Raw genomic sequence first — 139,836 nt, 5'->3', positions numbered from 1 at the left:
AAGGGATATAGAAGGAGGCAGGAGGGTTGGGAAGGGACGTGGAAGGAGGCAGGAGGGTTGGGAAGGAGGCAGGAGGGCTGGGAAGGGATCAGGAGGGCTGGGAAGGAGGCAGGAGGGCTGGGAAGGGGGCAGGAGGGGTGGGAAAGGGGCAGGAGGGTTGGGAAGGGATCAGGAGGGTTGGGAAGGGATCAGGAGGGCTGGGAAGGGATCAGGAGGGCTGGGAAGGGATCAGGAGGGTTGGGAAGGAAGCAGGAGGGCTGGGAAGGGATCAGGAGGGCTGGGAAGGGATCAGGAGGGCTGGGAAGGGGGTAGGAGGGTTGGGAAGGGATCAGGAGGGTTGGGAAGGGGGCAGGAGGGCTGGGAAGGGATCAGGATGGTTGGGAAGGAGGCTCCCCTGCAGCTGGAGCTGTTGAGGACCTGCCCTGCTTCTCCCACCCCACGAACAGAGCAGCTCCTCTGCCGACCACCCAGCAGTGCAGCACGAGGTCCTCTTGGAGCCACACAGGATCACTGAGGCTGGAAGAACCTTCCAGACCATTGTGTCCAGCCTGTGATTGATCCCCACCACGTCCCGGTCCTTCCTTGGCCACCTCCAGCCACCCCAGCCCCAGCTGACGTGCCCCATAAAAGCCACCAGTCCCAGAGGCCCAGCGACCCCCCAGGTCCCCCTTTTCCCAAGCCACACTGTGCCCAACACTCTATTTTACCAAATTTCTGCCAGCTCAGCCTCTCCCACACTCTCTGCACGTTTTTCCAGCCTCCAAATGAAGCCCAGAGCAAGAGAAATATTCTGTTTTTAATGGGAACAGTGGGGAAGGAGGGAAAGCTGCCTGATAATTCATTCACAGAAGGCTCCCACCATGACCTCCCTGCTCGCTGCTGGAATTTTAAATGGCCACATATTCACACCTCACAGGCACTGGGTGGGATTAGATCTTAACAAGACAATTCCCCACCGAACAGGCTCTGTGTGAGTAAACAGGAATATGGATCTGTTTGAACTGGAAAATAGAGTTACCTTAAGGCAAAGCTCTGCCAGCTCCAAAGTGCAGAGCCTATTTATTCAGGATAGCAGCTCCTGAGATGAACTCAGGAAGTATTTTTGCCTGTTAGGCCTTTTGGAGAAAGGTTCAAAGACTTTTTTGCAGAACTATGACAATTTTAATTTTTTTTTTCAACTTTAATATTTTAGGATATTTTCTTTAAAAAAAAAAAATGCAGAAAGGAAGGCATTCAACTCTGTATTCAATTCTTCTTTCTCCTTACCTTCACCAGAGTCTCTTCTAGACTCAAATGGATTTCTGCCCAAGACGTGAAAGCGACAATGAACATTTCTTAATTTGCTTAATAATGGATGAGGGAACAAATGTTTACAAAAGAGAAACAAATCATTCCGTGTATTTAAATCCAGGAAGGCTTGTCAGGGAGTCAGAGCCCTGACAGAGAACCCATCCCCAAGGAGCACACAAAAGGCACTGCTTGGGGCAGGTTATTTTTAACAGCACCTTGGTATTTTACACCTCTCTTAAGTCTCTGCACATCTGGAAGCAGGAGGGGAACATTTCCAAAGGCAAGAGAGGCAAAAAAGGCATTTTTCAGCTCATGAGAACTGTCAGAATTATTTGTCAGAAGTCTGCCTGGCTCACTTAGCTTGCTGGCAATCACATTTCATGGTATTTTTACTTGCAAATAAGACTTCTGTATTAGACCCTGACCTTTATCATTTTGTGTCTCTGGAGCTTTTCTCTCAGCATGACACAATCTTTGTAACGTGTTTGTTTTGGTTATATTTTTCTTAAAAAGAAATAAAATTTTTCATATTATCCACCAAAATGCCACTAAGTCAGGTTGTGTTATATTGCATAATAAAATGCAACTGGAGCAACCAAACTGAATGTTTTATACAAGATTGAATAACAAAACTTAGGGAAAAAATTAAGTTCTGCTATTACAAAGCAGGCACATTAAGGAAATACACGAGATTGTGTTAATAATGCACTCACTTACCTGCCAGGTTACAGGGCTTGTTTAAAACAGATTAAATTTTCATCACCCTCCCCAAACTCAGTAGAGCCACGCAAGGCATTTGAAAGAATTCACAATTGAAGGAAGAGCGTGGGGCTCCAGACCTTCTCTGGAAGGAGAGGTGAGTGAGGTTTTTATATTTTTGGCCTGCTATAAAATGTCTTTCGTGGGGAGAGAGGAGATTTCTGCCCTGTTCTGGGGCAGCTGCCAACGCTGCCCTGCACATGGCCCCTGCCAGGCCTTCCTGCCCCTCCCCATTCACCTAAAAGGACCCGCTGGAGGGTTGGCACAGAGTCCAGACACTGCAGAAATATCACTGGCATAATCCCAGATCTGCCAAGACCCCGTGGAGGAAAAGGGGCTAAAGCTACATCATCCAGGTGGTTCTGGAGCAGGGCAGAGGTGTGATAAGTTAGAGAATACTCTTTGTTCATCAAGACAGAAAGGAGACGCCTTGTGTAGATGACAGAAAACCAAAGGAGAAGCCTTGTGTAGGTAACAGAAAACCAAAGGAGAAGCCTTGTGTAGATCACAGAAAACCAAAGGAGAAGCCTTGTGTAGATCACAGAAAACCAAAGGAGAAGCCTTGTGTAGATCACAGAAAACCAAAGGAGAAGCCTTGTGTAGATCACAGAAAACCAAAGGAGAAGCCTTGTGTAGATGACAGAAAATCAAAGGAGAAGCCTTGTGTAGATCACAGAAAACCACCAGACAGAAACTAGCTCGTATGTTGATTACTTAAGCTGGTTGTGTAACTACAACTTAGGTGCATATAACATATAGCTTTATGTGGAAAAGACCATTACGGGGCTGTGGAATTTCACTGAGGAAGAAGAGAGGAGCCTTCCTCAAACGACCACCAGAGAGTATAAAAAGACTGCGGGAAGGGGGAAACGGGGTGAGCCGTTTGCGGAGCGGAGACTCCCCGGCTGCACCCAGCGCTGTTTGCTTGCCATAATCAATAAATTTCTGGTTGACTCTGGAAAGCCTGAACAAATTATTCGCTTCCATTTATTACAGAGGGACATGGGGCAGTGCTCAAGGGCAGAACACCAAATGTGCTCCTCTGGCTCTTCTCTCTGACTCTCGCCTTCCCCCAGAGGGTCACAGCATGGCTCCGGCTCCTGTGCACCTCCTGAGCTTCTCCAGGGCACAGTCCCTGCCCTGCCACCCAAGAGCCCTTTCCCTGCACAGGAATTTGAGCCAGTTGTGGCTTTTGCTCAGCTTGTTCTTATTCCTCTTATTCCACCCTGCCTGAACCCCACAAGATGAAGCAGTCCAATGCAGAAATGCTCCTGGGATGTGTGCACGTGCACCACGGAGCCACAGAGCAGGAAATGTGGCTCCCCAGCCCCACACAATTGTCACAAACACTGGTGTGATGGGGTCAGACATCATCCCAAGCACAGCTGGGGGGGAGACCACAGCTCACCCACCCCAGCTCTGTCATCTCCTGAGACAACAAAGCCCAGTCACGCAGAAATCCTGCTTCCTGCACCGAGGAGAAGAGGATTTCATTCACTTCTAGCCAGGCTTTTCATTGTTAAGCATTCCTTACACTTGTCCTGATTAAACATTGAACATCCTCACCTGCTCCCTGCAGGAGCAAGAGCCAGCAGCTCCTGGGTGTGCAGGATTCAGAGGGAAGGTGGGGCTGGGAGGGCTTGTTCCAAATCCTCTGCCCTCCAGCAGCATCTTCTGGCACTTCTGTGCTCCAAGGAAAAGGGGCTCAGCCCAGGAGGAAAGGATCAGGCCAGGGCTAATTGCTGCTTTTCAGAGAATTCATTAATTTTGAAGCATAAATCTGACTGAACTTCACTCTGCCTGCATGCTGAATGTGTCATTTAAGTGCTTTTCAAAACAACAGACACAACCTGGATTGCCTTAAAGCGCCAGCTTGGTGTTATCAACTTCCCTCTCCTAATTTATTCATTTTCACCAGGTTTGAACTCGGCCCAAAAAGTGCTGAGTGCTCCCAGACATTTCCAGGGCAGTGGTTTTCTCCTAGGACCGGGGTATCTTCAGTTTCAATTTACATGAAATCTCAAACCAGGTGACTGATGTGGTATTTTTATGAGGGTATTTTTATGTGGCCTAGAGACAGACTAATATTATTTGTCAAAGAGAGCTGCTATTTATCAAATAAATTCTCCATCTGTAATAAATTTTGCATTATTTTTGCAGATCCATATCTGGCTGAATAGTATCTGTCAACATTTATTCAAAGAAGAAGGGATTCATCAAACAGGAGCTGGATTCCCTTGAAAACATTGGAAATTCTGCCACTTCCAGAAGGAGCTGGAGGAACCCAAAGATATTTTATTGTAATTTATTTCTTATTGGTGTAAAGGTATGGAGTGATTGATTGTAACAACATAAAAATCTCCAAGAACAGTTCTCAAAAACATGAAGATATAAACTGGTGCCCAGTGATTTGTCCATAGCATGGTTACAGTACCAACAATTTTAACTATTTTCAATATGAAAATATCATCATATTGAGGAATCTCAAAGCCTTAACATTTCTTAAAATTCCCTCTGAAAAAAATGACACTTTGGAGGTCTTTGACACTTCAGATTTTCCCTCAATCACCAACATGGAGCCTCCTGCTCCATCAGCACTGAGAACTGCCAGGAAATGACACTTGGAAAGTAATTTCACTGTGAAAATTCAGGATAAATTGAGTGGTGCTGCTTGCACAGAAGACTGATGTAGTTTTGTGCTCTTCCCTGTTTCATCAGTGATCTGCTGAAGGACTGGAGATTATGTTTATTAAATCTGCAGATTTTGACGGGCAGCTGGAGAGAACTGCAAGGGGATTCAAATTCCAGACAACCCTGACAAATGAGAGCAGCAATAATCTATAATTCAGCAAGCAGAGGGAAAAAAAAAAAAATCTGGATGTTCAGCAGGAGCTGCCAGCTTCACAAGCACTGGCTGAAGAACATATTTTTTGCAGAAAAAGCCCAGAAGTTTGAGCAGCTTGCAGAGTGACAGCAGCTCCCACCATGGTGCTGTTGCAATAAAAAGGGAATTTCCCTCGGGGAGATTCCAGACAGCAGCAAAACACTGAAATAAGAGTGCTCAGCACTGACAGAGGATCCTGCTGGAATTGGGGGGAAGATTTCCATGCCTCCAGAAAAGAGCTGGATGAGTCCAGCTCAGGATAATGGGAGTAATCAGAGCTGTGGAAAAATGGGATTTCCAAGGGAAGGATTGGGATTTCAGAGCCTGGGGCAGGCACAGGTTCATAAAGAGCTGCTGCCAAAAGGGAAGGGGCAGGAGGCTCCCTCTGTGGTGGGGTAAGGAGAAACACAAGAGAAATTCCAGCAGAAGAGAGAAATTCCAGCAAAAGAGAGAAATTCCAGAAAAAAAAAAGGAGAAATTCCAATAAAGGAGAGAAATTACATGACAACAAAAGAGGCTCTGCTGAGATGTTTAGAAAATATAAGGATAACACTGAGCCATCCAGGGAAAATTATGGAGTCTCCCACCACTAAACATCCTTAAGAAGAATTAAACAAATGCTTTGGCCCATATCTAACCTTGTTTTTCACTTTCATTCAGTGCAAACCTGCAAAGAAGTGAAGGTTCCACTGCTTTTCCAGGGGAAAAGGGCAGGCAGAGATTTAAAAATGTTGGAAAACTCCATCCAGCCTGTGAGCTTTTATTTCCGAGGCAGAGATATTTCCTGGAAATCTCCTTCAGGCACCATGTGCTGCTTTATCAGAACCAGCCTCATCATTACCACCTGAATATTTTTACTTAAACATGATTTCAAAACAATCCTTCAGTGTGAACTTACCCAGCAATTTCTTGGTGTACTGAGGTATTGTTTAAATGCTCTGCTACAGAATGGACTGAAATCGAATAAAGAAGGTGGCTCATACAGGAGCATTTCAGTTTGCTACTAAAATAATAACCTTCTGTGTCTTTAGTGATGGTAATTTAAATAATCCACAGTGATAAGAAGTATCAAGGATTATCACAGTTGCTTATTAACGTGAGGGTCGGGTTAATTTTGTGACGAAACAAAGATTTCTGGGCTACTTAACAGCCACATCTGATTTTTTTGGAGAAAAACATGCATCCTTCTGCTCACAATCCCACCTTGTGCCCTCATGTCTTGTAAAAGAAAGATTAATTCTGGGCTGCTAAAGTTACTAAATGCTGAAGAAGAGATCTCATTCTGCTGGAGGTTTATTAAATCACATTAACACCTGCTAAGCAAAAGGCATGAAGTGTGACAGAGAGAAAGCAGCACTGATTCCAGGCACCTTTAACTGAGCATCCAGGGGCTCCACAAGTTTCATGTTAATTAGCTGGAACATTTAATGAACAAACCCTTCATTATGTTCTAATCAAAACATGGAGTAAGAGCTTGCAAAAAAAGGAAGAACCCCAACGAGCATCCATCTGCTGGTGTATCATTTCTGACCTGGCTTTTCCTTCCCCCAGGATTCTGGGTTGTTAATAAATCATCCTAGCAAAACATTGAGGTAAATTTCTCCTTGCCCATCTCCTCCTGAACTCCGACAGGTTCAGCAGGATGTGATCCTTGTCCGTACAAATGGTTTTGCTCTGTTCTCAATATTTGCCTATAAAAATACAACATGTTTTCCAAATGGGCAGATTCCTCAGGATCAGCTACCTGGACTTCTATTTAAGCTGGGACCTAAAGTCAGAAAATAATTTCTGTTCAAGAAAAGGCTTGGGAATATTCATTGTGCTCCCAGGAGAATGAATATTGGGAACATTCATTCTGCCACTTCCAGAAGGAGCTGGAGGAGCCCAAAGATATTTTATTGTAATTTATTTCTTACTGGTGTAAAGGTATGGAGTGATTGATCGTAACAACATAAAAATCTCAGAGGAATTGGGGCAATATTGAGAATGGAACAGGACACATGGAGCTCCAAATGGCTCAGGAGCAGGAAATTTAACTTTGTGTGGGTGATGAGGAGGACACACCTCAGGATGTGCTTCACCCCTGTCCCTCAGGTGCACGTTCATGAATACACATATCAGAAAATAGGGACTCATTTGGCCTCATTTAAATAGAATTGATCCCTTGGTAAGTATACTGTGAAAATCCACTTAAGCTACCTTAGAAAAGACCTGGGAAAAAAAAAAAAAAAAAATAATAGGGAAAAAAAATCAATCACCTAAGAGAGGTGGCCTTTAAGAAAAAGTCTAATGAAAATTGTAGGGGAAATCCATGGGGATAAAGTACTTTAAAGCAGTTGATTAAAGTAAAGCAGGGTGGCAAAGCCAAAGGGTCTGACCTTGCAGCATGATCTTATCAGCTCTCAGATGAAAAGCCTCAGGAAGACATAAAATCAGCTTTCAAAAGGAGTTCACAAGAAGTTTAGATTTCGTTTTGCTCAGGCACAGTTTGTCTTTGTGGGTGTTTTGGTGCTCCTACAAGCTGAGCTCTGTGCATGTGCTTTCCTGCAGGCCCGGGGGGTGAAAGTCAGTGACAAGTGGCACCACCTGGCCCTGGTTTCCTGTTTGCTGGTTCTCATTCAGAAAAGCCCTCTCTGGTAAGAGACATTTGATTATTTCCACAGCTGTGCTGCCCCCGACCTGCCCAGCAGTGCAAGAGGGACGGCGAGAGGTTCATGAGCTGCCTGTGCCAAGCCAGAAACACCTGAGCCAGGGCAGCAGGGAAAGGGGAAACGCTGCAGGGCTGGGCTTGTGCCTTCCCAACCCCAACAGCTGCTCCAAAGGGATGGCAGCACCTCAGCATCTCCCTCCAGCACTGCCAGATGGGAGCTGCAATTTTATGGCACTTCGGGGGGAGCAGTTGATGTGTGGCAAGCTCAAGAATTCAGTCTTTGGATGACCCATCCCTGCCCTTTTGATTTTCTCCTCTGCCTCTGCTTGGAGGAGAAGAGCTTTCAAAACATGAAAGGGCAGCCCCTGCCCTTTTCCCCTGGGACAGACCAGGAAGCCATAAATAGGTTTTCCTCCTCGTTTGTGGGATTGCTCCAGGGTTTGCCAGAGCCTGGCCTGGCAAATCTGTCATGCTTGAGGAACAGGGGAGCCAAGCAAGCAGGGCTGGATCCTCCCCAGCCCTCACCCTTGGGCAGCCAGGAGAGCTCAGACCCTGCACACAACACAATCCTTCTTTTCCCTGATTCCTCTTTTCCCTGATTCCTCTTTTCCCTAATTCCTCTTTTCTCTGATTCCTCTTTTCCCTAATTCTTCTTTTCCTCTGCCAATCCCACCAGCTGTCCCAGTCACAGAGGAGCTTCCCACAGCTCCAGACTCCCAGACGTGCAAATATTGGAACAAGCAGAAAGCTCCAAGTCTCTGTGTGTGGCAGGCACTCAGACAAATCCACAGTGCTGATGTATGCTCAGTCCTGGCACATCAATCACCTCAGATTCCAGTAGGATTATCAAAAGACTGCTTTTGCCTGTAACGTAAAGCACTTTTTCTCCCCTCCAATTACTTTATGGAAATTTTTAGCACAGATAATATAAAGTGTTAATAAATCCTCTCTAGCATGGCAAGAGAAAGACTGATTCTCTCTCCTTATATCAGGAAAACTTTGCACATTTTTAACTTTCTCAAGAATAAAGCACAGAAAAATATTGTCTTCTACACACCTTCTGCAAACACTCTGTGATATATTAGAGCAGGCTGAGCTCATATCACATAATAGTCCATTACACCAAAACCTACTGCAAATTCCATGCCAATAAAGCAGAAAGTCATCCCCAGTTTCTGATAAACCCTCTCAGCTATGCACAGCAAGCAGCACTTCCACACCAGCCATAACACATTCTGCCTTTACCTGTGAAAAAGTGTCTGCTGTTCTTGTATTATCCATGTCTGGGGAAATTCTATTTGTTTCATCAGTATCCTACAGGGTGGCAAAGAGCAGTTTATTCATGAATCACACCTGCTTCCCCACAGCATGCTGCTCCTTCTCTCTCTCTGCCTCTCTCTCTTATGAACTCTTGCAGCCAATGGCTTTTATTAAGTGTTACTTCCTTTTATGCTGAGAACTGAAAGAAACAATAATGATGCTTTGCTTCCTTATGGCAGCTCTGTGGAAAGACCAAAAAAAAAAAAAAACAAAACAGTAGAAGTTGTTTGTTTGCTTTTCCTGAACTGATATTTATGTTCCAGTGCCTTCCGGAAATCACTGAGCCCTGAATACTGAAATTATGATTTATTACTATTTATTATGATTTCTAACATTGCATTTGTCTGAACAGCCAACATGTGTCAGTTCCCAAATAAATTCCACGCTAAATGTGAGGAATTTTGCCTGAGGAGATACAAACACAATTCTGAATGTTCCCAGCAGTGCTTTTATGCACAGCAGCAATTTTAACACATCTCCAAGCCCCAGCATGGGTAGCTGCATATTGGGTGGGAGCACCTGCAGCTTAATGCACGAGATTCCTCCAAAGACAAACAGCATTTTAAACTTTCTCTTTGCTGTCTGTACTGGAGGAGAGAATTGTAATTAGGAGAGGGAAATACCAGCAAAGCCTTCCTGAAATCAAACCCCAGCCCTGACAAAAATTGTTCAGCAGCTGCAGGGAAAGCACATCTTGTTTGCAGGGAAAACACACCTTGTTTTCCCCACCTTTCTGTGGTGACTCCTGCAACATCACAAACCCGTGCGAGAATCAATGTGGAGACTGCAAGTTCTGAAGAGACACAGCTGGAAGGTGAACCCTTCACATTTTGAAAGTTCTTCTCCTCCAAGCAGAGGCGGAGGAGAAAATCAAAAGCTCTGAAACTTCAATGCAAAGCAGAGTTTTTAAGAAGCAACAGGAATTGAAAACGTTTGGGGTTGATGACGGGTCTCCTTCCTCTGCTGCTCTAAAAGCAGATTTTTAATAGAAACAAGACAGGCAGTGGAGGAGGTCGGGGCAGAGCGGGTGCCACTGATCACTCTGAGCCCAGGGTGGGCTCTGGCTCAGCCCCCACAGGTACAAATCCCACCCATCAGTGCCAGAGCTCTGCAGCAAGAAGTGGGAGATGAAGGATCAGGAATGAACTCTCCCAGATCACTCGAGGCACTGGAAATTCAATGGAAGGTCAATAGGTGCTGATATAAACAGGGTTTAATCGTTTGAACTGATTAAAAGTAAGTCTTTGATGGAGAGTTAGCTTAACACAGCCAATAATGCAACAGGGCCTGACCAAATCCAGGCCTTCTAAAGAAATATTTAATAAAAGATTGTCTTTCAGTGCTCTCAATTCTGACTGCTCTATGTCCAGCGTGGCAGATGGAAATTTTTCATTAAACTAGAAAAAGGACTCATGGGAAAAACGTTTCTTTGACAGCTATCTGAAGCCATTTGGTTAAAATAAAATAGCAACTAATTCACTCAGAATCACATTTCTAGTACTGGCCTATTCCCCCTTAGGATGCTCAGCCCTTGAGGAACTACGATTTTCTTTTGAAATTAAAGAATCCCAAGGAACCCCTCCTTATAACATGATTACAGCAGCACAGAACATTTCAGAGCGGGGAAATGACAGGTTTCTCTCACAAAGGCTCTGCAGAGATGTGAGAGGGTCCTTTCCCCTCTGCTGCCTGCAGAGCAGCACGTCCTGCAAGGCCACAAAGGCTGGGAGCAAGCAGTTAATCAGAACAGAGCCCACTTGGAGCAAACATTTTCAATTAATCTGAAGCCATTAATTACACCTTCCTTTAATAAAGGCTCTGGTGTAATTTCCTTTTCTTTGCTCTCAGTGAATGGGTTCCAACATACGCCATAATCAGGAGGGGGAGAATTCCCTGCTGGAAAAAACCACCCTGCAGTGGGGATGAAAATTACGGGGGAAAGGGCTTGGAACCAACCTGGAAGAACAAGAACTCTTTGTGCATTGTCTGAACAATGCACGAGGTGAAGGTTTTGGACCAGCAATGCAAGTTTTGCTGTAGAAAAACATCAACTCTGTTCAGCCTGGCCTGGGACTCTTCCCACAGCTTCTCTGGCACCCTGTGCCAGGGCCTCACCACCTTTACAGGGAGGAATGTTTTCCCAATATCCCATCAAACCCTCCCCTCTGGCAGTTTGAAGCCATTCCCTGTGTCCTGTCCCTCCATCCCTTGTCCAAACTCTCTCTCCACCTTTCCTGCAGCTCCTTCAGGCCCTGCAAGGCCACACTGAGCTCACCCCAAAGCTTCTCCAGGCTGAACTGGATCCCAGTTCTCTCCTTAACCCTTTTGGGTTTTTTAGGCTAAAAAGACTGAATGCTCTCAGATTTACTCCCAGAGGTTCTGAACAGCTTTTCCCAAACTTCCTTCCAGCCACGAGGTGTGAGCATCCATTCCAACCTCCTGGTCTCTGTTCTCTCACAGCCCTGCGAGTGACTTCACAGGCCAGAAACCAAATTCCCTGCCTGCTCCCTGAAATTCTAAGCCCCAAAGGGTTTCCAATATCAGATAACCCCATGTGGACTCATTGTTTTGTGCTTTTTGTGGAAGTTAAGGAAAAAAAAAAAACCTAAATCTACGACCAGTATGTTTTCAGTCAACCTAAATATGTGTTTAATAGGCAAAACTCTTTTTCTTTTTATTAAAGAATTTTCCTAAATCTTTTCATGCCTAAGAAAAGAACATCATGAAATAAGTTATTTCAGGCTAAGAAATGAGAGCTGAATGACATGATTCTTTAAATAAATACATAAATACAGCATGAACTTCATAAACACATTTTTGCCTCTCATTCAAGCATGAATGTTCCAGCAGGGCTGGAATGCCCTCACAAAGAATTTCAGAGTTGAAAAACAAAGCCTTTCCCTGAAAAGTCACTTCACCTGAAAATTACTTAAACCTGTTTTATAAAAGGGCCCTTTCTTCTTTTTTTTTTTTTTTTTTTTTTTTTTTTTTTTTTTTTTTTTTTTTTCCCTGTGGAAATGGTGCTGAAACAGAGAAGAAATCAGAGCTCCTCGTGACTTTATGGGGGTTTGACCTCAGCATTCCTCTTCATTTCCCACGATGGAGATTCCAACAAGATCTGAACAAAATCCAACATTAGACAGAAACCCTGTTCCAGGAGGTTTTGCTTTTTCTGTTTCCTCGGTGCTGATCTAGCACAGGAATTGATGGTACTGCAAATTCCAGCAATTCCATTTGGCCTAATTGAGATTCTGGTTTTAAGCAAGGAAAATATTGATGCACAACAGTTTGTGCTGCACTGAACTGGAAGATGCATTAAATGCAAGAGGCGGGGGGGAAGAAGGGGGGAGTATGAGAACAGAAGATGAGAAATTTAAAATTAAAACTTGTGTGAAACTAAATTCAGGTCGAGGGTGACATCTAGTGATGCTCAGCACAAATTCTGCCCATTTTTGCAGCACCCTCACTCATGAAAAATATTTAAACTTCTACCATGTTTCACCAGATATGCCATAAAAGAAATATTTTCCCAGAAAATGTGAGTTTAAGTTTTTTTGGGGTGATATGAGTTTATTTTTTAATTAATTCAGTATTCTGAATGCATAATGGGAGGATCCATAAAAGGAAAATAAATAAAATTACCAACTTGGAGGTAGAGAAAATACATCTGCTCATTACAATGAAGAAGTTGGTTCATGAGGTCTGATTGATGGAAGTATCCTTTTCTGGCTTCTTTTCTTATTCTTCACTTTTTTGCAAAGAATATTCTTCACTTTTTTGCAAAGCACGGTGACAGCTTGATACATAAATAAAGCAAATCAGTAATTAGCAGTTAGTAATTGCTATTAATAACTCCATTGATTGATAATGCACAAACTACTCAGCTGCTGAATTTTGAACAACAAAAATGTTCCCAGCAGCTTTCTGCCTCTGACAGTGGTTCATGGTCAGCACCAAGGAAAGGGACAGCCCACACATTTCCAGAAATAACAATTCTGCATCTACCTGAGCAATTTCCTTTGAGCTCCTCACTGTGAGCAGCAAGCAGCAATAAAGGAAATCATGGGATCACAGAATCCCCTGGGCTGAAAAAGAAATTTAAAGCTCATCTCATTCCATCCACCTTCCACTATCCCAGGTTGCTCCAAGCCCTCTCCAGCCTAGCCTTGAACAATTCCAGGAAAAGTCAAAGCACCAATTCATAATTTAATTCATTTTTCAACTGCTTCAAACTCGTTTCATGCAGAAGTCTCACGCTCTGAATCTCCCTGGTGCTCTCGCCTTGTTAATGCTGATGCTGCACCCCAAAGTCAGGAAGTTAAACCCACATTATTCCAGTGCCCAGTGGAAGTGACAGCTGCACAGACCTGCTCCTCTGTGACACAAGGTGGCACCAGAAACTGCCTGAATTTCAGGCTGTTAAAAAAGTGGATCATAAAGCAAAAACTTTGAAGAGTTTGTGGGTTGAAATGAGAGGAGTCAGAGAACCAGGGACTGAGGCCAGGGAATGGCTCCTGGGAATGCTGGCACTGCAGGGGCAAGCAGCATGTGCTGAAAGGTCTGAAACAGCAAGGAATTGGCTGTGGAATCAAAGATGGAGCTAAAGCAATCCTGAGGGCAGGTGGATCATCTTCTGAGAGCTGGGAAGCAGCAGCACCCTCTAAAGGGACACAGAGTCAGGATCTTCCATAGCCCAGGATGGACTTTTCCTCCTGGAAAGAGCTCTGTGACCAAGGGATGCCCCTTCTCCTGCAACCTCCTTTTGAAACTTCAATCCTTTCATCATTAAAAACAGGTGTTCTGGTTTTGGCAAACCAGATACTAAAATATTTTAAAAGGACAACAAAATATTGAAAAATCTGACAGGAGATTGCAGCTGCCTCCTCAGCCCCTCCTTATCTTGGCAGCACAGGCTGGGGCAGCTCTGGTCCAGTCCCTGGCTCTGTTTTCAGTCTTGGGCAGCAAGATGAGAATAAAGCAAAGGTTTCCTGCACAGCCACTGTGCCCCAGGTCAGTGATGTCCTGGAGCTCCTCACCCACCTGTGCCCTGCACAGGGAATTCTGTTGCACTCAGGAGTGCTGCAAACAATACCCAAGCGCTCCCCAAAATCCTCACCCTTTTTACATCCAGGGGTGTGATTTGAAGCCCAAGCAAGGCACTGAATCACCCAAACTTCAGCCAGCACGAGTGCAGGGCCATCTTTTCCTGAAGCTGTGGCACAGAGAACAGCAGCCAGCTTTGCTCCATAAGGACTGACAGAATTGCTGTTCAAAGGAGGAAATCCAGGGAATTAAACCTTGCCTTTGGGCAGCACTTTTGGCACAGGGGCTGGAGGAACATTCCCAGGGGAAGAGCATCCCACAGTCCTGGGCAGCAGCAGCCACAAAACTGAAAAGGGCTAAAGTGAGCCCAGGCCTGGCAGTGTTCCCTCCAGGAGGAATTCATCATTATGCTCTGTTTTACAATCTAGGGAGCACTCAGCTGTGCCCTCTCCTCTATTTTTGCTCATAGGAAACCTCAGCCACCGATGTTTGCTAGTGGCAGGTTGTTACTGAGAGCTTTTTGAAATTCCAGCCTCAGTTTCAGGGAGCAATTCAGGCTCTTTGCTCTTTTTTATCACCAGGCTCTTTGCTAAGGAATGGGAAGAGCAGGGGGAGTCTGCACAGCTGGGCTGTGTTCACTCCTCACTTGCCTCTTCATAGGGAAATTGAGGAAATTTCCAGAAAAATACCTGTCCTGCTACAGAGGAGAAAACGTGCAGCTCAGATCCCCGGCTGAATGAGCTTCCTGGCCTGCTTTCCTTGGAGTGAGAGGGAAAGCAGAACTACACTGAGGAGAAAAAAACTCCCTATCTTGTCGTTAAGATACAGGAATGATGTCCCTGGCTTCGAACCTCAGCTCTGCACTGCACAATGCTAAAAGCAGTATTTTATGCTCTGACACTTAATTAGCCAGGGAAGGAACAATAACCCACAAGGCAGGAGGTGAATTTACAGCAGTGACAGATCTCTGGACACCCTGTTAGCACAGAGTCTCTCCTTCCACACAGCCTTTCAAGCTGGCATGGCTCAAACCAAGAAAATCCTAAGTGATAATATCTCTATAAATGGTATCCAGGCACATCTATTGTGCATGTTGTCTTAGGTCACAAGATGTGGCTGGGGGTGTGCATTCTATTCCCATAGCTTTCCCTGAGAGCCCCTTAATTTCAAAATTATAATAATTTGGAGGGAGGCAGTTTACATTTTCCATTTCAGGAGAGGCTCCTGCCTTCTTTAGCAGACACCTGGCTTTTCAAACCAAGACAGATTTATACACAAAAATAATTAATAACTACCAGAAGACAATAACAGAGCAGGGATTCAAAGAGGGAATTGAGGAGGAGTGGGAGGGGATTGAAGGGTCACTCTGCCCCTCTGCAGTAGGTTGTGGAGCAGTGAGACAAAACCCTTCTGTGAAGCAGGGAGCTCCTCAGGTCAGGCTTGATCGCTGGGAGGTTCAGGCACCTGCGTCCTCCAGGGCACTGGCCTGGAAGAGCAAGGCTGCAAAACATTTTGGGAACTTTCCAAGCAGCCACAAAAGTGTGAAATCGGCTGCAATTCCATTATTTCTGCCCTCAGAAGTGGTGCAGGGTGAGTGATAGATGTAACCTTTTCATGACAAGGCCTTTTCTTTTCAAGACAATATTCAGAGCAAACAAAACCTTAACCTCAGCTTCTCCTTCTGTGCCCATCAGGAAAATGTGCTATTCAGAAACACCTAACTGTAGAGTATTATTAAACTCAAAGATGTGTAAATAACCTTGCACACTTCAACTGGTAATAAAAAGAAGGAAAGAAATGGTAGAATAACTAGTTGTCACTTCTGTTTTCCATAATAAATTTATGCAAGGTTACATGAATCATATTGGCTTTCCAAATCTATTTTGCTTTCTAAATCAAGGCTGTTCCGTTTCTGACAGAAAATATTCTGTATTGACACCCTGTGGTCTGACATTACTCAAAACACCTGGCTCGCTTTGCAAACTGTAGAATCTGGAAAAAAGAAACCTCTCTAACCCTGAAGAACATTTCAGTCCCATTTTGCTGTTGAGGAGCAACATTTTGGAGGGCAGCAAATTCCTTGTTCTCCCCAAACCATAACAAATAACCAGCCTCTCTCTGTCCTAGAATTTATTGGCAAAAACAACGCAGATAAAAGCACTGAAGGTGGAATTTTTATAACCATAGGACACCATCTTCCACACACAAAAAGAATAGAGCAGGAAACCCTTGGACAAAATTAGAAAGGCACAAGCTAGACCTAACTGATAAATAAAATTAAAGGATTGGGTCTGGTTGTGGGGCTTTTTTCTGTCCTTGACTGGAAAGCAGCAACACTGGACTGCAAGTGCTGCAATGAGCTGAGAAGCTTTGAGCAGTAGCAGAACAATTTGTCCCAATCTCCATCCATCCACAGCACCCACAGCTCAGTAAAATCATCCTTAAAGCTTGCCAGCCTCCAAAATCCTTCCGTTCTCTCTGGTCCAGAAATGAGGTCAGTCAGCAGCAGCAGTGAGGTTTGAAAATGCCAAATTCACCCATCCCTCAGCCCCAGCAGCACAGGGCAGTAAGATTTATGAAGCTTCCAGGGAGATAAGGCAGATATTCCAGGGATATTTGGCCCTGATGGAGCTGAAGAGCAGAATGCAGCTGGATCAATCACCTCTGCTTGTCTCTCACTCTGCAAATGAGAGAACAAAACTGACACTTGAGCATTATTAGTCTAAAGCACTTAAAATCTCTTTAACATGAGAAGCGCCTGCAGGTGCTGGTGAGTGTTTTGCAATCAGGTCTGCTTTGTCTCCTTTTACCCAGGGATGAGAAGGAAAATTGTCCAAAATGTCCCGAAGTCGAGTCTGTTTAAATTAACCTTTTAACTGGCTGAAATTAGAGAAATCTTCATCTGAAAGCCCCCTCATTGCAATCAGGATTTCTCCTCACTAATCACAGTTTGGCAGGCTGTCTCCCCACTTGCAGGGCTGCTGCTCTTGCTGCAGCCAGGGCTGAAGGAAAATTCAGTGGATAACCTCCCGAAGGATCCAACTCCTGGTGCTTGGCTTCAGCAGGGTTTTTTGGGTAAGGCGAGGATTTACTCTTCCAGTGTGGAAACCTCTGCCAGCAATGTGGTGCAGACAAATTTAACTTCCACTGACCTCAGCTGATGCCAGATTCATTCTTGCCTCAGCCCAGAAAATAACATTATTAGCTATGGGCACGACTGGGAGCTGTAGGAACTACAACTTCTTGGAGGAAGACCATGGAAATCTTTCCATTATGACATCCAATACCTGATTTTGCAAGTGATCCCGAAGCCTGTGACTCTGACAGGACAAAAACTGCTCCTAGAAAACCTTTACCTCAAGACATTTAAGAAAAACACAGCGTTTCAGTAGACAGAACTTAATCACCTGTGTCTTTATTTCGGTTTCCTCACGTGCCAGATTCTTGTGAGGCTCCTAAGTCCAGATTTTTTTGAGTTATCATTAATTAGAAATAATTTGATATAATTTAATGTATTAATCATTTTATATAATCATAGAAAATTTCCCAAGGTGTGGTTTTGCTCTTTAGCATAACGAGTGATCTCTCCATGTTCCAGTGAAAATTAGCAAAGAGGATTTTTGCTTGAATTAAGTCAGTAGCCAAGCAGTTCATGTTCTACAAGAGCTGGATCAGATCTGAAGTTCCATTTATTTTGTCAAGTACTCCATTATCAAAAACTTAAACTCTGCTGAGGCAGCTCTTGAGCACTGAGCAGCTCTGTGGGTCAGCAGAGCTCTGAGCAGCCTCTGTGAAGTGCCCAGGTGATGAATTCCAGCCTGTGCTTACAGATGTTCCCAATCACACCCGAGTGCACACTCCAGAAATGTGCACAGAATTCAAAACCAGCGTCCTTTGCTCTGCTGAGAGAAAATATTTCATCTTTTAAGTCCTTTTCTATAAAGAACCATGCAGAGAAAAGGTCTTCAAGAGTTTTTGACTCACTGGTTTGGCTACTTCAAACTTCAGGACAGCAATAATTCCCTGCTGCATGGGAGAAAATATCTGCTTACTATCCCCTAATTTCCTTTAAAATTTCTACTTTTGTCTGTCAGAAACTATTGTTAAAAAGAGTGAAAATAAGGGAAAGTGATACACATTTATCAGGTATTATCTGCCTAGTCTCATGTCAAGCGTTAAACAAGATTTTTCATTCAACAACATCGCAGGGAATTCTCTTAGAAAATTCCATGTTCCACATTTAGCAGTAAATGCTACTTTCTCTTTAGCTTTCCCTGAAGATTAAATAGTTTCACTAGTGCAGAAACAACTGAGCAATAACAGCATTAAAAAAAAAAAATCAGCCTTGCTTTTAACTGCTTTGTAAAACATGGCAGAGGTTTTTACCTGGGAAAATTGTTCATTTCTGCTGGTAGATAAAACAGCCAAACCTTTGCTTTGCCTTCATCACAGCAAATATTTCATTAACTGTGCTGACATCCTCTTATTTTCAGCTTTATTTTTCTTAGAAAATGAGTTATTTTAGGAAAGAACACGAATGAGAGTAATGTAAGAGACACCACAATAAATCTAATTTCCACATTTAACCCACGGCATTTTTGTGGGCTCGGGGTGGGTTGTCCTGACCTCTTTTGAAGGGCTGCTCATGATTCTTTAAAGGATCCAACTGCTATGATTGAAGCACACAAAACTTTCATTAAAGGTTCCTGGGCTAGATAAGAATTTCAAATTTGGAAGCCTCAGAGAGTGAAGGGCAGCTCTGGCGTGGGTAGATGAGCAGAGATGATGGCAGGGCTGGGTCAGAGGCTGCTGCTGAAGGAAACGTCTGGCAGTGCAAAACTCTGACAAATCCAGCTTTGAGCTCGGGAACTCTCATCTTTTCTGGCCAAGAAAGGGATGGGAATTGGGTCCTGCACGTCCCTGGCAGGGGCACAGGTCAGTAGCCCCGAATACAGAACAGCACAGAGACATTTTCCTCTGAACACGCTCCAAAAGGATGAGGCTGCTGATAAACATTGCCAAATCTGGGCCTGTTATAATGTCATTTTTATGGGGTTTAAAACAATCATTCTGGAAGCACAGGGGGGTGTTTTCCTCAGTAAAAACTGTCCTAGTTAGAGAACAGGTTTTAACTGCAGCAGCCCACCCAAGTGCTGCAGTTTGCACACAGAACCAGCACAAGTTTTGAACTCGAGGTGCATCCCAAAAAGTTTCTATTTCTCAGCTGAGTGAGACCCTGAAGCCCATCTCCAGAACTCTCCTCCAGTAAATCACTCTGGAGGCTGAAAAGCTCCTCTGCAGTCACAGTCAGTCTAGGGGGTCAAGTAAAACAAGCAAAAAGATCAGCCCTTGTCTCTATAAACTTCTGGGAGTGTGAAAACTTCTAAGAAATCCTCAGAAGAGGGTGACTCTGGCAGCCAAACCCACAGAGATTTCTTTCCCACCTACTTGATCACCACAGCTATGAGAGCCTGAGTCATGCCAGGTTTTTGAAATACAAAATTCCTCTCCATCTGCAGGGAACAAAACAGGTCAGGGATTCTGGCCTGGAGGCTGAAAGAATGAAATATGGAAAGGAGATACAATGTTCTTGATGGGGGAAACAGAGAGGGGATGAACAATGGTGCAAGGGATGTTTTTCCTCCCAAGAACTCGTTCTCCCCTGGCCTCTGGCCCCGGGGCTGTGGGACTCAAACACATGAGAGCACAGCCAGGAGGTGACAGCGGCATAGCAACTACAGGGACAGCAACAAGGACTCCTCTTGTTCACACACCAGGGGATGGGAAAACAGCAGGTTTGGGGTTTGGGTCCAGGGAGTGAACAAGAACACAGCTGAAGGAGGACTCTGCTTCAAACAAATGTCAAACAAATGTCACAGTGCCTGGAGAGCAGGCTGTGAACGGGAGCACTGGTCAGGGACTGCAGGACAAGAGGTGAGGAGGGCATTGCAGGCTCTGGGTGGATGTGAGAGCAACCTGCCTGCTTTGCCCTGCAGTACTCCCAGACACTCCCTGGATCCCGGGACTGGCAGCTGAGGAGCAGCAACTTACTAGATGAGAATACAAAACATTTTGTGACTTTTCAGATCACGGAGGTTTTCCAGTGCTGAGCAGAGAAATCCTTTTGGAAATAAGGAGAATACAAAATATTTTGTGACAGATCACAGAGGTTTTCCAGTGCTGAGCAGAGAAATCTTTTCAGAAATAAGGGCTCACATACTGTTTTATTTAATGCAGACACAGCTTCTCCACCTCTCAGCACAGGCCTCAGAGCCTGTGTGAGTTTGCTATCACACAGGAGGCTCTAGCCCACTATTTTTAGTGCTTAATGGCAAAGCTGATGGTGCCATTAATCCACTTGGGTGTACAGCATTCAATTTCCACTTCAAATTGCACCTCGGTGAAATGGTAGCTTGTCCTGCTGTCACATACATTCAGAAATTCATGAAGCAACACATTTAATGACTTCCTGTCCCAGCTGAGAGCTGGGGAACTCTGCAGTGGCTTTTGGAGCAGCGTGGCACAAGGGATGGAGCATTCTGGAGTCAGCACTGACAGGAATAGCACAGACACTGCTGAGACTGCCCAGCTGGGCTCGGCAGGACGGGGATGGGAAGGGCCCAGCACCCCTGGGAAAAGCTTGAATTGTGGGTGCTTCAAACAGCAGTGCCCCTCACTGTCAGAGTCCAGGACATCCCTCTGGCTGCCCTGGCTCCAGACCCTGGCAGGGGGCTCAGAGACCCTGGCACAAAGTCAAAAACACCTGTGGGTTTGATTTTAGCCCGTGGGAAAAGCTGCCAACTCTGTGTGAGGAATTACAAACCACAAGGGTTTGAGCAGTGTGGTAGCTGAATTAACACAGGGTGAAAAACTAGAATTTTGGGGCTTTTTAGAATGGGGTTCAGGGGTACAAGATGGAGGGATTTGGGTGTGTCCTGACCTTCTTCTCCTTCTCCTTGCCCTCCATGTCTTGCTGTGCTGGTGACACTTTTCTGTTGGTTTAAGGTACAGACACACTGCCCAACATCAATGACAGACATTGGCACGTTATTGTAAACAGAGTACATGTAATTTTTGATATAAAATGTGAACACCACCCGAGGTGGCAGACAGAATGCCATGGCCAAGCTGCTGGACAGGGCTCAGCAGGGCAGAGAAAGAATGTTCTAGATCAGGGAAAATAAACAACCTTGAGAAGCTGACCCTGCACATTCAGACTCCTTTGGTTGCGTGGGCTGGGAAACAAAAGTACTTTTACAATCCTGGGGTCATCGCAGCACTGCAGACCCTGAGACTCCACCAGCAGGAAATCCAGAGCCAAGCCCAGGAGGGTGCTGCTCCCAGGGTGAGCTGTGCCTTTGGAGCCTGTCCTTGCCCTGGGGGGACACAGCCTCCGCCTGCCACTCCGGAGGAGAGGACGGAGCTGGCAGGGAGCCTCGCAAGATTGGCTCCTGCCCACCTAGAAAAACAACATTTCCAAGGGCATTTTCAGCCATTCTGCCCAGAGAGCCCCAGCCTGGGTGCACCCCGTGGGCCCCAAAAAGCCAGCAGGAAGCACTGGGGCTTCTGCACAACGCAGAGGTTGCTGCTGCAGGCTTGCATCCAGACCTGGCACGCTGCGGTGGAGGGAATATCTGACCCCACTGGGATTGCAGGCATGGGAGAGACAGTCTGCTGGTTTGAGGTACCTGCTCTTGTACATCACTGCAAATTTAGGGAGAGACTAGCATCTTCAAAACATTACCTGTGCAATTTGGTGGGCAAATCCCCAGCTATTTATTCACTTAAAACTACTGCACTGAATACTGTCCTTGTAAAACTGTCACCTGGGGGTTAAATTTGAGAAGTGCTGCCTCTTGGTGTTGAATTATGGTTGCTAGGCTCAGAATGAAACTGGGAGAGATTTGTGACTTTTTTTTTTAAGCTAACAAACCTGCAACAGAAGCCCCAAAAGTTAATAAAAGTGACATTGCATTTGATTCCAAAGCATTTCTGCAAAAACGTGAGGCGGGAAGAGTTTAGACACCAGCAAGTGCTTTTGAAAAATCAAACTAACAAAATTGTGCCACAGAAATACAGAAGGAATGAAGTGCAAGGAAAATCTGCCTTATGCTTGTCTGCTCATATGTGATAAATGAAAATCTCCTCGGTCCTGCAGAGGTTTAAATGGGTACAATCCCGTTTAAGACCAGTCCTAGTGGCTACTCAAAGGTGCACGGAGGATGTATGAGCATCCTGCCTGCCCCAAACCCTCCCGCGGGCAGGACCCGGCTGCCCGGAGCAGGCAGAAAGTTTACCCGCATGAAAACCCCGTTTTCCAGAGGAATTTTGCGGCGAATCCGCGCTGCTCGGTATCTGCAGAGGGCGCCAGACGGTTTGGGATGTGCCGGGATGCCGCTCCAGGTGCTCCAGCTGTCACTCACAAAGGTGCTCGCTCTCCAGTGGCCAATGCTCGGCTCGCAGGGTGAAGTAGGAGTTGGTTTTTCTTTCTTGCATGTATAAATCCCTTAGTTCTCGTCTGCTTTCTTCCCACTGAAATAGCAACAGATGCTTGGCTGAGCTGCAACATGCTCGCAGCCAAGCTGCCCCGGCAGACGGGGAAACTCCCTGCTTTTAATCACCAGGGGAGCTGAACCCAGCAATGTCCTGCTGCCGATTCTTCCCTGCAGAGAAAACTGTTTGCTGCCTACAGGCTTTGGAGCTCACTTTCTTCTGAAGGAAAGAGCAGCCTGGCATAAAATTCACTGTAAATGCAGATTGTTTGACGTTTGTAAAAGTGACTAAAGTCCTGCTTGATTGCGCCCCATATGCACAGCAGCAGCTTGGAAGGACTTGTTTTCTCTTTTTTTTTTTTTTTTTTTTTTTTTCTCTTTTTAACCTGTGCTGTGTCAGGTCCACAGTCACTGGTGAGCTCAGCTCCTCTGCTGACAATGAACACCACACGCTTTGCATTCTCCTTTCAGCCCGTGCTGCTTAACGCCACCGAAGACTTCGACGACTCCATCCCGGCCAACCGCAGCGGCGATGGATTTTGCGAGCAGGTCTTCATCAAAGCCGAGGTCTTCTTGACTTTGGGGATCATCAGCCTGCTGGAGAACATCCTTGTCATCCTGGCAGTGCTGAAGAATGGCAACCTGCACTCTCCCATGTATTTCTTCCTCTGCAGCCTGGCTGTGGCAGATATGCTGGTGAGCATGTCGAACGCCCTGGAGACCGTCATGATCGCAATCCTCAGCAACGGCTACCTGATCATTGACGACCGCTTCATCCAGCACATGGACAATGTTTTTGACTCAATGATCTGTATTTCTCTGGTAGCCTCCATCTGCAACCTCTTGGTCATAGCCATCGACAGGTACATCACTATTTTCTATGCCCTCCGTTACCACAGCATCATGACGGTGAAGAAAGCCCTGACCCTCACTGTGCTCATTTGGGTGGCTTGCATCATCTGTGGCATCATTTTCATTGCCTACTCGGAGAGCAAAACTGTCATTGTGTGTCTCATCACCATGTTCTTCACCATGCTGCTGCTCATGGCCTCGCTGTACGTGCACATGTTCCTGTTCGCCCGCCTGCACGTCAAGCGCATCGCGGCGCTGCCCGTCGAGGGCGTGCCCCCCCAGCGCACCTGCATGAAGGGGGCCGTCACCATCACCATCCTCCTGGGGGTCTTCATTGTCTGCTGGGCGCCTTTCTTCCTCCACCTCATCCTCATCATCTCCTGCCCCATGAACCCCTACTGCGTCTGCTACACCGCGCACTTCAACACCTACCTGGTGCTGATCATGTGCAACTCGGTCATCGACCCGCTCATTTACGCCTTCAGGAGCCTGGAGATGAGGAAGACTTTCAAAGAAATCGTGTGTTGCTGCTATGGCATGAGTGTGGGACAGTGCATGCTGTAAACACCTGGTTTTGGGTGGAAAAAAACACGCCATAGGTGTATAAATATAAATATATTTATGTATATATTGAGATACAGAGCAGCTCACTTTAAACGCAGTGCCTGAAGGAAGGGTGCAGGACAGACAAAAGCCTCCTACATGATGCCTTGTTTCCTACTTTTTAGAGTGAAAACTGAATTCAGTGAAAACTGAATTATTTGAAGTTTTTTAAATAGTTATAATGGAAGGAAATCCAGAGTGGCTTACAAAACAGCTTCAAAATCTTACAGGGGACAGTGAATCCTGAAAGGGAATGCCACCTTCCAGAGACTGAGATAAAATTCCCTCTCGCATTCTTTTTTGCCTGTTGCTTTATCTCCGTGCCACTGCCAGCAAGTCAGTGTTTTCTAAAAGATGTCATCAGCAACCTCTGTGGAAAGCTGTTTTTCCAAACACCAGCAGGTAACAGCATTGTTCTACACCCACCTTTTAATGAAAGAATAGATTGACATTTTTGCTGCTTGCCATAAAGCAGCCCGAGTACAATTTTCAAAGGGTGAAATCTTGCTCTGAAATCAGTTATCACTACAGTGTCAGTGACAGTGTGGCTTCAACAGCTGCCTGAGAGAATTGACTCATGTGAAGGCTTTTGCATTATTTATTGTGATATGAGAGTATTATACCCTTGAATTTTTGATTATTTTTTTAAAGCTGGAATGCCCTGATCAATGTAGTAATTGCTATGTTTGTAAAAACTCATAGAAGCCTCCTTTTGACAAATCCTCACTAATGAGATCCATGGATCTGAAGATCAGAAAAGAGCTAAAATGCAAAATACTTTGAATGCAGCTTTGTGTAAAAGCTGCAGGGAGTCCTTACAAACATCCACCTCTAAGTTCAGCAGCAGGAAGAAATCAGATGTGTGTGGCAGAGAGGACTTTATCCACTGAGAAATAAATCTCCTGGGGCAGGACAATAATAAATGTCCTTCCTTCAGCTCTACCCTGCACTCAGGGAGCAGGAGAGCACCAGCTTTGTCTGCCATCCTCTCCCAACCCCCTGGGTGCCAGTGGCATGCAAAGCAAGCACCTGCAGCTGCACCAGTTCAGTCTTTGCTTTCTGCAAGAACAAACCCTGCAGGTGGCCTTCAACCAGCACAGTCACCGAGCAAGGGCTGCTGCAGCCCGTGCACGACACGGGCACGGGCAGTGGCACCACCAGTGCCAGCCTGAGAACACCCTGAGCCATCCTAAAGGCTGCTCAGCCCCTTTCTGGTACCTCGCTTTCAGGAGGGGGGGATCCCCAAACCCTCAGGGTTGTCTGATGCTTTCAAACATCTCAAAGTTCTCATTCGACTTAAAACTTTCTCTTTTATTCCCCCCACCTTCTTATTTTGGGTGGAGTTGCTGGGTTGATGATATTATTATTATTATTATTATTATTATTATTATTATTATTATTATTATGTTTTTTCTGGGACTCCCCTCTGCCAGGTGAGAATCTGTTCAGGCACCAGAGCTTCCCCAGCTCCTGTGTCCCCAGTTCTGCCCCGCGCTGGTGCTGGTGTTTCCGAGCCACTGGCTCCAGACCCAGCCCTGCTGCCTGTGGGAATCACATTTCACACTCTGCACCTCCTGGCCCGTGTTTGATCCTCAGCATCCCACAGGGAACAGCCCCATTTCCCAGTCTTAGGGGCTGGGTAATCCTCCTGGGGCCAGGAACCACCTCTCCCCGTGCTCCAGCCACACTCTGTCCCACCACAAACCAACCTCACTTTCCCTATTTCTCCTATTTCCCTACTTCTCCTCTGATCACACCCAAAATTCCCCAATTGAGTTCTCACTTTCTCTCATAATCACATCCTCCAGACTTCCCCCTTTCCAGCACTCCCTCTGTTCCAACACTTACCTAATCCTATAACCCTTCATTTTAGAAAGGTTAATTTAAAAAAAAAAAAAAAAAAAAAAAGCCTCACAGTGGAGCAGAACAGGCACAAATGAAAATTCTCCCTGTTTTGTTGTTGCCACACTGTTTCAAGAAGAGACCAAAGACAATCCCACTGACTGGCAAAGCCAAATGCTTTCAGCTTTGTGTGCGTGCCACAAAGCCCAGCTCAGCAGTACCAAGCTGTGTTCTGCTAGCCCAGCCTGTCACACCTTGCAGCAGCTGATGTGGCACGTGGAGATGAAATCAGCATGGGGAGCCACAGAACTTTCGTGGTGAGCAAAGACTGTGCCTACCTGTTGTAAAAAATCTCTGCTTTTCTCAGTGTTCTGTATCCCCACGCTCTGGAGCATGGTTTGCCACGATATTCTGCCTCAGGTTATTGTGTATTTAGCTCTTGTTGCACCTGATGTCCTACTTATTTCTCTGTTGTCCTACTTTTTTTCTCTTTTAAAAGCAGTTTTAGCAGGACTGATTCATACAGTGCTTTGCAAAACATACTCTGCTGAATAAAATCTGGAGAGATCACTGAGAATCATGTTTGCTTCTGTCAGAGCACCACATCACCTCAAACCAGTCTGGGGGCTCACAAAACTGAAAATAGAGTCTAACACTAGGCAAAAGCCTCTTAATTCAGAGAATCATGGAATGGTTTGGGTTGGAAGGGGCCTTTGTCAGCCAGTTCCACCCCTGCCACGGGCAGGGACAGCTCCCACCATCCCAGGCTGCTCCTGGCCTGGAACTCTTCGCTCTGCCCACAGAGCTCCACAAAAAGGAGGGGGAAAAGTCAGATTTTCAGTGCCATGTGCAAACACAACAGAAAGAGAATCCATAAAATCCCCCAAGGATCCCTCACCCCTTCCGGCACCAGGTCATCCAGGAGGTGGGGGTGGGTTTGTTCAGCCCCAGGTCCACACCCTCAGCTCTGAGCCCTGCTTTTGGAATTCTGAATTGGATCCAGGGCTGCAGGATCACAGCCAGGCTGGCCCTGGTGGGAAGGGAAAGAGGGGATGTCCATGGGACTGGAATGTCCATGGGACTGAACCCCACAACAGCAGTTAGAGAGGGAATGCTCACAGCTACACACCCAGGGGAAAAGGGAAAGGGAATGGGAAAGGGAAAGGGAAAGGGAAAGGGAAAGGGAAAGGGAAAGGGAAAGGGAAAGGGAAAAGGGAAAGGGAAAGGGAAAAAGGAAAGGGGAAGGGAAAGGAAGGGAAGGGAAGAACAGGGCTGCACTGCAAGCAGTGGGACAAATGTAAACATTTTGATGAGAGGGGAGCCCTGGAAGTGGTGCTCAGCCACGCCAGGGACAGAACTCCAGCAGGAGCCATCCAAGAGACACAAACCCACGGGCAGTGCCCACCCCAGCCCCACTGCCCTGCCCTGCACCCTGGGGCTGAGCACACAGCAACCAAAGCAGCCCAGCCAGGGCAGGGCAGGGCAGGGCAGGGCCCCTCTCACCTGCTGGCAGCCAGAGCAACATTTCCAGCTGGGAATCTGCCCCTGAGCAGGACTGCAGTGAAATGCCACCACGTGCAGAATTGTCACTTGTAAATCAACATGCAGTCTGCTCATAATAAGAAATGTTTGTTCCTTGAGGACAGTGCTGGGCTGAACAAGGTGTGTGCAGTTTCCCCCAGATGGCCTAAGAAATGGCAAGCTAAATTATGTCTTTTGCATCTAAAGGTATTGTTATTATGGATTTATTGAGTCGGTTTTTCTTCAGGAAAATCAAGACATTCACAGACACTGTAGGATTACCATTTGCTCAAAGACGTGTTAGGAAATCCTCATATATTTAAGACAAATATTTGAATTCACAGGAACATGAGTAATCCTGCTAAGTCAACTCAACACAACATACTCTGCAAATTACAGACAGATTTGTTTCTTGCACATTAAATTCAGCACTGTGCAGGCAATTTCCCCATCAATGAGTGTCTAAATATTTTATAATTGACAGCATTTGTATTAATGAGCAAATAACCAAGTCAGGCACAGAACTCTGCAGTCAGAAAAGGTCTTTATTCAGGCCATTAGTACAAACATTACATTGCCACTGAAATAAGAATCTATTTCTTGAGGCCTAGGTGGGGACCAGGGTTTGCTGTTTGGTGGCTTCACCTGAGCTGATTTGGGATGAACCCACAAATGGGGTGTCTCAAGAGACACTGGAAACCCCTTTGCTGTTTGCAGCCCAGTCTGAGCTCCAGACCCCTGGGACAGCACAGGGACACCAGGGGACCTGGGCACTGAGACCCAGCAGGGCACAGCAACAGCTCCACAGCTCCCTGGCCCCACATCCAAGTGCAAAATCCACTCTTAGGGGATGATTCAAGTCTTCAGGCTGAAATGGAGGAGGGTCAGATGGGACGTGGGGAAGGAATTGTTCCCTGGGAGGGGGGGCAGGCCCTGGCACAGGTGCCCAGAGCAGCTGTGGCTGCCCCTGGATCCCTGGCAGTGCCCAAGGCCAGGGCTTGGAGCAGCCTGGGCCAGTGGAAGGTGTCCCTGCCATGGCAGGGATGGCACGGGATGGGATTTAAGGTCCCTCCCAACCCAAACCATTCCATGATCCCATAGCCCTGGCTGCAGCCAGCAATGTTAACACAGCATGAGCTCGTTCTGGCAGAGCAATGCAGATTTTCCAGGGTGAGCACCTCTAAGGGAAAATCAGGTAAAGAAAGAGAGGCAAGAGAAGGCCGGATGGGGACAGAGTCTGACCAGGTGTGAAAACAGCCCCGGGCACACCTGGCGATGTTTGAGATGTGGGAGAGGGCCAGGCCTGAGGGTGAATAGCTTTGGTGCCAATCAGGACACAAGAAGTTTGAAATCAAGAGTCTGCAGCTCATTGGGACAGACTTCATCCCTGCTCCTGTCTGATCTCTCACAGCCTGCACGTTACTCCTGTCTTCAGCCTTCAGGAGCAAAGTACCTCTTCACAAAAGCCCCGTCTCTCAGAGTGAGTCTGAGCTTATTCTTCCTTTGGCAAAACACCACACCTTGCACTGGCAGCCTGTTACTGCCTCTGCTCACAGGCAATTATGTGCTGCTTGTGAAGAGGTTTTCCTTTAGTCATCTTAAGACTGTACAGCATGTACTTGGAAAGGTCTAAATCTAAATCAAGGACTCGTAATTTCAGGTTTTGAAATGGTACAGGGACAGTACATAACTGTCATCGTTCATTTTTCATTCAAATTTTCATTCAAATTTCATTCAAAATTTGAAATTTTCATTCATTTCAAATTTCATTTTCAAATTTCTCTGCATGAAAGCGGCTGACGTGGGCCTGGGGAATCCAAAACTTTTGGCAAAACAAAACAGAAAGGAGGCAGGACCAAATAGGAGGCGTGGGGTTGTAAATTTATCTTTAAGCAAGTAATTTTATCCTTAAATTTATCTTTGAGTAAGTAAAATTTATCTTTAAATTTATCTTTAAGCAAGTAATTAATGTGTTTGGACATCCAGCTTGAGGTACAAAACTTAAACCAAACACTTCAGTGCTGTCATCACAAAGGGAGCTGCATTGTCTTTGGTGTTTATGTAACATCTATCTCTTCTGAAGGACAGCTGTGTGTCTCAGTGGAAGCAGGGGCTATTTAAAGCCACAAATCAAGGGAGAACACCAACTCCTGCATTATGCTGTGACCTGAACATTCAGCTCCAGGGGAAGGGAACAGCAAAAAGGGGCAGAATGCCCATCAGTGAACACCAAAGCAGTGCTAAAACAGATTTTTTTTTTTTTTTTTTAAGCAGAATCAGCTACGAGTCTCTAAAATCAATTTTCCTCTCAGGTTTGTTTAAGCTCACAGGGACACCAACAAAACGGGGCTGGAAGAGGCTGCTTTGGGTCTCTGGCTGCCACTCTGTGCCCCCTTGCCAGCCACACCCCAGAGCTCTGGGAATTCTCTCTGCTCTCACCCTTCTCCTCTGCACTCCTCTGTTGTTACTCAAATGAAACTCACCAGATAAATAATTCCCCCCATTCCCTAAGTACTATTTGACAGTGCTTCCCTGTTTAATGCTGGGAGGAATCTAAAAAAAAAAAAAAACCCAATAATCCATGTCTACACGTGGCACAAACCTGCCAAAAATAAACCTACAACTGTGTGGCTCCAGTTGTTGGGATGTCATTCCTGTTCCCAAAAAAAAAAAGCAGATGTGAGCCCAGGAGGAGCTCTGAGCAACTTCTTCTTGGTAAATCCACTTTGGAGAGGCCAGAAGTAAACATTTCAAATCGACTCAGGTAAATTCCATCAGCCAGTATGACCCCACAGGGGATTCTTCATGAAATCAAAGAAGCTCCCTTTGATTAAAATGAAAAGCAGCAGAAAAATGTGCACTGAGAACGTTAAATCAGGAATTGTGTGTACTTGTAGACAAAGGGACAGTTGCATATTTTAGTGGTAAAAAGCTTTTACTAATGAGCCATTGTTCTCTTCTGCTACCTGCATTTAGATCAAAAAACACAGGGGTTTGCTTTTAACTAAGCAAGAGAAGTTGAAACTGAAATTATTTCCAACGGAGAACAAATACAAATGGACTTGTGGGTGTAATAACAATGCAAGCATTGTTTCCATCACTGATTCATGGAATTTAGCCTTATTGTGGATGATCTGAGATGGAATTTGATAAGTCTATCCTATTGTTATTGCCCCAAATCCATATATTCTTTTGTTCTTAACACAAGTCTCTTTAAAATAGGAACCAGACATTTTGTAAATTCTGTTACAAAGATAATAACTACTAAATACTAAGTTTTAAATGCTGGGAAAAATGGGAATGACATTGGAAACAAGCAAATTATCATAGAAGAGTACATTTTTATCAAGAGATAAAGGAGTGTTCTTTCTTTTCCATAATTTCTATGAGTGGGTAATAAACAGGTACAAAATCTATTGAAATTAAACCAGGCATACATGGAATCAGACAGGGCACACAAAATATTCTTCTTAAAAACCAATTCACCGAGCAGAAAAAACATGATGTTCTCCAAGTTTCAATTCATTGCTTTCTTTTCTCATATCATGCTACTCTAACTTGGTTTGGATTTGATTTCTACCTTCTCTGGTTGTTTACTTGGCAGCTTCACCAGGAGCTTCACATCACTGTGACTTCTCCTTGCAAAGGGTTTTTTTAATTTTGTATTAAAACGCCTCCTTTGCTGGCTGACAGAAAAAGCTACAGCAGCTGCACTTCCCATGCTCAGCTATTTCCAGAGGCAAACACAGAAACGAGGCAAGGGAACATTTGCCTCCACCCTGTTCCCTTAGCAAGAAGATTTTATATTATTTTCTCTAGCCTCCAGCTGGTTTGATGAGAATTAGTCTCAGCCACTGCTCATTCCCAAAAGGAAAACCTCCAAAAAGATTCCAGAAAATTTTGCCCTGTGGCTTTGGCCTTTCTATTTTAGAATTGTTAATTTGTATTAGCTAAAAACATATTGTACTTGTAAGGGTTAAATGACAAATAAGCCAATAATCCTTTAAAACTTAAAATACATTTAAAGCACCCAAGACCAAATAACAAATTTCAATAACAATTTTTTTTTTTTGTTCAAATATCAAAAAATATTCTAACAGGTGTCTCAGTTCCGTGTGATAGCACAAGCACAGTGAAAAATCAATGCTCTCCTTCAAAATGGAACTCATTATCTCTCAGGCAGGGTGGATTTTAAATATCATCTTCTGACCTACGTGCAGCTCCTTACCAGAATCTACGAGCTGTTAAATCAGTGACAGGCTGAATGCAGGAGAAATATTCAAGCCCAGCTCAATTATCACGTGCAAAGCAATATGTGAAGAGGTGATGGATTTCCCACTGGGCACCTCAGCTTTGCTTTTCTTCAGGAAAAGTGCAGAAAGGGCTTTGCTTTCCTCTGGTGGATGCCTTGCTGACCAAAATGGGACTTAAGTGGTGCCATGGACAGAAGCTCCTCTTGCATCCCTCCCTGCTGGTGCCCCCTCCTAAAGGAGCAGGATTTCTTATTTAGCCACCAAAACCTGCTGCTCAGGAGTTCTCATCCTGGAAGGGGAGATATCAGAGAACATGTAGGGGACCCCACGCCTTTATCAAAGTCAAATAATGAAACCAGAAGAGTTGGCAGGGAGGATATTTAGCCCAGGGAACAGCGTTTTCAAGAGACAGCTCAGGGAACAGAATTCCCCGGGAGAGCTGGAGCTATGTGACAGTTTTGTGTTTTGTTTTCTTAAATGCTGTCCCTTTGGAAGTTCTCCTTAATGAAAAATTATTCAGCTACCCTGAAGTAATGCTTTCCTTTTAATGTGATAATTACTACCATTTTGTTGTCTAACTGCTGAGTAGAAAAGGCAAATAACTTCTGAGACAAATGCACAAATATTGCTATTTGGCAAATTAAATCACTGCTGGACTGCCTCCTTCCTTGCTTTATTGGGAGCTGGAATGAGCAGGACATGCAACACAAGGTTTAATATTCCTTTTTCTGAAGAGATAAGTACATCTAGACAGCTCTGTAAATGGTGAGCAAGAGCCCTCCACGATCCAAACCACCACATCAAAGAATTGGAGCAATCTGATATTCTAAATAAAAGCAAAGATGGAATTAACTAAGAATACAGCTCCCACACTGAAGCAGCAATGAATACAAGGTCATTAAGCCATCTGCATAATCAGTGAGGATGTGTTAAAAGCAAGAAGTAATTTCTGTAAGGGAGAAAAGTCTGGAAAAAGGCTTTTTCTGATTGAAAAGTTGTAATTGTTGCAAAAAAAAAATGCTTGGCACGCTCATGTTAATGCTGTAATGAATAGATTTCAAACATTATTTTGTTTCCTTTGTGAATCCAACAGAGCCTTGTCCACTGTGCTGGAAGCTGAGTAATCACACCCACTTTGGCTGGATATTTATGGGGTCTAAGTAGCCAAAATGGGCATTTTCACATCCTGCAATTGGTAGCTCACAGTAAAAAACAGCAGCTTGTTAAGAACCTTCCAGTCACCATGAGTTAGAGATGCATTTACACATATTTATATTTTTATATATCTCTATGCATTTGCACCTGTGTATGTTCAAGCCATGTTTCATTTTCCTTTTGAAGCCACACCTGGAATCAGTGGCTGACAATTCACAGAAATTATCTGGGCCTTGCAATCACATTTGTTCCTTGCACATATGAAAGTTGCTTTTGTTCATGTTGTTTTAATGAGAATTTAAGCACCCTCAGTTCTGCTTTCTTACACCCAGCTAGTTTCAATTAAAATGTGGAAAACAAACGAGATCCACACATTTACAAGGGTCATTTGAAGATAAACTGGCACAAAGCAATTTATAATTTACTCTGGAAGATGAACAAATGGCTCTCTTCTAGACATTCTATCAACTTAATCCAACCTTATGATTTTTATCTTATTTTGTGGAACTGTTAAACACAGCTGGAGAAACTGGATGGAGAAATTCTAAAATGAAGGTGACCTTTTTAAAATTTTCTTTTTCTCCCTTTTAATTTCTCTCTGTGTATTTAATTTCATGCTGGGGCCAAATTTCAGGCTAAAAAAACTGGGATAAGGCTAAAAGAATTGGGATTTTTCAGCCTGGGGAAGAAAAGCTTTGGGGTGACCTCATGGTGGCCTCCCAGTGCCTGAAGGAGCTGCAGGAAAGATGGAGAGAGAGGATTTCCAAGGGATGGAGGGACAGGACACAGAGGGGAGGACCAGGACCACAGCCAGGACCAGGACCAGAACCAGGAACAGAACCAGGACCACAGCCAGGACCAGGAGCAGAACCAGGACCAGGACCAGAACCAGGAGCAGAACCAGGACCAGGACCACAGCCAGGAGCAGAACCAGGACCACAGCCAGGACCAGGAGCAGAACCAGAACCACAGCCAGGACCAGGTCCAGAAAGAGAACCAGAACCAGGACCACAACCAGGACCAGGACCAGGACCAGAGCCAGAACCAGAACCAGGACCACAGCCAGGACCAGAAAGAGAACCAGAACCAGGACCACAACCAGGACCAGGACCAGGACCAGAGCCAAAACCAGAACCAGGACCACAACCAGGACCAGGACCATAACCAGGACCAGGATCAGGACCAGAACCAGGACCAGGGGCAGGACCAGGCACTCCACAAAAGCCCTGTCCTGCAGGAGGGCCTGGATTCAAGCAGCTCCAACCAGCAGTTCTGCCTTCTCCACCTGCCCACAAGTGTTTATGTTTCAAGCAATGTGCCAGTGTTTCCTCATGCTGATCAACTCTGGAAGGAAATCAGCATTAGGAAGCAGAACAACAAATAATTGCCACAGACCAGTACTGCAAAGCAGCCAATTTGGCTGTGATTCAAATGAAAAATTACTATTACTCGGCCTTCATTTGCTATCTGCTGTATCAGAAGCTGTTATTAATCATATTCCCAGTTCAGACTCCAGAAATAATGCAGTTTAATACCCAGCAGGAAGTGATACATCGACATAATCACCAGAGTGTACATATTTTGGCTGAATAATTCCTTTCTTTCAAGGGGGGGAGATTATGGCCCATCACAAACCTTGCTTTGACAAAAAACTTCCTTTTAAACAGACACCACTATGGGAAGAGTCACTCAAGTGGAAAAATGTAAGTATTGGATGGAACAGTGCACATTAAATGGTAATTAGAGCAATTCCTTATTAAAAGCCAAACCCAAACCAAACCACAAACCCAAGACAAATTACAAATCAATTACCTCTTACTGTCAAGCACATGATAATTAAAGCTTTCTTGATGCCACGCTGTGAGACTGGCAGGGGTTTTCTCGGCTGAAAAATGCTGCAAGCTCTGACTTGTTACACCGGCCCACTTCAGCAACAAAAATGCTTGAGAATGTCCAAAAACTGCTCCCAAAATCTGTCAGAGGGCTTCCCAGAGGGCTCAGGGTGCTGCTGGAAGCCTCACTGGGAGAAGAGGCACTGAGCAGTGGGACTGGGAGCAGCCACGAGCCACAGCAGCAATACAAGTGGCCCATTGGTCACTATGTGGTGTGGCTGCTGAAATGCAAATATTTACAACTCCAAATCCTCCATTTACAGTCTCCAAATCAAATTAAACTGCCAGCAGCTGCTGGCCATGGACATTGAAGGAAGTGTCCATGGAGAATGAATGCGAGGAAAGACATTTCCAGTGCATCAGCACTTCTTATATCATCAGTTGTTTTTTTTTTTATGCTGCTTTTATTGTCTTGGATGGTGCCAATGGCACCTTCCCTGTGCTCCCTCAGGAAGCAGATTTGTGCACTCGTTGTCTCCTGGCTGCTCTTGTTTGTGACACGCTGCCACAATTCCAGATCCGTGCCTCTCATTCTCCTGTTCCTGTTAGAAAATAGGGGACTTTTGGACAATAGATGATAGTTTTCTCTCTGGGGGCTCCTGCAAAGACACAAAAAAAACCCAGCTGTGAGGCTCACAGTGGTGTTTCTGAACAGTGGGAAGAGATCATCCCAAAATCTCACTCTGATTTACTCTGGCTGTGCCAACCTGATCACATTTGCACCTCAGCCATGCTGCCACTTAAAAGTTTGCTGTAATGCACTGGAAAAGGATTTTTTTTTCTTCTTCCACATAATAAAAGGAAGGAAGACTGGAAAGATCCTGCTACATCTGTAATCAAAAGCAGACTTCATACACTTTTTAGCAAATTTCATTACACGTTTCAAAATGAACACAGGATTTTGTGATTACTGCTGCAAGCACTACGTCTGAGAACAGTGTTAAATAGTTAAAGGAGGAAGGCTTGTGCCACACATGGTAAATATTTCATGCTGAATTTATCTAAGAGACCTCTTTTCCTCAACACCTTGCTCCAGCTGCCAGTTTTCCATACAGGTTTGAGGTAACTCACCTCAAGAGGGGCTGCAGAGCTCCTTTTGGTAGAGCAAGTGGAGAGGCCCAAAGCAAGAGGCTTCTCCAGCCCCTTCAGAAACTGAAGAATCAAACAATTCCTGTCCCTTCCCAAGGCTTTTGGTTGTCTTTGATGTTTAGAGGTGGACTTTGATTGTCTTTGATGCTTAGAGGCAGTGTGGGGCTCACAAGTAGACCCGATGAGCTTAAAGCACCCTCACCATTATTGATCCAACCTCAGTAATTCCATGGCTCTACAAACTCCACCCTGGCAGCTGTTCCAAGGGGTTCCATCCTCTTTGGAAAGCACAGCTGCCCCCCATCCACCCCCACCGTGCAGCTCATGCCAAAGACCAGCAGCTCCATGTCAGGACTGGGAAGAGCTGTAACACAGATACTAATTTAATTTAGAGACTTAATGCTGCCCTGTCCTCTCACTCAGTTCCCTTCTCCTCCAGGAGATGAATTCGTGTTCTATGAAGGTATTTTTATGCTACAGGGATAAGGGTGTAACTGCAGAGTAAAACAGTCAGGACACACCAAAACTTCAAAGGACCACGGACACTCAGTTCTTTTCTTTCCTAGGACCTATTGACACAAAATGATGTTGTGGCTTTTTTTTTTTCATCTTCTCACCACTACTATCAATAGCAAAGATCTTCCTCACAGCAGTTTCAGCAGGAGGAGGTAGCTGGAGGACATAACACAGCACTGTTTTCGAGGGGAATTGTTTTCAGGTAGCTGCCATTAATGTACCATCAGTACATTAATCATGGTTGTGCTGACACAGCCAAGCAGGCACAGCCCTCCAGCAGTGTTCTGCTCACTGGCAGCTGCTGGGGCTGCTTTTATCATCCCTGAACATATAAATCACGACCTAATATTTCTGGTTTTTCACAGAAAAAACTTCTCAGCATCCACCTGGTGCTGGTTACACAGTCCAAGGCCAGCGTGTAGGAAACAGAAGCAAAGATAAGTAGTTCCTGTAGATTTTTTTCATTATGGTGAAAATGAGATTCTTGATGGAAGCTTCAAACCAAGCACTACTTGGATAATCATGGAAAAATTAAAGCTGGGGAAATCTTTGCAGCCATTCAGTTCTGCAGCCCAACACAAGAAATTCACCTCCACAACAAGAAAGCCAGGTGGGTCCTTGCAGTGCCAAGCGTGGGTAAGAGTTGTTGCAGCCTGAGCAGTGGGGCAGGAGCTCAGTTTTGGTGGAGTTTTGGATATATCTGGGATAAATCCAGGCCTTTGTGCAGGCTGGGTCATGGCAGCCCGTGAGTCACCCCTTCCCAGGGAAACCAGAGCTGGATCCGTGTATCTGCCTGCCTGAAAATCCTCCAGCTCCTCTCAATCAGCACCGGCCTCAAGAAGGGGACAGCTTGGTGGCCTTGCTACTGAAGAGTCCCCTCCTTGGAGAGGAACAGAGAGTCCTGTTCCTTGTTTGCTTACAGTGACAGGCACCCCCAGCATGCAGGGACACAGTGCAGGGACAATGGCAGGGACAATGGCAGTGACAATGTGCAGGGACACAGTGCAGGGACAATGGCAGTGACAATGGCAGGGACAATGTGCAGGGACACTATGCTGTGACAATGGCAGAGACAAAGTGCTGTGACAATGTTCTGTGACAATATTCTGTGACAATGTTCTGTGACAATGTGCTGTGACAATGTTCTGTGACAATGTGCTGTGACAATGGGCTGTGACAATGGCAGTGACAATGTGCTGTGACAATGGCAGTGACAATGGCAGTGACAATGGCAGTGACAATGGCAGTGACACTGTGCAGTGACAATGGCAGTGACAATGGCAGTGACAATGGCAGTGACACTGTGCAGTGACAATGGCAGTGACAATGGGCTGTGACAATGGCAGTGACAATGGCAGTGACAATGGGCTGTGACAATGGGCTGTGACAATGGCAGTGACAATGGCAGTGACAATGGCAGTGACAATGTGCTGTGACAATGGCAGTGACAATGGCAGTGACAATGGCAGTGACAATGGCAGTGACAATGGGCTGTGACAATGGCATCAACAATGGCAGTGACACTGTGCAGGGACACTGTGCTGTGACACTGTGCAGGGACAATGGCAGTGACAATGAGCTGTGACAATGTGCTGTGACAATGGCAGTGACAATGGGCTGTGAAAATGGACGTGACAATGTTCTGTGACAATGAGCTGTGACAGTGTTCTGTGATAATGGAAGTGACAATGGCAGTGACAATGGCAGTGACAATGTCAATGACAATGGCAGTGACAATGACAGTGACAATGTGCTGTGACAATGGGCTGTGACAATGTGCTGTGACACTGTGCAGGGACAATGGCAGTGACACAGTGCAGGGACAATGGCAGTGACAATGGCAGTGACAATGGCAGTGACAATGGCAGTGACAATGGGCTGTGACAATGGCAGTGACACAGTGCAGGGACAATGGCAGCGACAATGGCAGTGACAATGTTCTGTGACAATGGGCTGTGACAATGGCAGTGACAATGTGCTGTGACAATGGCAGTGACAATGGCAGTGACAATGGGCTGTGACAATGTGCTGTGACAATGGCAGTGACAATGGCAGTGACAATGGCAGTGACAATGGGCTGTGACACTGTGCAGGGACAATGGCAGTGACAATGTTCTGTGACAATGGGCTGTGACAATGGCAGTGACAATGGCAGCGACAATGGCAGTGACAATGGCAGTGACAATGTGCAGTGACAATGGCAGTGACAATGTTCTGTGACAATGGCAGTGACAATGGGCTGTGACAATGGCAGTGACAATGTTCTGTGACAATGGCAGTGACAATGTGCAGTGACAATGGCAGTGACAATGGCAGTGACAATGGCAGTGACAATGTTCTGTGACAATGGCAGTGACAATGTGCTGTATCCCTTTGCTCTGTGGAGACATGGTGGTTCAATATTAACCACCAAAACTGAGGAATTTCTGTTATCTTGCTCAGGCTTTTTACTGTCGAATCTACAATCCTTAGCTGTAAATTTACAGCTTTCAGAAACCTTCCAGAATCACAAATACACGCTGAGAAAACTTTTTTTGTTGTTTCATGGTATCTAAAGATAAAAGAATTTCTCATGTAGAAGTCAAGTGTTAATCCTTCCCCATGGCTTGCAGGTGAACCTTGTTCTAGTTTGCAGTACCTAAAGGGGCTTCAAGAGAGCTGGAGAAGGACTTTCACAAGGACAAGGAGTGACAGGGGAATGGCTTCGAGCTGACAGAGGGAAGACTGAGATTAATTACAAGGGAAAAAATCTTTATTTACTCAGAGGGTGGGCAGGCCCTGGCACAGGGTGCCCAGAGCAGCTGTGGCTGCCCCTGGATCCCTGGCAGTGCCCAGGGCCAGGCTGGATGGGGCTTGGAGCAGCCTGGGACAGTGGGAGGTGTCCCTGCCATGGCAGGGGGTGGAGATTTCTTTTAAGCTCCCTCTCAAAGCAAATCATTCTATGAATGGAAATGTTCCAGACAAGAACATTTTCTGTTTCCTGTGCTGGTGACGTGGATGCTATGGCACACTGCACTCCAAGCACTTGCAGCAACCATTTAATGCTTTCATTTTTTTTCATTATATGTAATTTGGGACTTCTGGACAAGGAAGTGAGGAGTGCACGGACAACCAAAACAGCTAAAAGCTTTCAATTAGTTCAGTACATCGTTCAGTGCAATTAACATCAAAATGAGTTTGGATTTATAGTTTTTTAAGCCAGCTTCTGAGACAGCTGCAGTGCGCAACTTTTAAAATCATTTCAGGAACACAACAATCCCAAAACTCCTGCTGCATTGAGGGAACTGAAGTAGGCTCCTTTCCACTAAAATTAGTGCAATTATAGCCGCCTTAATGATGCCCCAAGCAGAGTGGAGAGCATGTGGGCATTTTATTTTCTGTCCAAGAACAAGTTAGAGGCCATTTCTCCCTCTAAAAGCCTCAGGTAGTCAGGAAGTTTTATGAGAGAAGTAAAGTAACAAAATGGAGACTTGTTCAATCTCTGACCCACCATCCTGTGCCACACACAGAGATAAAAGTCTTTAAAAGAAAAGAAGTTACTCCATGCCAAGGTGGAAGACGTGTCCACATCTCTGGGCGCTCCCAGCCCAGCTGTCCTTGAGGCTGGCTCCACACTCAGGGTGCTGGACACTGCTGGCAGGGCAGCAGAGCTATTTGTACAGCCTGGGGGAAATTAGCTCCTCAAAACAGAACTGGAGGTTCTCCTGCAGGAGCCCTGCAGATTCTAAACTGCATGACATGACCAGACCAAGCTTCTTCTCTCACTGAGAGTAGCCAGTCCTGCTTCAAGCAACACAAATTATCAGCAAAGCCTCTCAAAGCACTGCTACACACTGTTTAAATATTTTGAATTATTAATGAGGAAAAAAAAAAAAATCACAGTTTCATTAAATGTCACTGCCCAATTAACAGGACAAAGCAACACAAAGGCACAACACTTGTACTGCTTTTTTATAATGAGCTGGGTCCTGATTCTGAGCATAATGTGGGATCCCTGAGTTTATCCAAAGTGCCTTTTTTCCAGCTGAATCTGTTCTTCCTTTTGCAATATCACTGATCATTTAGCTGTAGAGGACACTCTGCTTTTTCGTGCTCTCATCTGGCTGCTGCAGACTCTGCTTTGCCCCCCAGAGTATCCTTAATTAAGTGACTGCATTGTATGCAGCCTGCCAAGGGACACAGGGGTAGTGCACAGCTTGCATTCGAGCTCAGAGAGAGGCAGAAACAAAGACAGGAATGGGAATGGCAATGGGAATGGGAATGGGAATGGGAATGGGAATGGGAATGGAATAGGGACGGGCGTTCCTGTGGGAGGAGACAGCCTGCAGCCACAGAATGCCTGGCTACAACTACTCAGGCAGCAGGATTGGGCTCAAGATATCCAAAACCCAAAAAACTCTTTGGTAATCTGAAGCATTTGTGTTTTTTTCATGTAAAGAAGTGCAGTGCTTAACCCATTTATTGGTTTAATTAACAAGTTATCGTGGCTGGTGGTTTGTCCTTACAGTTCACTGAGAATGGAGAAGACAATGGCACAAATGCCAGGGTGTGGGGGGACAGCTGTGGCGGCTGTGTCACTTTTCTGTGGCACTCTGGCCACTCTGGATGTCACAGCCAGGAAGAAGAGAGCTCTGGCAAAGCTCAGCAATAGCTGAAGAATTCTGTTGTTGTTACAGAATCACAGAATCACCGAGGATGGAAAAAGACCACCAAGAATCCAAGCTGTGCCTGATCCCACCTTGTCACCCAGCCCAGAGCACGGAGTGCCACGTCCAGGTGTTCCTTGGACACCTGCAGGGGTGGCAAAAGCAGAGTGGCACCGACCCCACACACGTAAAGCCACAGCCCTCAAGTGACCAAGTGAGCTCCAATGCTCTGACACAATCGTGTAATTCCCAATTTGTTCCTTAATTGCTCTGCTTCCATTTTCTTTTATTTTTACATGGCAAACCAAGTGCTAGCGAGCCTTGCGAATGGATGAGGAAAGGAAAAGCTGTGTCACTTCTTTAGTGTGTGTTGGGTTGGAGACTCTCCTGGCACTCGGCATCATTCTTTGCTCCCTCCTGATTCCCTGGAGCTCCACTGACACGGCAGGGAGAGAATAAGAACAGGCAGGAGTGGTGTCAGCCTCACCACTGAGAGCCCTTGTTGATCATCAAAGGACTCGTACAATCTTTGCCATTATTTAGGAAATGGCCCCGTGAATGTGTCAGGTGCCTCCTTCAGGAGAGACAGCATTTTACAGACTGGCAGAGCAGCAGGCTCGGGAAATGACACAGCAATGGAAAACAAAGATCTCTGGAAAAGGGTTTTTCACATGGAATGGAAAACAAAGATCCTTGGAAAAGGATTTTTCCAGACCTAGTAAGGGCCTGCTGGAATAAAGGAGCTGATCATGGTGACTGTTAGCATAAGCAAGTTCAAATCTGCAAAGCTGAACTAATTTGCACTGATTTGCAATAACTTGCCCAAACTCACTCAGAAAATCCATATGATGACCTAATATATCCTTATGGATGGAGAATGTCCCATTCTCTTCCTCCTCCCAGTTTTCACTAGCTCTGTCCTGGGAAGAACAGAACTGTATTGCTTGAATTTCAGTGGGAGGCTTCTCAGACTGCAGCACCTGTGCAGATTTCAAAGGTTTCTGAATGAAAAGAATCAGGAGATAAATGAGAATGAACTAACTCATCAGCATAATCAAAATAATAATTTAGTCACATTACAACTCAGATAGAAACAGCACCCCAAATGGGAAGCAGGATATAATTAGCCATACTTTCAAGCAGTATTAATGAACCTAACAATCTGGTTAATATAACTGCTCAGTAATTGATGCATGCAAATTTAATGTTGCTATTGCCATTAATGGCAAAGAGAAGTTTGAGAGGAGATGACAGAATATGTTTGAATTAATGCTCTGCAAGGTGAAAGGCAGGGCACTGACTGCTGTTTTAGCAGCCTGAATCCCAGACACTGATTCATCAACTCCCACATCTCAGGAGCAGCTGTAGGACCCTGGCCTGACCTGGGCTTTGGGTGGGGCTTAGCCCTCATTTCCACTGAGTGGAGTCTGAACTACTTGGTAAAGGTTAAAGATTCTGCTGCATCCTCAACAGGGTCAGGATTTCACATCCAACACCCCTTGCTGGTTTTTAGGAGAGATGGAATTAGATGTACAAAATCTGATGTTATAAAGGTGCCCTGAAAAGGCAATAAAAGCAATTCTGTGTATTTTTAAAGAGCAGGGTTGAATAGGGAAGAAATAAATTCATCAGACCACAAATGAATTTGCCACACAGATAAAATAAACTTTACTATCTGATCATCACATAAGATTCATCACAATGGAAAAAAAAAAAGGCAAAACCCACGAATAATTAAGTCAATGTGCATATCAGATTCTGAATCGGGCAAATTTGCTGCACTGAGCCTAGAATTTAAATGATCTTGTCTGTGGATGACTAAAGGTTACTGCTCTCACAGCTCAAATGGAAAAATGTGTTCATCAAAAACATATCTATTAGCCTCACAATAGTAAGCACTCTGTGAATACAAAGAAGTTTCTTAGGAATAGGTAATGCTGAAGGCTTACCCAGAAACGAGGGAGCTGCCAATTTACAGAAACAATTACTCAATTTGCCAGCAAACATATTTTCCTTCTGAGCTCTGGAAGGAGAGGCCTGGTTGTACTCACACACTAATGCCCACGTTTGCAGCTTTATATACTTCAGTATTTTTAATTTTCTGGTAACTTGTCTTGATATAATTTTAGAGATTCTATTAAATATTTTATAGAGCAGCCCATTGTAAATCAATCTCCGGCATAATGTACCATTATTTCCCATAGATCTTTTTCTGCAGCTCAAAAGCATTTCAATAAAGCTCTAAAAGCCCTGGCAATGACAACATTCTGTGTTGTGCATCACCATGGCAATGCTTCAGAAAATAGCTTTGATTTGGGGTCAGAAAGATCAAACATTAGATTAGATTGAAAGTACAGAGTTCATCTCGATACAACCTGAAGCTATCATGGCCTAACTGCCTGTCCTCAGCTGCTGAGATTGGAGGCAAGACTGAGGCAAGAGGAATCCTGCTGGATGCTGAGGGGATTCAGACCTTCAACAGGACACAGTCAGGAAGTCTCAGAGCAGGGTTGAGGTCCAGTTTCCCAGAGGCAGGAATGCAAAGTTTGAGCCAACTTATGTCAAAAGGCAAGATTTCAAAAGAATTAATAAGAATTCAAAAGAAGAAATTGCTCTGGATCATCTGTGGCTTTGTGTATCACTTAACCTTTCACTTAATCCTTAAATTATGCAGCTGGACTGCTCTAAGATGTGAAATGGTGCTCTTGCCTTGGGTGTGAGAGAGAAAATAACGTGGTACATTTGAAACTTTTGTTGCTCAGTTGTCACCCCCCAGAGCCCTCTCTGGATAACCCCTGGCTGTGACAAACAGCCCTGCTGTGGCCTGGGCACAGCTGGATGTGCTTTGGGTCCCTGAGTGCAGATTCCAGCCCCAGCTCTTCTGCAATTCATCCCTCCACACTCCCAAACCCACAGGGAGCTGCCCAAGCTGGCAGCTCCATGGTTAATCTCAGCCCTAGAAAAGCACAACAGCAAGAAAGGAACTTTTTTTATTAGAGGGGGGTGGTTGAGAGGTTTTTCATGTTAGTTTGTTGTGGGCATGTTTGGTTGTTTGGTTTTTTTAACCACAGATACTTTTTCAAAACACACACAAAAAAAAAAAAAAAAAAAAAAAAAAAAAAAAAAAAATCCCTGTTTGTGGGGTCAAGGTGGGCAGAAGAAACCCACAGATTGTTTCTTCCTTCTTTCTTCCTCCTCCTCCTCTCTTAGGGTAACTTCACAACTTGATTCAAAGAAACAGCCATTGCTTCAAGTCGAGTGAAATTCCTTCCTTCCCTCTCCATGGGAAGGATCCCTCTCCAAAACCTCCTCTCACTCTCTCCTGCACATCCAGGGCACTCAGCCTCACGGTGTCCCAGCACTCAGAGGCTGCTGCTCTGTGCAGACAAAAAAGTCATCAAGGGCTCAGTGGCAGGAATTTCTCTTTAGACACATAAAGGATTTTTAAGGACCCCTCCAGAAGTGGCAACTTGCAGAGGTCAGTTCTGTCACCCCAGGGTAGAAAACCACAGGAGAAAATGGAAGAAGGGAACAAAGAATGGATGTGGAGGAGGCAGGGAGTTATTGCTGGGCAGTTCAGTCCCAGCTCTGTGTGTGTTACTGCTTAAATTAAAAAATGGCAAAAATATGTGAAGGGAGAAAAATCTTGTGTTAGTTTGGAAGCTAACAGGGGTAGCCACCCTGGAGAGCTCATGCAAGGTTTCATCACTGAGAGATGAAAATCAAACACAGCAGACAAAGAAGCAAATGACCTATGAGTGATACAGGAGAGAATTCATCAGTAACAAACTTCAGACTGAGGGTGACTCAGAGCCAGGATATATAAAAGAGAGATGTCAAGTCATGGAAAAACAAAACAAAATTTAAAATATTCACTGGTTCTTCCAAAAGCTTGTGTCATCCATGCACTCTTTTATAAATACAAAAGTAACTAAAATTGTAAGTATTCCATTGGACAGTAAAGCCATGTTTAAGGGCACTTTCCAGGCTCCATTCTCATCCGGGTACATAAAATAAGACATGGAACTGCTCATGCAGTAATGTCAGCTTTGTAAAACCAAGAGATGACTTATTTACTGGTTAATACTCTGCCAGACTACGACTTCTCCATGGAAAAGCCAGGATTTAGTATGAGCTTTGCTGCCAGCAGAGTTGCAGGATGGGGCACTCAACCGGTTCCCTCCCTCGGGATATTTCAGATGCACAGAATATCCATGTGTGAGCCTCTTCCTTGCCTTACTCAGAACCCCAGAATCCCAGAAAGCCCATCTAAAGCCACGGGAAATCACATTTCCTTCAGCTTTGCTTCCACTGAGCAGTCCAAAGCAGCCAGAGTTTTTCAATTTTGAAAGCGTTCTGTTAAGTTCAAATTCTTTGCTCATTTCTATGGGCAGTTCTCTGTTAAAGGAGGTGAGATTTTTATCTTCAGCTAAATTCAGATTACCTGATAATGGATGAATCACCTCTAGATCATTAGCAACTGCACCTTCTGAAGCTGGCAGCGAGCTCCAAGGGGAATTTAAAGGAATTGGATGTTTTTCTGCTTCACCTTCTGGGGCAGAGCGGGACTGAGCTGAGCCAGGAGCTCAGGAGATAAACCCAGTGTGACAGTGGCAGCCTGAAGGTGCAAGCAGGCTGCCGAGGCTCTGCCAGATCATTAATTAGTCCTTCATTAAGGTTCAGGATCTGCATATTGGATTAATGCTCGGAAGCAGCTGGCCAGCAAGGAGCTGTCCCACACCCCCGTGTGCAGCCAGCAGGTGACAGAAGTCAGCACCACAGCAGCCCACAGTGCTCGTTATAAAGCACATTATAAAAGGATTTACTCTTCAATAAAAATAACATCTCATGTGAATGAGGACGCAGCGATGTTCACACTTTTCTGCAACAGAGGACAAGCATTGTTTGGGTTTTTTATGGCTTTAAAGTACTTGCTCAGCACCAGAATTCTTTTAATCTTTTGTGCTTCAAGAAATGTTCAAAAAAGCCACCAAATTCTCCTGAGGTGCAATTAAACCTGAGCCTGAGAGCTCACAGTAGTCTTACACTGTGGTTTAAGAAAGAAAGTGAAGAAGAAATCAGAATTGTTTGCAAATCAGAGACAAATCCGTTAATCAGATTTTTTCCTGTGCTCACACACCCCAAGAAACCCCAAAACCCCCAAAATAGAGCCAGTATTCATTACAGGTTATTCATCTGGGTTTGTTTTCTAGTTGCCAACCTTTGAGCATTCAAATGTGCAGCCTTCGGGTCCTTTCATATCAACAAAGATATGAGAATGGGAATGTCACAAACTCTGCAACCTTTATTAAATGTACAACTGAATGTTTAGGAAAAAACTGTATATTTAGGAGAGAAAAACAGTTGGTAATGTTCCATGATCTTCAAAAAACGTCCAGAAAGTTGAATATTGAACATTCTTGACCTTTCTATTACACAAAAGCTCCAGCTACAGAAGAAAAATGTAAAGTTGGCCCCTGGTATTTTACAGCAGGAAATAAAAAGCTGGGTGAGGTGAGGTTTTTACGTTAACATTGGGATTTTTTTTTTCCTAAAAATAAAGATCCCTCCATTCATTTGGAGCATTTGTAACAACTAAAATAAAAGCATGTAATATAGGCCCTAATTTGTGAGCACCTATGGCTGCTGCCTTAGAAATTCAATTCAGATGTTGATACCAACAAGTTAAATATAATGTAAGTCCTCACAGAAATTATTCCAAATTTTATCTTCAGTCCATTCCACTTAAAGTTCACAGGAAATTATTTTTATGCATTTTTTGAAAGCTCTAGTGGCTTATGCAAGAGCCCCTATTGTTAACCTAGATGGGAAACACTTTTCTAGCTGGCATTTTACATCATTTAAAAAAAAATAAATCTACTGCTGAGCATGAATATGCGCCTTAAAATTTCAATTGGATTGGCATTGTCCACTGAAATATTTCCTGTGGACTAATTATCTCCTCATTCCCTGAATTAAAAATCTGAAAAGTCCCAAGGTTTTTTAAGCATTTCTTGCTTACACCATGGTTTGCTACAAGGTCAGGCTGTGTTTGGCAGCGTGGGCAGAGGCAAATGTTGCCGTGTGCTTCCAGGGTCACATTTTCTATCTGTTCCAGCCTAAAAGGGAAACTTTCTGAAAGGAGGGAAATTCCAGTTCCAGGCTGCTGGTGCTGCTCAGTGCAGAGCAGTTCAGAGGAGCAGGCAGGAGTGGCACAGGGGAGCCAGGGCTGCCCCTCTGCATCTGGGGACAGCGTCTGGTTCCAGGAGAAACAGCTGTGCAGACATCTGGGGAGGAATCCTGTTCCAAGGGAAACAGCTGTGGGAGACACCCGGGGACAACATCTGGTTCCAGGAGAAACAGCTGTGGGAGACACCTGGGGACAACATCTGGTTCCAGGAGAAACAGCTGTGGGAGACACCTGGGGACAACATCTGCTTCCAGGAGAAACAGCTGTGCAGATGTCTGAGGAGAAATCCTGTTCCAAGAGAAACTGTGGGAGACACCTGAGGAGAAATCCTGCTCCAAGAGAAACTGTGAGAGAATGGAGGAAAGGACTGCACCAGAGGAGCCACTGTGGGCCCTCTCAACCTCCCCCACTCTGTGATACCAGAGCAGCACAAGCTCAAGGCTATTTCTTCCCAATTTCACACGTGTACACGTGCTGGAGGTGACTCAGGAGCTGCTTTATGTAAGTCATTGATCTGGGGTCTATCAGCTGCTAAAAATTCCTGTCTGCCACTGGTGGGTGAGAAAATCTATTCAGCTATCACAGCTGGATGACACTGTCACGAAGAGTTGAGGACAGCTGACCTGGCTCTTAATTGACATTCCCAGTTTCTATTAATTTCATCATCTCCAGCCCTGGTGGTGATGTCACACTGGAGCAACAGTGACCCAGCTCAAAATGACACAGCCCAGGCAGTTCCAGTCTTGTTGGTTTAATAATGGATATTTTCTGTAGTCACTATTCCCTGGCAGCTGCTTCCCAAATCACTTCTGCCCCCATTCCCACTCTCTGCTGCTTCCCAAATCACTTCTACCCCCATTCCCACTCTCTGCTGCTTCCCAAATCACTTCTGCCCCATTCCCACCCTGTTCTTTTCCCTCCCTGCCCCTGCAGGAAAAGCAGAGATGCTCAGCAGAGGTTTTTCCAGGCTGGTTTCCTCCTTTTTTCATTGCCTGTTTACATGCCAGGTTATTATTCTGGGGTTTCTGTGGCTGCTGAATGCTCTGGTTTGTCACTTCAGTGCCATCTCCTCAACTTCAAAATGGACCAAAGAGTTCATCATTTCCTCCTAAATTCTTGAGTTTATGCTGAAAACAAAAAAAGAAAGAATCTGAACTAAGCCCAAGCCCTTTCTGCTCACTGAGAATTAAATACTGATATTAAATACTGCCTTACAAAAGACTGCCATGTTCATCAGGAGCATTGCTCTGCAAGTAAAGTGAAGATAAAACAGAATTATAAATGCTCATGTAACTTCTGTCTGCACAGTATTTTTCTGTCACAAGCATTTAGAAACACTTCACCCCTCACAAAACCAGAATTAAACAGCTCTGGGCCTTATTGCATCACAGTGTGAACTGCTTCACACCAGCTTTTAGAATCAATTATTTTGGCATACAAAATCCATAAAAGATATGTACATTTTTATTCCATTCCTTAAATAGCTTTTAATGTTATTTCCATGGAAACTACTTACAAGGCCATGCCTGAAGTTTGTGGGTTCAAGCATCATCCAGGAACTCCAAATCCCAAAGGTTGCATCAATAAGCTGAATTCCCAAGATCTGTTCCCAGCAATTGATACACACTGATGTTTATTTACTTCACAAGCCAGCAGAAAACAGAGCTGCTTAGCCCAGAGATGTTTAAAGCAGACAATGTTTATTTTAGGCCTTTTTCTCCAGTACAATTACTTTTCCTGCAGTACTGTCAGAGGCAGCTGAAAGCCTTTAAATAACAGGCAAAATTGGGTTTTGTAACACCAAAAATGAGGAATTCTTTCTTTTCAGGCCAGCAAAATTCATTCCCACATTGGCAGCAGCAGAACTTGTCCCAGAGCAAAGCCTCTTGGTTAGCTGTGGTGAATGTCACATCCATTAAAACCTGATTATTCCACAAACAACTCAGAGCAAAGCAGGCAGCACCAGAGAAAGCTGAGGGCTTCTGGTTATTAGCAAACCCTTCAGTTTTTCAAGGGTTTAATACATCTGACACCCAATTAGAAGTAAAATATTCTTCCAATTTATTATTTTTCTTTATTATCTTGAAAGCATTTCTAGAAAGCAAGTGACCAATTAGTCTGTGGGGTGAGACATCACAGAAACCACTTGGGGTTCCCACAGGACTGGATCTGCTGCTCTGTCAGACTGGTAATTAAGGCACAGATCACTGATTTACATCCATTTTATAATTGCAACACTACCCATGTCACTGAGCTGCACCCAGCTAAACCAAGAGTGCTTTCAGCTTGAGTTCCTTTAGGAGCTTTTGGAATTGGGTTACTTTTAGGACTTATCCAGGCTTCTGTAAAAAAAGAAGATCGGTTCAGAGACAGCTTTTCTTCTAACCTTCCCCTTCTTCTGTTTCTTCTTTGCTTTGAATGCTTAATAACCTTTGTACAACATTCAAGGTCCTTATAGCTTTCCATTTTCCAGCTCTCCTTTCTGATTCCCCTTTTTAAATTCACATTACTTTATGTCCTTGCTCTTCTTTCCCATTTTACCAACTCTGGGATCACAACAATGTAATTAAGAATTTGCCTCTGCAAGCTCAAGCGAGCAGCCTGTGACAAACCAATAAATTTGCTAAATCCATGAATAATAAGTGAATTCTCATGCACTATCCCATAGGATAACAAATAATGAAGAATCTGTTATTCATTATTAATAAGAAATAATGAATAATGGGATATTGGGAAGAAATTCCTCGCTGTGAGGGAGGTGAGGCTCTGGCACAGGTGCTCAGAGAAGCTGTGGCTGCCCCTGGATCCCTGGCAGTGCCCAAGACCAGGCTGGACAGGGCTGGAGCAGCCTGGGACAGTGGAAGGTGTCCCTGCCACGGCAGGGATGGAATGGGATGTTTTTTAAGATGCCTTCCAACCCAAACCATTCCATGATTCCATGACTCCGTGATATTCCCAGCAGATCTGCTCATACTTGGCAGTGGCTCCAGGCTGAGCCCAAGCAGGTTGAGCTCCCATCAGCAAAATGTGCTTTAGGCTTTCTCAGCAAGCAAGGGCCCCCTCTTGTCTGTGCACACCCAGCTGAGGCACAGCAAGCCCTGCTCCCCACAGGAACAGGGGTGAGGGGTGAGGGCTGCCTGGGAACACTTTCACCCCGGCAGCCCCCCAGGGCCTGTGCCCCATCCCTGCTCCAGGAGCTGGCTGCACCACGGCTGCTGAAGGAACCTCTTTCCACCAGCGTGGTTTTAAAGCGAGCAGTGAGTCACAAATGCACTTCAGAAGGCTGCTCCCCAAACGAGCCCAGCTGCGAAAAGCCAGCAGTGCCATCCATTGACTGAAGGATGTAAAGCATGTGCCTGGCAGGGCAGAAATACCATCAGCAGGCTGGCAACATCCCTGCACTCATCCTCCCTGCTGGTGCAGGGAATTTGCCAAAGTCTTCCTGACTGGAGTCTGGTCTCCAAGGAGTTCCTGCAGTGCCTGTTCTCAAGCTGTCAGATATGTTAAAGGATTTCACTGAGACACACAGAACATCTCTGCTCACACTCATCGTGTGCCAGTGTCACAGAGAACACAGCAAGTCACGGGGTGGGCACACTCCCAGAGCTACAGAACAGGCTCTCTCCTCCTCCTGAGAGCATACAATAAGCACCACCATAAAGCAAGATCAGAACCAGGCACTCCTGGCACTATAACACAGCTGGGAACAGGGCACCACGTGCCCAGAGCCCCAGAAAAGGTTCCTTATTTTGTAAGATCTCAAAGCTGATAACCTCAGACACAATGACTCTATTTGTGGTAGTTCTACTTCACCAATTCACACTTGAAAAGATGGCATAAATCTTTTATAAATGATAGGTTAGATGTTTTAACTGAATGTTCCCCATTGTTAAATGTTAGAAAGATCAGCAGACCAAAAAGCTGCTTCTAGCTGTGGCTGTAATTGACATTGTTCCCTACTAAGGGCTCATTATAAGCTACTCACATCTGTGAAATGCCTGTATAGATGCAATATTGTCACTATTTAAAGTTTGGTCATTCAAGTAGTTACAATTTTTGGTGTATCTCAAATTCTGCCTGAAAAGAAGAGCAGAAGAAGACACCAAAAGAAGGCACCTCTCCTGCTGGTGTCAGGACTTAGAATCAGAGAAACATGGAATGGTTTGGGCTGGAACTTAAAGACCACCCCCTGCCGTGAGCAGGGACACCTTCCACTGTCCCTGGCTGCTCCCAGCCCTGTCAGCCCGGCCTTGGGCACTGCCAGGGATCCAGGGCAGCCACAGCTGCTCTGGGCACCTGTGCCAGAGCCTCAACTTCCTCACAGGCAAGAAATCTTTTCTATCTATCTACAGATATCTATATATCCTAACCCTCTGTCAGATGCAAGGACAGAGATAAGGTGCAGGCATGGAGACCTCCCCTTGTGCAGAACACACTTGCTGTTTGCTCTTCTGCTGAGCGGAGGGCCCGCAGGATTTGAGGACCCCTTGCTCCCTTTCTCCTGCTTCAGGGCAGTTCACAGGTGGGTTTTTCCTTAAGGCCAGTCCCACCAGGACCTGCTGTGCAAAGCAGTGTTTGTTCCAGAGCTCCAGGCACTGTCCCTTGGAGCACAAAGCGTGTCACTCCTCCCCAAGGCCGTGTCTCAGCACAGCGGCACAGCCACCTGCACGATGTGACAACAATTTCCAGTAACCTCGGACAAACAGGGGCTAATCACCGTGCCCAGCAATCACAGCAGCCTTTTCTGAGTACAGATTGAATATTGCATTGCACTGAACCGTTTGACCAGAATCTCATTATGGCATTATGCAGTGAGAGGTGGAAGAGAGGGACTGTGGCCTTGGCTGTTACTTGTTCCATTTAAATGGGCTGACAATTGGCTTTACAGCAATATTCGTAAGAAGCAAAGGGCAGCAAAATCTGCCCTTGGGAATGCGAGTTATGGGCTGCTACAAGAGGATGTTATCAAGTATTTACGCAGCTTTCCAGACTGAAGGGAAAGAGGACAACTGGCTCTTGAAAACTGTGAAAACAATTTGAAATTGCTGAACATTTAGAAAAACAAATACAAGCCACATAGAATGGTTTGGGTTGGAGGGGACTTTCAGGATCATCCAGTCCCACCATGGGCAGGGACACCTCCTACTATCCCAGGCTGCCCCAAGCGCTGTCCAACCTGGCCTTGGACAATCTCTTCCCTAATTGCCCAGAACATTTCTTGCCTAATTTTTCTTAAGTTCTCATGAAGCTAAATTATCATCAGTAGTGAGAGGAATCAAAACTTAAATCTAAATAAGAAGCTTTTAAATTTAAAGAAGAATCTCAGTGCAAATTTGAAAGTCTGTGGGAATCAGATGAGTGAAACACCTCGAGGAGGCAAAGCAGTTTAAACACTCAGCTTCCAAATTTGGCCCCATCATTTTTCACTTCACAAAATACCACTTTGCCCATGTTCGTGGCAGCAGATGTTAACAGCAAACAGCGTCATTTGCAGCCTCTCTGTGTTTAGTAATGAGCACAAGACACTGCACTTTTGCTGGGCTACTCGAAGTTTGAAAGCTCTTTTCTAGAGGTGCAGGTCTGGAGCAAACACCTCACCTCAGAGTGGGCTGCACTGAATGACAAATAGAGTGGGCTGCACTGAATGATAAATAAATAACCATCCAAAATCTTCCCCAAATGCCAAACCCCAGGTACAGGAGTGACTGTTTGCACTGCAGTGCAACATAAATATCAATCTAAGGGTAGATGATAAATCCTTCACAGACGTGAGTTGTGCAAACTTAGCTGGGTACCAAAAGAGATGAGCTTACGTTAAAGCCTGTGTTCCAATGGGGAATGGCTCCATGACAAGCACATCTCAAGGAACCAGCAACGGGTACAGCACTTACTGCTCCTCCAGCAGTTATTGCTCCTCCAGCATAGCCCGGGTGAATGGTTTTAGCAAGGTGAGAGCTGCCAGTGCTTCTGTGAAGGGAGTTTTGTGTGCCCTCAGGGCTCCCAGAGCCAGGGCAGAAGGAGCTGTGTGGGCATGGAGCTGAGCCACCCCGTTAGGGTGGCACACAGTGGGTGCCAAGGAAGAGGCTTCTGCTGTCGCTCCTGTCGTTCAGCTGCTCTGTGAGGAAATAACCTCCCTGTTCTGCCGGGCTATCAATCCCACACCCGGCAGGATGTGATTTGCACTCACACATATCCAAAAGGCTGCACATCACACCAGCCAAATGGAAAAATATCTCATCAGAGGATCACTGGGGAGGATCTTGTGGAGAGGAGAATTAATGCTGCTGCCTTGTGCCAGCCAAGGTGTTGGAAAATATACCAAGTTTAATTTTTTTTTTTTTATTTTATAACTTTAGTCAGTTTTCACAGAATCACAGAATGAACTAGGTTGGAAAAGACTTTTGATATCATCAAGTCCAACTTCTGTTCGCTTTTGCCCCAGGGGAAGGGAATTAGAGTTTCTTTCCATGGGCATTGTCTCAACAGACTGAGAGTAGCACAGAAGATACTCAAAGGATTAACATCCGTCAATGGCTATTAATGAACCATCTACTCCAAACAACAGCCCTGGGGTGGTCTGAGACGCCTGGTCTGGGGAAGAAGAGATAAGAATGAGGACTAAATTAGCATCAGAAGCGATCTGTAACCAATAGGAAACCAAATACTAAGACCTACGTGATTTGCAACCAATGAACATTGAACCAATGAATCTCTGTGGGTTTTGGCTGCATAAAATTGGTGGAAAATCCAGTAAAATCCGTGTGTCACGGGATGATTTTCTCTGCATACCCGGGCTGTGTGTAGATGAAATTATTTCTGTGATACATCCTGGCCAGAACAACATCCTGGCCAGAAATAAAGTAATGCCTTGATTCTTTAGCACTAAAAATATTGTTGAAGGGTTTTTATTTTTCCCGCAGCTTCGGTGACAAAGGGACAAAGATGCTGAAAGAATTCTGCTTCCTCCCCAGAAAGGGAGCGAGCCTCGCTGCTCAGCAGCACCAGTCTGCTCCCTCACACACATGCACAGGGAATCGGCAGCAAAACTCATCGACAGGAGCAATACGGATATTCTCACTTCTATTTTCTTCTGTTTTGACTTTTCACCTCTTTTTGCCCAGCCAGACTAAGGGGTTAAAGAGTAAGACCTGTGGGGTAGGGGAAATTCCCCCTTGTGCAGAAGATCCCACAAATCATCACATAAATTGCCCGATGAAGGAGGATTTGAGTTGAACCCAAAGTTCCCCTTGCTTGGACAATCACGGATTCCCACATCTCCAGGAAGGGCCCGCACAGCCCCATTCTTCAAGGATTTCCAGGTGAATTAAACAAGTAATTCCTTCTTTGCTGTCCTGTTGAGAATTTTTTCTTGCCCTGAAGTCCTCTCAAAGATGAAAATACCTTCGTTGGATTTAGCAATCCCAGCACTGGAGTCTTCTCCCATTTGAATAGAAGATACCAAGAGTTAATGACTTTCTACTGGTTTTGCTTGAGAAGAAAGATGTCCCTGAAAGCTGATTGTATGTACTCGAGGATCCGTGACCCAGAACTTCACTAACAAATATGTTTATCAACTGCATATGGATATTCCTTTCCTGGTATCATTTTAATTTTTATTCAACTTATCAACTAGCCCCATTATCTCATCTTCATGATTCAAACACTCTCAGAACATGATGTGAAAGAGCCAATGTACTAAAGAACAGGGCCCACTTAAAACCAGTTCACATACCATACCCTTAATTTACTATAATATGAAAAAATTACCTTACCTTCTGTTCTAAATGAGGTTCATGATCAGTTCGTAGCTCATCTCATTACATTTATATGCATGACATTACTACATTTGTAATTATGCTAAATGACACAGCTTCCAGCACGAAGAAGAAATTGGCTCCTACTCTCACACAGGAACCACTTCCTACGTGTCCATTAGAAGGCATTAAATTTTGGTACCAGAACATTCACAATCCCTAAATTATTTGTAGATTAAATAATTCTGAAAACATGTAATGAATCTGCTCTCTTGCAATTTAGAAAACTTAGCAGACTTCTAAGATTTCTTCATCATCAAAACATCCTTGTAGGTTGGCTAAGACATTCTCCCAAGCTGTAACTGAATTACTGATCACATTTATCCCTGCAAATGGATTTAACTCCTAAACCAGCTCACTGCAGAGTCCCACAAGCAGCAGTGGTTGTATTTAGCTTGGACTCTCAGCAAAGCACAGCTTGGACAACTCTGCATCCTGGATTTCTGAAATTGCACATTAGAGCACACTTCAGTTCTCTCACTGTTCCTACAGCACTGTCAAACCAAGAGCGATTTTGACATCAGAAAGTCAAATTACGGAAGGGAAATTGTTATCTAAGAGGTTTATAATAGATACCTTGACAAAGGGTAGCCCCTATGTTACTACATTATACACATTCTGATAAAAACATGACGAACCTTTCTGACAAATTATAGAGAATGGTCATTATGGAAAAGTCTTTGCCTCACAGGAATTCAAATGCATGTCCTGGTGACATTATACCTACTGCCTCTTCAATAGCTCTCAGCTCAATTCCCAGCTTTCCTTTTACTGATGATAAAGAGCGACTGCAATAACACAAATAACACAAAACCAAAGCAGCACTCTCTGGCTGTTGGAAAATTGCAAATGGAAAATAAGAGTTTATCTATGTAGAGACAGGCTGAGAGATGGAACAGGGGTTCAGACAGAGCACGAATGTAATAGATAAAGTGCATCAGTAATTTAGGTTTATTTTTAAATAACATATCCCTGAGCCATCTGGAATTGGGGTTCACATCTCCTCACCCCACACTCCTGTTTCAGGACTGCAGAACACACTGTTGAGATCTGTGCATTTTTTAGCATTTTGCAGCACCCCTTTTTTCAGTTTATCTTATATTTAGTGTAGACACCAAAACATTTTGAGATGTGTTTGTAAATATGTGTGTCAGTGCAGAAGCCTTTCCTTGAGCTGTTTCTGAAAGCTGTACCTTCTCCCCTTTGTTTTAGTTACTATGAGCAGGACAGTGCTAATGTCTTTTTCTTATAAACCATCTTCACATTAAGCCTGGCTGTTCGCTCCTTTTTCACTGAGCATTTATCACTGGGTGTTTATCATATTGTTCCTTCCTGCTTCCAAACAAAGCCTCCCACTGAGATTTGGAGGCAGCAGACAGCCAGGCTGCGCATATACAACTGCCAGCCCTAATGCTTTCATGCCTCATTAAGTGACCTCCTGCTCTTTTCTGCACTTGCCCAGGATTTTTGGATGTCCAGCAGCAGCAACACATCTGTCACAGGAGAGCAGCTCCGTGGTCTCTGTCCCACAGTGGCTCTGACGGATCTGCCAGACAGACAGAGCAGAGCCCAGAGCTGCCACTGACATCTCCTTTGCTGAGACCAGAATTAACTCCTGGAATTTTTTTTTATTATTATTATTCAGAAAGAAAACGGACAAAGCTGTAGTGTGCTCTGCTCAGAGCACTGCCATGCCAGTATCACCTGTCTGCTCTGGTGGTGTTGGTGTGTATACAGTCACAGAAAACACATAGCAAACTGCTTTGGAGCAGTAATAAACAGTGAAATTGTGTTCTGAGAAACTACTCTTCTCCAAAGCATTCAGAGAGAGGCTGGATTTATGAAGCAAGAACTAGAGGCAGTGTGAAGCCTGGAACTGGCAGTGCTGTTGAGACAGAACAGAATCGTTTCAGTACAAGCAAAGCTCTCTTCCCCTGAGATCCTCCCTGAAGCCCATCTGTTGTGTGGTGCCTTGCACTCGACAGCAGCCGCCCACCGGCACCGCACCGCGCCGTGCCGCCCTGTGCAGCTCCGCCCTGGGCTCCTGAGCGGCACGTTCTGCCGGAGGGAACCCGTCCTGTTCATCCCACACAGCTCTCCCATTGTCCTCAGGCCCGTGAGCTCACATGGCTGCGGAAACACGGCGTGCCTGAAGAGGAAAGGCTTTGCAGCTGCCAGAGAGCAGGATTTTATTGCTGGGATCAGCCTTGGGATGCAGTTTCAGGGATATTCACCCTTCACCCTGCCATGAGCAGCCGTGTGTGCAGTGGCACAGAGCCATTTCGGAAAACGCAGGGATGAAACCCTTGTGATCACAATTATGAGGGCACCCTCTGCAAGCTCGCTGACAGCTCCCCGCTGTGTCTGGTGGTCATGCACTGGAGGAATGGGATGGCATCCAGAGGGACCTGGACAAGCTTCAGAGGTGGGACTGTGAGAACCTGGTGAAGTTCAGCAAGGCCACATGCAAGGTGCTGCACTTGTGACAGGACTCAGGGAACGGCTGGAGCTGTGCCAGGGGAGGCTTAGTTTGGATATTGGAAAGGTTCTTCCCCAGAGGGTGCTGGCACTGCCCAGGCTCCCCAGGGAATGGGCACAGCCCGAGGCTGCCAGAGCTCCGGGAGAGCTGGGACAGCGCTGCCAGGGGTGCCCAGGGTGGGGTTGTTTGGGTGTGAATTTCCCCTCTCCACATTTGAAGCCATTCCCCCTCACCCTGTCACTCAGTTCCTGAGGAAGAATCCCTCTCGTTTGTTGAGGATTGCTGGGGTGTCCTGTGCAGAGCACAGAGCGGGACTGGATCATCCTTGTGGGTCCAGTCCAACTCGGGATATTCTGTAGCTCTGTGACCATTTATAAGCGCCTGGAGTGACATGACGGGCGGGGGGGAAATGACTTCAAAATGAAAGAGGGAAGGATTAGACTGGATATTAGGACGAAATCCTTGGCGGTGAGGGCGGGGAGGCACAGGCTGCCATGAGAAGCCGCGGCTGCCGCATCCCTGAGGCGTCCGAGGCCAGGCTGGACGCGGCTGGGACGAACCCGCCGCGCCACGAGGCACCGGCGCCTCACGAACGCGAACGCTGCGGCTTTAAGGAGGCGGTCGGGGCGTGTGCCCGGCCCGTCATGCCGCTCGGGGGGCCGGGCCGCTGCCGTGCGCCGGCGGTGCCGCCATGTACCGCCTGTGCCGGCTGTCCCCGCTGCTGTCCCCGCTGCCGGCCCCGCTCCGCGCCCCCCGGCCCGCCTGGGCCGCGCTCCCGCCGGGGCCGGGCCCGCGCCGCGCCCGCGCCAAGGTACGTGAGGGCTGAGGGGGCGCCTGGCGGGCGGCACAAACCGCCCCGATCTCGCAGCGCTCCGCAGCTTTTTGGGGGTGTCTTTCAGTTTTTTTATTTTTTCCCACCTCCATCCCCCTCTCCCATCCCCCATGGGGTCAATAAATCGTGTTTGTCGCGGGTTTCTCTGGGAGCTGGTTTGCACCTGCTGGTGGGCACATTGGCAGTGTGAGCTTTCTGCAGTTTCATGTCTACAGCGTAATTTGCAGCGTGGTTTCTGCTGCCTCGTTGCGAAGCATCGCGGGGTGTTTTAGGTGTGTTTTCATGCTTTAAATAGCCTGAGTGATGCGAATAAAATCGGCTTTTTAGCTGAAATATTGTCGCAGAGTGACATGGAAATAGGCAGCAGCTTTACTTGCTAAGCTGGACATTATTCCATACATGACTGCCGTGGGTACTCAATATCTGTTGAAGTGGTTCTTTTTTTACATTTTGCTTCAATACCATTCCTGGTGTGTGAGCCTGTGAATACAGGGGAATTGGAATGGACTTGGAAGATCAGAACAAGCAATTTTGCAGTCCTTATGATCCATCCCTAAGACCCAGAGCTCATGAGCCACAAAAGAAAAATCTAAAGTTTTAAAACTACAAGAATCAGGATAAGCTGAGCTACACAAGTTCCTGCTTCTGTATTTGTATGACTTCCTGTCAAAATGAAATACAAAGTAACAGAAATAATTACAAAAGAGAAAAACGGCAAACAAATGTGGGGTTTGGGCGGGTGGTGTGCTTGCCTTGAGGATTGTAAGACTCTCTTGTATGCTAATTTACAATCTTAGCAAGTCCAATAATTAGTCAAGAATCTTTTTCTTCTAATTTGTATGCCTTGAAGCCACAGTGGGACAGTGGTGTCAGGCACTTGGTGGCTCTACCTGTCCTGTGGTTGCTGTCACATTGTCACAACTGCTGCTGAGCTCAGCTGGAACGAGAGGACTCCTCTGATCTTTCCTTACAATTGCTGACTAATTAGAGGCAAATCCTGAGGTTTTTGTGGAAATGTTTTCTTCCTGCCAGTATTTCTTCTCTGGCGAGCATGGGGAGTTTCCAAGGGCTGCCAACACAGCTGCCCTCCTTTGATTTCTTTTCAGATTTGGGATATGCTTTGGGATATGGTTTGGTATGAACTTCTGCACTTGAAATGTACCCAGATAAAAATCTATCAATGACTTCTGCTGTGACAAAGATTTTCAGTGCAGCTGGGCTCTTGACACCAGCCCTGGCATGTCCCTGCAGTTGTTGTCTACAGCGTAGCAACAGAGTTGCTTGTTGCTGTCAACACTTGCAGTTCTTCCTTTGATCAGCTCATCCATTAAGGGTGATTGATAGGAGCTTAAACTTTGGATCTCTTCCATCGGGGAGCTGTTGTGGTACCAGCTGGACTTCCAGTGCCACTGGCTGCTTAGCCCTGGAAGAAAAAGCTGAGCAGTGGGTGGAAGCAAATAGCTCTCACACCTCAGTCTCACGGCTCCAGCAGCTGTGTGGGTGTGCCTTGGCACACGTTTGGATCAAATAACCTGGTTTTAATTATGAAACCTGAACTGTGTAAGAATTTACACCAAGATCAGGTCATTCCTTTGACAGGAATAGTTGGGAGAAGGGAGCTTGTCTGGGCTCTGCCACAGCATCTGCTGTGCTGATGTGGAGGAGCAGAAGTGAGTTTCTGTCTTCCCAAATCACTCTGTGTGCAAGACACTTCTTTCATAATTTCAGCTAACTGAAATATGATCTTGTGCTTAATGCTAACAAATACTTTTAATTGTTTTCTTTTTAGGATGCAGCTGAACCCCTCAAAAAGGCAGCCACTGATCCCAGTGCTGAAAACAAGAAACTCAACAAATCCCAGCAGCTGAAACAAGTTTTTAAAGAATATGGTGCTGTAGGGGTTTCCTTCCATGTTGGAATTTCCTTAGTATCTCTGGGAATCTTCTACCTGGCTGTGTCAAGGTGAGGTTTGTCCAGCTGTCTGTCACCTCCAGGTAGTGGTAAAAAAGTAAAATACGTTTACCATTGTTTATCTCTGACAGGAGACAGGCACTTTGTGCCTATTGAACTTATAGTTACCTCCTGAATTTCGAGTATGGATGAATCCATAAATGGACCTGATCTCCCATCAGGCATGAGACAGGAGAGTTGTACATGGTCATTTTGCACGGGCTCATCAGCAGGGAAAGCAGCACACACAGCACCAGCATAACACTCCAGGCAGAAAATGTATTTGTTTTGCAGATATCTTTTGTTCTTGCTTGGTCTGGAGAGATAGAGCCATGCAAAAGTGCTCTGGGGCTTAGAGATAAAGGTATTTTTCTGGGTGTCGAACACAGTTTGTGCAGTTGAACTGCAGAAAATAACAGCCACTAGAAAAGGATTAGAGTGAAAATGTGAGAGAACTGTACAGGAGTCAGGTGGGGAACTTGTGTGAGTGGCTTTGTGGGAATGCATCAGTTACACGAGCTATTCCAGCTGAGGAGACAGGGGAATGTGTTGTTACCCCAAACATTCCCTGCTGCTTATTCCTGACTCCAGTGGGAATATGTGAATGCCTGATTTCTCCTGTTTAATACATTGTGGCTCAGGGTGACAACATTATTTTTCCTTCAGGTGGGGTTTAATCCCTGATGAAATCTGCTATTGTCTGTATTAATGAATTTGGTGGATAACACCCATTCGAGATCCTCAACACTTCCTTCACTTGCTAGATTTTAAATAATTTGTAATTTTGTATCAGAACACTAAGCCTAACAGCAGGTACCTCATTTGGTTTCCATTGGTTTGTGCTTAGGTGATAAATTTCCCCAAGACACAGAATAGAGTTTAATGTCAAATTTGGGAAGATGAAACTCCAACAGAAATTCACAGTAACTCTTTAAGAATCACTTCACAGAGAAGCTTCATCTCTAAAGGCTGAGTAGGAGCCGTGACAGATGAAGTTTTGTGAACAGAACCCCAGCCCTTTATACTTTTAATCTTAACCTAAAGCGGCGTCTCCTCTTTGCGCAGCGGCGTGGACATGAGCGCGGTTCTGCTGAAGCTGGGTTTCAGCGAGGCCTCTCTGCAGTCCAGGATGGCAGCTGGCACCAGCACCTTCGTGCTGGCCTATGCTGTGCACAAGCTCTTCGCCCCCGTGCGCATCAGCATCACCGTGGTGTCCGTGCCCTTCCTGGTGCGCTACTGCCGCAAGGCCGGCTTCTTCAAACCCCCCGCCTCCGGCCCCTGAGCCCTGCCCGCCTCTCTGCCCTCCAGGCTCCACAGCCACGGAGCTCTTCGGGTGAAAAGGTTCTTTGAAAGACTTAGCTGGGTTCAGGTGGATCTCATCTTGTGTTTCTTACTTGTTCTTTCAGGTAAATGTCACTGTGAAAAGTGCTGTCCTTGTCTCCTTTCACTTTTTGTTCTTAGGGAAAACCTGTTCAAATGAGATCTGGTTTGCACTTCAAGTGGGAATATAAATGCTTGACAATGAGCACAGTTCTGGGTCTTTATAAGCCAGCTTTTGAGCCTTTTTTTTTTTTCTTTTCAAAACAGTCATAGCTTTCATTTATTACTGTGTAGCTGAGAAACTGTGAGATTCTCTTTCCAGCAGAATAAACAATATCTCACTACACGGCTAGTTCTCTTGATAAGGGTATCTATTGGAATCTAAAGTGGCAGGTGGGTGTTTCTGTTGTTAGAAGAGGCTTTTATTATAGCCCTTCTTGCAGTACAACACAGGCACTGAACTCGCTTCAGTAGGAGTACCCCTAGGATGAATTATTGCAGTCATAATTGGTTTAGTCACAATAGGTGAAGCACTGTTCTGAAACTATGTGTATTGCTTCTATTGTCCAAGATTTTATTGTTTGAAAATGTGCTGGCTGGGAGCCAGCCTTACTAAAGTCCTTTTGTTTTTAAATGTCTATAGACTCAGAAATCCTGAGCCTACTGAAATCAGTGAAACCAGAATTACCTATGTGAACATAATCCAAACAACATCGAGGCAGAGAGAAGCTGGGGGGAGTTTAATATTTTGAGATCTGGCTTTGTACTGGAAATACTTTTTTTTTGCATCTTAAAACTAACCCCAGCAGCTTTCTGTTCCTGTGGGTGAAACTCAAATCTGCACCTGAAGTGCAAACATTCCAATTCCCAGCTTCCCAGGAAGAATTCCTATGCTTTGGGCTGAGACTGGTGAATGTAGCAATGAGGGGGTTTTGCCTTTCCTTATGGGGACACTGTGGTGATAGAATGTAGTCACAGGTGTGGATGTCCTCGTTCCACCTTCCACTCAACCTGAAGAATGATCCTAAAACAGATGGATCAGTGTCACACTGGGGTAAGCCTGGGAGCTGGGGCTGTTTGGGACCTGCTGGCTGCTCTTTTCTGAATTCTCTTTGTGCTTGCACTTACCCCAAGGTGGCTCTGACAGATCTGATTATACAGAACTCTGCTTTAAGTAAAATAGCAGGAAAATACCCTGAAATAGCTTTTCATTTTTGCTAGAATTTAGTGAATGGAGAGGAGGAAAAGGTGGAGTTTTGATGAGAGTTGGCTGAGGGAGGAAAGGAGGAGCAAATAACTTCTTGTTATGAGCAGCCTCTTGCCTCCCCTCAGCCAGAACATTAAATTGCACCTTAATTCCTTCTCCCCCACAGGAAGTCCCAAGTTTCATGTGGACCAAGGATAAGAATTTCAAAATAACTGAGGCAGCCTTGTTTACTTCAGTTAGAATAATTCCTGAGAAGGATGTTTTGTCTTAAATGTGATAAAGAAGTCAGAGTTTCTTTTTCAAAATCATATGAAATCATTTAAATTCAGTAGAAGGCACCAGCACTAAACTAGAGTTTTATTGCTGTAAAGAAACAGCTTCATAGAAGTTGTGGCCAGAATTCTGATTACTTATGTGGTTGTATAAACTACTGGCAGTTTGTTTAGATGAACATTTTTGCAAAGTATATTTTAAATTAATTTGAGAACTATATTTTGAATTCTTAAATCCTTGCTTGTAGAAGGATCATTTTTAAAAACTGTTTGTAAAATAGCAAAGTCTTATTCTGAAAATACAATAAATTGCTTTCTCTTAGTTTGCTTTAAGTGTTTTCCTGGAAAAGTGTTGGCCTTGATTTTGGTGGCAAGGGGCCTGACCCTTGGGGTATTTTAAGGAGTGTCTTATAAACATCTGGTGGTGTTACTTGCTGTACCCAACATAATCTGAAAGTATTTCTGAGAGAAAGGGCTGGAAATGTTATCAGATGGGACATCTTTGAATAAATTGATTGGAAAAAGGACAGAGCAAGCCAAACTCTCAAACCAAGCAGCTTAAGTACACATTTGGTACTCACCTTGCAGTCCTGAATTGGGATTGTGGGATAGTGAATGACTGTGTGGTACCAGCACTTTGAGCTGTCTTTTTGACAGAGGTGGGCATTATACTTTGGGAATTCACCTCTGGGACAGTTCAGCTGTGCTGGTGCTGAGCCAAGCAGTGCCACAAGGAACCTCACCCTGCTGGGTGCAGTATAACAAGTCTTTATTTTACAAATTGAGTGCTCACATTTAAAACTAGAGACAAAACCAATTGCCACATCATTTTTAGAACACTTGAAAAAGGCATTCACCTCGCTCAGTTTCAGGTTACACCACAGGTAAGACACCCTGAGCAGCCCAGGGAGGAGCAGGCATCTCCAGGATATTGCACTGTTCCATAAGCCAGAACGACAACTTCCTTGTGGCAGAACAACGAACCATTTTCAGCACAAGAGCCTCCAACAGCTTCATACTTACACCAGAAAACCTGGCCCACATGGAACTGATTTCAAGTACATTAAATATTCCACAAACTCCCAACTAGAAGTCAAATAATTTTATGCTGCAATTCGAGTTTATGACACCAGCCAACCCAAGGATTTGCATCCCAATTGCCACTAGATTCCAAGACCTGCTTTTCCCTATTGTAAGCATTACAGTAGTCACAGTACAAGGCTCCTCTTGTCCATCCCACAAGTCACCCTCCTAAAACTATGTTTTGGATGGGGCAGCACCATCACTCTTCCTGCTGGTGGGAATCTTGGTAGAGTTTGCTGTGATCCAGGGATGGAGAAGCACATCCTTCAGGGGCAGGCGATGGAAGGGGTTGTGCTTCAGGAGCTTGGAAATTAAATCCCTTGCACCTTCTGTTACAAATGGAGGAAACTTGAATTCCACCTAAGGAAAAAAGGACATTCAAAGTTATGCAAAAGTTCTTTAGCAATAACCAAATGATAGAACCACTCAACCTCCAAGTTACCCCTTGAAAGCTGTGCCAGCCTTGCAGGCTGTGCACCTTCTGCCTATTGAGATGGAGGTAAAATAATTTCATTGTAACCCTGAACAAGCTTCTCGTTGCTTGTGAAAGTGTTTGTATATTCTTGTGTTTGTTTTCATTATGTTTCAAACTTAAGTTTGCTGAAACCTTTCTAGAACTAAAAGCATGACCCAGCTAATCCAGATAAGCACTGGCACTTACCCTGGAAATAGCTCTGTAGGTTTCTTGATAGGTTTTTGTTTCAAAAGGTGGTTTCCCTACAAGGAACTCATAGCACAGAACTCCCAGACTCCAAATGTCCACCTTTTCATCATGTGTTCTTCCCTCAATCATTTCAGGAGGCAGGTAGTCAAGTGTCCCACAGAGAGTTGTTCTCCTGAAGAAAAGTCCAAGTTAATCATTGATTAAGATAATTACAGGATCTATTTCAAGAGTCAGATAAGACCTAATGCTGGCAATCATCTGTACCTCAGTGCAGTCCACCTGAATGGACTCAGCACCACCAGAACAGCTGGGAAAGAAAAGCCAGCAGGACATTTTCTACTTCACCTGAAAGTATCTCAGTCCCTGCAATCACTCTTAGCTCCTTTCTTCACCCCACATGCTACAACAAACCTGTTCCTCCCTTCTCAGGTGCAATTTCCCACTCTCTCAGAAATAACCAAATTGCCAGTGTAATGTCTGAGTCCAAGTGCAGGTTTGTCATCTCAGGGACCACAGTAACCCTACACCAACCTTCCTCTGAGGGTCAGCAAGGTTTGGACTAAAAGCCAGGGTAACAACCCTCCTGGTCACACCAGCTGCCTCTTAGGCCCTTTGTTATAGCAGCATTTTCCCCCAGTATTTCAAGAAGTTCCCACGTACCTCCCTTCCACAACTGTGTGATAAAAACTGACACTACAGAAGGATTTCAGTGCACAAGAGACTGAATTCTCACCTAGAAGATGGAGCATGCACAGACCACCCAAAGTCAGCAATTTTTAACTCTCCGTTTGATCCAAGCAGCAAGTTCTCTGGCTTGATGTCCCTGTGGATCACACGCTTGGAGTGACAGTACGAGAGGGCATCTGCAAGTTCTGTGATGTACTGGGTGCAGAAAGAATAATCTTTAAGATATTGTCACCTGCAGCACAGCCTTTTGGAGCCGTAATTATAATTTTAAATTAAAGCAATTATTCCTTAACACTTGAAGCCTGGCAATACAGGCTGTGCCTTGCAATATTAAGCGATTCTGAGCATAAATTCCTGCACAGCCCTAACTCTCCCAATTATTCCCTGCCCAGATGCCAACTAGCAGCTCAGGAATCTCAGTCTCCCCCAGCAGAATACAGAACTTGATCTGAAGGGCTGGCTGTATCCTGCAGATATCCCAATACAGGAATGGAGAGGAAGCTGGAACACCTACAGTAGCAGTTCTTTGCTCATCAAACTTGGTGAGCCTCTGAAGCTCCCTGTAGACTTCCCCACGAGGTGCATGCTCCAGGATCAGGTAGACTCTTGTCACATCATGGAAGTAGCCATATAATCTGAGAATGTTGGGGTGCCTGCAAAGAGATTGCAATAATCTTCTGAACCAGCTGTTTGCCAAAACCTTTAATTTCCCTGTCCTGCTCCCTCCCACTTTCAAGGCAAGCACAGGAATTTCAGCTCACAACACACAAAAACCTTATCATAAAGAAGAAGCCTCATCATAATCAAGGTTACTTTATTTGGATGCAAACAAACAGTAAGTAGTCACTGAACTTTACCTAAGATGAGACTGTATTTCCACTTCTCTTCGTAGTTGATGTTCTACACCAGCTTCCTCAAGCTGTGTTTTAAAGAGCACTTTCAGTGCAAGAATAAATTTGCTCTGTTTTTCACGTGCCAGGTACACATTCCCAAATTTTCCTTTCCCCAGAGGACGACCAATTTCAAAGTCATCAAGAGACCATTGCCTTCTGCAAGAGGAAAGTTAAAAGCTGGATAGTTGTGTTGGATTTGACTCAAATTTACAGTTTATAACATTCCTGTTCAAGAGATGCTTAGTGCTCTAAACTAGATTTTAAAGAAAACACCAAGAGAATAAAGGCATTGAGATTTTTCAAAAGGTAGTTCTGAAAGCTATTTTCTTCCCTCCTGAAGCTTTTGCAGACACCACACCAACCATGCTACTACAAAATGAAGACTGTTTACCAAGCTGGGCTCCTTCAGATACTTCTAACCCAGACACATCACCAGGGCATGGCAAAACAATTTAAAGTTTGCCATAAACAAATCGAGTTTCATCCCAAATTAGACTCCAGCCTCCTGCCCACGTGAAGGAGGCTCTGTTTTCAGGAGCACATCTCGTGACTGGGGCAGCAGCTATCAGTGTTCTCCCATGGGAAGAGCTACTCTGCATTTAGCCCAAAGTTTTTTTCAGACTACAGCAAGTCCTTGTTCCTGACAATTTTCAGGTCAAAGGCTGCTTTCCTTGTGAGGTGTCTGCAAGGTGTGGGGGTCACCAGGCTCCACAGCCAAAGGAGCTCCAGCAGGGCTCTGTTAGCTAGAATTCAGGCATAAAACTTACTTTTTAGTCTCTTCACTTTTCTTCTTGGTCTCCTCAGTTTTCTGTTTAGAGGTGCTTTCTGCTTCAGGGTTTTGTGCTGTGTACAGAGAAGGAAATCAATTCATGAACCAGACCCATGGGAACACACACAGAGGAACAAATTAACCCCTGTGCATCATCTGAAGCAGCTTTTAGAAACCATTCAATGACATTTTAAGCAACCTAGCATAGCTGACTGCTAGGAAAGAAACAGTGCTGGCAAAATGCAATTTTGAACACTTTCTGAGCATAAAAACCCATGAATTCTTTCCCCCTCCCCAAACAAAAGGATCCCTGGGCATGAATCTTGGAAAACCTGTAAAGTCTGAACACAAATTACATTAACTCCCAGCTGACTGCTGAGCACCTGCAAGTTTTATAACACCATATTGTCTCTAATTGGTTAATTTAGAGATAAATTCATAAGGATGGTGCAGTAACACCCGAGGTGAACCATGTGCTGCTCTTCTGTTTGGGGGCACAACCAAGAACTTCCCTCCCTGGATCAGCAGCAGCTTTAGGAGTATCCCGAGTGTCGTGGCTGTGATCACACAAAATCATCCTCAGAATTACCAGGGGCTGCAGCCTGGGGAGGTTTCTCACTGCCCTTGCTTGCAGCCTGAGGTCTCACAGGGGCCTGCTGGGGCACTTTGGGTCGGGGCTGCTGCGCTGTTTGGTGGCTGGGCAGTTTTTGGGTTGACAGCACGGGTTTTTGGGGTTGCACGGGGACTCGCTGGGTGAAGTTTGCGGGACACAGAACTCGGGCTGGAGCTCCGCTGGTCAGCGAGCAGCTCTGGGCTGAGTGCTGCGACACCGGGACTCGTTTGGGAGCATCCCCGATGGGATTGGCGACCTGCAAAGAGAAAGGAGAACGCGTTAATTGTGCAACAGCACAGCAGAGCCTGCACGGCCCCACTCAGGATGGAAAAGCCACACAAAAGCACTTCAACAGAAACACTAAAAATCATGTATTTAGTTGATTAAAAGGAAATCTTGCTTATACTGTTCCAAAAACTTATCAGGCCTATTTGGTTTTATATAAAATACTGAGAAAGTACCTGTATTTCTAAATGGAAAAAATACAATAATCAGGGTGATCTTGAGCACTGCTGCACATGTGTGTCAACACTGACATTGACATAGTACTTGCTTTTAAAAACTGTATCTAAAGTTGACTATACACTCTCTTTGAGGGCTCTTAAATGCTTACAACATGATTTCCCCATTTAATAAGATCTGCTAATATTAACAATAATTTTAAAAATCAGCTGTGGGCTCTGTTTTCTCTAGGAGAAAGCTACTGAAAGATAAGTTACTCGTTTGAAATCGGTACTTAATATGTGATGGGGAGAAACAGATCCACCAAGTGAAAACTAAAAACCAGCACTCCCTGAACCGACCTGGCAAACCCCCAGGCATCGAGACCAACGATGCAGTAGACGAAATTGCTCAGGAAGAGGAACATAAAGCATAAGAGGCGCATTTCACACCTTTACCTTGGCAGCGCGGCCTGGGTACGCGGCGTGGTTCTCCTTCATGTTCCTGTCCATAGCGGGAGCGGCCCGTGCGGCTCTGCCTGAGGGCGAGAGGGAGCCAGCGGGGCTCAGCGAGCGGAGCACAGGAAATCGGGGGTCCCTTATCAATTACCACTCTCTATCGCTAGAGAACCATAACCAAACCCCCCTCGCACGCAGGCCCGGCGCTCGCCCCAGCCGCGCCGCCTCAGGGCCGCCGGAGCTGTTTGAATTCAAACCGCCGCGCCTTAAATACCCCTTTAAACCCCCGCCGCCCGCCATTGGCCGCCCTCCCGCGGCCCGCGCACGCTGATTGGCTCCTCCCGCGGGCGGCCCGCCCGCCCATTGGCTGCGGGGCGCGCTCCGCCGCGCCGCGAGGGGCGCACGAGCCGCGCCCGCCCCTCCGCCGGCGTTGTCGCCGCGCGGCGGCGCGTTACGCACTTTGCGTAGCGCCGCGCTCCCCCCCCACGCCCCGGCGCGCGCCGCCCGCGCACTTCCCGCCGGCCGAGCCGCCGCTTCCGCTACGCAAATCGCGTAACGCGCCGCGCTCCCACCTGTGGCCGCCGCCGCCTCCGCTCCGCTCCGCGCCCGGGAGCGCCGCCAGGTCAGTCCCGCTCCCGCCAGACTCCCCCCGAGACACCCCCACCCACCCCCGGGCGAGGCCGGGGAGCGGCGCTGCTGCCACCGCGCGTGGGCCCGAGCGCGAGCGGGGCCATTGTGTGTGGGTGCCCCCCCCCACCCCCGGACGGGCCGAGCAGGGCCGGAGCCTCCCGGTGCGTCCCAGGCCGAGCGGCCCCGGGCAGCGCCACGTGCCGCCAGCGCTTCAGGGCGAGCGCCGAGTGCGAAGGCACCGCCCGGCCCGGCCCGAGCGACGCGCGGACCCCTCGCGTCGCAGCGCCCGGACCCGCGCGGCTCCCGAGGAGGCGCCGGGACAGCGGGAGCGCGGCCGCTCAGCGAACGCGGCCCGTGAGGAGCGCGGCGTGAGGCGCTGCTGCCCCGCAGCCCGGAGCCCGCCGGGTCCCTGCGAGGCGCCGCCGAGCGAGGAAAAACTCCGGTCGGCACTTGGGGCTTGTGAGGAACTGCGAGCCGAGGCAACTTTTCACTGTCTCCGCGGTGCTGAAAACAAGAGCGAAGGAGACCCTGGTTGTGTGTGTTGGTGTTTACAAGCGGTTCAGGATAGGTAAAAAGAAGATGTCGGGTCGCCGTGTCGCTGCAGCGTGTGACAGACGACAGCTGCCCCGGGGCATGGGCAGCATGGCAGCCCCGCTGCTCGACCCGCGCCCGCTCCGGCTGCCCTTTCTCGAGGCTGACGTGAGTAGCACTCGGGGAGGGGACGGTTTGCGCTGGGGACGGGGCCGCGCAGCGCCGGGCGGCAGCGCCGGCCGCTTCATTCCCAGCCCGTTCACGTCGCCGTGTTTGGGATCCGGGCTCTGGCGGAAGCGGCGCTCCGGAGCTTTGCGGCTGCGACACAAAAGAAGCCCCGGCCTCTCTCCCCCGCCGCGCCCGCTGGGGGCCGGGCCCGCGCCGCTCCCCCGCCCGCGATCCCGCCCCGAGCGCGGCTCTGCGGCCTCCGCTGCCCCCGGAAGGGGAACGGGGGGGATGGACCCTCGGGATCCCGGGGAGGGGGAATGGGGAGCGGGACCCCCGGAAGGGGCGGAATGGAGAGAAGGGATCCCCGGAAGGGGATAAATGGGGAGAAGGGACCCCCGGAAGGGGAGAAATGGGGAGGGAGATTCCCGGAAGGGGGAACGGGGAGGAGGACCCCGGGATCCCCAGTGTGGGGGGGATGTGGATCGGGGCTCCCGGGGCCCCCGGAGCGGGGTCGGTGACCGGGGATCGCGGCCCCGCCATCTCCCCGCACCCCGAGGGGGGGGGTGGGGGGCTCCCGCCTCCCCCACGTGACGCGGGGGGGGTGTGGCGCTCACGTGACGCCGCCCCGTTGTGTCGCCCCCCCCCCCCCCCCAAGAGCCGCCTCCCATCGATGTGCGGGCGCTCGATGCAGCAGCCTTCGCGGAGGAGCGTCCTGCGGGCCCGGCCGCCCCCGCCGCTGCCGCCGCCGCCGCTCGATGCGCTCCGCGCTCCCGCCGCCATCTTAGGGGCAGAGCGCGGGCGGCAGAAGGAAGGCTCGGTACGTACCGGCACCGCCGGGGCCGCGCCGCCCGCGGCCGGCGGGAGGGCGGGGAGGGCGCGGGCCCCGCCGCAGGGCGGGTCGGAGGGGCCGGCGCGGTGCTGTCGTGCGCGCCCCGCGCATCCATCCATCCGTGGGAGCCCGGGCCCGCCGGCGGCACCGGCTGGCTCGTTCGGCTCATGCTGCCGGCTCTGCTGCCGCTTAGCACGGTCCGGGTCGGTTTGTGGCCGAGATTTTCATTTACACAGAAAGCAAGCGCAACAGGTCTTTCCTCCCCTTTTCCTTCCCTTTCCCCTCTCTTTTTATCCCTATTGCCTCCCCCTTTTTCTCCCGTTTTCCTCCCCTTTCTCCTCTGTCTTCCTCCCCTTTCTCCCTTCTTTTCCTTCCCTTTTCCTTCCCTTTCTCACATATTTTCCTTCCCTTTCTCACATATTTTCCTTCCCTTTCTCCCACCTTTTCTTCTCCCTTTCCTCTTCTTTCTCTCTCTTTTTCCTCCTCTTCCCCCCCCCCTTCCTCTCCCCATCTCTGCTTTTCACCAAAACCACAGCAATATTTGGTGCCTGCCCTGAGATTTGTTCTGAGGTTGTGGCGGTTTCGTGCAACTCTCTCGTATGTGATTTCTGTTCTTCATTCCAGGCCCCCCCCAGGCAGTCCCTGCTCACAATGTATAGGACAAAAGTCAGTTTGAAAGATCGTCAGCAACTTTACAAACTGATAATTAGTCAGCTGCTCTATGATGGATACATCAACATTGCCAATGGCTTGATAAATGAGATCAAACCACAGTCTGTCTGTGCACCCTCTGAACAACTGCTGCACCTAATTAAGTTAGGTAAGCTGGAATCAAAAGCTGACATAAAAGTCTAGTTTCTCATTCCCCAGTGAATTAAGAGGTTGGTGTCACTGGAATGATACTTTTGATACAAAGGTGGTGTCTGGTAATAGCACAGCACTTGTACATCTGGGTACAGCCTTTGCCTCTGTGGGGCAATTCCTGTTTGATTAACAACAAACCAGATCCCAGAGTGTTGCCCAGATCTGTTTGAACTCCTCTAAGGACACTCAGGGTTCTGGGTAAGTGCCAACCTTCTCAAAACATCCCAGTGAACGGGATCACTGAGCCCCCAGATCTGAGGGAAAATCTCAGCCTCACAGTTCTGCTGACTTGAGAAAGAAATGATTCCTGTCTGGTTGTTCCTGCAGTGTTGGAGAGGGAGCAAGTCCTTCCCTTGGCAATCTTTGCTGGCTTTTTTAGATCAGTCCCCAGGAAACAGCTGCACACTCTGGGGTCTCAGCAGGGCTGTCACCTGTTCTCCCCCTGTACTTCCCTCTGGAAGTGCCACAGTGTGGGGAGAACAGGGAAAACCCCTGAGCTGCTCTTGGAACAAGCTGACCAAGTCCTGGAAGAGCCCTGGCCATGACACCATGTGTAACTCAACTGGTTCTGCTGCCTGAACTAGCTGAGTTCTGAGGGTATAAATCTGTGAAGCTTTGTGTCTGTTTGAAATGCAAATTCTAGACTTGAAATGAGCAGATGAAAGCAGCAAAAAGATCACCACTGGGCTGAAAACTCTTGTGTCTGCCCTATTGCCACTTGCAGTGCTGAACTCTCTGGTCTGTAGCTGGATCTTGGAAATAAAGATGAAAGTCTGGGAAGTGGGCTTGAAGACCAGCAACTTTTTTCTCTTGCAGTGCTGGGATAGTTTGGCTTCAGAGTAATAAAATAGGAAAAGAATCAATAAATACTTCGGGTTTTTTACTTTAGAACTCATGTAACAGTGTTGGGGCTTGTTGCTCCCCTGTGAAAAGCCGACCAGAGGCCTGTGCGTGGTCAGTGACTGATTCTCAGTGCATTCATCAGCGCTTCCCAATCCTCACTGGGGGTATTCCCAGAGCTCCTGAGGAGCTGAGCCTGCTCCAGTGCAGCCCAGCTCTCCCTCACTCCTCCCCAGTGCTGTGTGACCAAACCTGCTCTGCCAGCTCAGCTCTACCCCCAGGGCTGCCTTTCCCAAACCTTGCCCGGAGCAGTGGCAGGCTCTGAGGGGAAGGCTGCCAGCCCTGAGTGCCACCCCGCGTGTCCCCAGGCATGGAGAACGACGACAGCGCCGTCCAGTACGCCATCGGCCGCTCGGACACCGTGGCGCCGGGCACCGGCATCGACCTGGAGTTCGACGCCGACGTGCAGACCATGTCCCCCGAGGCGTCCGAGTACGAGACCTGCTACGTGACCTCCCACAAGGGGCCCTGCCGCGTGGCCACCTACAGCAGGGACGGGCAGCTGATAGCCACGGGCTCGGCCGATGCCTCCATCAAAATCCTGGACACCGAGAGGATGCTGGCCAAGAGTGCCATGCCCATCGAGGTAAGGGAGCGTAACCACGCTGGGAATCGTGTCCGTGCCATGCCCATTGGAACAATGAATTGTAACACCCTGGGAATCGTGTCTGTGCCATGCCCATCGAGGTAAGGGAGTGTAACCAGGCTGGGAATCGTGTCCATGCCATGCCCATTGGGATAATGAATTGTAACACCCTGGGAATCGTGTCCATGCCATGCCCATTGGGATAATGAATTGTAGCACCCTGAGAATTGTGTCCATGCCATCCCCATTGGGACAGTGAATTGTAACACCCTGGGAATCGTGTCTATGCCATGCCCATTGGGATAATGAATTGTAACCACGCTGGGAATCCTGTCCATGCCATGCCCATTGGGATAATGAGTTGTAACCACTCTGGGAATCCTGTCCATGCCATGCCCATTGGGATAATGAGTTGTAACCACTCTGGGAATCCTGTCCATGCCATGCCCATTGGGATAATGAATTGTCACTACTCTGGGAATCCTGTCCATTCCATGCCCGCTGAGGTAAGGGAGTGTAACCACGCTGGGAATCCTGCCCGTGCCATGCCTATTGGGATAATGAGTTGTAACCACTCTGGGAATCCGGTCCATGCCATGCCCACTGGGATAATGGATTGTAATCACTTTCGGCATCCTGTCCATTCCATGCCCATTAGGATAATGAGTTGTAATCACTCTGGGAGTATCATGTCCATGCCATGCCCATTGGGATAATGGATTGTAACCACTCTGGGAGTTCTCTCCATTTCATATCTGTACCTTGTGGCCGCCTCAGTGAGTTGGACTAAATCCCTGTCTCAGCACATTGCCTACTCCAGCAGCTGCTCATAAAGTCCCTTAGAAGGAAGAAGATCCAGGGCAAGGACAGTGGTGTCACCCTTGGCAGCAGGGAGAGAACTGAGCCAGAAGTGGCTTCTTCTGGGTGCTGATCGTGGCTGTAATGTCTGAGCACAGTTCATGTTAAAACCCACTTGTGGCCTCTGCAGCCCCCATGGCCACCCGCGTTTTCACTGGTTATTTCAGAACTGTTTCACACATTGATGTGCTTTATCTTTCTCCAAGGCAGTTACCAGGTGGCAATGAAACGTGGGATTTTTTTTTGCACAGAGCACACACCAAGTTCTCAGCAGAGAGCTGCAGTTTCGGTGCAGCTTCTCTCAGTTCTTTCAGCAGTCAGTGTTTTGCTTTGGGCTGTTTATGAAGGTGATGTTTTCTTGCACCAGTTCTCTGCTACTGAAGTAGTTTGTCCTTGAGCCAAGTTGTTTTGACCTTCATAAAGACACAGGAATCTTATTTGTTGATCTATAAAGTAGGGCCTTCAGATAACCAAGGGAACAGATTGTGTGCCTGGTCGTGTTAGAGAGGAGCTGCTGTCGAACCACTCTGGCAAGCCTAAAACCTACTTTTCCTGTCAAAAACCTGCTTTATTGTCCAACATCAGCAACATGTTGAATGTTCTTTGTAGGTCATGATGAATGAGACAGCACAGCAGAACATGGAGAACCACCCGGTGATCCGGACTCTGTACGATCACGTGGACGAAGTGACGTGCTTGGCTTTCCACCCAACAGAACAGATCCTGGCATCTGGCTCAAGGGACTACACACTTAAATTGTTTGATTATTCAAAACCTTCTGCCAAAAGAGCCTTCAAATACATCCAGGTGAGATACTGCTCAGAGCAGCCAAAGCTCAGATGTCTGGGTGCTGAGGTGGTGTGAGCTGACCTGTGCCTCAGGTGATCAGGGGGGTGCAGGAGCACACACGTACAACATTTGCAGACATTACAGAGATTGTGTCTTAATTCTGTGCATCATGGACACTTGTATTTAAGTCTAGAACCTGTCAGCTTCTTATTCATTAGACCAACTCTAATCTGAATTAACTTGGAAGTAATCTGTTCTCTTGGATTTGGAGGAGCATTTGGGATTAGGTGGTGTGCTTGGAGGGGTGTGATATCCTAAAATAAGTGGGCACTGCTGCTCTAGGACAAAAACTACAATGCAGCCACAGTTAGCCTGTCATTTCAATCCCACAGGAAACATTTTCCATTTGCTGATAATAATAATATGGAAATATTTTCCATCTGCTGCTAATTCCAGTAGGTTTTTAGCACTTTACCACCACCAGCACCGACCCTTCCAGTTGAGCATTTTTTCCTTCCTCACCCCGCCGTGTGTTTTGAATCCGACAGGAAGCAGAGATGTTACGCTCCATTTCTTTCCACCCTTCTGGGGATTTCATCCTGGTGGGGACCCAGCACCCAACCCTTCGTCTGTACGACATCAACACCTTCCAGTGCTTCGTGTCCTGCAACCCCCAGGACCAGCACACCGATGCCATCTGCTCCGTCAACTACAACGCCAGCGCCAACATGTACGTGACAGGCAGCAAGGACGGCTGCATCAAACTCTGGGATGGGGTCTCCAACCGCTGCATCACCACCTTTGAGAAGGCACACGATGGAGCTGAAGTCTGTTCTGCTATTTTTTCCAAAAATTCCAAGTATATTTTGTCCAGTGGGAAAGACTCTGTGGCTAAACTCTGGGAGATATCCACTGGTCGGACGCTGGTGAAATACACAGGTATGTGGCAGGTGACCTTCCAGACACCTTCTTTTCCAGGTGCTGAGCCATGGCAGGGCTGGAAATACTGTGAGAAAATAACAGTTCCTAAAGGCAATGGTGCAATTGCTGCTTTGAGGATAAATTGCCCAAGATTTTTGAAAACATTTCCATTAGACCAATTCTGGAAGAGAAGCTGTGATTCTGTGTGTCAGTCTAAACGTATTTTAGTGTGAGTAGATTTTGGAGAATTTTCTGACATCTTTACTCACTGCATTGTTCTGGAGGGAAGTTACCACTGAACTGGGGAAAAGTAAGAAGAAACACTGAAGCTACTTTAGGGCAGTTGATTTAACCATTAACTCTGTGGCTCTATAGCCATAGCAATACTCTGAAATGTACCTGCAGCTGGTTTGTTCCCTTTTTTATGTATTTTTTTCCCAAGGATGCAGTTATGTGCAAGGTAGTCATCCTTGGAGCGTGCTGACAGTGCCATGCTTGGATCTCAGCAGGAATTAGGGAATAATGAAGGCTGTGGAAGCTTTGCATGTGACAAGAGCTTTGGGGTCAGGCACCGATGTGCTTAAGCAGTAGGAGCACGAAAGATGCTGGAAATGGCATGTGTCAGCTTTTGGGGTTTGTAGGTCCCTGTCTGCAGTGCAGCTCTCCTGCTCCCGGCCAGCAGGGAGCAGCACCTTCCCGGGAAACCCGTGCAGGATCCCAGGGAGGATCGTGCAGTGCCCTGGCTCTGTGGGAAACACGTTTTATCTGAAGGTAGGGCCAAGGGAGCTCATACAGCGTGTGCTGTGTGGGAAATACACTGAAAAGTCCTCAAGGACCATCAGACTCTGTGCGTTCTCCTTTCTGTTCTTTCTCCTTGGTCGCAGCTGAAAGCCTCATGCAAAAATATGAGGCAGAAATACTCTTAGGTAAAGGATTGGACATGGCACAGCTAGAATAGGTATTCCTTCTGTCCCCTAAGGAATCTTAGAATATATACATGGACAGCAGGAGGAATTTCCCCATGGAAAGGGTGGACAGGCCTTGGCAGGGGCTGCCCAGGGAGGTTTGGAGGTGGCACTCAGTGCTCTGGGCTGGTGACAAGGTGGGGATGAGGCAGAGGCTGGACTCAAATCTTTCTGGTCCCGTGATACAACTACAAAACAATATTTGTTACTGCACCACCTGCTGCTTGTGGAAGTGGTTGAACAGCAGAGAAAATTGATAGAAAATTGATACTTACAGAAAATGACTCATAGGTATGAAAACTTCTAAAAGTCCCAATTCTGCTGCCTGTACTTAGGTGCTGGTTTGAGCGGGCGCCAGGTGCACAGGACTCAGGCTGTGTTCAACCACACAGAGGATTACGTGCTGCTGCCGGACGAACGGACCATCAGCCTGTGCTGCTGGGACTCCAGGACTGCGGAGCGCAGGAACCTCCTGTCCCTGGGGCACAACAGCATCGTGCGCTGCATCGTGCACTCCCCCACCAACCCCGGCTTCATGACCTGCAGCGACGACTACAGGGCCCGCTTCTGGTACAGGAGGTCCACCACAGACTGAGGAGAGCTCTCCAGGCAGGGATTGCCCAGCTCCTGCCCCCTGGGTGATGGTGCTGCCAGCAGCTGCCTCTGGGGAAGCCGTGCTGGGCCGGTTTGGATTCTGTCAGACGTGGCAGGAAAATAACAAATATTGACTCTTCACCCCACGCTAATTTTTTTATTAGTGTGCGTGGTTTAATTTTTGTAAGTCATCTCTAATTGTACTGAAGGGAGGGGGTGGAGAATAAAATTACCCTGGCAGGAAGGGCTAAGCTTGTTCCCCTGCCTGTGAATTACACACAAAGTAATGGGACTGTGTCCTGCTCAGAAGGAGCCAGTTCTGCTCTGTGTTGTGTCTGTGCAATCCCACTGAACTCTGGTAGAGAAGAGATCACGCAAAGAGCAGCAGAACTTGGTGTAGAAACTTTAACGAAGCCTTAAGCTGCCATCAGCCACAATTCATTATTTGTAAAGCTCTGGTTTGTATCTTTCAGTCTGGGGTTTTGGTGAATTCTTTTTTGTTTTTTGTTTATTGGCCAAGTAGGCTTTCAGTTCTGAGTTGTGCCACAAGAATTCAAACAGGATTTTAAATTGTTTGGATGAACTCAAGAAATGGTCTTCTAGTTCTTGTGTTAAAGTCGGACTTCATCTCATCCTCTTTTGAATTTATCTTAGCAAGTGGGACCTCAAAATGAATTCCTGATAGTTTTAAGGAATATCCACATTGCAATTAAAATGTGACAGTGCTGCTGCAGGTGAAAATGAGAATAATTTTGCCTTAGAGACCTTTAATATCCTGTCAAAGAACGAAACTTGTCCATCTGAATTTTTGTATGTGTACCTCAGAAATGTCACTGTTTCATTTGACTGAGAAATGTTCATCTATGTCTGTTACACAGCACTTCAATTACATTCTTTTTTAATTAGTCACAAACACAGTGCCCATTGTTGAGAAACTGTGCTTAAAACTTTTTTAAGTTGGAAGATTCACTACTTATTCTCCCAGAGATCTGCCTGAGCAGAGTCTTAAACTTGTTTTTTGGGGCCTCCTCGTGCAGAGCTCTTGGGCATCACAGCTGGGAGGTTCCTTTGGTCAGAGCTCAGCACTTGCCTTTGTGAGGGTTTTTAAATGTGAGGTGGTTCTTGCTGCTGGATTAACTTCCATTACACTGAGGAATTGTCAAGGGCTGGTGAGGGTACAGGTTTTGTCTGTATTTAAATAAAGATTGCCTTTTCAAAAGCTCTTTGATACATAAAGAAGGAATTGTATTTGTTTTCTGTATAACGAAGGAGAAACGGTCAAATATGGGAGGCTGGAACCTGGGGACTTTGGAATGATGCATTTGTTGTGTTCCACCTGAATCAGGTACAATTACAGACTCAAAATGTAGAATGTGGGAGATTTTTATTTAAATAATGAAATTTAATTTTCTCGTGAAAAGCTCCCTCTATGCAAAACATTTCTGAGGCTTAATCCTCTTTGCTCCTCCTCTGCCTCTGAGTCTGTGACCCTTGAGAAGCAGTGCTGCTAAGGGATAGTGGTGCTGGTGGCCTTTTTGGTGGAGAAACAAGGAGAAGCAGAGCTGGGGGCAGGGAAAGGGAAGTCCTGACACAGTCACTGAGGCGTGATGTGGGATGGGTGACAGCAGTGGCTTTCTTATTTTTGGAATGCCGCCTTATTTTTTTAATTCTGCTAAAGCACCTGTCTGTAATTCATGCACTTGTTACTGGTGTTTGGAATCTGCTTTTAAACCCTCTTTTTGTGGTTTATGTGTTATAGCACCACTGTGGTTGTGAACAGTGAGAGCTCTCACCTCAAGCTTCTGCAGTTCTGGGGGCTTGAACTCACAGTGCAAGAGCAAAAAGTTACTTTTTTAACACAAAACCATCCTGCCATTGGCACCCTGCTGCCTTTCCATATCCTGGACATCCTCCTGAGGCTACAAGGTTGGTGGACTTCTGCTGGAGAAAGAAGGGCTGGGAAAAACGGAACTCATCCCAGTGAGGGAGAAAATGCAACCCCGGGGTGAAATTCAGTGTGCAAGGCCAGGTTGGGTGGGCTTGGAACAACCTGCTCTGGTGGGAGGTGTCCCTGCCCATGGAATGAGGTGGTCCCTAAGCCCCTTCCAACCCAAACCATTCCCTGACTCTGCAAACACCTTTCCCTGTGGGAGTTGAGGTGCCTCGAATTCCTGGCGGGCTCCTGCTTCCTGCTGCTGTGAGAGCCGAGGCTGCCTGGAAAGCCGGGAGAAGCTGGCAGTGAAATCCTGCACTGCTGGCACCGAGGCAGCGCTGCCTTATCAAGGCTGTGCAGCTCCTCATTGTGCCCCAGCCCTGCTCTCACTGCTGCAAAAGAGGAAACAGCACGGGCAGAGGGCTCAGACTTCCCACTGCTTAACTGCGACAACTTGGTGCAGGAAGAGCAAGGAAAATCCCACCTGACGCTTCATTTTCTCACTTCCAGTCGCCAAAAGGGCTTTTTTTGGGTTTTATTCTGCCCTCCTTTTATCTCCTGCTGTCTCAGTATCTTACAAGAGAACCTTGTCTCCGAGTTGCAAGTGCTGCTGTCAGATGGACTTGGCTGACGGGAGTTCCCCACGCGCAGCGCCTGGGCAGGGCTGAAGTGTCCCCATCCCAGCGTGGCTCTCTGTTCCTCAGGATGACAACAATGGATGCAAGCCCAAGGAGCAACACAGCTGCAAAGGTAGGTCTGAATTTTGGGTAGGGAAGGGTTTGGTGTTTGAAGTCAGTGGGATTCTTGGTGATGTTGGAAGTAGCAGTGAAGAGACCCCTCTGGTTCTGGCCCTGCATGGCCAGAGAGACACTGAGGGGCTGGAGCATGTCCAGGGCAGGGAATGGAGCTGGGAAGGGGCTGGAGAATCCCTGAGGGAGCTGGGAAGGGGCTGGAGAATCCCTGAGGGGGCTGGGAAGGGGCTGGAGAATTCCTGAGGGAGCTGGGAAGGGGCTGGAGAATTCCTGAGGGGGCTGGGAAGGGGCTCAGCCTGGAGCAAAGGAGGATGCAGAGGGATCTTTTCCCTCTCTGGAATTCCCTGCCAGGAGGGGACAGCCGGGGGGGTCGGGCTCTGCTCCAGGGAACAGGGACAGGAGGAGAGGGAACGGCCCCAGGCTGGGCCAGGGGAGCTCAGGGTGGGCACCAGCAGGAATTTCCCCATGGAAAGGGGTCAGGGACTGGAACTGCCCAGGGAGGTTTGGAGTGCCCATCCTAGAGGTGCCCAAGGAATTCCTGGAGGTGGCACTCAGAGCTCTGGGCTGGGGACAAGGTGGGCATGGGGCACAGCTGGGACTCAGTGGTCTCAGAGGTCTCTGCCAACCTCAGTGGTCCTGTGGTTCTGTGAAGTGTTTGGGTTCCTCATCTCGGGGGGACAGAAGGCTCCTGTGCCTGATGTCCCCCTGTGCTTTTCATGGTGACGAAACCACTGACTGGGAGAAATGTCTCCTTGGCAAGGATCCTGGATAAAGTAGAACTGAAAACAAAAAACTACCTGGAAATAAGCTCATTTGTGAAATGATAAATACATAATTCAAGGTTCCACCTTACAGCTGTGCTGCAGTGACATTAGAGACACAGATCCTTTCTTTGCCAGACACTTTCAGTGACAGCCCTGGTGCCCTCTTGCATGACATGATTTCTTTTTGTTACGTGCAAACCAGAAAACATTTTGAAACACTCTGTGTTCCTATTTTGAAAGACTGGACCAAGTGTATAAGGTTTGTTACATTTATTTCTGTATCCACATTCCATCTGGATTCATTTTCTATAGATCAGAGGCCCTGCTGCAGCTGTAAGATTTGAAAATGCTGAAATCTTGATTCAAAGTCAATGCCTTGCTGTCCTGCTCTCTGCAAGCCTAACGAGTGTGCTGGAATTAGGGCTTTCATCGTGGATTATGATCTCAGTGTTTACTGTAAATAAACTGCCTCCTGGAAATTTAATAGAAAATGTAGTGGGGGTGAAAAGCTCAGTAGAGGCTCAGTGAGTCATTTTTTTACACTCCAAATTTTCCATCAAGGCTTGTAAAGATTAAGGGGCTACTTTTCACATTGAGTCATCAGTAACTGAGGCAGGATATTTGTCATCTCTATACAGAAGAATTTCCTATTTCTCCATATATTTCCAGTTCTCGAGTGGATTGTCAATAAACCAATGTAACGGTAGCAAACTGATTACCTGTTCTGCTGTGAGCATTTTAGACATGGCCAGAGCCCACCCAGTCAACTTAGCTGAGTAATAAAAACCCAAAATTATTTCTGTAACATCACTTATGAACTGTTCATAAGTCCCCTACCACCCTGGCAGTACTGTTTATTATGATACTTGAATTATATAAAAACACAAAGGGTTTTTTTTTTCTGCTCTCTGGACTCCTTGAAGCACCAACCCTCAGCAGCGTTGCTGTGACAGGAAATGCTCTGCAATTATCCCTGTGCCCCCACTATTGCACCTGCACGGGGAAAACCCCTCTGACAAGGATTTCAGGCTGAGCTGAGCCAAGGCTGAGCTGTTTGTTTGTTGTTGCGTATCCAGGGGCGCCACAGGAAGCGTTGCAGCCCTTGCTGCAATTTCAAACCCCTGTGAGCTCCACGGGCTCCTGCAGTGGGACAGCTTTGGCTGAGCTGCTGCCAGAGGGGAAAAAGGGAGAGGTGTTTGGATGTGCCTGAAGTGGATCTGGAGTTTATCTCTCCTAAAATGCCCCGTTCACGTCTTCCCACCTCGCCCACAAATCGGGGCGTGGGGAGTGACAGAGATCCCGCGCCCAGGTGAGAGCCCACCTGCAGGGCTGCCCCACCTGGGCTCTGGCAGGAGCTGGAGCTGCTGGAGAGATCCAGAGGGGGCACCAGGATGGGCAGAGGGATGGAGCAGCTCTGCTGGCACAGCTGGGGTTGCTCACCTGGGCAGGAGAAGCTTTGGGGTGAGCTCAGTGTGGCCTTGCAGGGCCTGAAGGAGCTGCAGGAAAGGTGGAGAGAGACTTTGGACAGGGATGGAGGGACAGGACACAGGGAATGGCTTCAAACTGACAGAGAACAGGTTTAGATTGGACAGTAGGAAAAAATCCTTCCTTGTGAGGGTGGGCAGGCCCTGGCACAGGTGCCCAGAGCAGCTGTGGCTGCCCCTGGATCCCTGGCAGTGCCCCAGGCCAGGCTGGCCAGGGCTGGGAGCCCCCGGGAGAGTGGGAGGTGTCCCTGCATAGCAGGGATTCCCTCCAGGGTTCATTCATGGGAACATTTAATTGCATTTGAAAGTAGTTCTGTGGCCACAAGCTGTGGGTTTGTAACTGAGATTACTCCAAATGCTGGAGCACCTGAAAAACTCCAGGGTGATCACCTGCATGAAGTGTCTGAAGGGGTCAAACTGCTGCTCCTGATACTTAAAAAATAAAAAAGAAAGAAGAGAAAAACCACAAAGGCACTGAAATGGGCTGCTTTGTGCCAGGAATTCTTTCTCCTCTGGACAGCAGCTGGTTTGCTCCCAGCCCAGAGGTGTAGATTTTGTTGATGAAGCTTTTCAATTCAGCATTTTCTATTCAAGATATTAAAGTCTTTTCTAGCTACAGGATTGTGGTTTTGGGAGCCAGTGTCTAATTTAATCTTGAAGCTACTGTGGAAAGAGGAAGGAAGAGGCTTTTACCAGAGAAAAGCCAGCATGTACAAAGGCAAAAACAGTAAAAATTTGCCAACAAAAAGATATCCTGAGTCCAAAGTGGCAAAACCTGTGCACCAGCATGACCAGGACTCAGCTGTTGCCAAGCAAATAGCAACCATTAATAATTAAAAATGGCATTATACCTTAATAATATTCAAGGATTTTTTAAATAGTCCAAGAAACAAAAGCCTTCAGCTGCAGGTCATGTTTAACTTTCCTCCTTGCGTTTTCTGCCTCTCCAGGGTGAGGTTGTTTTGCAGGGGATTTATAACCACAAAGGGGATCTGTTCAGTTTTCCAGAGACAGATTAAAAGTGTATCAAGCCTCACACCACTTTGAAGTTTAAAAGAAATTTTAAAAAACAACATCAACAAAAACCAAAACAAACAAAACACAGAAGTCCCCATACACAACAAACCAGGAGTAAAAAATGCTGCTGCAAAAATGCTTCCAAATCCAATCCCTTTCCTGGTCCAGCCCTGCTTCCCTGTGTTTTCTGTTCAGAGCAGGGCAGGCACTCCCTGCAGGGGAGTCTGTGTGTCCTGCACATCACCAGCTGCAGCCCAGTGGCTCCCTGGAGAGAATTCTGCCACGTAATGAGCTCCCCCCATTCCCAGAGCTGCTTTCCTGGGGCTCCCAGCGAGCAGGAGGTGGCAGAGGCTGAGCTTTCCCTCTCCAGGCTTCCAGCCAGAGCCTCCAGAGCTGCCTGACCCACTGACAGGGCTGGGGACATCCTCCTCCTCCTCCTCCTCCTCCTCTTCAGGTGATGGACTAACAGGGAAACACAGCAAAATGAAGGTCAGTGTCAGTACTGGGCTCTTTGCTTTCTGCTGCAGTTGATTTAATGACTTTTCCTGATTTCATTTGTAGTGGGTAGAGGGCAAAATCTGCATCTGGCAGGGTCTCTTTGCAATGTGTGTGTTCAGCTGATTTGCACATCACAGTCTTAATTTTTAAAATATAATCCAAATTAACCCTTTCTCAAGAACAGCAGTGTGGCTGAGGAGGGTGAGGGCTCGTTCTGTGTACACTGAGTAATAACAAGTTTATTAAAAATGATCATGAGTGACTCACACTGGTCACTTCCACATTCTCTTGGAAAAAAACGAGGTTAAGAGTTGAGCTGTGTATTACCTCAAAAGAGATGATGCTTTTGCATTGATTCCTAGAAAATGGGTAATGGAAATGTCTCAAGAGCTGAGGTCAGTGTGGGATGAGGAAAAGGCCAAGCAATTTCAGTCTGAGCCCTGTGAGCCTGGGAAAGCCTTTGCACTCGAGGGTAAGGACTGGGCACATCCTGCAGAGCTGTCTGCAAGGAGAAGGGCTCAGAAGAGGAAAAGAGTGCTCATTTTTAGGAGAAACTCTTTTCTCCTGGTGTGTGGGGGGGATGAGTGATGGATCAAACCCATTCTGCAGCCGTTTGTCCCCGTTTTTGCCCCAGCCCCAGGCTGGGCTTTGTGCTGAGCAGGGCAGGGCTGTGACAAGGAGAGGCTCAGCGGGTCCCAGCTGATCCCTGGCAGCTGGGCAGGGCAGGGCTGTGCTGTCCCCATGTGTCCCGTGCTAATGACAGGCAAGGAGCAGGGTCCAGCTGCTGCCTGGACGTGGGGACTCACAGCAGGGATTAGCCCGGCTGGAAAACCCACCCTGCCCGGAGAAACACGACAATTTCAGTGATATTCACTCAGAAACCATCCATTTCCTCAGTTTATTCAATGCATTTCATTCATTTGCTCAGAAACACGACCTGTGTGGAGGGCAGGGTGAGGACAAGATTTTGGGGGCTGATCAGAGAGCCCCAGGAAGCCGCAGCTGTGGGAGTTGTGCTGCTGCTGATTCTTGGTGAATCACAAACCCCCAGCCTGACCTCGGCCCCTCCACTGTGCCACACCAGGGAAAGAGGGCACAGCACGCAGGGACAGCACCCTGGCACCTCCAGCAGCAGGAATTCCTGAAATTTTCCATTTTTCAATGCAAAATGTGCTGTTTGCTCCTGCCGAGCTTCCCTGGGGAGGTTTTGCCTGATTCACAGGAGGGTGGGGACCCTGCTCTGAGGAGTGCCCAACTTGTACTCGGCAGGACTTTCTCTGTCTGTAAAGCCACATTTAGAAATAAATGTAGTCAGGTGTAATTAAGACACTAAAAGGTTTAAAAAAGTCAAAAAGAACCTAAAGTGATTGGGTGCACATGGGAAAAAGAAAGGTTTGAAGACCCAAACCCCAGGAATGCTCCCACAGGGAGTGTTGTGAGCAGCAGGAAGCAGCAGTTTATTTTCCCTTGAACTTGGGCATGAGAGCAATCTTCTAAAAATGCTCTGAGTGGGATGAAATCCTGGCTGCACTTGCCCATTCTGGTGATTTTAACACAGCTAGGATTTGACTGACTTCATTTGTGGAGAAAAGAGAGTTTGGGGGAAATTAACAGAACTCCAGCTTGTAATTCCCATCTCTGCAGCACTGCCTTGTGTGAAGCTGCAGGATTTGTAAGCTTGAATTTTTTAAGTGCATTTTTTTTCCCTCTATTTGATCAAATTTAGAATTCAAAACCTGCTGATCAGCGCCTGCTTCCACCCCCACAAAATCAATGAGAGCAATAAAAGCAAGTCCCGATGTTCATTCCTCCTTGAAGCTCACACAAAACTTCTGTGTGAGCTGGACATTTATTTTCCAAACAAAACAAAAAAAAAAAAAAAAAAGCAGAAGGACCTTCTGCAGGTCACAGGAAATGCTGCACACGCAGGTGGAGAACGATCTGAGCTTTTAAGGTAAATTCTCTTTTCCTGTGGATGTTGGTGTGAACTCGACTCACCGTGGTCTGGGGTTTAAAGGGGAATTCTCAGGGAAGCCTGTTCCCAGCTAATGGATGATGGAGAATGTTTATTTCTGCAGCTTTGCTGGGAGGTGAAGAGATCAACTGGGAGCTGCTCTGTAAACATGTCAGAGGTGTCTCTGATGTATGAGCAGAACTGTTTAGCAAACACAGCCCTGTATCTCTTCCTCCTCAAATATTTTAAGTCCCACTTTCCTGCAGTAAAAGAGCTCACTCATATATTGATGTGCAACATGAGAAATATTTCTCTCGATCCACAAAAGCTCCCAGGATTAAACTGTCTCTTTATTTACATGATCTCAATAGGGGTTTTTAAGAAGCAAATTGAAGATAATAAATGAAATGATTTTTTATCTGAAATGCTGTGAAACAGTGCAGTGCCCGTTCACATGAAATAATACAGGGTAGCAAATTGAGATTTTCAAATACAAACTGAGTGGGACAGGGGCATAGAGAAATTATTTTGTGAGGCTTGTGGGCAAGATGCTCAAATTATCACGTGCTGTACACCACTGTGTTCACTTGGATTTTTCTAGCAATGTTTGTATATATTTTATAATGATAATATTTTCCTCTTGCATGGTCCTAGATACTGAAGATAAGGCTTGGCTTGAGATAGGAGAGATTTTTAGTAACAGTGGGATGTTTTTTCCTTAGCATAAATATCTATTGTGTACACAGAGCACAGATGTCAGTCTGAGGGTATAAAATTTTACATTATAGACCTGGGCACTGATCAGCTTTACTGCCCTTAATTACAATTACTCCATTCATAAACATGAGGTAGCAGCTTTCATTCCTATGACTCCCAAGGGCTGCCAAGGCTTTGTAGAGGGACCAGGGCTGGATTAGGATCTGCAAACAACAAAGATGTGACAAGTCCACTTTGGGAGGGGAATTACTCTCTCCACATCTGAGCCACGCTCCAACAAAGGAGATGCACTTCCAGCTAGATGGGAACTTTTGGAGTGAGGCTGTTCCAGAGACCCTGCACTGTCAGTCCCCTCAGTGTGTGACCCACCTGCCTTGCCCTCGGCTGTGGGCTCTGGGGTCCCAGTGCCTCGGGAGGAGCTGCAGGGGACACTTTTTTCCTCTTTTCCAGGTCTGTGCTCTTGTTTAAACCCACTCAGTGAGAGCAGAGCCCCAGCGCTGCCTCTCAAGGTGCTTTTTGTGGGGCTTTTAGGACGTTCTTTGTCTTAGGAGAGGTTTTACAAGGCTGCTGATGGGGATGAGGCGGCAAGCAAAGAAGGAAAATCACCTGGACCTCACCTGTGTTGCTTTAGTACTTTTTACACGTTGGTTATTTAAGGACACAACGCACACAGCACCACAGAGGCCTGCCTGGGGAGGCCACACTGGACAGGCAGGGAAACGTGCATCCCCCAGAGCCCTCCCAGCACAGCCCCTCCTCGGCGAGCATCCCGGAGGGCTCGGGATCCTGGGAACGCAGCGCTCGTTCAGAGTCAGGGGCAGGGCAGGGATGCCTGCGCTGCCAGGAGAGGAAGGGGCTGCCCCAGCGATGCTCACACGTGTCCAGGGAGCTGGGGGAGCAGGCAGGGCTGGGCTCTGGCACAGCCATTGCAGCTGCAGGTGAATCCAATGGGAGGAAATGCTGATGTGTGACTCCAGCGCAGAAGGATGAATTCTTTATTAGAACTATGCTATAACACATTAATATACTATTTAAAGGAGATACTAAAACTACAAACCTACTTTTCTAGCTACCAAATCTAACTCCTCACAACTCGTGCCCCTCTCTGAGAGCCCAGCCACAGGTGGGTTGGATTGGATTGGATTGGATTGGATTGGATTGGATTGGATTGGGTTGGATTGGATTGGCCACCAGGCTCAAACAATCCTCACCAGAATCCAACCAAGCAATGACCCCAGGTAAACAATTCTCCAAACACATTCCACATGGGGAAAACAAGGAGCAGAAATTGTTTTCTCTTTCCTCTCTCTGCGCTCCTCTATGAAAAAATCCTGAGAGAGAGAAGAATGTGCCTGCCACACACAGCCACAGCCTGCCCTGCAGATAACCCCGTGCAGGGCCTGCAGACAGAGGGGCAGCGAGCACTCCCCTCCTGCAGCTCCTGCTGTGGTGCTGAAACACTCTGCACTTTGCTGAAATAAACACCAAAATACCGACAGGGGATGGCAAAGATGTGCTCTCCAACTCCACAGTATTGAGGGTTTGTCCTGAAACTTGGAATTTAATTATGCCCTGCCTTAGCTGGAAAACCTTTAGGGTTTGTTTTTTTTTTGTTTTTGTTTTGTTTTTTTTTTTTTTTGTTGTTGTTGTTTTTGGGTTTGTTTTTTTTTGTTTGTTTGTTTGTTTGGTTGGTTTTTTTTTAATCTCTTCTTTTTAAGAGCTCCACTGACCCTGCTTGTGCGAGGTCTGACAATCTGTAAATTCAACCATGTTCTACAGACTGGAGTTTAGGGCTTGTCTCCATCACTTCTCTGGTCAAAGTCTTCATTTTTCCTTCCCAGCTCTCTGGATGGGATAGGAGATGATCCATGAACAGATCTGTTTTCTAGCTAGGTCAGGTTCCCCAAAGTGCCCTGTGATTTAATTGATTCATTAATTAATCTCCTGCTTGGCTTGATTTGGGATGATTCTAGAGGCTGCTGGGTTTGTGTTGATTACAGATGTGAGCCCACGTGCCCCAGAAATGCAAAATCTGAGCCACCAGGTCCTGCCTCAGCCTGGCCTCTGGCTGGGGCTGCTGGCCCTGGGATATTTGCACATCTTTACTGGCCAACCCAAAGAAATGTGTGCTGTGCCTCGAGCAGGGACCCCTCTGATGGAAAGGTTTGTGTCTCTGGTTAAAAAATTAGGCTCAGCAGCATCTTGAGTGTGCTGTTTCCACAGGAAAAGGGAAACGTCAATATTTAGATGCCTTTTAAAACCACAGTGTGAACCAAAGGTTCCTCTCAGCTGTGTGGGTGCAAGGAGGAAGGGCAGCCTTGCTGTGTGTGCCCCAGCCAGGCTCAGATCCTGAGCCCAGCCTTCCTGGCCCTTCACCCATTTCCTGCCTGTGCCTGGATAAGGCTCTTCACGTTGGAAAAGGGGGAGAGTTTTCCTCTGCCCACCCTCCTCAGGCCTGAAGAAGAGGGTCTGTCCTTCAGAAGTGTGTGCAGCATTCAACCCAAGGACCCAGCAGTGCTGATGAATCACAGGAAAAGTTGGCTGTTCTCCTTTTTTTTTTCTTTTTTTTTTCTTTTTTTTTTTTGTAAGTGTAGAGCCCAGGGGGGGATTCCTGGGGGCCTGACTCCAACATTTGGCATTGTCCCAGTCAAAAGTGGACTCCCATGTTCGAGGCAAAAGCCAGGCTGGACCATGAGGCCAAGGGGGCTGCAGTTCAGCCCTGGCAGCTGCCCTTGTCCCACAAAAAGCCATTGTTCACCGAACGCCTGCAGCCAACAGCGGGCCCTTGTCGCCAGCTGAGCTGACAAATTTGAGTTCTTGTGCTGCAGCTTCAGGCCAGCTGCTGCCTCACAGCAAATGCTCCGGACAAAAATACAAATGCATCACGTTTCCTCTTTGGGTGCTATCTCTCTGGACATTACTTGCACTTTTTCTGATAAGAGACTCATGCTGAGGCACAGCCAGTGTCCCGCTGGCTGCGGAGCAGTCCTGTTTCAAAGCTGAAAGCAAAATCTATCTTGTACTGGGAAAAACCTAAAACATGACATCCACAGCTTTCTCTACCCTTTGCAAAAATACCTCGGGTGATGAAAGCTACCTGCTGGCTCTGGCTGCCCCTGGATCCCTGGAAGTGTCCATGGCCAGGCTGGACAGGGCTTGGAGCAGCCTGGGACAGTGGGAGGTGTCCCTGCCATGGCAGGGGGTGGCATGAGATGATATTTACCACCCAAAGCATTCCATGATTCTGTGATCTTTTAATGAGTAAGTATGAGATGAAGAATTCACAGAATGACAATGGGAAAAACACCTATTTTTCACGTAGGCATCACAGAATCATTGGGGTTGAAAAGGACCTCTGGGGATCACCGAGTCCAACCCTGCTGCCAAGGCAGGGTCACCTGGAGCAGGTGACAGGAATGCATCCAGGGGGGTTTGGGATGTCCCCAGAGAGGGAGATCCACACCCTCCCCGGGCAGCTGTTCCAGGGCTCTGCCACCCTCATGGAAAGAGGTTCTTCCTCATTTTGATGTGGAACTTCTTGTGTTTTACCTTCCAAGTCCAATATATGTAAGTCTAATATAATAAATCTAAATAATGAAGATTAGCACTGCTCTTCAAAGGCCTTGAGCGGGAAAAGGTGATGAAGAAATACATCACAGTAATCTTATTATTATCTATTTCTTTATTGCACTGACCGTAGCAGACACAAAGTATGGGAATAAATCACACAGACTCCATTTTCCTCATGGTGGAAAAAGCCCATTCTTTAGTCACATAACTCCTTTTTATCCAGTTTTACAGACCTTGTGTGGGACTCCAATTGGTCAGCAGCTTTCTTGTTAATTACTTTATTGGTCAGTAACAAGTTGTTATCCTGTATTGATTGGTCACTCCAGCCCCGGTGTGGACGTGCAGCAAAAGTTGTTTGTGAGAGACAGTTTTCATTTTTCTATCTGACGGTGTAAAAGCAGTTTATGCAGGTGCTGGTTGGTTGTCACCCAGGAATAGATTGTTGTGTTAACAAACTGCTCACACCAGGATTGCTTTCACATGGGAACTTGCAAAGTGCCAGCTTGCCTTAGGAGGACCAGCCTTAGAAGGCCAGAAAGCCAGGGCAGGCCTGATTTTATGACGCCTTCCTTTATGATTTTTCTACCTTACTGCAACAACAAAGTGCCACCTTTACCTCTGCCACCAGCGCTCGAGAGAGGCTGTTCAGTGTGAAAAGGGGTGGGCGAATCAAACCCAGACCCAGGTGGAAAGCGGATCCCAGCAGGGTGGGAACACCGAGCCGGAGGCCGAGAGCCCTGGCGCGGGTGTGCCGACGTGACAGGGTGCCGATGTGACAACGTGGGTGTGCTCCGTGTCCCCAGCACAGCCTGGCCAAGGCGCTCTACGACAACAAGGCCGAGTGCTCGGACGAGCTGGCGTTCCGCAGAGGGGACATCGTGACGGTGCTGGAGCAGCACGTGCCGGGCAGCGAGGGCTGGTGGCGGTGCTCCCTGCACGGCCACCACGGCCTGGCGCCCGCCAACCGCCTGCAGCTCCTGCCGCCCTCCGCGGAGCCGCCGGCCGCGCACAGCATCTACCAGGTGCCCTCCGTGCCCTCCGTGCCCAAGGCCACGGCGCTGTCGGCCACCTATGAGAAGATGGAGGGCTGGGTTCAGCCCCAGGCCCTCCCTGCCCAGGCCGTGTACCAGGTGCCGGCCCTGGCGGCGCAGCTGCTCAGCGAGAGGACCAAGCGCTCCACGCACCAGGTGAGCTCTGAAAAAAGCAGATGTAATTGTTAAAGCAATGGCTGGGAGGTGGGGGGAAATAAGGAAGCCTGAGATGTTTTTTTCAGTGGGGTTGGCAGCAGAAGAATGATGGTGTTTAGGAAACTCCCATCAGTTTATAGCGTAGTGTGAGAAATGCTGCAGATGAGAGTCTCTATGTTCTGTACTCCCTCACCTTTCTGACAGTTTAAAGCAGCTGTAAAACAGAGCAGGAAGTAAAGAATATACCATTTGTTTGGGAGAATCTATAAATGATTTACAAAGTTAAAATAACAAGACACAGAACTTTCTCCAGCAGGCATGCAGAGCTGGAGCACATGCGGAGTCTTTGCATCCATCTGCACAGGAACATGATTCATAATTTTTAAGAAATCACCCTTTGGTGTGTGATTGTTGGGTTTGGTCTGGTTTTTGCTGTCTCCAGCAGCTCAGCAAGCTCAGCGTGCTGCTGCCTCTCTCTTGACCTGTCACCAGGCTTGCACCAAGCAGCAGCCCCTGCCAGACACGCAGAAGGACACAAAGTTTTGTCGTGTACCCCCAACCAGTTTCTCTCCCAGCCCGTTTTTGCTGCTGCTGAGATGTTGACCAAAGTGTACAGGAGGAGAGCTGCCACCAGTTCCCCCAGTTATAGAGGAGAACAAACTGGTTTTCCAGGGTTTCATTACAGCTCCCTGGCCTGGCTCTTCTTTCTCCCAGTTCCTTGTGTTTGACATTCAAACATACATGGAACATGTAATTTGATTACATCTCACTGGTTTTTAACATCAAAACCTGTGCTTTCTTCAGGAAAAAAAAAGAGTGGGGAATGTTTAATAATGAAAGGGAAATAGAGCAGGTGAGGATGGAGTTCAGGTGCGAGGTTTTGTTCAGTTGAGCTCTCCAGCCCTGGGTGGCTCTTTGTTCTGTGTATGGAAATCACATTTGAAATTCTAATTTTAAAAAGGAAAAGGAAGAAAATTCAGCTCTATAGTGATTCAGGCTGATTTAATGATAGTTTGATTTATGGGGCTCATTCAGCCACCTTTCCTCCTGCTGTGTGGAAGGCCAGTCATGGAAACCTCCTTGCTGCTTCCTGCTGGGTGGCAGGTGGGTGCTGGAAAACAACAAACCCAGGGCATCCCTGGTGACCAAAACCTCATTTTCAGCTCTGCAGCTGCAGTGCACAACCATAACTCAAACTCAAACCGAGTACAGCTACAAGAGACTCTTCTGCACTTGCTGTCATTGATTTCTCCACATTCCTGACCCTAAAGGAGCCATTTGCAAACCGAATCAGAGATTGGCATCAATTTTCCATGTTGTGCCAGCAAATCAGGTGGAAAATGTCATCTATTCATTATGTGGATGGATGGTCTGGCAGAAGAGCTCCTTGGCTCTCCCCGTCTCATTTCATGAATTTATCCACCTAAGCTGTGCCTAGTCTAGGAATGAAAAAGAATGAAGAATGAAAAGGAAATGTCCCAGCCTCTGATGATTATCCAGGAGTTGAGAGTGTGCCTGTGGCACAGTGTCCCAGCTGTCCCCACACCAGCTGCACCCTGGTGGTCACAAGCTGTCCCCAAGGCAGGGGAGCTCAGGGAGCACAGAACAATCCAGACCATCCCACAGAGATCCTGTGGCACAGCTGGCAAAGCTCCTGCCATACTCAGCTGTCCTCTGAGCAGCTGGGAAAAGCCACTGTGAGTCTTTGAGGGAGCTGATTGAAAGCAGTGAAACAAGAATAAATCCCTCAGAGCCTGGGTGTTTTCACCCCACAGAGAAACCTCCTTGCTTCTGCCTCACACCCAGGGCACCTTCTGGTTCTACTGCCACTGATAGGACTTCAAAAACGACCAAGATGTGATATCCAGAGAGTTTCCTTTCTGCTGGATTCTCCAAAAACTACCAAGATGTGATATCCAGAGAGTTTCCTTTCTGCTGGACTCTCAGATTTGTCCATTCTGGAGGCAGACCTGGGCTGAGGGTGGCTTTTATCTTTTACCCTTTCACTCGGGGAAGTTGTGCCTCTGTTTGCAAGGAAGATTCTCATATTCAGGCACAGGTTGCCCAGGATTGCCCATCCCTGGAGGAGTTCCAGGCCACACTGGAGGGGGTTTGGAGCAGCCTGGGATAGTGGAAGGTGTCCCTGCCCTTTGCAGGGGGTGGAAGAGATGGTCTTTATATCCCTCGCAACCCAAACCATTTTGTGATTCTGTGGCTCTTTATCACAGCACCAAGGGGCTTTGTCTTCACTCCTCATTCCCTGTTTCCAGATGAGAGCTGAACCAGGCAGAGTGAAGCTGCACTCTTCTTCCTCTACCATATTTCTCCTACATTTAGCTGCTGCAGGACTTGCGCAATGGAAATCACTCCCTCCAGTTTAAAACCAGTTTAAAGTTTAAAATTTACTGTAATATCTCACCCCAGCAGTGTTTCTGGAGTTCAGTGGTTTGCAATGGCCCATTTATAAATTAGCTGAGGGCAGCCAGGCTAAAGGCAGGCTGGATGAACAAAATTCCATGTTTTGGTGGTTGAGTCTAAAAAAGAAAAGTCCTAACCCAGCATTCATATTTTGTGACATTAATTGCCCCACAGATCTGGTCATGGCTGCTCAAATTATGTTTGAATCAAACAGGAGAACCTGACTGCAAAGATGTAAATCCCATATTGGACTTCCCTGTTTATGGAGCTGGACAGGACATCAAGGTTTAATCCTTCCAAATGAGTCAGTCTTTCTTAACTACAGAATAATGCTCAGCCTGCACTTTTCTGCTGCTCTGACATTGAATTGGCTTGACCCAATGACTGTGGGCTTGGAGAAGTTGAAATTTCCCCACTTCCTTTTTTAAGTGGTTCTGCTTTTGGGCAGTTTAAAGGTTTAAGTGATAACTGCAGCTGGATTTTCTCCAAATCTTTTATGTCCTGTGGTTAGTAAGGCAGATTGTCTTGGTGCCAGTTCAGATCTTATCTAAAATGTACCAGAAGTGCTGGTAAAGAAGAATTATTTGAGAATAAACATGCTGTTACTCATAAGGTCAATTCCTGTCCCTCACTTTCAATGAAGAGATGAAGGTTTTTATCACTTAAGAGTGATCACTCCAACAGTGGATTTTTCAGCTAAATGACTTTTCAAAGCCTCCTGCCAATGCAGTTTTATTATTATTATTATTTTTCTCCCCTCCAAGCACCTGTTTACCCTCCCCAGAGCCTGCCGGGCTTCGGCCTCAAACATCAGGGGTGAGGTGTACGATGTCCCCTCCTCACAGCACCGCGGGTCCCTGCTCCCACAGGTGAGTGCTGCCCCCTCCCTCCCTGCAGCTGCCACCCTGAAGCACCTCTGAGCTGATCTGCAGGTCGATTCTACTGTCACCCTGTTGGCTTTTTGTAAAATTGGGAAGAAAATCATCTCTTTTTAGCTCAAAACGTCAGCTCTCCAGAGTTTATGAGAAATTTAGAGCAACGTGTATTAAATCTGGTGTGCTTCTAATAAACACTTCCATTTTTTCTACAGTGGAAAATGGGGGGCAGAGAGGGTGACACTACTGATGTCTTACTGAATTCTCTGTATCAGTGTCAACCTCTCTGCCTCAGAATCCATGGGGAAATGACTTACTGGTAGAAAAAATGGAAGTGTTTCTTAGAAATGAACCATGTTTAAGAAACATTGCTCTAAATTTCTAAGAAACTCAGGAGAACTGAGGCTTTGAGCTAAAAAGAGATGATTTTCTTCCCAATTTTACAAAAAGCAAGCAGGGTGACAGTAGAATTGACCTGTCACCCTCTCTGCCTCAGAATCCATGAGGAAATGTGGTGATGTCATTTGGTGGGGGTGATTTGGGGATGTTTCGAGAAGAGTCACAAGCGCACGTCCAGCAAGAAATTAAATGTCACCCCCACCACCCTCCTCCTGGGAAAAACACACCCTGGATTTGGTCACATCACCGTGACGTGTCCTGTTACACAATCCTGTCCTTGGTGCTGTCCCACTGCCCTGGCCTCAGTGAATGTCACATTTCCTCCACCTCTGGGGATGGGACAGGCACCAGCCCCATCCTGTCACCTACCACGCGAAGGTGTGAGTGGCACTGGGGCGCTCCAGGGGCCTCCCCACCCCTGCTGCTCCCTGGCACTGCAGGCTTGAGCCCAGCCCATTGTTATCCACAGATTTCCTGGGTGATCCCTGCTCAGACCCAAACCTACTCAAAGCCTTTGATCCCACTCAAGGCCCCAGTGGGCTCTAAAAAGGATTAAAAGAAACCATTTGTTTCTCCCTTTGAGCAGAGTGGTGCCACTCCCCCCAGCACACGGAAGGGCTCCGCACTGGGCAGATCCACGGAGAGCTTCCAGGCAGAGCAGAAGCAGCTTTACAACATCCCAGCCAAGCCAGAAAAAGGAGGAGCTGGCAGCCAGGACTCACCAGCAGGCAATGTAAGTAATTGGTGGGCACAGAATAATCTGTCACTCCTGGGATGCCTGGCTTGGAGCAGGGACAGGTTTCCCATCTCTTCCCCACTGTTTCTTACACAACAAATGGTGCTGAATGCCCCTTTCCCAGCTTAGACTCGAGCTGCACACACACATATCTGTACCAAGCAAAACTTAAATTCATTGAAGATGCTTGAGCAGAGTCAGTGCCGTCTGTTGGTGATTTACTGCATGTGAGGGTGTACATGTGAGTGGGAAAAAAAATCAAGTGTCTACAGATTTCACTGGCTGGGGACTCTGCTGTAGGATCTAATCACCTTTGCTCCAAATATTTTATCTTTTATACATGCAGCTTGTGCATGTTAAAAAATAAAAAATACAGGCAGCCTTTCCGTGGTGCCGTTCCATCGGCATCAGTGGAGTTGCACACATTTGTGTGCTCTGAGAATTCAGTTCTGTTTCTCATTCTTGTTTATAAAGATGGTTTATGAACCCTCTGTGCTCTGTTGCAGTTATATGATGTCCCTCCTAAAAGAGAACTCGATGACTCAGAAAATAAATCTCAGAAGAAACGCTGGGGCCATTACAACACTTTGCCAAACCCTCGGAAGTCCGAATGGATTTACGATATTCCAGTATCCCCTGAAAATTCCGGATTCAAACCCAACCCTTCTGGCCAGTCTGTGGAGAAGCAGGTGCTGTATGACATTCCCCCAGCCAGGTACAAGGCTCCAGCCACAACCAGCGAAGCCAAGGCTGGAAATCCACAGCTGTACGACATTCCACCGGCCCAGCGGAAGTTAACGCTTCCAGAAATCCCTCTTTACGACGTTCCACCCTCTCGGGACGTGATCCTCCTGCCACAGAACGGCAGCTCTGAGCTGCCCCCGAGGCTCCTGGCTGCCAAGGCTGAGAATCAGGTCTCTGAGGAGAACGTTTATGATATTCCCAAAGGTTTGCCCAGTGCTGGGCACTCCAAGAAAGAGATGGAAAACAACAGTGATGGCTCCAGAGACCAAGCACACGGTGCTTCTCCACAGCTCTCGATGGATGCCAAGTCAGAAAATGACAGTTTGTGTGTCTCCAGTGTGGACAGCAGAAGCAGCACTCTCTCCTCATCCTCCAGCTCTTCTGCTGAGTCATCTTCTACGCTGTCACCATCACCAGAGCCTGTCCAAGAAATCAAACTGGAGCTGGAAGCAGCCATCGAGACCCTGACTCGGCTGCAGCACGGCGTGTCCAGCTCCATCGCCAGTTTAATGATCTTTGTGAGCAGCAAGTGGAGATTGCAGGAGCACCTGGAGAAAAGCCTGGAGGAGATCCACAGAGCAGTGGACCACATAAAGGTGTCACTGGGAGAGTTCCTGGCCTTTGCTCAAGCCCTGAAGGGAAACGCCTCCAACCTCACGGATAACAACCTGCAGGCCAGAATTAAAAAGCAGCTGGAAATCCTCATGAACTCCTACAAAATATTGACAGAAACGAGGGAAGCTCTCAACAGCTGCAGCTGGTCCCTGGAGGCTTTGGTGCTCAGGAAGCCCCAGAACAACCCTGACGACCTGGATCGCTTCGTTATGGTGGCCAGGACAATTCCAGATGATATCAAGAGGTTTGTGTCCATCATCATCGCCAACGGGAAGCTGCTCTTCAGGAAGAATGAGAAGGAGCCAGAAAAGAAGCAACCAAAAGTGAACCTGGAATGCAAAATGGCAAAACAAATCCCAGTGCCAAGAAGAGTAGAAATTGAGTCACTCCAGAGAAATGCTCCTGAGAAATCCAGCCAAAGCCGGGTCCCTGTGGAGAAACCAGAAGAAAATGGCACTGAGGATTGTGATTACGTCCAGTTACAGGTCAGTGACACTGGGGTTTATTCCCTGCACTCCTCACCCTTTGCAGATGTGGGGCTGTTACCTACCAGCCCTATTTTACCTTTGCAGTGCCACGTTCAGTTGGCACTACGTCCCACTTTCCAGACTTTACGTAGATCCAGGATTTTGTGACAGTGCTGGATGGCACATGTACAATGAGCAGTAATTTAAATCAACAGAGAAAATAAAACATTTTTATCATTCTTGCCAGCCTAAATTCATTTGGGAAGCAGGATTTCTTTGGGAGCTGGCAATTCCTTACTTCTCTTTCCCCTCACAGTTCTCTTCCTGCCACTACCTTGTGTTTGGCATGACAAGAGATGTTCCTTCCCATCTTGAGGTGTCATGGAAATCGTGTTTGCACAGAAATTAAACTCTGTTAATTATCACATTTATTTGTTGGAGTAATTCTTGATGATTTTAAGAATCTCTTTAGAATCACTAAAATATCTACAAAGAACATTTTCCTTAGTTTCCCAAAGAAATGCTGACTTGTACTTAACATTTAGGGAATGTTACATTGAAATGTTTTGTTGATGTTGGTTTCAGTCTCAGATCTTGCAGGATCAGGTACTACATTTTTAGGAGGAAAAAACCTACAGCTCCTTCTAATAAATCCTCCATTTCTATTTGTAACATGAAGGCTACAGAACAAGGAGCTGTTTCCCCATGAAATAAAAGAAAACCACATTTATATTTAAATACTTTATGTAGTTGTTTCAACTTTTAATTTGTAACGGGCACAGAAAGTCATTTCAGGTAAAGAAGTACAAAGAAGAGTACAGAGTCAAACCCAAAGGTATTTCTGACTTTGAAAATATTTAAGAGGGCTTTTAGTCCCTGATTTCTGTGCTTGCTAAAACTCAGAGTAATCTGCATTCAGACACACAACTCTACACATAGAGACCTATTTGCTTCTCAGAGATCATTTTCCCAGAATTACTGCTGAAAACCTGTGAAGAGCACTTATTCCCCTCAATCAAACAACTCCAGTTTAAAGTCATACAGTTTATTTTATTGCCTTTCAGCATCATTTGAGATAAGGCTGTGAGAATCAGCAAAGTATCTTCTCGTGCACTGGCACAAAATTGACTCTTGTCTTGTGCATTTTAATCATTCATAACCCTGATTAAGTCCATTAAAGATCAATGTTTTGTGTTATTTGAAAGCTTCAAGGCCAGACTGTGTAAAGGACTGACGTTCAGCTGCAGCACTTTGTGTGCTATCCAATATTAAAACTGTATTTAGGGGGAAAGAAGCAATCAGGAGAATTTCCAACACTTTCTGGAAAGAGAAATTACTGTAAAGGCTCCAGGGTGTGGCGATTTGGAGACCACAAAAATTCAGGGTAGAGCAACCAAACAAACAACCAGCGTTTGACGCCAGGCTGAATCTGTTTTTGTTTTAACCCTTTCCCCAGGTTTTGCCATGTGCAAAAAAGACTGAAAATCCCGGCAGGCAGGAGCCTGCCAGGAAAATCCCCCTCCCAGAGCACTGCAGGCTGTGCTTCGCTGCCCTGCACAAGGCCATCGGCGTGTTCACCGCCAGCCTCGGCAGCCAGCAGCCCCCCGAAATCTTCATCTCCCACAGCAAGCTCATCATCATGGTGGGGCAGAGGCTGGTGGATTCCCTGTGCCAGGAGAGCCAGGACAGGGAGGCCCGGAGCGACGTCCTGCACAGCAGCAGCCGCTTCTGCAGCCTCCTCAAGAACCTGGCCCTGGCCACCAAAACCGCAGCGCTCAAATTCCCCAACGCCGAGGCCACCAGGGAGCTGCGGGAGCAGGCGGAGGAGCTGGCCAAGTACACCCAGCAGTTCCGGGCCACGATGGACTGAGGGACCTGCCCCTGCTGCTCCTGTGGGCACACCCGCAGCTCCAGCAGGCATTCCCTGGCTGCCGGTGCACGTGAAGATCCCCCTACCTGGAATTCCCACCAGGAATTCCCTGGGTGCACTGGTGAAGATCCCCACACTTGGAATTCCCACTAAAATTCCCTGGGTGCTGGTTCAGGTGAAGATCCCCACACCCAGAACTCCCAGTAGGAATTCCCTGGGTGCCAGTGCAGGTGAAGATCCCCCCACTCAGAATTCCCACCAGGCATTCCCTGGCTGCCGGTGCAGGTGAAGATCCCCCCACTCGGAATTCCCACCAGGAATTCCCTGGGTGCCAGTGCAGGTGAAGATCCCCCCACTCGGAATTCCCAGTAGAATTCCCTGGGTGCCAGTGCAGGTTAAGATCCCCCCACTCAGAATTCCCACCAGGAATTCCCTGGGTGCACTGTAAAGATCCCCCCACTCAGAATTCCCACTAGAATTCCCTGGGTGCTGGTTCAGGTGAAGATCCCCACACTCAGAATTCCCATCAGGAATTCCCTGGGTGCCAGTGCAGGTGAAGATACCCCCACTCAGAATTCCCACCAGGAATTCTCTGGGTGCACTGGTGAAGATCCCCCCACTCGCAATTCCCACTAAAATTCCCTGGGTGCTGGTTCAGGTGAAGATCCCCACACCCAGAACTCCCACTAGGAATTCCCTGAGTGCCAGTGCAGGTGAAGATCCCCCCACTCAGAATTCCCAGCAGGAATTCCCTGGGTGCACTGGTAGCAGGTGAAGATCCCCACTAAGAACTCCCACCAGGAATTCCCTGGGTGCCAGTGCAGGTGAAGATCCCCCCACTCAGAATTCCCAGCAGGAATTCCCTGGGTGCACTGGTAGCAGGGGAAGATCCCCAGAGCAGCTGATGCAGAAGAATTAAATCTGCACTTTCTTCTCCACTGTTCACATCCTGCCTGGAAATGTCATTGTCACAGGGGCTGGGTGGGAATGTTTGCCGTGTATTGGAGCACAAGTTGTTGATTTTAGGACTGATTTCTTATTTTTCATTCTCTGTGTATGTCGGATAAATGTATTTTCCTTTTTGTTTTTTCTATTCCTGTAAAGTTTCTCCTTAAATGTAGCTGCACAATGTTCTGTAACTTATGATATCCCAATATTGATTGTTTTCTGAGGACTTCATTCAAAACTTGTAATTACAGAGTTGTTTGGGGTTTTTTTTAAACAGCTGCAAAGCTAATTTTTGGTTTTAACAAACGCAACACGGTACAAAATCTGGTCAATAGGAAATGCACCAGGCTGGTGCCTGAGCACAGAGGAAAACTTTGAGAGAAATCCTGACTCCTGATAAATCCACAGGGAGCACATCATCCTCTGTCACAGCCTGGATCTCTCAAAGCATTTCTCCAGCTGAGAGAAAAAAAAAAAAAAAAAAAAAATCAGTCACTAAACGTGCAGAGGCTTTGGACAAGCTCTTCCCACAGCTGGAAAGGTGAAGTTGTTCCCTGCTGGAATCCCAGCCCTCAGAGCCTCCGGCCCGCGGAGTTTTTTAACTTTATCCCCCAATTTTCTGGACGCGAACATTTCTGGGTGTGACCAAGGACACTGCGGCCTCGCGCGGCTGCACCCGCGCTAATTGCAGTTCCGCTAATTAATTAATTTGACGGCTTGCAGCCGCAATGCCGGGCCTGTGCCGGGTGTCCGCCCTCAGAAGGGCGGGAGCAGCCACGGCGAGCCGCTCCCCCCTCAGCATCCTCTCGCTGGAGCTCTCCCTGTCACCCCCGTGTTCCCGGGGTGATATCGCCGACATGGGTCAGTGTGATCGCGACATCGCACTGCGGGCAGCGCTCGCACCCCACCGGCGATCCGGGTGGGTTAAACCCGCTCCTGTACCGCCCGTGCCCGGGACAGTGCTGAGGGCGGGACGCACTCCCCAGCGCCAGCCCGAGCCGCCTCGGGAGCGCCGCGTTTGGGCGTAAATCCCCGCGAAATGCGCGTCCCGGGGGATTTCCTCATGAAAACAAGGGATAAACCGCCTCGGGAGCGCCGCGTTTGGGCGTAAATCCTCCCGAAATGCGCGTCCCGGGGGATTTCCTCATGAAAACAAGGGATAAAGCCGCGGGAAAGGGGCGGCAAGGGCGCTGGGAACACCCCCTCTCCCCCCCCCCCCCCCCCCGCGCTGACTTGGTACGTTCCTCGCGCCCCGGCGCGATGGGCTCGCCCGCCCCGCCCCGCCCCTGCGTCGTGACCACGCCCCCAGCCGCCCCGTTGCTACGCAACAGCGATCGCCGCTAAGTGATCGTTGCTAAGCAACAGCGTCAGTGGAGCGCGACGGAAGTGGCTCGGCGTACACGGAAGTGCGTGCGGAAGGAGAACCCGGAAGCGCCATGGGATGCGATGGCGGCACCATCCCCAAGCGGCATGAGCTGGTCAAGGGGCCCCGCAAAGTCGAGAAGGTCCGGGGGGGGCTCCGTGATGGCTGGGGGGCTGCGGGGAGGGCCCGGCCCGGCCCGGCCCGCGGTGCTGCGAGCCGGACATGGCGCTCTTGGCGTCGGGGCAGCGCCGCGGGCCGCCCGCGGGCCCCTGTGTGTGGCGCGGCGCTGGTGGCGGCTCAGGGCGGGCCCTGTGTCCTGTGGAGGGCGTTGGACGTGAAGTTCAGCAAGGCCAAGGGCCGGGTCCTGCACTGGGGTCACACCAGCCCCCGGAGCGCTCCGGGCTGCGGAAGGAGCGGCCGGGAACGGGATGGGCCGGGAACGGGGCCGGGATGGGAACGGAGATGGGATGGGACGGGGCCGGGATGGGAACGGGAACGGAGATGGGATGGGAACGGGGCCGGGATGGGAACGGAGATGGGCCGGGATGGGAACGGGGCCGGGCTGGCGGTGACAGCGGCTGGACAGGAGCCCGGGGGACAGGAGGCCACTGGCACCCGGCCTGTCCCAGCCATGGTGTGACAGCAGCGACAGCCGCTGTCCCCTGTGCTGGCACTGCTGGCGGGTCTGGACGCCGTGTCCGGTTCTGGGCGCTCATGGCCAGAGAGCCCTGCAGGGACTGGAGAATTCCTGAGGGAGCTGGGAAGGGGCTGGAGAATCCCTGAGGGAGCTGGGAAGGGGCTGGAGAATCCCTGAGGAAGCTGGGAAGGGGCTGGAGAGTTCCTGAGGGAGCTGGGAAGGGGCTGGAGGATCCCAGAGGGAGCTGGGAAGGGGCTGGAGAATTCCTGAGGGGGCTGGGAAGGGGCTGGAGAATTCCTGAGGGAGCTGGGAAGGGGCTGGAGAATCCCTGAGGGAGCCGGGAATGGGCTGGAGAATCCCTGAGGGAGCCGGGAAGGGGCTGGAGGATCCCTGAGGGAGCTGGGAAGGGGCTGGAGAATCCCTGAGGGGGCTGGGAAGGGGCTCAGCCTGGAGCAAAGGAGGATGCAGAGGGATCTTTTCCCTCTCTGGAATTCCCTGCCAGGAGGGGACAGCCGGGGGGGTCGGGCTCTGCTCCAGGGAACAGGGACAGGAGGAGAGGGAACGGCCCCAGGCTGGGCCAGGGGAGCTCAGGGTGGGCAGCAGCAGGAATTTCCCCATGGAAAGGGATCAGGAACTGGAACTGCCCAGGGAGGGTTGCAGAGCTGATCAGGAATTTTGCCAAAATCTTTGGCTGAAGTTAATTTATGAATTAACTCCAAGAGCACAGAGCAGGTTTGGTAAAAAACCTGGGGTTTGATGGATGCTTCACGTATGAGCTGATTTTATGCTTAAATAATTTACAAATATTTTAAATAATGAGTGTTTTTTTTTCCCCCTCCAGGTTGACAAAGTTGCTGAATTGGTGGCCAGGTGGTTCTACTGTGCCCTGAGCCAGGAGAAGCTGCGCCGGCCCATCGTGGCCTGTGAGCTGGGCAGGTGGGAATGCTTCCCTGGACACCTCAGGAGTTAAAAGAAAGAAATCATAAATATAAATTATAAATACAAAATTAGATAATATAAAATTAATGAAAATGTATTGAAATTAATTCAATATAAAAATATAAAATCAATTAAAATTCTAAATATAAAATTCTAAATACAAAATTAAATCATATGAAATTAATTAAAATTAAGTTTAATTTAGGAATTACAGCATATATTATAATATTATATTAACATGTTGAAATTAAATATTAAATCAATTAAAATTCTAAATATAAAATTATAAATACAAAATTAAATCATATGAAATTAATTAAAGTATATTAAAATAAATTTCATTTAGGAATTACAGCATATGTTATTATATTAATGTGTTGAAATTAATTAAATATAAATTTAAATTATAAATACAAAATTAAATAATGTAAAATTAATTAAAATATATTAAAATTAAATTTAATATAGTAATTACAGCATGTATTATAATATTATATGAATATGTTGAAATTACTTAAATGTAAAATAAATTTAAATTATAAATACAAAATTAAATAATATAAAATTATTAAAATATACTAAAATAAAATTGTGTGTATTGTATTAAATATTAAGTATATAATATTTTCCATTGTAACATATATATTAAAATTAATTAAATATAGAAATATAAAATCTCTTAAAATTATAAATATAAAATTATAAACACAAAACGTGACGGCAGCCCGAGATAACCACTGGAATTTTTATGTTACAGGTTGTACAACAAAGATGCCATCATTGAATATTTGTTGGACAAGTCCCCTGATAAAACCCCCATGGAATCTGCATCCCATATCAAGAGCATTAAGGTAAACAGGTTGTGTTTCATGTGAGAAGTTAAAATCAAATGTTAAACTCACCAGTCTTGCTGTAAATCCCCGTTTGCTTGTGCTCCCACTATGGATTAAAGTGTTTAAATAACAAAACACAGTGGCAGAAATATTCAGGATTGTTATCATGGCTCAGAAATCGTGGGGAAAAAAGCTGAATGTTTCAGAGAATCACAGAGTGACCAAGCTGAGGAGAGCTTCCAGAGCATGGAGTGCAGCCCAGTGCCACACCCAGGCTGTTAAACACACCGGGGATGGGGATGCACCACCTCCCCGGGCAGCCACTCCACAGCTTGATCTCCCTTTCTGGAAAAAACTTTTTCCTGATACCCAACCTGAATTTCCCTTGGTGCAGCTGAGGCTGTGTGCTCTGGCTCTGTCAGTTCCTGCAGACAGAGCCCAAGCCCAGCTGAGCACAGCCACCTCTCAGGAGCTGCAGAGAGTGCTGAGGTCACCCTGAGTCTCCTTTTCTCCAGCTGAGCACCCCCAGGGGTCCCTCACAGGGTTTGTGTTCCCAGCCCCTCTCCAGCCTCGCTGCCTCCTCTGGACACGCTCCAGCCCCTCCATGTCCTTCCTAAACTGGGGGACCCAGAACTGGGCACAGCACTCGAGGTGTGCCCTGCCCAGTGCCCAGCCCAGGGGAACAGTGAGCTCCCTGCTCCTGCTGGCCACGCTGTTCCTGAGCCAGGTTTGTGTTTTTCTTTTCCAGAACGTGACAGAGCTGCAGCTGGTGGATAACCCAGCCTGGTGTGGGGACAAAGAGAGCATCAAGGGGGACAAGTACGATGACCTGCAGGCTGCACGCTTCATCTGCCCCGTGGTGGGGCTGGAGATGAACGGCAGGCACAGGTCAGGGCTCCGCCTGCAAACTGGGCTGAACTGGGAAACCTGCCTGGGAAAGGGAAATCATGTGCTAACCCACGGCTTGGGGAGGGATATCTGTCTGGCTTTCAGCTTTCAAGCTTGAACTTTCAGAGTTCAAGAGGCTTCTGTGTGTCCTTTCGTGGTATATTCAAGAGGAAAGATAAGAGTTAACCTTTTCCTGAATAAATTGAGATGTGTAATGAAGGAGTAGGGGCAGTGTTGGCAGAGAAAATGTGCCTAAAGGTTGTTTGGGGGCTGAAGCACAGGAGATGAGATGTGACCTCCCTTGGAGTCACATCAAGCAGTTGGAATCATGGATTGGTTTGGGTTGGGAAGGTCCTTAAAGCTCCTCCAGTGCCACCCCATCCATGGGCAGGGACACCTTCCACTGTCCTGTCCAGCCTGGCCTTGGGCACTGCCAGGGATCCAGGGGCAGCCACAGCTCTGGGCACCTGTGCCAGGGCATCCCCACCCTCACAGCCAGGAGTTCCTTCCCAGTATCCCATCCAGCCCTGCCCTCTGGCAGTTTGAAGCCATTCCCTGTGTCCTGTCCCTCTATCCCTGTCCAAAGTCTCTCTCCACCTTTCCTGCAGCTCCTTCAGGCCCTGCAAGGCCACACTGAGCTCACCCCAAAGCTTCTCCTGTCCAGGTGAGCAACCCCAGCTGTGCCAGCCTTTCCTCACATTCTGTCTCTGCCTGTGTTAGGATCAGGCTGGAGATGGATTCTCTATTCCAGCCCTGCAGTGTATCTGTATTTTATTGCTCTGGGGCAGGGGATTTCCTCACAGCTTGGTTTGAGCAACTTCTTTGTCACCTGAGGGATGAGAAGAGGAGGAGTTCACAGCTTAATGGTTCCAAAGAATTTCTTCCTCCAGAGAGGGATTAGCCAGGAGATACTCAAGATAAAAAAATCAACATGCCTATTGTGGTTTAATGTAGCCAATATTTTTCATTCATTTTTTACATTGTGCAAACCAATAATAAATTAATTACCCACTTCACTATGCTGATAGTTTGATTAGGTGCAAAAACCTGTAAAGAAGGTGGGCTGTGACCTGCCAGCACTGCACAGATCTCTCTTAGTTCTCTTAAAATTCTTGTGTGTTGTCTTTTCTTTGAAGGTTTTGCTTCCTGAGAAACTGTGGCTGTGTGTTCTCTGAGCGTGCTCTCAAGGAAATTAAAGCAGAAGTTTGTCACAAGGTGAGTTTTGCCAGCTGTAGAAGCAGTTGGGCCATGTATGTGTTTATCCAATTGCATTCACTGCTCTAAAAAGAAGAGTTTTTAGAGTATGTAAATTGAAATGGAACTTGTGAAAGTTCTGTTCTAGGATGGCCTCAAGTATTTTTTCACTGCCTTTTTAATTAAAAACTGATTCAAAATAATTATAAAAATGAGTATTTTTGTTCTCCGAGTTTGATTTTGCAGTAACTACTTTTTTTTCCCCAATATTTGGTACTAATTTCAGTTTTTAAAAGGGTGATTGGTTTGGTTTTGGGGGTTTTGTTGATTAGTAATTTTTTCTTCCTGAATGCACATGGCTCGTGTTTCATCAGTGTCTGTTCTCTGGTTAAACTGGTTGTATTATCAGGTCATATTTTGTATTTTTGAAGGACATTGGGTGTTGCTTTTTTTAATTTTTGGGTGGGGCCAACTTTGTAGAAGTCTCAGCAGTTCTAAAAATTACTGTAGAAAATACTGACCTAATTTCACATAGCTTGATCTCATTGTACAGTTTTTTTTTGTAGCTAAGGACAATGATAAAATGAGCAAATACCCTTTTCTTTCTATCACTACTTTCATTATCAGCAAGATTTGTGGTGAGAGTTGCCTCACTTGGGCAGTTATTTAATTTCTGTGAACACCCTGATATTGTATAAAACATGGAGTATATTTATATTAAACAAGACCTGGGAAGGAAACACTTTTGTCTTGGTAAATTGTAGAATATTGTAAGGTTTAATCTCACATTGCTGCTTTCAGTGCTCATTTTGGTCTGTCCTAATGGCTTTGTTTCCTCCTGGCAGATACTCATTTATTTTTAATGAGGTTTTTTTGTTTGCATCTAAATTTTTGTTGATGGATGGGTGTAACCAGAGCATAAAATGCAGGAATGAGATGTTTTATCCATGGTTTGGCCAGTCTGATAATTGTATAAAAACCAAATGAATCTCACATACTTTTCCCTGGCTTTTTTTTTTTTTTTTCAGTAATGAGCATTTAGCATGCAGCTGGAAATTCTTCACAATATTCAGAAAGATTCTTCTAGAAATAATTGCATGTAATATGAATGTAAAAATGCATGTAATATTTAGTCTCTCATCCTCTCATGACTGGATTTTGCAGCTGAGAGAACACACTGAGTAGGGTCAAAGAGTGATTTGCCAGATTTTTGGGTGTATTCTGATGCTGTTCTCCTTCAGAATCAAGAAGGGGAGTAGAACTCTTCTGAACAGGAGCAGAGGGAAGTGGTTGCTGTGCTTTGTGGTGTCTCACAGTTTGTTTAATTAGCAGCACATTCTGCATTTCTGCAGCAATGGCACATGGAAAAGGAGCTAATGAAGAAGGAAAAATGAAGTATTGTGCGTTGTGTATGCTCAGATTGGAATCCTTTATTGATGAATAGAATCCTCTCCAGATTATGTTAATGCAAAACAAATTGAAGTAGAGAATGTTTGATGTTGTGGGCTGTCTCATACGTGTTTCTGCTGGTGCTAATTTTTGCATTTTAGGAATTACAGTGATTTTGAGGCAGAATCTGTCTGTGAGCCCCACGTGAGCCACAGCATTTTCTTTGTCCTGGCTTTGCCACCTTCTGTGTTTGGCCTGTGCCATCCCACCTGTGTGTGCTGTGTGACTTTGGAGAGGGATGTGAGGAGAGTTCAGCAGAATCTGTGTTTTCACAGATTCTCATCACAAACATCATGCCAGAGGTTTGCAGAAAGTGGAGAAGTGTCAGTGCTGGAGCTCTGGGCCATTCCATCCCCCACACGTGTGGGATTCAGGAGAGCTCCCCAAACTCTCCAAGAGCTCTTTCCTGGCTGTGAGCCCCCAGAGCTTCCCCACTCTGCTCCCTGCCACCTGCAGTGATTTCCCCAGGACTTTGGGAAGAGATGCTGTAATGATGCACTGAAAATATTCCCCAGGGGGTTCCAGACCTCTCACTGCTCGGTTCTGAGCTCAGTTTTTGCTGTAGCAGCTCACACAAGAAACAGAGAAATCCATTTGGCCAGTGGTGTGCAGGTGACCAGATAAGTGTTCAGAAAAACCAGGATGCATGTGCAGGTGTGTCTGGTTTTGTGGGATTCAGGGAGATGGAGGATTGAGCATTCCTTGGTTTCCCTTGCCAGCACTTGCCATAGTCCTGGAATTGAAGGGGTCTAGGGAGGAGGAGCCAAGCTTTCCCTTAGAGTCCTCTTTCTTTTGCCTCAAAAAAACTTCACGTGAAGGGCTGACAGTGTAAAATACATGTATTTATCTGCTTTACTGGAACAGTTAGACTGGATTGGTACTGGGGAAAGGCACAGCAATGGGAGAGGAAACTGTCATGGGTGGGGTCAAGTGTAATTAATGTGTGAGGCCATTCTTTACCTTGAAAATAAGCTGTTCTTCACATCTTAAGTAGCATTTTGAAGGGTTCACCTTAAAAAATAACATTCAAATGTGAGAATTTTAAGTCAGAAGACTAGTCAGACACTGGAGCAGTGTTGAGAGAAAGAGAGATTGTCTCTCACTGCCTGCAGGGTAATGCTCTGAACTGTCTTGCCAAAATATAAAACTTCTTGGCTTTCAAAGATTTGTGGAAAGAGCAGTGAGAGTTTTTTAGTGCTGGTTTAAGTTGGAGAGCAGACTTGGTCGATGAAGTGCTGGAGAGGAATTTTGTGGCTTCTACTTAGACTTAAAATAGTTGGAAAAGGGCTTTTGTCTGAAACAGAACAACTTAGTAGTGCAAATACATCTTGTAATACATTTTTACACAGAAGTGGATTTGATTTGAGCCATAATTTTGAGCTTTTGATCAGTAAGAAGGAAAAATTTAAACTCTCAACACTGTCACATGCTAAAATGTGACTTAGTCACTTTTCAGTCAGCAAGAAGAGAAATAACTTTGCTTCCAGATGTGGAATATCTTGCAACAGCTCTGCAGGTTGGGATTTCTGCTGCCTCCTGTTCCTCAGGAAGAATTATTTGTGATGGAATCTGCCAGTTTAAACCTTGCATTTGGAGCAGGGTGTTTAATTCTCCACCAGCATAAAATTAAAGGAACAAGCAAGACTGTCTCTGCTCCCTCTTTGTGTATCTGCTGGGATGTTGGAGATAGCAAGTCTGTGGTGATCTGTGTAGGTCTGTGGATTTTGGAGTGCCCAAATATTTTGGAATTTTTATTCCAACTGGCTTGCAGGTTCTTGCATGAGCAGTTTTTGGTGCCTGCTGATTGGAAGTCTGCTATTTGACAGAAATTATGCTTTAATTTGGAAGCTGACTCTCTAAGAAGTTCCTATGGATGTAAAATATGCTAGAAGTCCTGTGGGGACAGGATAGAGGTTATGGGATTGGTGCTGGAAGTCCTTCTGGGGGTCACTTAGAAAGTTAAGGACAAGATTGCATTTAAAATGTACTTTCTTGGATCACTTCAGAGTTTATTTTGGACTTGTTTTCAGAGTCAGCTAAACACAGACTTGAAATAGTGCCCTATCTATTCAGCTCTGTGCCATTTCAAACACTTAACCCCAGGTTTAATTTAGATATGAAGCTTTCTGAAACAGAATTTCTGCCCGTGGCTGTCAGATCCAGAGCTGGGTGTGCAGCAGTGGTTCCTGGAACCAGGGTCACTTTGGCAATTTCTGCTCTTAGGGCACCCAGTTAACAAATATTTGCTGAGGTCTGAAAGTTGTGATTGATCAACTCTTAACATAAGAACACAGAATTCATGAAGGCTTTTCATGTGTGTTTCAAGGAGGTGATGTTGTCATGGTCATCACAGTAATGAGTTGAATACTATTTCTTATTACTTGAGAATGGTTTAAGGATATTTTTCCTAAAATTTTGTTTCAAATACAAAATCCTTTAAGCAAAGAAGGTCATGCTGCAAAGATACGCTGCAATTCCTGGGCTGACATGGGTCAAGTCATACCAAAATTGTATTTTCAGAGACCTTTTTGTGCAGGTTTTTTGCCTGGTTCAATTTCTGCAAAAGGAGCCCGTGATATGCAGTGCCTGGCTATTGAATTTTTAATTTTAATTCAATTTGGAAATGATGTACAGTTGTTCTCTGTGGTGGTGCCAGGGGTGAAAGCTGGAGACTGGACTGGCTGCAATGATGGCAATAAGGAACCTTCCATTCCTGTTTTAAAAGACATCATGGAGTGGATAAATCCTGGCAGTGCCCTACAGTGGACTGGAGAGAAATTAATTATGAATATTGCTATGATTAACACATGCCAGAGACCCATTAGCTTCAGTAATGGTTTGGAGAGAGACTCTCAACAAGCTCAGCATGAACATATGCCTGGCTTTTATTTTCCTTTTCTTTTTTAGCTTTATTTCCTTGCATTAAAAAAAAAAAAAAAAAAAGTATCTCCAGCAGTATTTAGCCACAGAGTAAGTCCTGGATTATCCAGGCAACCAAGCACAGGCCTTTGGGTTGAGTTTGTAAATAAATAGGGACCAGATGGCCTTTCTTTAGGTTAAAGTTCATTTGCAAGAAATGATGTTCCCAATAAACTTTTGTGGGAAAATGAGGAGTAAAGTTCCAGCAACCTGGGAATGAGTTTGTAACAAGAAACTTTCATGTCCTGCTGTTGGGTCATTTGATTTTTTTGGGAATAGGCTCATTCTGTAGCCAGTTTTCTTGTAAGAACTCAGGGATGTTCTGGGTGCATATTGAAGATTGCATTGAAATTGCTCCTTTTAAAATTTCTTTTTATTTAATTTGTATTTGTAATTTGCAGTTTTTAATCAAGTGAGTTGTCCAGGTGTCACTGCACTTGCTGCAGGCTCTTTGCTTCTCTCAGTCAGGTACACTGGGGATGGAAAAATGTTTGAAAAATGGCTTTTTGCTCAGTTTTACTGTAATCCCTGGCCTCAAATTTCCCCTGTCTCCTTGCCCTAAACTCCTGCAGAGACTCAGAACAGAGACTTGGAGATAAACATGTGTTGCAGGATCCTTCTGTTATTAGGAGCAAAGCCTGGGAAGGGCAGCAGTGATGTTGCCATGCTACAAAATGAAATTAGGGATGTGGCTGGCCATGGGAAACAAAAACAACCCCACACCCCTCCAGTGGCATGGGCTGTGTCACAAACTGCTTGTCAATTATGTACAAGCTCTGAAATTTTAGCATCAACTTCATTACTCAAAACATTTCATGAGACATTCAGCGGCCATGACTTTAATTCGTTATTTCTCCATATTTAATCTTTGTTCAGTCACTGCTTCCATTTTATTATTTTCATGCTTTGGCTGTGAACATGAGGAATATTGACTTTCCAGGTAAATAAGTCACTTACTGGATTATGAACTTCCCCCCTTGATTTCAGACATTCTTTGGGAATGAACTCATTGCTACCAAAATAAATAGAACCCGTTTATTTAGGCAGTGCAGGATTGTCCTTTACCCTCGATGCACAGAGCGAAGCTGTGGCTGTAAATGTCCTTTTTTTCCCTGCCAGATGCTGCACATTTTGCTGGGGAGGGGGCTGCTCTCACACGTCCAGCTGCATGTTGAAGTGGCTGTGCTCCTGCAGGCGCCAGTGCTGCTCGATGGGCACCTGAGCCTGGCGCAGCACCTTGAGCCGCAGCCGCCGCTCCAGGCACTCCAGCGCCAGGGGGTTCCTGGCAGCCTCAAACTTGTTGGCAAACAGATGAGGGGACTCAATGATCCACTGCAGATCCCCCAGGCCATAAATGCAGATGTCTCTGACGTAATGACCTGCAGAGATAAATTGGAGAGGTGTGGCAGCAGCGGGAAGATGAACGGAAGCGTTTTTTAAAAATGGTTTTTCGCCTCTGTGTTTCTGCACAGAAATCGAGCTGGAGGATGATGCCACAATATTGTAAAGACAAGGTTTATGTTTTACATAAATAGATGTTTGTTACCTCCAGCTGCTTCCCTGCTGGGTTGCTCTGCTTAACAAAATCTTGTAGTTGGGCATCAGATGTTCTGAGCTCCTAGTGGGATTCCCTGCTCAATCACACCCGGGCTCAGCTTGCACACTTAGGGATTTTAATTATTTCTGCATGCTTTCCTATTCTTTTTTTATTGTTGTTCAAATTGAAGGGATTTAAGCCAATGTTGATGAAAGTTCCTGACAAATATCCTTGTCAGGTAAAGCCCCTCCACTGAACTGATCAGATAAATTAGTGTATTGGTAATTAGGGGCTGAAAGAAGGTTTGTCAATGTATGGATACTGTGCTCATCTCAAAATATATAAAATATGTAATTAATATATTAATATAGCATACATCTCAAAATCTCTTTAATTGGATATAATGCAGTAATTTATAGGGTGCCTTGTTTTATTTAATACCTCCAAAATAAATTATATATGACCACAGAGGCACATTTAATAGCTGGTTTAAATAATATGTAATCACCAATTGATGCTCACCAGTGAATCAAATTTAAGTTCATGATCAAAATTCACGTTACCTTTGCATCCTTTGTGGGAGATCCCTTCTTGATCTTTCCATTTAATGGCTCTTAGGTCTCCTTGCCAGCCTGCATTGGGTGTAGCCCCTGGAGCATCTTTAAAAACAAAAGGCTCTGATAAGATTCTTTTCTACTTATTACAGGGAAAATTTTCACTGCTGGACACTTCTTAACTGCAGTCACATTAAGTATTTATTTGTAGATATTTATGCCGTAAGAACAGATATCATTAGAGTATCATTGTTTGTTTTTTTTTTAATTTCTTGAGAGCAAAAACTTTCATGCAGCAAAAAATTTTTTAACCAGAATTTTTCCAACTCCTGGTCTGCACTGAAGTAGCAATTTCCTGCAATCAAGCTTTGTTTCTCAGCCTCCAGATGAGGCTTTTCAAAAGGGCAGCAGCAAAGCTGAAGACATGACTATTTCTGCAACTCAGAGCTGTTCAGCTCCGAGCTCACAGCCTCTCCCTGCCTGAGGCCCTGCCCAGCTGGGGTTACCTGTGGCAGAAATGCCAAACTTACCAGGTAAACGATTGAGGGTGACCCAGTAGTGCTCATCAGGGCTGTAGGTGTCCCTGGACCACTCCAGCAGAGCTTTAGCCCGGGCGTCGCTCAGTGTGAACTCCACAAAGTCCTTGGTGAGGATGTAATAGGCACTGCCAAAATAGATTGTCAGGTTGTGTGGGGGCTGAGCTTTCCTGACCTTTGCTGGGTACACGTATGGCACTCCAGAATGCACATACTCCCTGTAGCTGACCTCTGTCCTGTGCTTCACATGCAGGGGCTGCACTATCCCAGGAGTGATATTTTTACCATTCCACTTACTTTTTATGTACTGTATGATTTCTCTATTTGTTTTCAGGGGGAAATCTTGACCACACAGATTAATAACATAATTCCACTGAACTTTGGAGTTAACGAGGTCTCTCATGCAATTAATATCAGCTTGTAATCTTGAAAACCCTGCATAAACAACATATTCTCTTTTTGAGGAAATAAAAATATTTTCGAAGCAGTTAACTATGTTCTGTACAGCAGTTTTATACTCTCTGGGTGACTTTTCATCAATGTGGATGCAGTAAATATTCTGAGGCATGTAAATAGCTCTTAGCAGCCTCACAAACATTTCCAGCTCCTTGTGAATTGTAATAATGTAGGCCAAGGAGAAATTTCCTTCTTCCTCTGACAGTGGGCTTGTGATAAAATGCAGAGTCTTCAGGACTGTGGAGCAGCTGCAGGAAGTCTGAATGCAGCTGAGTGCTTTGGCCTGGTAGGACTTCTGACATAAGTTTCCAATTTTGAAGGCTGCAGGTTTCCCCACAAAAAGAGCTGAGCAAAGTTCATCTGGGTAAAAACCACACTCTGCTCTTCTGACACGGAACTTTTGGTCATTTGACTCGTCATAAAGTGGAACCTTCAGGTAAATGAAGGTGTAGATGAACATACAGACAGCAACACACACTAAAACTCTCGATTTCTTTGCATGAAGTGGGATCATCTTTTACTTCCAGATCCTGTCTTCTTATCATACTCCAGTTAAACATTCAGATCATCTGAAAGGAAAAGTGAGATAGAGGGAAAGAACCTGTTTCTTTTTTTTACTAGATGCCATGTTCGTCCTGCATTTATAAATGCTGGGATTAGTACCAGGAGGAACTGTGTGCCCACACTGAGTGCACTCAGCCCTGGGAATGCAGAGCCACGAGGCAGGAACTTTGTCTTTCCAGGACAAAATGATCTCAAAATGATACAAAAGGACCCAAAATGGCTTTGAATTCTTCACTGCTTGAGCAAGGGGGCCTCAGGCGGGAGATTCCTGTGCTCAGAGGTGAGCCCAGGGAAGAAGTGAGCTCTGAGTGCTCAGGAGCAGCTGCTGCTGAGATTTCCTCAAGGCCTGGGAAACTTGAAGTTCTGCCAGAGGATCAGAATTCAGTAAATTAAATCAACAGAAAATTTATTAAATAAACAGAAGGAAGAGGCTCAAACGTAATCCACAAAATACACTGGGTTTTATCCTTATAAAGTCAGCTAATGTTTCTGACTCGGAGATTTTTTTTTTTCCCCTCTGACATCTCTGGATCTGAGCTTTGGGGGACAACACTCATTTCTTACTTTTGGTATTTGTGCATACCTTGAGATAAGGACACAACTGCCAGGATTGGCATTCTGAGGTAACCAATTGAGAGCAGTATCAGCACAGGAGTTTCTTCATTGTGGTTTTTTTCCTTACCTTTGCCTTGTTGAACAGTCAGAAGAATGAGAGTGCAGCAGTCCTGAATCCCACAGCAATTACATGAAGTCTTTATCCTTGAAGCACTTGGTATCAAAATTCCTAGAGGAAAAATACCAAGGAGAAGGTCCATCAACTGCCAATTTGATTTTTAAAATATTTTTGTTTTATTTAAAGGTAACTAATTTCCTCTTCTTTCATTCAATGATTTTTTTAAAAGAAAATTTGCATTTCACCTTGAAATAGTTTACATTTTGCAGCTGTCCAAATCATGAAGTATTTAGCTTTACACAGGAAGAGAGAAAAATAGATTTTTATAAAGATAGTTTCATTAGAAGAATGCTGCTGTGGTTAGAAGGCTTGAGGTTTTCATTAGAAAGAAATGGAAAATACTTTTTTTTTTAATTAAAAAATCAGTATCTCCCTTAAAAGCTTAAAATGAAGAGGGCATTGCAGTTAAAGCAGCAACGAGACATAAAATTCAAAAAGCATTAAGAGCACAAATTGAACCGAGGGAAGGGATCCTCCATATTCCCACATTTTTAAGATCTTATTAGGCTGTTGGGAAAGAATGTATTTATCTTTTGCTCCTTACTGGTATGCACTGGATTTCATGCTGGAATGGTGCCTCCTTCCCTGAGCATTCCAGAAAGCAGAGCTGGGTGTTAGGTGGAGGGCTCGTCCATTTTCCTGGGATGTTCTTTAGGCAGCTCAAGGAAAAACAGGAGGAAATCAGCTCCCAGGAGAATGTTTCTGCCTTCGAGCTCCTCAGGGATGCATTCACTGGGTAAACAACCTTGATGGGAGCGTTGCATCCATCTGAGCAAAAAGCTGCAGCAGATCAGATCCGTGTCAACCTTTGGGTGCTGTGCAGAAAGCAGGAGAGCAGGGATGCCACTGCAAGGTGAAAAGCAGGATTTCTGCGTTAAAAATGAAATTAAATCCATCCTGTGCCAGAGCCCAGAGGGGTTTCTGTGAGGACCATGATGTACATGCCCAGGGGCTGGAATTGGGGAAACACCAATTACCCTAATTACACAATACTACCTAAACTTATGGAGAAAAAGGTAAAGAAGAAGGACCAGCTTCTGCTCTAAAACTTCTATTTTGCCTTAATATATATTACTATATGCTAAAACTTTAAATTTTAAGTTTTCTACTATGTGATATTACACACTTCTATTCAAACTACACACTTGGAATCTTAGTTCTATTATTTCATTTTGGAAGCTTTCTTTATGGCTTCAGGTTAAATGTAGTGTTCTCTTGGGGTAAGTGTCTGATAGTACAGAAGGGTTAAAATTCTTAGCAACTGGGGTTCTAACAGAGCTGGACTTGGACAAACTCTTTATTCTGAGGGAATAATTGGCAGGAGGAACATTGAGATTCCTCTGAATTAGTGAATGTGGTGAGATCTCTGGGATGTCACAGGGAAGGTTCATTCTGAATATAAGAATTACACTAAAATCAGCAGGCAGCTGCAAAAATATTTAGGATTTTATACCTGATTAAATATAAAACATCTTAACAGCAAGACTGTGGGTTCAGTCCCTGTACAGATCATTTACTTGGGGGCTGAACTCAGTGATCCTTGTGGGTCCCTTCCAACTTGGAATATTCTCTGAACCTATCCAGAATGAGGGTACTTGGCGAGTTTTTTGTCCTTAAATACATTTTGGACAGGTTGCAAAGTGTAGTTCTAGGGAGCCAAGCTGTAAGCTGCTTGTTTCATACATCTGAATTTTTATTACCCTTCAAGTAATAGCTTCTGGGGCTGTTTCAGGCTGTTAAGTGCTTGCCATGGATTTTTTCCTACTGGACTGTGTGACATCTAGAAACTGTATTTTTATGGCAGCATAAAAGTACACAAACACCCCATAATCAGGTAAGAGGCAGCGATTCCTCTCCAGTGTTAACATGTTTATGGGGAACTGCAAGAGCAGAATTTGACATCTTTCAGGATTTTATGGAATGAAAGCTTTTTGGTACCAGATTTAGAGCTGGAATTGCAGCTGTCAGTGCCACTGGATTTGAAATTTGTTGTTTAGCAGGATTATTATCCCAAATTTCCTGCTGCCCTTGAGGAGCAAGAGATCCCGTCGGGAATGTCCGCTGTCCATAATGTCTGGGACTATCTTGCCCTTGAGTCTTATTATGTAAGAGTGCCATGACAGGTATTTTCTGTTAGCAGAATGTCTCTAAAACTCAGCAGCATTTCTTACATTATGCACAGGTTTTCTAAATCTGGAGGATGAAGTTGTATGAATTTTTAAAACTCCTGCGAGTAGTGTGTGACATTCTTGGGGGGAAAAAAAAGGAAAAAAAAAAGGAAAAAAAAAGAAAAAAAAAAAAGCAGGGATTTTCAAGCACCTTTGTGGATGCTTTTAAGGATATTGCATAACAGAAAATTGTTGTAAGCCTAAGATGCTCCTTCTCAATTAACAAAGTAAACTCTAGAGGAAATGGGAATTATGATGATGCCTGGAAAAAGCCTGTGAAATGTCAGCTCAGCTCATTGAGACCCCATTAGCACGTACTGTGCGCTTTGTAGTAACAACTCCTTTTGCTTTTTGCTGTTTCTCCTGCCATTGCATTTAGGACTGCATCACTGCACCTCGAACCATTCGGTTTCCTCTGTGCTCTTTGCTTTTGCCTAATATTAAAGTTTAGATCAAGTCTGCTTCGTATGACCTCGTAATTTAGTGAGACAAATGACTTGGGAATGCTTCGTCTTCTAATAAAATGCTGGAAAAGCATTAAATACTTATTTCAACTTTTTTATAGCTGATTTCTTTTTGTTTGAAAGGTATTTACGCATGCATTAATGTAGACATTTTATAAACAAGGGAAGACTAATTCAATCCTTAAAAAAATGTTAAAATGAGTTCTTTTAAATGCTTTTCCCATTGCTTTGTTTTTTGTTTAAAAGGGGGGGCAGAATGTGGAGTCTGCTTCTGGATTTTGAGATGCATTGAGTAAAAACATTTCTCCATCAAAACCAGTTATTTAAATAATTATTTAAAAACACTGCGTTAGAACTTACTGATACATATACAGCAAATTTCTGAAGTTCTAGTGTTCATCTTTGCTATTTTTCCTCTTTTCCTGTTACGTTTTTTTTTCCTTGTATATTTGACCTCATAGTAATTTAAAACAAATACAATGAAAGCTATTTAAAACCCTTAAGTTACAGAGCTGCAAAAAAAAAAAAAAATAAGTTGCATAAATACTGTGATTTTTTTATAATACAATTAGTAGTAACGACCTCCATCCTTCTGTGCACAATGTAAAGAAGGGGGAAAAAATATTAACCTGACTGCAGATTTGCGTGTTTTCTAAGTAAAATTACCACTTTACGTAAGGAAAAAAAGCAAGAAACTGCATGCTGCGATGGGAGTGATGCAGCCTTACCTCGTCCAGAGCCAGCCAGGAGACGGCAGCATAATAAAGACGAATGCAGGGGCTCGCTGTCCTTCAGCAGGAGGCGGTGTCGCCTGTCCCGAGTTAACCATTAAACGGGAATGTTTGCATCCCGGCTCTATCCCGCGGGAACGCTCCGCGCCTCCAGCGCTGCCCTGCGCAAAGCCCGCCCGCGGCGGCGCGGGCAGCGCTGCGCCTGGATGGCCCCGCGATGCTGCCGAGGAGCAGGAACAGCGCTGAGCCCCCGAGATCTCACCTGAGCCCCCGAGCTGCGGCTGGAGCACTGCGAACCTGCCTCCTCCTCTTCCTCCTCCTCCTCCTCCTCCTCCTGCCCTTAACCGTTCGCCTGCCGAAACTTTCCAGTTGGCAGCCGGGAATTCCAGCGGGGAGTTGGCTGCTGCCGGGGGTTTCCAGTGGCTGGGAGCTGAGAAGAGAATAAATGAAAGATCTCCTTGAAACGCAGCCCTCCCTTGGGATAAGCAGCTTAGCAGAAGTTAGAATTAAGGCATAAGTGAAAGAATTAAACGTGAGTGCCTCTTGTAAATGATACCACCCCTGCAAAACAGAGATCAAGCCCTGAGTGTGCCGAGGAGATAAGAAAGGAGGGGTTTGGACAGAACTGCTGGTACTTCTGCAAAATAGGGTCTGGCCCTGATGGGTAAGGAGATAAGGAAGAAGTTTAAGTGTGACTGCTGTGTCTGAACACTTCTGTAAGCAAAGGTCCAGCCCTGCTGGGCCAGGGAAATAAGAAGAGCTGACACAAAAGGCTAGAAAAACAGACTGGTAATGGATAGGAAACAGAAGGACATAATAATTATGAATCACAGCTATAAACAGAATGTAAGTCTTGTAGCAGTAAAGGGAGGTGTGTGTGAATGTGTGTGGTAGAGCCACGTGCCATGTTTGTAACCCTGAGATAAAGAAACCACAAGTTCTGTAAGACCCCAGCCCTTAAAACTCCAACTTACAGATAAGCAAACAAACAAGGGCAGATGCCAGAATTGTAGAATTATAAAAGTCTGTATGAAATGAACCACAGGTAGAAATGCACAAGGAGGTGTTAACCCCCACGTGTTCTCTGGTGCCAGAAAGGTGTACCTGCTGTGGAGCAGATTGCTTTGAGTCCTCCTTCACACACCCAGTGTTTGCTGTTACAGCCTTTTAAAGGTTCTTTAAGGAGTGGAAAGTTGAGCTTAAATGTGCTGGGATTGGGAGGAAAGATCCTGATTAAAATACCACATTGGTCAGAAATAAAGGGAGAGAAAACCTCAGAGTAAGTTAAGGCACAGCTGCAGGTATGACAGGTACAAAATTATCACTGATTTTAAGAGAAACTCTGTAAATTGAGGCTTTTTCATGAACTGGTTTTGAAGTAGATGCTGTAGCTTCTGAGTGAAGTTCACATTTTGTGAATCACTAGGTGGGAAATTTCCACTGCTCCCAAATTGCCCTTTACTCTCTGACCTATTGCATGTCTGGCTTGGGTGACAATGTAAAAAAAAACATGTTCAGCAAATCTTACACTCCTGAACTTTTAATGGCTAAACCTCTGGAAAATTCTCTCTCTTAAAACAAGTTTTAGTTAACTGTGGCAAGCAAGAATAATCTTTAATACGTGAGCTTGTGTGGCTGGGAGATGAACAGTGAGATGCTCCATGAATGATCAATCCTCCTCCTAAATGTCCCTGTTTGAAGAGGGACACACAGGTTGTGGCCATCCATGTCCCATATCCTGGTGGGAATTGTGCATTTCCTAGCAATGGTCATGTTCAGGAGAACTGCAGGAATTCACTGTTAAAATGTGGGAAAGAGCTTTAGGTTTCTCTGAAGACATCAGACTGTAACACTGGTCTAAATATTTAGACATGAAAGCATATTTGCTTGTTGTTTATTTGTATTACATTAAGACTGGAGTAATCAGGCACAGAACTACATTTTAGATGCTATAAAAAATAAAATAAATGTGTCAGTGTAGAAATAATGTACAACTTTTGTCTTAGGCAGCTGAAACTGTAAGCTCTACAATTTGAAAGTCAAATTAAGAGTTCATTACTACTTTAAAAATCCTGTATTTTTTACTTTAAGAATGATAAGAACTATGTCATTTAGGAATGTCCTCTATTCAAAGTGCTAAGAACTACAGCAAGTACCTTCATCTCTATTTAAAGGCCCAGGATAAACAAAGTACAGCAGAGGAGACCCTGTGATATCATAAACCAAACATCTGCCCCAAGACCTTAATTAATCTGAAGTAAGAAACATCTGAATTTGCAGAACTGAAACTTCTTTCTACATTTTGTCTCATTAAGATGTTTGGAAGGGTATGGTCTCTGACATAATCCAATGTTGTCATGGCAAAATTTTTTTTTCAGGGAATGGAAAGAACACTGTCATAATTTCCTTGTTTCTTGTAAATACTTTTCAGTTTTGGACAATTCTGCCTGTGTTTTCCAGATGGGAACCTGGATTTACTTGCTCTTTCAAAATGCAACATTTAATGAAATTAGAGTCTGCTGACAAAATATGTTTGAAAAATGCTGTTTTAGGAACCACCCTAGAAAAGAAATTGTGGGGCTTCTAGAAATGAACTTGTGGGGCTGCTTTAGAATCAAGTCAGCTGCCAGCTCCTGCCTCAGAATGAAGACTGAAATTCTTGATTTTGGAGCTATTCCTCATTGAATAGAAATGGAAAAATGTGGGTTTCTCCCCCATTTCTTGTGTGTGACTTATCCTCTTCCTGCCTGATGTCCTGTGCCTCTCTCTAACCCCTGTTTCTCCTCTCAATCTCAGGTTCATTTTTGAAGCTGTGCACTTGAGCAAAGTCCTGCCTAGATGTCCTTTCATTTGTTTAATTCCTACTGCAAATACAGGAGTAACCTTTCTAAACCTTCGTTTAGAAAAAGAACAGTAATGGCAGAGGCAGGATTATAAATTAATCTTGCAGATTAATAGGAAGCTTCTGCATTTAACAAAATAACCCAAAAAACTCCAGAAACCAACCAACAACAACAAAAAACCAAAACAAAAACAAACCCCCCTCCCAAACAACAGCAAAAACAAACAAAACAAAAAAAAAAGGAAATTGAGATCTTGGACAAGAAAACATCATGGTCAATGGGCTGGTACATCAAATGATTGCAAATGTGCACAGGAAAACATCTGTGCCTTCAACCATGAAGCAAATGTGGAGGTACACAGAGCACATTACAGCCATTATCCAGATTAATTTCTGAAAGTAGCTGGAAACTTGGGAGTGTTTGATAAATCAGATAAGGGTATGGTCTCTGTGATACAATCCAGTGAGGCAGCAAGGCAAGGGTAATGAACTATTTTGCTTTTATGACTCATTTTTATTCCCACAGTAAAATTAAAAAAACAAAAACAAACAAACAAACAAAAAACCCTACCCAAAAAACCCTTCATGTTTTCCTGTCTACCAGCTGAAGAGAAAAATTTGCTGTCTGTTCCACATGCAGAGGAATAACACCTTTGCTCCCATCAGTTGTTGTTTCTTATCTCACTAAGGTGAAAGACAAATTCTAGAGGAGAATGGCATCAAGGTATTAATCAGATGCACTCATAACTAAAAATCAGAAAGTTCTTTTGGGTTTTAGCTCTAGGGTTCAGTAAATTAAATAGATTCTAGTTAGGAATACTTTTAAGTACATCTGTGCCTTGTAAAACAAGGAACCCATGAACAGAAAATACACAAATGAAAAAAAAGAATTAGTTCAGAGTGTTGTTTATAGGAAACAGAAAAATAAATATGCAATTTTGTCTTTTCTTTCATGAAGTGTGGCATTCCCTTTCAAGAGGAAGATGTGATTGTCCTTAATGGTAATAAAGAAGATGTGGAAATTCTGAAGAAAAGGATGGAGGAAAGAAGGCTTAAAAGTAAATTAGAAAAGGTAAGATTTTTATACATTATTATAAAACTGGAAGAATTCTTGTCTGCAATGAATCTGCTCTTAGATTTGCTGATCTTTATAAAGATGGAAGAATTTTCTCCATGAGCTGTGTTGTATTTACTCACTACTTTGGAAAGCAATGGGGGTTTTGTGTGTATTTGGCCAATAGCATCTTGAAGTTGTACATTCTAAACTTTCTCCTGACCTTGTGCACTCAAAATAGACTCTTGCAGCAATATTTCAGGGTTTTATTGAAATGAATTCATTCTAGTAATGAGCTACATCATCCCTGTGTTTCTTGTGGCAGTTCCTGATGACGGCATCAGTTTTTTGATCTTATAAAATAAGATTAAAAAATACCTTATAAAATAAGATCTTTTATTGGCCTCTGTCAGAAACAGGATGTTGGGATCTGTGCATTCCTGGGCTGGTGCTGTAAGAGTGTGAAAGTTCATCATGTTTTGTGGTTCTCACAGTCCTCAGCAATCACTGCTCCCCTAAATCCCACCATGCTGTTGAGGCCTTTGCATTTTTATACCTGCCCAGGTGAAATGCAGTGGAAATGAAATCCTTGCAGCTCTGCCCTGGGAGCTGGGAGTTGTTCTGTGCTGCTGAGCTGTCAAATGACACTTCTGCATTTGGGAATTTTGCCAGCACTGCTGTTTTGCCCTGAACTCCCTGGAGGATGCCGAGGCAAGCAAAACTTTAGTGTTGACTCAGGCCAGGGTGCTCAGACTTAGCTGGATCTCAGGAACATAAATCATAAATCTGATGCTTTCAGCCTCTGAGACTTGAGATGGAGCTTTCATCCCTTGATTTTGCCATGCAAATATTTCCCTGGTTTGTTTTAAAACAAATGCTTGTTTACTTGCTGGGGAGCATATGATTCCTTCTCATCACAGGGGCTTTATTCATCTGTGCCAGTGCAGCATCACTGGGCCTGGGCAATACATCAAAAGGATGCTTTTCCATAAAAATCCTGCTGTTCTGTTTCCTGTTTTTCATAGTCTCTGCATCTCATATCTGATAGCTTCTGGCATAAGAGTGATAATCTCATGGTGTCTGTTCAGAGGGTTTTTTCCTTTTTTTTTTTTCCCTCAGTACTTGGTAGTTAGAAGTTTGGGGAAAAAAATAAGCTTATAATTTGTTGCTGGACTGTAGCAGATCTCAGCAGATGAGTAAGTGGTTGGTTGCATTGGTTTTCTTTAGAAACAGGGCCCTAACAAACCACCTGTAGCTTTAGAGCAAATAATTTTGAATAATCTGGAAGGTGATGCTGCCCACAGTTTCTGCACAGCAAGGTAGCTGAGTGTGCAGGGCAGTTGTGGTGTTTTGGGTGACAGCACAAAAGGACACCGTGCCCTGGTCCTGGGGCTCTGTGTGCCCTGGGGGAAGATGCAAATGGGATTTGTTTGGTTAGTGGAGAATGACAGGACAGGATTTGCAAATCTCTCAGCCTCAGGTGGTGACCTTGGTGCCCCAGCTGCTCCCTGCAGCTGGAACCAGCCTCTGCTGTCCTGCACATCTGAGGCCTGGGAGCCCCAGCCCCAGTGGCAGCAGAGTTCCCACTTTCCTGGACCTGCTGTCCAGATCTCCTCCTCCTCCCTCCCTCTCTTCCCTCCCATCCCTTCCTCCCCTCCCTCCCTCCCTCCACCTGCTGTGTTTGGGACACAAAGCACAAACTCCTTTTCTTTATCACCACAAGACAAAACATCAGGAAGATGCAGCTGGGACCAGAATAAAAAATGATTCAAGCTCAGGTGTCACTGTGCCCATACAGAAATAAAAAAAAATATTCAAGCTCAGGTGCCACTGTGCCCATACTGAAATAAAAAAAATTATTCAAGCTCAGGTGTCACTGTGCCCATACAGAAATAAAAAATGATTCAAGCTCAGGTGCCACTGTGCCCATACTGAAATAAAGTGATTCAAGCTCAGGTGTCACTGTGCCCATACTGAAATAAAAAATGATTCAAGCTCAGGTGTCACTGTGCCCATACTGAAATCTCTCTCCAATCTATATTCTGTGTAGGGAATTTATGCATCCATAGAGTTACAAACATCTGGGAAATAACTTTTCTTTGGAAATCCACCTGTAGCAAAAGGTGGGAATCCCCTGCACTGGGGTTTTCCAGGTGCCTGAAGGGCAGAATGGACAGGACCTGGTCTGTGGAAGGTGTCCCTGCCCATGGCAGGGCTGCATGGGATGAGCTTTAAGGTCCTTCCCACCCAAACCCTTCCGTGGATCTGACTCCAGCAGAGCCAGCTGTGCAGGCAGGGCCCTGATCCTCTGCCACCCCCTCCTGGGTCAGCTTTGCAGCAACGTTTGCTGTGGCTTTTTTCCCTTTGCTTCACACCAGGGGTCCTCCTGAGCTTTAGAACAGAATTAAATATATTTATTTTCTTTGAGTTTGTGCAGCTGGCTTAGAACTTGTTCACAATTCAGAATGTATCTGGTGAGAATAATGCTAATGGCTGTTCTAATACATCTTTCTTTTTATGTAATCAAAGCCAGTAATGGGAGTCTTCTTGTTTTTTCTGTTTCTTAATCTGTACAAACATAAATTAATTTGGAAAATCTGCTGCACAGATGCTTTTTAAAAAGTTAGATTAACTATTTGCATCTTTTCTTCCCAAGCAATCCTGCAGCAGAGGGGCCAGTTATTGACAGGTAGCCAGGAGGGATTTTTTTTTTTTGATGGACTAAAACAAAATTTAGTGGATACAAGATTCCAGATTCTTCTGACATTTTTATTGAAAAACATCTTTATTTATTACAATCAATTGTATCTTATTAGTGTTGTGCAATTTACTGTCCTGCTGGGTGGGCTCAGATTATCAGTTAATAAGAATAACACCCCCCCTTCCAAAGTATGCAAACCAAAATATTAAATCCAGACAAATCCAATTTTGTCCTGCACTCTTTTCTTTAATGTAACTGCTCGGTTCTCAAGATTATTATTTTTTCCATGTAGAAATAATACAAAAAATGTGGAAGTAAGCGTTCTAATGGGTAAGAAATAAAGATGTACTGAATTCAATTGTGTGTCTACCAAATACGAGTTGGGAGTTTTATCTCCTTTCAGTCTGTTATGGATTTCTGCTTGTGTTGTTTCAGAAATCAAAGAAAGGCAAGACAGCAGCAGCAGCTTCTCAGCAGGAACCCTCTGCAGGTAAGACAGCTCCAAATTCTGGGTCACCTTCTGAGCCTTGAAGCTGTCAGGATTTCATTTTTCTGTTTTGTTTGTTTTTTTTTTTTTTTTTTTTTTTAATTTATTTACTTGTTTAGATACTCCAGGTCCTTCAAAAGCTAAGAGTGGAAAGGATTGTGTCAATTCCAGCTCTGGGGAAAACAGGCAGATTATCTTCACCAAAAGTTCAGGTTGGTAGTTAATCCTGATGTGAAAATGGGACCAGATTTGCTTGTTTATGTCATTCTAATATTGCTTTAAGTTGGGAACCTGACTTAATGAGATTAGAGATTCTTATTTACACACTCCTGGGTTTGGTGTGTCTGTTTTCCTGGCTGTGATGTAGTGGAGGAGAATTTACAGTTTCTTGATGTACAGTTGATCAAAAACTATGTTATGGCATTTTATTTGGATGAATTTTGTTAAAAACCCCTGATTATTTAACTTTTAATCCTCTGTTTTACCTGCTGATTTCCTGTGTGTCCTTGGGAACACTGGAATAGAACTTTAGGATGAGCTGATGAACCTACAGCAGCCTTGAAGCTTTGAGTAAACTTGGCAGCCCTTAAATCCAAAGAATGGTGCCTTCTCTTTATTTCATATTTATTCTGCTGTTTAATGTCCCCAGACTGATATTTTCAAACAGAATGGGTACATTTTTAAGGTCAGTCTGAAGTTTCTGTGGGAAGAATTAAACCCTGTATCAGAATAATTTGAAGAATCTGAGAATGATGATCTGTAGATAAACTGGGAGAAGCTGAAATTGCATCAGCAATGCCTGACCTGCCCTCTACTGTCTGCTTTTATACAGGAGAGAATTTTAAAAATATTTCATCCCAGATGATGAGAATTGCTCCTGGATGTTGAGCGACCTCGTAATTCTAATAATATTAATGAGGTTTTTATTTTCTGAGGGAGTAAAAAAAAAAAAATGCCTTTTGTTTCTGTTGGGGTTGCACACAAAATTCATGAGGATTTCGGATTGCACACCCAGTTCTGTGAGGATTTGGGGTTGCACACCCAATTCTGTGAGGATTTGGGGTTGCACACCCAATTCTGTGGGGATTTGGGGTTTCACACACAGTTCTGTGAAGATTTGGGGTTGCACACACAATTCTGTGGGGATTTGGGGTTGCACACCCAGTTCTGTGGGGATTTGGGGTTGCACACACAATTCTGTGAGGATTTGGGGTTGCACACACAATTCTGTGAGGATTTGGGGTTGCACACCCAATTCTGTGAGGATTTGAGGTTGCACACCCAATTCTGTGGGGATTTGGGGTTTCACACCCAGTTCTGTGAGGATTTGGGGTTTCACACACAGTTCTGTGGGGATATGGGGTTGCACACCCAATTCTGTGAGGATTTGGGGTTGCACACCCAATTCTGTGGGGATTTGGGGTTTCACACCCAGTTCTGTGAGGATTTGGGGTTTCACACACAGTTCTGTGGGGATATGGGGTTGCACACCCAATTCTGTGGGGATTTGGGGTTTCACACCCAATTCTGTGGGGATTTGGGGTTGCACACACAATTCTGTGAGGATTTGGGGTTGCACACACAATTCTTGGGAGCCCCTGTGCCTGAGTTTGACTCAGGATGTTGAGTTTCTGCATTCATTTCTCTGCACCAGAGACTTGGCTTTTTCAAACACCATCCTGCAACTTTAGAGATGAAATAGTAAAAAAGAAAAGGGAATTTTATGTAGCAGTGGATAAAATACACTGAGAAAAGTGGTATCAGAAACAGAGGATGGGCATTTCCCCACTACAGACATAAAATGATGCAGACCATTGTTGTTGGTCATAACTTTGCAAAGAATAAAGGGGACAGAGGGATTCCCTGAGGAAAGGTGTGGCACAAGTTCAGTTTTTGGCATTTGGGAGCTGATTTCCAAACAATACTGCAGGCTGCTGGGGGCTTCCACGTTGCTAAAGAGCTCAGCCATTTTTCACTTGGAGGAGTAAATGTTGTCAGTGCTGAATTGCAGTGCAAGAGATTTGCAGAATTCCTCTCTCAAGATTTCTAAATGTATTTTGAGTGTGATTTCTAAAAGCTGTTGCATCCACTTATGGGAGATATTTATGAGAAGAATGCATGCATTTTAATTTTCAAACACTGTTCTTCATCTTTATTTAATTACCTTTATCCATTGTAAGCTGTCATGCTTCATTCTCTTCCTTTTTCCCCTCAGAGAATGGAAACCCATCAGTCCCAGGAAAAGTCAATAAAGCTCCTTCCACCACCACCAAGAGATCCATTGCAGACAGCGAGGACAAGTCTGAGGCTTACAAATCTATTTTTACAACTCACAGCTCAGCAAAACGTTCCAAGGAGGAGTGTTCCAACTGGGTTACTCACACAGCTTACTATTTCTGAAAGCATCAGGAGCATCCATGGCTCCTTTCCTCCCCCGTGGCTCCCTCTGTCCAGCTCTGCTGCAGAGCTTTTGTGCTGATCTGCTCCTGGCTGGAACTCCTCTGTGAGTTGGTTGTAAACCTGTTCATAGCTGGAGAGCCTCTGTCAGCTGCAGCTTCTGTTCAATAAGAAGCAGACCAGCAAAATCTGTGTTGTAGCAGCAGATTTCATTCTGAAATGTTGGAATTTTTGCACAAAAATTCTCCTTTTTTCCTCCCATTTGGATGCTGTGCTCAGTCGTAGTGTCCTCTGGAGGAGGAGGAGAGGAGAAGTTCCTGCTCTCCTCCTCTGTTGATCTGTGCCACAAAATAATTGTGTAATTACAGTTTTCAGTGTATTACTACAGAAGTCAAACCCTCTGTAACTTTCTGACAGCAAAAATAGAAATAATGCCTTTTTTTTGTCAAGCTAACTGGGCCCTCAGTAGCATTACATATTTCTAAAAGGTTCTGCAGGTATTTTCAAGTAATTTACCTTTTGACAGATTACATGAGAGCACAGCCATGAAAATGTTTGTGCAACATCCCTGTCCATATTGTTGGAGCCTGTTTCTAACAGCAGAATATTCCCTTGTTAATGTTTGAATCCCATAATACCCACATGGGATGACCAGAGGGAAGGCTGGAAGTTTTTCACTTTCCACTCTCCCTCTTTTAAAAATGAAATCTGCTTTTCTAATCTTGGCACAAACTAACCAGAATAGAAATGCAGAAAGTAGGAGGCTTTTTAAAACCACTGCATGATGTTAGCTTGTTACCTTTGTGTGTGAAAATGATTAATTATCCTTGTAATATCATTTTAAAAGTGTCCCCATTTATAATTGGCAGTAGCTACCTGCAGACTCAAATGCTGTGTTGATATTTTCACAGGTGGTCTCCATGATTCAAACAACTTGAATGAAACTGCTGGGATTTTATTATTATTTTGATAGGTATAATTAAAAATTGGTTTGCTGCAGAATTTATATGGTGGTAAGAATTTTTTGTTTTCCAGAGATGTGAGCACATCAAACAGTTTGAGGTTTGCTGGAGCTTTCAGGAAGCATTCAGGCACATTTTGTATGCATGGCTAGAAATCAGCTTTGTTCTCCTTGTTCTGTATTCTTTTCATTATGTTCTTTATTATTTGTTGCTTACAGAAAATGAAGTTTCTGCACTAAAGGTGTCCCATAGTAGGGCTTTTATTTGCAGTTTAATTCTGTTTGACAATGCATGTTAAAATCCCATTGGTGTTTTATAAGACTGCACTTTTCTTCTACTTCCAGCAGTTATAAATCCTAAAGGGAATTAATTTAATGCTTTTGATTTAGTTAATACTTTGCTAAAAATACACAGAGAAACACAATATTCTGTTTACTTCTCTTTGTTAGTGATAAATCAGGCAGAGTCCAAGCTGTTGGTCCCAGGTTTTCCTGCCCACTGAGCCATAATAGTGACTCCTTTTTTCTTCAGATTTGCTCAAATACTAAAACAAATTCCTGCCTAATTCTCCCTGTACCCCTGGGTTCATCAGCTCGTGCTCTGCCTCTCTGCCAGGGTTGTGTCCAATATTCCACCATCCCCACCTGGGGGACAGAGCTCTTCAGACATTTATGGTTTATGGAAGGGATTGCAGTGGAGGCTTTTCCTTCCCTTTAGAACTCCAGCTGGGAAGCAATGGGATGTATTGTTGGCATGTGAAATATGGCTGGAATACAGAATATGGCTGGAATACGAAATATGGTTGGAATATGAAATATTTCTGGCCTGTTCTTGCCACAGCTGGTGGCAAACAGGAGCCCAAAGTGCCACTTGTGCTGTTGGCAGCCCGGGATGGGCAGCGGGCACTGGAACGTTGACTTGGCAGTTTTTAATGGATTCAAGGGAATAGTTTGCTAGAGGATGTTTGCTTTGTTGTGGTTTGCTTTTTGTTGGAGATGGCAATTTAATTTTCTTTTAATGTAGGTGAATTTGAATGCTGGTGAAAGTTGAAAACTGCAGAAGCCTTAGAATCTCAAATCTGTTTTTTGAGATGCCACATGAGTCTCTGGCAGCACTGCATCCATGGGGCTGTTCTGGGGAATTCACAGGACAGTTTTGTTTCCATGCTGTTCAAGCCTTGGCCTCTCTTCTCAAAAGCTCAGAAAAGGATCCAATTAGTGCCAGTTGTATAACTGGGGGCTGTTTTTTGGTGTGGAATTTGGGGATTGGATTGAAATGCAGCAAACTCCTTCCCACACTGGCAGTGAAAGCTGGCCCAGGTGTGCACGAGTGGAAGGTTCTGTGTCCTCAATCACCATCCTGGAGCTGCCTGGCTGCCATGGGACAGGCTCAGTCCTTTCCACATTGGTGCCTCTGAATCCCAAAACCTGAGGGAGTTCCCACACCCAGCCCATCCTCAGTGCTCAGAGCTGCAGCTTCATTTGTTCTCCAGCTGCCTCACCATGAGATCATCACATGCCACTCAAATTGGCCAAAAAAGCTGAAAATTCCCTTCAAAACATGATGCCTGTTAGATTAAAATATTTCTTACTAATGTCCTATTCTTAGCTGAGCTGAACAAACAGAATTGTCTGTGAGTGTCCTGCCTTGCTGTGAGCCCAGACTCCAATGCAGTTGGGAGATTTTGCTTCAGATTCAGACCCTGCCAAATAGTTTCTTGGTTGCATTTAGAAATAAAAAGGCTGTTTAGACATTACAATCCACAGAGGGTCTGAAATCAGCGTGTCCTAAGCTGAATACAAATCACAGACAAAAAGGGTTTTGTTGGGAGGGTCACAAATGGAACTGATTACTGCTAGACAGTGTGGATTTCCTTCTGGAGGATGGAGCTGATAGAATTCCTTCCTGACAGCTAGAAATTATAATTGACTTGGGTTTTTTCTGTGCTTCAAGCTTAACCAAGCTTCAAAATGAGTAAGAGGGATGGAATCCAAATCCATCTGCAGCTCTGCCTACAAACCAGGATTTTAATCTAAATACCCATCCAGGAGCCCAGATCCTGGGGAGGTGCTGCTGCCAACGTCAGAGCTGTGGCTTGGTCGAGCACTGAACTTCATGTGGATTCAAATATCTCTTACAGGTCAGTGACAGAATTCAATTTACAGACTGACCACAGATCTCATTTGGGAAAGAACCGGTTTCATTATGGCTTTGAGTAAAATGAAATTCTCTTTTGAAAATGTTTCCCTGCCAGCTCTTTGTGACACATCCAGCAGAACCCAACCTTTGTGTGGGATCTCTGAGAGGTTTTCTCAAAAGCCAGGGGCTCACTGGTGGAGAACACCCCCTTCCCCTGGCAGAAGTGTTCAGCTCTGACTGCACTGCCGCTTTTTCCATCCAGATTTTCCCTTGTTTCCTCTCATTTGCCACTTTCTTTCTGCTGCCTTCAGAAATTTCCTCAGTGATGGAGGAGGGCAGGGAACAGGGGATGATGAGGGTGATGATGCTCTGGTTTTTCAGCCCCTTTTGCTCTTTTGGAGCTGATCTGCATTTGTCCTGCAGCCAAGACAGGGTAAATTTTCTCCTCGTTCCAGGTCATGTCCTAAATGTGACAGCAGCTGGAGTCAGGATACACTTGGAGTTTGTCACTCCTCCATCAGGAGGAATTTCTTCCTGGAAAGTGTGCTCAGGCCTTGGAAGTGCCCGGGGAGGTTTGGAGTGCCCATCCTGGAGGTGTCCACGGAATTCCTGGAGGTGGCACTCAGAGCTCGGGGCTGGGGACAAGCTGGGGATCAGTCACAGGACTGGATGATCCTGGAGCTCTTTCCCATTCCATAATTCTATGAAAGGCTGACCTGACTCTAAATTCTATGTTGTTAGCCTAAAATAGAAACAATTTGACAGTGTAAGTTTTCCTAACAGTCATGAATATCACATTTTTGTGCTATGAGTTTCCTCTTTCTTTTTTTTTTTCTTTTTTTTTTTTTTTTTTAATTAAGAGCAATTTTTTTTAATTAAAACTAATTCCAAGGAATGCCTTGGTCTCAGTGATAAGTGAGGTTTGCCCTGCCTTGGAAGGGCTGCTGTGCTGGCCGGGGTAGGTGTAGCTTTCTGCAACTTGCCTACAAAGCTAAAGAAATGCAAAGCAGCTTATTGCTTAATTCTGCTGACTTTAGCAAGTAGGGAGGACAAATTAAAAAAAAAGAAAAAGGAGAATATCTAGTCTCAACCTGGGCATTTAATGGGTCCCAAAATGTGCTGAACTCTTTAGTCTAAATGGGCTCTTTAGTGTGGTGTCAAGTAAGTTAAAAAGCGAGGGAGCTTTACAAAGCTGCCTTCATTGTTTAAACTTGTTTCACTCATGTTAAGGCTAATGTACATTTATTCAGACCGACAAAGTGCTGAATTTACACAACAGGGATAGTAATAATTAGGTCAGATACTTTTCAAATGGCAGCGGGGGGTGGGGAATACTTGACTCTCTCATGCTTATGAATGGCAATGATTATTAGCGCTGGCCGGGCCAACCACAATACCTGCAAATGCTCCTCTCACCCCGTGGCTTGCCCTGCACGGCCGGTGCCACCTCCCTGTCTGCTCCCGCTGCCGCCAGAGCGCGGCATTCCCAGTGGCAGTAATTGGATTTTTAGTGAGCCCAGAGCTGAACTTTGCATCTGAGCTCCTCTTCACTGCTGGGATCTGACTGGGACAATCAATTATATTAACAAAATCGAAAAGTCGGCCATTAAAACTGCACTGTCCGCTCAATTGGGTGAAGTTGAGCTCTGATCTTTCACTTCAGACTGCCCAGTTCTTACACATTTATCGGGTTGCCCTTAACCATTCCCGCCCCTGTGTCCCGGGGGAGATGAGGTGTCCACATTCGCACCTTCCGCAGGTATTTGGTGCTGGTGACTCCTAGGACAGAATCCAGGATTAGTCAGCCCGTGGAGCTCGTCCAGCACAGCAGGATTTGTTTCTCCAAGAGCTTTTTTTCCCCTTGTCTTTCCTAATATTTGAACGAGCGCTGTTGTTTAATTCAGTGCCACCCAATCTGCTCGCATTTGAATTGCTGTCAGCAGCGGCTGGCCTGGGCTGCTTGGATCTCTTAAGCTGCAGCCATTTACTCCCCCACTGAGATTTCAGCTACCCCAAGCTCATTTGCTTTGCATGTTCCCGTTCCTTAAGGAATCATTAAACCCTTCCCAGCGCCCCGGTCCCGCTGGATGCAGCGGGGAGGCTCCATGGGCACCGCCGGCCGGCGCTCCAGTGGACAAAATCCACAAAAAAAAAGCTGAAATTTCACTGAATAGGCCAAGTTTCAGTGCCGCACACACCTTTTCCCCCAGCTCCCTGCGAACGAGCACCTGTAAATGAGGGAGGTGCGCTCCCGGGGATTCAGCTGGGGATGATCATCCCGGGGATCCGCAGCGTCCGAAATGCTGAGAATGCATCGATCCCGAAGGGAATGGCTGGGCCGGAGCCTCCGCGGCCCGGGGCACGGGGCTGGACTGAGCGTCTTCAAGACTTTTTGGTTTTATTTTGTTTTATTTGAGGAATTTGGAGCCAAGGTCAGCCCGCGGGATGAGGCCGGGCTGCGCTTCCGGACAGCGGCCACGAGGGGGCGGCAGCGGCTCGGGCACGGCAGCGCCGGGAGCGCCCCGCGCTGGGGACAGGAGGGGACAGAGAGGGACAGAGGGGACAGAGAGGGGACAGAGAGGGGACAGGAGGAGGGATAGAGAGGGGATAGAGGGGACAGAGAGGGGACAGGAGGGGACAGAGAGGGACAGAGAGGGGACAGGAGAGGATAGAGGGGACAGAGAGGGGACAGGAGGGGATAGAGGGGGGACAGAGAGGGACAGAGGGGACAGGAGGGGGGATAGAGAGGGGATAGAGGGGGGACAGAGAGGGGATAGAAGGGACAGAGAGGGACAGAGGGGACAGGAGAGGGGACAGGAGGGGATAGAGGGGACAGGAGGGGACAGAGGGGACAGAGAGGGGACAGAGAGGGACAGGAGAGGGGACAGAGGGGGGACAGAGAGGGACAGAGGGGACAGGAGAGGGGATAGAGGGGACAGAGAGGGACAGAGGGGACAGAGAGGGGATAGAAGGGACAGGAGGAGGGATAGAGAGGGGATAGAGGGGACAGAGAGGGGACAGGAGGGGACAGAGAGGGGACAGGAGAGGATAGAGGGGACAGAGAGGGGACAGGAGGGGATAGAGGGGGGACAGAGAGGGACAGAGGGGACAGGAGGGGGGATAGAGAGGGGATAGAGGGGGGACAGAGAGGGGATAGAAGGGACAGAGAGGGACAGAGGGGACAGGAGAGGGGACAGGAGGGGATAGAGGGGACAGGAGGGGACAGAGGGGACAGAGAGGGGACAGAGAGGGACAGGAGAGGGGACAGGAGGGGATAGAGGGGACAGAGAGGGGATAGAGGGGGACAGAGAGGGACAGAGGGGGGACAGGAGGGGAAAGAGAGGGACAGAGGGGACAGGAGAGGGGATAGAGGGGACAGGAGGGGATAGAGGGGGACAGAGAGGGACAGAGGGGGGACAGGAGGGGACAGAGAGGGGACAGAGAGGGACAGGAGGAGACAGAGAGGGGATAGAGGGGACAGGAGGGGACAGAGAGGGACAGGAGGGGACAGAGAGGGGACAGGAGGGACAAAAGGGGATAGAAAGGGATAGAGGGGGGACAGAGTGGGATAGGGGGGAGGAGGGGACGAGGAGGGACAGAAGGGAACGGGAGACAGGGACAGAGGGGACAGAGTGGGACAGAAGGGATTGGGGGGACAGAGAGCGGACAGAGGGAGATGGGGGGGGGGGGACAGGGAGGGGACAGAGCCAGCACAGCCCAGCGGGCCCCTCCGCAAAGCCAAAGCCCGGCCCTTCCAAAGCAGCCTCCGGTGCCCGCAGTGCCCCAGACCCGCCGGGCTGTGCAAAGCAAAGCCTCGGGCACCCCGGGCCGTGCCGAGCCTCCCTCTCTGCCACCTCCCGCTGCCCTGCGGCTCCGGGCCGCGGGGTGCCCGTGATGTCGCCGCAGGAGCCGCTCTGTGTCCTCTGCCACACAGCTCTGCTGGGAAAATCGGGGATTTCGGGAGAAACCCATCGTCTCTGCCGTCCTTCCCTGCTCTCCCGGCCGTTTCGTGTTTGTGTACGCTTAACACCGAGGAGTTCATCCCAGCTGCGACTGGGGATTTCATGGTGATAACGAGAGGGCTGCAAAGAGGGGGAGGCAGAGCCCGAGTTTCATGGCGTGACTCCCAAGTGACAACAGCGGGATTTATTTGGCTGCTTCATACGCTGATTTTTCAAAACGAGTTGGTCAGAAAATAAAGTTTGTTACACAGAAAATTCCAGTCTTTCAGAGCTTGTTTCCATCCCAGATCAGAATCACAACTACTCCCTCAAGAAATGTTCTGTAAGATGATGATTTGGGAGAGTTGTTCCAGCGATGTTCAAATATTTTCTTAATAAAAACAAGCTACTCAGAGAATTAACATTGCATATATTTTAATTTGAAATGAAATCAAACATTTTACTCTGTCACCTCCTAAAAACAGTGCAAATAACTGCGTGTTTAGGATTTAAATTCTATTTTCTGGCATCTGTATTAATTTGAAACATTTTCTCCTTGCAGTGTTTAGTGCTCCACATTTGATTTGGAGAGATCCCAGAGTCAAGTTGGAATTTCAGAAACAAAAGAGGGAAAGAAAAACTTGTCTTCTATTTTAGGGTCCTGCAGTACTGGAAATGCAAAGGCTGCAGAGTGAATATTTAATGAGTGCATGAGAATCCAAAAAAAGTGTAAAGCAAATGCCATGCAGCAGTCGCCTTGCCTCGTTCAACTAGAGCAGCATTAAGACATTAAAAATAGATTTACAGATTTCATCATGCGATTGCAACATTCACACAGGTTGGGATTTTTAATTTAACTTTGAACTGGATCATGCAGATTGCAGGGAGACCCGAATGGACTTTATTCTAATGGGAGAATTTGCCTTATGCAGGATTAACATATCAAAGGCGGGGCAGGATTTTGGGAGAAGATGGCACAATGATCTGGCTGCTGTGGGGTTGGCACCCAGGGAAGCTGTTGGCACTGGAGGAGAGTCTCAGACCATGAATTTGGGTGGCACTTTCTCTGCTCTTGTCACGTTCCTTGTGTTGCCCACTGGGCTTGGGACAGGCTGCTAAATTTTCCTTCAGTCTTCCCTTGGTGTTTGAGGTCTGGGCAAACAGAGGTGGCACGGTTTAAAAAAATACCTGAAGCATTCAGAAAAGGCAGTGGTTTGGCACTGCTGGCTGGGTGGGTTAATCAATACCATCCCCTCCTGATTCCTCCCCCACAGGTGCCATCACACCCTCACTGAGGGGCAGCCGACGGTGTTGGCTTCAACATCAGCCCAAAAATGATCGGCAGGAAAGGAGTTCAGGGCAGGTGGGGATTCCCAGAACTTGTGTCCCTAACAGGGGTGGGAAGCTGCAGCTTTTTGGGGGTGCAGTGGGAAAGGTGAGGAGCAGAAGGGACAGGGGCAGGTCCTGACTCCAGGATGGTGCAGGGCATCCTTGCAGCTCTGTTTTCCCTGGCCCTGGATGCTTCCCTTGGGAATACACCTGCAGCTGTGCTGGGGAGAACTGCTGCCCTTCAAACAGCCCCAATAATGGAGCCTTTTGCTGTTCCACTCCAGCAGGATCAAACAAACCCTCCCCACCCACACACTGAAAGGCAGGACACCCCTCTGAGCCCCCTGCACGTGCCAAGGGGTCATTTTGTGTCTGTCAGACTTTACTTTGCACCCCAACACGAGGGCACCACGCCACTGCCACCTCCCAAGGGAGGACATCCATCGGCCCAGGAGCAGGCTGGTGTGACAATGTGAAAATCCACCCCTTTGAGCAGAGGTTCTCCTCGACAGCTGAACTCCCAGTGTCACATTAGTGAGTTTTTCCTGGCAGGGTGGAAGAAAACGCTCTGCTTCCACTCAGCCCTCGCTGCTGTGGTGAATTCTGCGTGCTCTGCTGGGCTCTCACCATCACTGGGATTATCCCTGTTTCCCAGTCAGAAAACGGTCCGTGTGAAAACAACCGAGCGATGGCATGAGCACAAGGAATGATGAAAACGGTGTCATTTTGTCTGAGAACTCTGGTGCCTTCTGGGAAGCATCACATAACCCCCAGCAGGAGCCATCCCCTCAGACACGGACAGCACAGACACGGAGCAGCGTTGAGCAAGAGGCTTGACCAGAGCAACCATTATTGATTTCAAAACATCCCAGAGCTGCGTGGCCACAACAATCCGGGGCAAAATTGGAGCAGGCAGAGCAGAGCAGGGCAGGCTTGCTGCTCACACGGCTGCTGGAGATCACTTCATGCAGATATGCAACAGCTGCAACAAGTTTCGTGCAGGGACTTGCCTTTGTATTGAATTGGAGTGTGGGCACGGGCTCCTGCAGGGGAAGGAATGCTGCCTGAAAGGAGCAGGGAGCCTTCTGCATCTGCAGTGGGAATTCCTGCTGAATTGGAGCTCCTGAGGGAGAGGTGACCAGATCTGGGGCAGCAGCTTGGGCTGGGGATTGGCTGTGAGCTGGGCTATTTCCTTACATCTTCAGAACTGGAAAATGAGGTGGTTTGTGAGCTTGCAGTGCTGCTGCCTGGGTGAGAGCTGTCCTGAGGATAAGGATGCTGTGTTTTGCCAGAGCACAAATTAAGCTCTTGCTTTAACACTTGGCCTTTTTTGAAATCTCCACTTTCCACCCAGCTGCAGCAGCTCAGGGCTTGATGGGCCTTTTCCAAACAGCCTGTGCATGATAGCAAAGAAAAATAAACTTTTGTTCACTGTGTGCTGATCCCCCACATGCACTGGGAAGAGGCTGAGGAATCACCAAAGTGGAGCACGCTGAGAGCTGGCCTCTATTAGCAGCCAGTCAGAAACACCAAAGCTGCATTTGGAGGGCACAGACACTGCCCAGAGAGGTCATTTTTAACACCAAAATGTTGGGTTTTGATGGTGCAGCAAAACTGCCAAGAAGATTATGCCACGTAAGACACCCAAAGTGTCACTCTGAAAGTCACAGGGGTTTTAGCTGATCTTTTTGCATGATCTCTTTGCCTTGTTTCTTCTAAATCACCTGCCTGAGGAGTCTGGGCTGTCTCAGAGGTTTGAGATCCATCCACAGTGTTGGGTAAAATTTGTGGTAGCATTTGCAACTGTATTTGCTGATTTTATCTGTTCTTCTTTTCGGGTTATCGTGTATTTAATGAGAGGTTTTTTTGGTTTATTTTTTCTGAGATAAAATTTCAGATTTATCTGAAGCAAAGAAGCAAGTGCTTGTGAAATGGGTTCATTCCTCCCCGTCAGAGCTGGGTTCAAGACTTAGAGATTATTGAAACTGTTTTCACTCATTCAGCTTGGAGCATTCCCATAGGATTTTTAACCTCTGAGCATGTTTCCTTTCATCAGCAGGGATTGCAGTAGTCTGCAATGACTTTTTCTCCTTTGGTGCAAAAGTTAAATATGAATTTATAGCGAGATTGCATTGAGATTTCAGAACTGTGCTGCAAAAATCGAAGTTGCTGTGATCTTACCTGCCTGGAGATTACAGGCAAATAACACTTGCTAAACACCCCATACCTTAGATGATATATTGAGCTCCAGAGTATTTTTATTAAGCTGCTCTGAAATTATTCCCAAAGCATGCAAACCTCGGCTTAGCTACAACAGCTACCCACAGTCTTTAAAGAACATTCTGAAACCTTTTTGCTAAACAATCTGCTCAGCTGTTACCAAGTTTTACCCAATATTCAAATGACACTTCTTCCTTTTCAACCCTTGCCAAGCTGAAGTTATTAAGAAAGAGATACAAATTAAAAGTATTAAAAATGCAACTCTAATTAAACACATATGAGCAGTTAAAAGTCGGCTCTGCCCTGGTTATCTGTGCACGCAGAAATATCACACACAAGACAGACAAAGTCTCCATTAAGAGCTTGCTGAAGGCACCAGCAGTGTAACAACACACTGTGCCTTCTCTGCAGCTTCTTCTAAAACATTTTTTTTAGAATGAGATGAGCCATTGCTCTCCCCAGTTGCAAAGAAGAAGCAGCTGAGGGTGGCAGGAAGGAGAGGAGCATTCTCCCCTTGCATCCTCCATGAGCTTGAACCACATGACCCCATCCATGGAGAAGAGCTCTGGTTGTCCCCAAAAAACTGTGGCAGTGGCACGGGGTGGGGGTGGCTCGCCTTTCCCAGCAGACCTGGGGTTTATTTTCAGAAGAATGTGCAACAAAAACATAGCAAGCCACGTTGAATTTCTATGACGAAAGTGAGTTGGTATCTCTTAAATAAGTATCCAAACAAGCCCTTGAAGACACATAATCACCAAACAGCATCTGTGATCACAGCTCGGCGTTTTAAAGGATTAGGGGGGGATTAGGACGTTTGTAAATTCCTCACCAACCTTTTGTACGGGCAGGATGGAATATTTTTTAAAGAATTCACAGACTGTCTGTTAAAAGCCTTTATTCCCCTGATTTGTGCTGGGTGTGGACAGCTTTGGGATTTTTTAAAAGGTAGCATAACATGGCTCATCAATCTAGGCTGCTTTGTATGATTCCTAATAAGTTTTGAGGGCTTTCTGCTCCTCATGAAGAATGGGAAAAGCACTGGAGAATAACAGGTCCTTTCATTCTGCCACTGGTGCTGCTGGTTTAACACCCCACCCAAGGGAAGGATATCACCTGGGGAAAAAAAAAGTGAGCAGGGTTTGAGCCCCAAGAAGTGTTCCAGAAAAGCCTCTCATGTTCTGGTACTTGTGGGCCCAACATATCATGATTGGCTTGAACATTCACAGGAAATAATCAGGGTTCACCAGACAGGATAACAGGACTTTCCTGCTCTTTCTGGGAATGGGAGAGGAAGCTGGACAGGGAAGGAGAGGAACACCCTGCCTCGTGCCTGCATCCAGGTGAGGTGAGCTGGCATCATTTGGATTCAGTGAGTGTTAGACAGGGATGTTCAGAGCATCCCTTGGGCCAAAGGAACAGGAAATATTGTGTTAAAAAAAAAAAAAATCTGTTTGCTTGAATGGTTCATTTTTCCATATTCCTTTTGGCTGCTGTCATCTTCTCCCCAAAGCTGCTGAGGATGGAATTCCTGTGCTGCCCAGCTCTACCTGTAGTTCCCAGCAAGGTGCAGCAATCCTTGCCTGTCTGCAGATTTGCCAAGGACAGGGCAACAAAAACAGCCTGCAAACTGTGGGCTGAGCTTTTAGCTAATTTTTGTTTTCCAAAAAAAAAAAAAGTCTGAATGCTCAAAGCTCTGCTACTGACATTTCCTCTATAATTTTATCACTTTTTCTTCGG

General features: G+C 46.2%; 7 protein-coding genes across 15 annotated transcripts; 5 read left to right on the top strand and 2 right to left on the bottom strand.

Moving 5' to 3' along the window:
- The first annotated feature begins 22,876 nt into the window (after positions 1-22,876).
- MC3R (melanocortin 3 receptor) lies at positions 22,877-23,854 on the top strand. Its single transcript, XM_053992782.1, has one exon. It carries the CDS (start codon positions 22,877-22,879, stop codon positions 23,852-23,854), a length of 978 nt encoding a protein of 325 aa, XP_053848757.1.
- A 33,218-nt stretch (positions 23,855-57,072) lies between these two features.
- On the top strand, positions 57,073-63,193 carry FAM210B (family with sequence similarity 210 member B). Its single transcript, XM_053992786.1, has 3 exons — positions 57,073-58,101; positions 59,912-60,084; positions 61,138-63,193. The coding sequence occupies exons 1-3, from the start codon at positions 57,982-57,984 to the stop codon at positions 61,352-61,354; spliced, it is 510 nt and encodes a 169-aa protein (XP_053848761.1). The 5' UTR covers positions 57,073-57,981; the 3' UTR covers positions 61,355-63,193.
- A 430-nt stretch (positions 63,194-63,623) lies between these two features.
- On the bottom strand, positions 63,624-69,127 carry AURKA (aurora kinase A). Of its 4 annotated transcripts, none has more exons than XM_053992779.1 (9): positions 69,052-69,127; positions 68,474-68,559; positions 67,557-67,836; positions 66,966-67,041; positions 66,163-66,354; positions 65,820-65,958; positions 65,352-65,500; positions 64,616-64,790; positions 63,624-64,314 (listed from the first exon to the last, which is right to left on the bottom strand). In XM_053992779.1, the coding sequence occupies exons 2-9, from the start codon at positions 68,531-68,533 to the stop codon at positions 64,129-64,131; spliced, it is 1,257 nt and encodes a 418-aa protein (XP_053848754.1). In that variant the 5' UTR covers positions 68,534-68,559; positions 69,052-69,127; the 3' UTR covers positions 63,624-64,128. The 4 variants fall into 4 exon arrangements, with proteins under 4 accessions (XP_053848754.1, XP_053848753.1, XP_053848756.1 ...); XM_053992778.1 differs by lacking the exon at positions 69,052-69,127 and adding an exon at positions 68,691-68,786; XM_053992781.1 differs by lacking the exon at positions 69,052-69,127 and adding an exon at positions 68,691-68,785 and having other exon boundaries at positions 68,480-68,559.
- A 303-nt stretch (positions 69,128-69,430) lies between these two features.
- On the top strand, positions 69,431-78,353 carry CSTF1 (cleavage stimulation factor subunit 1). Of its 2 annotated transcripts, XM_053992772.1 has the most exons (7): positions 69,431-69,808; positions 70,464-70,625; positions 71,262-71,457; positions 72,710-72,987; positions 74,455-74,652; positions 75,183-75,573; positions 76,856-78,353. In XM_053992772.1, exons 1-7 carry the CDS (start codon positions 69,689-69,691, stop codon positions 77,113-77,115), a joined length of 1,605 nt encoding a protein of 534 aa, XP_053848747.1. In that variant the 5' UTR covers positions 69,431-69,688; the 3' UTR covers positions 77,116-78,353. The 2 variants fall into 2 exon arrangements, with proteins under 2 accessions (XP_053848747.1, XP_053848748.1); XM_053992773.1 differs by lacking the exon at positions 70,464-70,625.
- Positions 78,354-79,461: 1,108 nt separating this feature from the next.
- Positions 79,462-99,576, top strand: CASS4 (Cas scaffold protein family member 4). 2 transcript variants are annotated; one of them, XM_053992770.1, is made up of 7 exons: positions 79,462-79,797; positions 87,303-87,356; positions 90,607-90,990; positions 94,173-94,277; positions 95,269-95,415; positions 95,925-97,262; positions 98,701-99,576. In XM_053992770.1, the coding sequence occupies exons 1-7, from the start codon at positions 79,753-79,755 to the stop codon at positions 99,112-99,114; spliced, it is 2,487 nt and encodes an 828-aa protein (XP_053848745.1). In that variant the 5' UTR covers positions 79,462-79,752; the 3' UTR covers positions 99,115-99,576. The 2 variants fall into 2 exon arrangements, with proteins under 2 accessions (XP_053848745.1, XP_053848746.1); XM_053992771.1 differs by lacking the exon at positions 87,303-87,356 and having other exon boundaries at positions 98,701-99,141.
- Positions 99,577-101,434: 1,858 nt separating this feature from the next.
- On the top strand, positions 101,435-128,514 carry RTF2 (replication termination factor 2). Its single transcript, XM_053992783.1, has 9 exons — positions 101,435-101,567; positions 102,904-102,998; positions 103,759-103,852; positions 104,583-104,722; positions 105,859-105,937; positions 121,828-121,941; positions 125,060-125,114; positions 125,231-125,323; positions 127,327-128,514. Exons 1-9 carry the CDS (start codon positions 101,499-101,501, stop codon positions 127,509-127,511), a joined length of 924 nt encoding a protein of 307 aa, XP_053848758.1. The 5' UTR covers positions 101,435-101,498; the 3' UTR covers positions 127,512-128,514.
- Positions 111,096-118,558, bottom strand: LOC128815768 (beta-1,3-galactosyl-O-glycosyl-glycoprotein beta-1,6-N-acetylglucosaminyltransferase 7-like). Of its 4 annotated transcripts, XM_053992774.1 has the most exons (7): positions 118,290-118,558; positions 118,025-118,107; positions 115,209-115,510; positions 114,614-114,715; positions 112,906-113,936; positions 112,385-112,480; positions 111,096-111,663 (listed from the first exon to the last, which is right to left on the bottom strand). In XM_053992774.1, exons 5-7 carry the CDS (start codon positions 113,879-113,881, stop codon positions 111,437-111,439), a joined length of 1,299 nt encoding a protein of 432 aa, XP_053848749.1. In that variant the 5' UTR covers positions 113,882-113,936; positions 114,614-114,715; positions 115,209-115,510; positions 118,025-118,107; positions 118,290-118,558; the 3' UTR covers positions 111,096-111,436. The 4 variants fall into 4 exon arrangements, with proteins under 4 accessions (XP_053848749.1, XP_053848750.1, XP_053848752.1 ...); XM_053992775.1 differs by lacking the exon at positions 118,025-118,107; XM_053992777.1 differs by lacking the exon at positions 118,025-118,107 and having other exon boundaries at positions 115,209-115,444.
- Positions 128,515-139,836: the final 11,322 nt, after the last annotated feature.

This window comes from Vidua macroura, chromosome 17, assembly GCF_024509145.1.
Source record: "Vidua macroura isolate BioBank_ID:100142 chromosome 17, ASM2450914v1, whole genome shotgun sequence".
Classification (NCBI taxonomy): domain Eukaryota; kingdom Metazoa; phylum Chordata; class Aves; order Passeriformes; family Viduidae; genus Vidua; species Vidua macroura.
The sequence above is the reverse complement of the archived record's forward strand: the minus strand, read 5'-3'. Positions and strand labels throughout refer to the sequence as shown.

Excerpts from the sequence above, each read along its gene's own strand:
- MC3R (XM_053992782.1), top strand. The coding sequence starts at position 22,877 with ATGAACACCACACGCTTTGCATTCTCCTTTCAGCCCGTGCTGCTTAAC.
- FAM210B (XM_053992786.1), top strand. The coding sequence starts at position 57,982 with ATGTACCGCCTGTGCCGGCTGTCCCCGCTGCTGTCCCCGCTGCCGGCC. Across the intron at positions 58,102-59,911 it reads CGCGCCGCGCCCGCGCCAAG|GATGCAGCTGAACCCCTCAA; the intron begins GTACGTGAGGGC and ends TTTTCTTTTTAG. Across the intron at positions 60,085-61,137 it reads TTCTACCTGGCTGTGTCAAG|CGGCGTGGACATGAGCGCGG; the intron begins GTGAGGTTTGTC and ends CTCTTTGCGCAG.
- AURKA (XM_053992779.1), bottom strand. The coding sequence starts at position 68,533 with ATGGACAGGAACATGAAGGAGAACCACGCCGCGTACCCAGGCCGCGCT. Across the intron at positions 65,959-66,162 it reads GAAATACAGTCTCATCTTAG|GCACCCCAACATTCTCAGAT; the intron begins GTAAAGTTCAGT and ends ATCTCTTTGCAG. Across the intron at positions 65,501-65,819 it reads ATGAGCAAAGAACTGCTACT|TACATCACAGAACTTGCAGA; the intron begins GTAGGTGTTCCA and ends TTCTGCACCCAG.
- CSTF1 (XM_053992772.1), top strand. The coding sequence starts at position 69,689 with ATGTCGGGTCGCCGTGTCGCTGCAGCGTGTGACAGACGACAGCTGCCC. Across the intron at positions 71,458-72,709 it reads GCTGCACCTAATTAAGTTAG|GCATGGAGAACGACGACAGC; the intron begins GTAAGCTGGAAT and ends GCGTGTCCCCAG. Across the intron at positions 74,653-75,182 it reads GAGCCTTCAAATACATCCAG|GAAGCAGAGATGTTACGCTC; the intron begins GTGAGATACTGC and ends TGAATCCGACAG.
- CASS4 (XM_053992770.1), top strand. The coding sequence starts at position 79,753 with ATGACAACAATGGATGCAAGCCCAAGGAGCAACACAGCTGCAAAG. Across the intron at positions 90,991-94,172 it reads CCAAGCGCTCCACGCACCAG|CACCTGTTTACCCTCCCCAG; the intron begins GTGAGCTCTGAA and ends CTCCCCTCCAAG. Across the intron at positions 95,416-95,924 it reads AGGACTCACCAGCAGGCAAT|TTATATGATGTCCCTCCTAA; the intron begins GTAAGTAATTGG and ends GCTCTGTTGCAG.
- RTF2 (XM_053992783.1), top strand. The coding sequence starts at position 101,499 with ATGGGATGCGATGGCGGCACCATCCCCAAGCGGCATGAGCTGGTCAAG. Across the intron at positions 103,853-104,582 it reads CCCATATCAAGAGCATTAAG|AACGTGACAGAGCTGCAGCT; the intron begins GTAAACAGGTTG and ends TTTCTTTTCCAG. Across the intron at positions 125,115-125,230 it reads TCAGCAGGAACCCTCTGCAG|ATACTCCAGGTCCTTCAAAA; the intron begins GTAAGACAGCTC and ends TTACTTGTTTAG.
- LOC128815768 (XM_053992774.1), bottom strand. The coding sequence starts at position 113,881 with ATGATCCCACTTCATGCAAAGAAATCGAGAGTTTTAGTGTGTGTTGCT. Across the intron at positions 112,481-112,905 it reads CACCCTCAATCGTTTACCTG|ATGCTCCAGGGGCTACACCC; the intron begins GTAAGTTTGGCA and ends TTGTTTTTAAAG. Across the intron at positions 111,664-112,384 it reads CTCCCACAAAGGATGCAAAG|GTCATTACGTCAGAGACATC; the intron begins GTAACGTGAATT and ends TTATCTCTGCAG.